At 50.4% G+C, this 140340-nt stretch overlaps 4 protein-coding genes across 4 annotated transcripts; 3 read left to right on the forward strand and 1 right to left on the reverse strand.

The window, feature by feature from the left end:
- The first annotated feature begins 13467 nt into the window (after positions 1-13467).
- Dnai2 (dynein axonemal intermediate chain 2) lies at positions 13468-43988 on the forward strand. The gene is made up of 12 exons (XM_051159284.1): positions 13468-13664; positions 16165-16326; positions 17433-17554; positions 19984-20126; positions 21688-21801; positions 28897-29036; positions 30292-30414; positions 35005-35228; positions 38237-38372; positions 39242-39388; positions 41277-41504; positions 43887-43988. Exons 1-12 carry the CDS (start codon positions 13482-13484, stop codon positions 43986-43988), a joined length of 1824 nt encoding a protein of 607 aa, XP_051015241.1. The 5' UTR covers positions 13468-13481.
- Positions 43989-50405: 6417 nt separating this feature from the next.
- On the forward strand, positions 50406-79096 carry Kif19 (kinesin family member 19). Its single transcript, XM_051158995.1, has 20 exons — positions 50406-50531; positions 52167-52247; positions 64365-64475; positions 65216-65303; positions 65599-65735; positions 67039-67164; positions 67491-67685; positions 68099-68245; positions 69228-69350; positions 73055-73220; positions 73789-73963; positions 74103-74298; positions 74710-74980; positions 75098-75219; positions 76213-76346; positions 76554-76659; positions 76786-76873; positions 77988-78385; positions 78584-78743; positions 78966-79096. The coding sequence occupies exons 1-20, from the start codon at positions 50493-50495 to the stop codon at positions 79094-79096; spliced, it is 2994 nt and encodes a 997-aa protein (XP_051014952.1). The 5' UTR covers positions 50406-50492.
- Positions 79097-80239: 1143 nt separating this feature from the next.
- On the reverse strand, positions 80240-86401 carry Btbd17 (BTB domain containing 17). The gene is made up of 3 exons (XM_051157876.1): positions 86262-86401; positions 83035-83311; positions 80240-81373 (listed from the first exon to the last, which is right to left on the reverse strand). The coding sequence occupies exons 1-3, from the start codon at positions 86344-86346 to the stop codon at positions 80299-80301; spliced, it is 1437 nt and encodes a 478-aa protein (XP_051013833.1). The 5' UTR covers positions 86347-86401; the 3' UTR covers positions 80240-80298.
- Positions 86402-93977: 7576 nt separating this feature from the next.
- Gpr142 (G protein-coupled receptor 142) lies at positions 93978-96800 on the forward strand. The gene is made up of 3 exons (XM_051157877.1): positions 93978-94102; positions 95015-95176; positions 95941-96800. Exons 1-3 carry the CDS (start codon positions 94078-94080, stop codon positions 96798-96800), a joined length of 1047 nt encoding a protein of 348 aa, XP_051013834.1. The 5' UTR covers positions 93978-94077.
- The last annotated feature ends 43540 nt before the right edge of the window (positions 96801-140340 follow it).

The raw sequence follows: 140340 nt of genomic DNA on the forward strand, positions 1-140340 counted from the left end.
ATTCCAAGTGCTGAGACTAAAAGCCATTATGCCCAAAAGACAGCTCGGGCTATCCTGGAACTCTCTCTGTAGACCAGGCTAGCCTCAATGACCTCTGCCTCCTTAATGCTGGGGGACTAAAGGTGTGTACAATCATCACACCTAGATATAAAATCCCTTTTAAAAGAAAAAAAAAGAGGGATCTATGGGTGAATGGCTCAGGTCACATCACAGGTGCCTGTGGCCTTTACCTATATTGGTGGTGGTTGTTGTTGTTATTATTATTGTTGTTGTTGTTATTGTCAGTGTGAGTGTGTGTGTGTGTGTGTGTGTGTGTGTGTGTGTGTGTGTTAAGCACATAGGCCAGAGGACAAAGGACATTGGCTCTGCTGCTCTACCAACTCCTCTTATTCCCTTGAAAGGGTGTCTCCCACTAGACCCTCTCACTAGCCAGAAACCCCCCAGAAATCCTCCTGTCTCCCCCACTGAGGTGAAGGGCATGCATCTATCACACAGCTTTTTAGGTGAGTACTGGGGATTTGAACTTGGGTCCTCATGCCTGCACAGCAAAAACTCTAATCCATGGAGTCATCTCCCTGGCCCCGGCCTATAGCTCAGCTTACAGAACCAGGGCTAGTTCCCGTTTCCACTCTGAGCTTTCCCCAGAGTTCCCTCTGAAGGCCATCCGTTGATCACTGGGCTGCTAATAGTCGGTGGCCTTTATTAAGCATTTACCAGGAGGAGCTGGCAATCCTCCCTGTAACTTTTTATAAGACCATTTGTGTTGTAGACTAACAGGGGCAGGGGTTGGCTGGCGTGGTGAGTACAGAACCAGGGTGTTCCACACAGAGACCCAGGCCCTGTGCTAGGTGCCTCTGGGTGGGCATGAGATGGGGCAGTGGTCAGGCAGGAGTTTCCCAGGCTGCACTTCTCCATCAGCAGTGCATGGGCTCCGAGCTGCATTGCTGAGCACCTTACAGGCTGCTGCTGCTGCTGCTTGGGGCAGGGATGCCTGAGTGCAATATCTCTGGGGCAGCCCCTCAATCCACACACCCCACACCCCAAATCTCTGCTGGCTCTGGTGCCTCCCCCACCAGCCTAGTGACTGTTCACACTTGTGCACAGCCGAGTTTCCTGAACTTCATGCAGCTCCCGGGTAAGCTGCTGAGAGCCTCATAGCAGATGACCTCACCAGCCCAGAGAGACACGTGCTCTTGTGGGTTTTCCTGGGCTCTGCCTGCCCTCAGGGAACCCACAACCTTGAGGAAATGAGTAAGAACAGTGTGGGAACTCCCATAGTTAGTCTGGTTTTTGGAGAAAAGTACTGCTCAGCACCCAGGTGACGTGGGCTGTGGGGGCTTTTACAGTCTCTGCGAACTGAGTTGTAAAAGGTCTATAAGACGTAGAAAGGTCAGAACTGGAGAGATGGTTCTGTAATGAAGAGCACCTACTGCTGCTCTTCCAGAGGACCCTGGGCTTGGTTCCTAGAACCCACAAGGTAGATCAAAGGGGTCTGTAACTCTAGTTCCAAGACATCTGGCGCCCTCTTCTGGCCTCCCTGGAAACTGCATTCGAAGTGTGCTCAGACAACGTAATCAGTACACCCATACACATAAAATAACCTTTTTTTTTTTTTTTTTTTTGGTTTCGTTTGGTTCTTCTAGACAGGGTCTTTCTGTGTAGTCCTGTCTGTCCTAGACTTGCTTTGTAGACTAGGCTGGCTTGAACTCACAGCGATCTGCCTGCCTCTGTCTCCCAAGTGCTGGGATTAAAGGCGTGTGCCACCACACCCATCTCCCATAAAATAAACTCAAAACTCTAGTTCTATTATTTAAAAAAAAAAAAAAATAGGAAGGTGACTCGGTGCGCAAGCCCACAGGTGGGCAGGTCAGCACTGTTTGTTGTCACTTCTCTGTCTCTGTCACCTCTCTTCTGTGGGGAAGAATCACACACGCCCTGCTAAGGGAAAGTGGTGTAGTATTGAGAGGTCACTGTCCCCCGCTGAGCTCATCTGACTGTCATCTGGCAGTGACATAACTGCACACCTGGAAAGAGCCAGCTGTAGGAAGAGGACAGCTGCTTAGCCTGCTCCCTGGGGAAAAGCAGGACTCCATAGAGGCCCTCGGTCAGCACAGCTGTCAGTGGACATACCACAGAGCAGAGTCCCTTTGCCTGCCTTGTGCCACTGTTTCCCTCTACTCCCACATCCCCCAGTGCTTCAGACTGAACCCAGGGCCTTGCTTGCGCTAGGTGGCCACTCTACCCCAGAGCTACACTCCGATCTCGGCACCCCTGAGCTGCACTCCCAGGTCGGCACTACCCCTTAGCGCCATACAATGACTCAAGAGGGCCTGCCATGTTCACTCATCAATACACTCAGTTAAGGGCTCCAGCCCCAGAGAGATGGCTCAGTGGTTAAGAGCATTGCTTGTTCTTCTAAAGGACCCAGGTTCAATTCCCAGCACCCACATGGCAGCTCACAACTGTCTGTAACTCCAAGATCTGACATCCTCACACCAACACACATAAGTTAAAATTAAATAAAATATTTTTTTAAAAAAAGAGCTCCAGCCCCCAGGAGAGCTTTGATTTGTGCCTCCTAACCCCTTTCTCTAAATTACAGGTAGCAGAGGTGTCTAGGCAGTGGTGGTCACGGTCCTGAGGCGGAGTTTATAAATTACATCACAGAACCGGCTCTGAGTGCTTGGTTACTGGTTGGTTAGCTTCTGTGGGCAAGACTCCCACGATCTTGTGTGTAATGAGAAGTGTGTGATTTTGGTTTCTTTTAAAACACAGAAATGGCGGGGGGGGGGGGGGGGAGGCGGGGAGGGAGCGGGGGAAGCCAGGCATGGTGGTGCACGCCTTTAATCCCAGCACTGGGGAGGCAGAGGCAGGCAGATTGATGTGAGCTCGAGGCCAGCCTAGTCTACAAAGTGAATCCAGGACAGCCAAGGCTACACAGAGAAGCCCTGTCTTGGAAAAACCAAAACAAAAATAAATAAATAAATCATGGGAATGTTTCCATTTTAATCCCAGCCATGGGCATATGGGGCTGCAAACTGACTATGATTTGCCTCGTGCTCTCGCAGGGGCATGGTTTTGCCAGCTGCAAACAGTTTTTTGTAAGTGTGTGACTTCTGGAATTCTAGGGACTTTTCAGAGGCTATATAAATGCTAGGGCCCCAATAGGCGTGGCTGGTTGCTGGGTGGACGCTGTTGGTTGTAGTTTGTGCAGTTTGCCAAGTAGCTGTGTGCAAAGAAATGCAAAGGAACTAGATATCCTGCCGGCAAAGATCAAACTTGCTCCAAGGAACTGTATGCCCCTAATCAGCAGGAAGCAGTCTAACGATAAAGTCATCCCGTTTGTCCTCTGTCTTTTTCTCTCTCCTATCTAGTGTTAGGGGAATGAAAAGGAAGAAGTAAAGGGGTAGAGGTGGTGGAAGAGAGAAAGGAACCTATAAAGTAGCCAAAATGCTGCTTACACTTGTGCTTCCTGTTAAGGGGTGTGTGTGTGTGTGTGTGTGTGTGTGTGTGTGTGTGTGTGTGTGTGTTGTGTGTATGTTGTAGACCAGGCTAGCCTGAAAATCAGAGGTCTGTCTGCCTCTACTTCAGGAGTGCTGGGATCAAAAGGTACCCATATTGATTTAGTGTTGTTTGTTGTTTGTTTAAAGACAGTCTTATAAAGCCCGCACTGGCCTCAAACTTACTGTATTAGGCAAGGTTGAACTTGAATTTCTGATTCTCTTGCTTCTGCCTCAGAAGCATAGATATCATATTCTCACTCAATTCTAAAGTTAGAAAAACAGGCCGGGCGGTGGTGGCGCACGCCTTTAATCCCAGCACTCCTGGAGGCAGAGGCAGGCGCATCTCTGTGAGTTCAAGGCCAGCCTGCCTTGAACTCTACAAAGTTAGTCCAGGACAGCCAAGGCTACACAGAGAAACCCTGTCTCGAAAAAAACCAAAACAACAACAACAACAAAAACCAAAACATGAAAGCAGAAGGTAACGGGGAAGCAGGTATGATCAAAGTATATCTTACAAATGTATGCAAATACCATAATAAAAATTCTTGCCCTGTACTGTTAATGACACTAAGAAATTACTAACTAATCTTTTTGTGGAAGAATTCTAAGGCCTGGTGTGTTGGAATGTGCTTGTACTTACAGCATTTGGAAGATAGAGACAGGAGGATCAGAAGTTCAAAGCTAGCCCAAGCTACATGAGACCCAGTCTTAAAAAAGAAAAAGTAATGGGGGAGGGGGAGCAGGGGGGTGGAGGGCGAGGAGCCAGTGGTGTAATAGACTGGGGACCTGCCTAGAGTTTGTCTAAGGCAGGGGCTGATCTAAGCAAAGAATTCTGTTGCCAGTTAACACTGTGACTAGATGGAAATCTGAGAGTCTTGGGGGGGAGGGCGGGGGGGCGTGAGTCTCAGCAAACTAGGACCTTATGAACACTCCTAATTATATGACCTCATGCTGGCCTCCCAGGGCGGCCGAGCTGAATCTGCCAAGAGCTTAAGAGCTAAGAGCCTAGAAGCAAGCGAGCGTGCATGCGTGCTAACCATTCCCAGCGGTGGTTGGCAGTACACAGATCTGAGTGAAAGTAGGGTGGGAAGCCAGGGATAAGATCATTGTCATAATAAAAGTGACTGCAGTTTCCTTTCCAACTTCCCCCTCCTCCTTATCTGTGCATGAGTGCACGCACACACGCGTGCGCGCACACACTCACAGAACCCTCCCTCCTCCACCCATGTGTCATCAGAGAGACCCCCCCCCCCAGCTTGCAGCCCCAGCCAGCCATGCTGCTCCACCCTGGAACTGATCAGCTTGCTACTCTACTTCACGTCTTGCCCCACCCCCACCCCGGGAGTCCTTTCCCTGCAACTCAAAACCATTTTCTAGGGCCTGGTTCCAGCCCCCCAAATCCCACATCTTGGTGACTCATTCTTTGCCTGGCTCTATCCAAATCTCCAGTGCCCACGCCTGGCCTCGGGCTCACCTCACTCTCTGGAGCCTGTAGCAGCAAGCACAGTGCTGGCGGTGCCTCGGTGCCTTGGAAGGACTGGGTTCTCCTCTGAGTCTGATCACATAGCTTCCCTGTTAGCCTGAGCGACCACCACAGTCTGGTCCTCCTCCTGTGAATATGTAGAAAGTTAAGTCTCAGAAATGGAAAGTAGGGCTGGGGATGCAGTTCTGGCCTATCAGATGCAAGGCCCTGGTTAATCCCAATACTGAAGGACTGACCGTCTTAAACCCACTGACCAATTGCTGTGATGAGACACCATGACTGAGGCAACTCGTAAAAGAAAGCTTTTTAGCAGGCATAACGGATGGAACTAGAAACGATCATCCTGAGTGAGCTAACCCACACACAGAAAAACACACATGGTATATAATCACTTATAAGTGGATATTAGCCCAACTCAGTGGGGGATCAGGACAGATACTGGTACTGGCAGCCAGACTCTAGGCAAAGCACTGAAAGTGGTATGAAAGAGTTGGGGGACGGAAAGACAAGGGGGAAAGGGTGTTGGGGGTTGTCAGGAGCTCCACAGGAGACTATCCAGGCTGGCGGATCTGGACCCAGGGGAGCATGCAGAAACTGATGCACCAACCAAGGACATTGCAAGCAGAGAAGCTCATTCTCCACGTGAGGAGGTGGGGGTGGGGAGAGTGGGAGATTGCCTCTGACACAAAGTCCAGTGCTGGAGCTTTGATCCCTGCCCCTTGGCAGAGAGGTTCTGTGGATACACAGAAGAAGGGAATGCAGGCTATCCCGATGAGACCTGATAGGCTCTGCTCCCCTTCTGTCAGAGGTCTAGGGGAGGGAAACGGGGCAGAAGAGGGAGGGAGGGTGGGAACAGGAAGATAAGAGCGACAGGATTACCATGGGGACGTAATGGGAATAAATTATAATTTAAAAATAATAACAGAAAACTTTTAATTGGGGGTTTGCTTATAGTTCCAGAGGGTTAGTCCAGTATCTATTCCCCCCGCCCAAAACAGGGTTTCTCTGTGTAGCTTTGGCTGTCCTAGACTTGCTTTGTAGACCAGGGTAGCCTTGAACTCACAGTATTCTGCCTGCCTCTGCCTCCCGAGTACTGGGATTAAAGGCGTTAGTCCAGTATCATGGTGGCAGGAAATATGGTGGCATGTAGCCTGGTACAGTGCTGCAGAAGTAGCCGAGTGCTACATCCTGATTCACAGACACCAGGAAGAGAGAGACACCAGGCCTGGTGTGGGCTTTTCAAACCTCTAAGCCCACTCCCCAGTGACACATTTTCTCCAACAAGGCCACACTTCTAATCTTTCCTAGAGACAGCTTGCCCAGCTGGGGATTACGCATGCAAAACTATATACGCATGTGGGGGCAATCTGGACAGGTGGGGTGGAGCTGACTTCCTAAAATCATACCATCAATAACCAATCTAGGGTCCCCAGCTCCAAACGCTTCTAGGGTTCCCTCTGAGAAGGTATATGAGAGTCTATAGTTTTCTTTTCCTTAAAAAAAAAAAAAAAAAAAAATCACAGCATCTGCGTATGTGTGCGCATGCGCGCGTCCTCCTGTGTCATACAGAACACAAGTATGGAGGTCAGAAGACAACTTGGAGAAGTCAGTTCCTGGCTTCGTTCACAATGTGTGTCCCGGGCTCAATCCCACATCATCAGAAGGCTCGTTTTCCCCACTGAGCCACCTCCCCAGTGCTAGATATAGGATCATACCGCCCTCCTTTAATTTTAAAATCATCATCATCATCACTATTGTGGCTGCGCTCCACGGCACCTGTAGGAGGTCAGAGGACAACTCTGTGGAGTCCGTTCTCTTTTTTCCCACTTTTACAAGGGTTCTAGAGTTTGGACTCAAGTTTGTCAGGCCTGGGCAGCAAGTGCCTCCTACTCACTCAGCCATCTTGCCGGCCCTCTTGATTACGGGTTTTCTAATCCCTCCTACATTTTCTCACTCCGTTGCCCCAAGCTCATGAGAAACACATTTCTCATTGTGTCATTCATGCATCAGCTCATTCATTCAGGCCATGAGACCGTTTTTTTTTTTTTTTTGTTTTGTTTTTTAACCAAAGTGCCAACCATGTAGCTAAGCCATGCATGCATTCAGCCTGACCCTCAAGGAATTTCCATTCCGGAGATGAATTCAGAAGGGTGGTGGTGCAGGGGGATACGGCAACAGAAGAGACCCGGCCATTGCAGCAAATAATGACAAACCAGACGAGATGAGAACTGAACACAGTAGGTTTTCGCTGACCCAGGAGCAGGGCTTCCCACTCACTGGTCATTTTGCTTACGTTTTCAGGGGACTTTGCCGGATGCATAGCTATAGACTTGGGTAAGCGTTTTGGCAAAGCCTTTATGTCCGCTAGTAGGCTTTTACGAGTTGGTTAGCTTTCCTCCACCTCTTCCGCAGACCTCCTCCGGAGTAGGGAGGGGAAAGGGGCTTTGCTTCCGACTAAAGGGACCCTGTATCACGTGCTCCAGATCGCCTTCCGAACTGCCAATGTCTCGGCCCGGCCAGGGTTACTAGGCAACCAGTAAACTCCGCAACTCTCAGCCGTTTGAGCGGTGTTGGAGCCCGGACGTGTCTTGGGCGCTTCCCGGGGGCGGTGTGGCCGGAGAAGCTGAGCCAGGATAAGGGGCGGGCGTCCGGGAGGACGTTCAAGCCGGAAAGAAAACTTGGCGAAAGGAGGGAAGAGCCCCTAGGGTAATAATCACCAACAGTGCAAGAAAGCTAGGAGATGATCTTCTAGGAGATCTGTCGGGTGCTGGAATCGGGACCAGCGCTCCTACCGTTCTCCTCGCTGCCTGAAATATTCTCCAAGCGCCAGGAGCTCCGCAACCCCCAAGCGCCTTGCCTTCTGAATCATTACCCCACCAGGCCCTGACCCCGGCTGTGTCCCGGAGTGGGCGGGACCTCTTTCGGGCTTTCAGGTGAATGGAGCAAAAGCTCCGCTCCCGGAGGATGGGGTTGTTAAGAAGAGAGCTTTGTATTAAGAGGGAGAGAGTCCTATGCCTGTAATCCCTGCACTCAGGAGGCTGATGCAGGAGGATTGCTGAGAGTCCGAGGCCAGTTTAAACTACTTAGTGGGCTCTAGGTCAGCTGGACTAAAGGAACCTGGCTCAAAGACTAAGAGAGAGGGCTGGAGAGATGACTCAGCAGTTACCAGTGAGCACTGCTCTTGCAGAGGATCGTAATTAGGTTTCCAGCACCCACATCAGGTGACTCACATCTCTGTAACTCCGGCTCCTGGAGATCTGACACTTCTGGCCTCCACCCCCCCCCCACTTGCAAGTATACCCACACGTAGACACGCACACATAGTTAAAAATAAAATAAATTTAAGAAAAATGAGGTAGAGGGAGTAATTGTGGGAGATCACAAGCATTCTGTCCTCTGGGTACAGTCACTGTACGTGAAGGCACGCTTTCCTTGGCCCTCAGGTCGGGGAGCTGGCCTGATCATGCACGTTAGGGTCAAGAAAACATTTTCCTTCCCTTGTCCAGAAGGTTCTCAAAGGCATAGGAAAAGCACAAGGAGTCCACTCTCTGTATTCCTCTCTCAGGCAAGGTTGCTCGGTTCCAGGCACACAGATGGGCTGCCTCGAGGGACAAAGGCTGGCCCTCCTCCTCCTGGCCTCCTTCCCACACTGACACCCCAGCTTTCTGACATTCCCTGGCCTGCCCTCCCAGCTGGTACCATACTTTCTCTTAAGCCACAAGAGCTTCTCTGTAGGAATGACTTTGCTCATCCTTCTCGCATGAGGCAAGTTTTTGTTTTGATGTTGGGCCAGGCTGCAGGAAATGATTGCATGTTTGGTGTTTGGCCCTGGGTAGGGTGGACGGTTCTTTGTGGTCCTGAGTTTGAGACTTGATAGGGCTGGGTGTATCTCAGGGTAACTCTGGTATGTATGAGATTCTAGAGTCCATATATAGCTGTGCGTGCACGTGTGCAGTGTGTGCGTGCGTGCGTGCGTGCGTGTGACAGACAGACAAAGGAAGGGAGAGAGAAATTGTGACTCTGCATGCTTCTGGGACTCTAGATTCCCACAGGAGCAATCTCCCCCTGAAACTCTGAGGCAACAATACTGGTCCTCTCTGCTACCTGACCCTCTTTTCAGACACCTTGCTCAGACCCTACTTGGGGAAGCCCCACCCTGCAGAGCTTGTCTCCCAAAAGAGGGGAAAGATCGCTGTGACGCCCTTGGCTGACCCTGCTGTTTATCTTTGCTCTCTGTTAGCTTGTGAGAAAAGAGCCTGTACTGGGTCTTTGAATGTGCTGTCTTCCTGTCACCAGGCTAGCCTTTAAATGTCCCCTCTGTCTGCCTGTAGACACAAGACAATGCCTCCGTTCTCCAACGAGGGCTTGGCCTTGGGAAACACCAAGTGAGAGAGCAAAGCTGTTAGAATCTGATCGGGGGCTGAAGAGCTTGGTGTTTTTCTTCCGAGAATTTGCTCATTCTCTTAAGCATCCTTGTGTCACCCTAGGAGCCAGCTGTGTCACAGCAATTGGAGATGGAGAGAGACAGCCTCTAATTGCCTGAATCCAGCTGCCGGGCCTGGGAGGCATGGGTGCTTTTCACCATGGTGGAAGACAGAGAGAATTTACTTGACTTTGCATTCTTTTCCCTAAGGCCTCAGAATGAAGACAGCGGAGCACCGTTATGCAGACTGCTGCTTTGCCCACCCCTCTGCTCTGAGCCATGGCTCCCACCCATAAAGGAGATTTTCCAAACCACTTTCTCCAAGAGTATGGTTTGGGTTGGATTTGGGCTGGCTGGAAGCATGCTTTTATTGTTTTTGTTGTCTGTTTTCGAGGCAGGGTCTCGTGTAGCTGGGTCTGCAGTCTTCTGCAGCTACTCCCCAAGTACTGGGATTACAGGCATGCATCACCATGCCTAGCGGGTCATGCTGCCTTCCAGGAGCAGTATATGGATGTGGAGAGACTGAGGTGTAACCCCCTGTTCTGGCTGTTCCCATCCACCCTGGCACCTGCTTCTAGATGGACACGCCCAGCTCTCAGCCTCCAGCCTTTCAGCTAGAGCCGCCACGGGTCTGACTCCTTATAGCCATGGAGACTACGGTTTCTGCTCTTACATTTAAAGCCACAGCCCATTTTTAGTTCAGTTTTGCAGGTGGTATGGGACAGGGCTCTTAACGAACTTTGGCTTGGGAATGCTCAGTGGTCCCCAGCATCACCTGTTGAAGAGCCAGATCCCTCCCTGATGCAACCCTTGGTGGCTGACCTTAAACAGGAACATTTATTCCTGAGCCTTCGTTCTGTCTGCTGATGGTGTGTCTCTTTGCATCAGCAATCCCTGTCTTCATTACTCACGGCTGGTTTGATTGACTGATCGATTGATCGGTCCATCGATCCATTGGTTCATTGATTTGTAAAGTTTTTTGAGTTTTGGTCTCACTATGTAACCCTGACTGGCCTGACACTCATTCTATAGATTAGGCTGGCCTAGAACTTATAGTGATCCTCCTGCCTCTGCTTCTTCAGTGCTGAGATTACAGACACACCACCATGTCTAGTACATACTTGGGTTTTATTGTCTGTCTCCCCTCTCGTTCCTTTCCCCCCTCCCCCTTCTTGTCCTCTTCCCCTCCTCCCCCATCTCCCCTCCCTCTATGTGTATCTGTCCTTGAAATGGGATATTTTAATTTTTTTGGATTTTTTTTTTCCAAGACAGGGTTTCTCTGTATAACAGAGCCCTGGCTGTCCTGGATTTGCCTTGTAGAGCAGGCTGGCCTTGAACTCATAGTGATTCCCCCTGCCTCTGCCTCCCTGAGTGCTGGGATTACAGGTGCCCGGTGGACCTTTTAATTTTTAAAAACATTGTTTTTAAGATTTTTTTAAAAATGTTTATCTTATGTGTATGAGTGTTTTGCCTTTATGTATGTCTGGTACCCTCAGAGGCCAGAAGATGACGTCAGATCCCCTAGAACTGGAGTTACAGATGGTTGTAAGGTGCCGTGTGGGTCCTGGGATCAAACCCTGGTCCTCTGAAAGGACAGAAAGTTTTCTTTACCACTGAGCCATCTCTCTAGCCTCCGAGGAAAGTTTTGCTTTTATTATGTGCATTTGCCTGCTTAACTCTGTGCACCTGGTGGAGGCTGGGAACCCAACTCCTCTGCAAGAGCAGCCAGTTCGTGCTGTTAACCTCCTAGCTATCTCTTCAGCATCAGATAGTGTCTGGTGTCACCTATAGTATCCCAGATGAACAGATGGACAGCCTCCTGCACCCAGCCTCCTAATGCCCAAGGCCAGAAGGAGCAAGGGCCCTTCGTGCTGAGTGGGGGGTCAGTTTTCAGGATTGACCTTCGGTATTCCTAAGACTTTGATAAGGAGACCCTTCCTCGTGCCAGCTCCATTATAGAGCCTTTGCAGCTGTGGGTCAGCTCTGAAAAGACCCAGTGACCTAGCCAAGGACACACTGCTGGTGTAGGCAGGGCCAGACCGCCAGGGTCAATTATTTTTTTTTGAGAGAGAGAGAGAGGGGGGGGTGCATATAGAAGCCACTGAGCATACATGGAGGCTAAAGGACAACTTGTTGGAGACAGTCCTCTTCTTTCCACCAGTGGGTCCGGGGATTGAACTCAGGTCTTGAGGATTGTGCCGCAAGCACCTTTACCTACTGAGCCATCTCGCTGGCCCCTAGTCTTGATTCTCATGGTCAGGTAACACAAACCAGTGAGTTTCCAGTTCCACTTGTTGAAGAAGCCACTTGGCTTTGTCCCTTCTCAAAGGGGCTCACAGCTCCACGTAGGTAGAGTGATGCGCGAGGCAGAGATGCCCAGAGATGGGTTAGAGCCTGGTTATCTGGCGCTCTGGCGTGGGTGAGCCTTTTGAACAGTTGTGCAAGCGGTGGGGGACTCTAAAGAGATTCAAGTCTCTCTCATCTGAGTGCCATGTGGTTTTAAATCTTGAGCGTGGTGATGGATTTAGCTCTGCATCACAGTCATCAGTATTGCTTCTTCCTACCAGTAAATGTATTGATTCAGTAGAAAGTGCACAATTTTGTGGCTAAGAGCCTTGAAGCCAGGCAGACCAGCGGGTCTGCTTGTCGGCTCTATGATGCCAGCCAGGTATGAATGATGATGTCATTGCCTGCCTCAGAGGACAAGAGCAAGAACTAAACAATATAATTTATCCTTAACATACAGTTGGCACTCGGGTGAGTTAAGAGATTCTTGTTTGGGGAGAATTTGGGGTTGGCTGGTTATTTAAAGATTTATTTTATTTTTCTGGTCATGGTGGCTCATGCCTTTAATCTCAGTACTCAGGATGCAGAGGCAAGTGGATCTATAAATTTGAAGGCAGCTTGGTCTACATAGTTAGTGCCAGGCCAGGCAGTGTGAGACTCTTTCTCAAAATTAGATTTATTTAGGGGTGTGTGTGTGTGTGTGTGTGTGTGTGTGTGTGTGTGTGTGTGTGTCATACATATAAGCTCATAGAGGCTAGAAGGTGGTACCAGATCCCTTGGAGCTAGAGTTTCAAGCAGTTGGAGAACCAAACACCAGTCCTCTGTAACAGCAGCAAGTACTTTTAGTCATTGAGCCATCTTTCCAGGCTCATTTTATAGAAGGCCTCACTATATATCATAAATTGCTTTCAAAGCATAGGTGAGCCTTGAGCTCATGGTAATCCTCCTGTTTCAGTCTTCCAAGTGCTGAGAGTATATGTGTGAATCATTGTTCATGGTTTCAGACAAGGGATGTTTGTTCCTGAGTGTGTGTCTTTTCTGTTTTGTGTTTTGTGTTTTGAGTTGGAGTCTTGTGTAGCCAAGGATGGCTTTGAACTTGTTATGTGGCCTAGGATGATTATACATGCCTGATCCTCCTACCTCCGCCTTCAAAGTGCTGGCATCACAGACATGTGCCCAGCTTAATGGGAGTATTTTTAAAAGATTTTATTTGTGTGTGGAGTGGGGCATGGGGGAGGTGAGGGGGGTGGCTGCCTGCATCCTGTATGTAGGGCTATGCGCTATGTGTGTGCAGTACCCAGGGAGACCAAAAGAGGGCGAGGCTGGATGCCCTGGAACTGCACTCACAGATGCTTGTGAGCTACCCTGTGGTTGCTGGCAATCTACCTCAGGGTCCTCTGGAAGAGCAGCTAGTGCTCTTAACTGCTGAGCCATCTCCCCAGCCCCTAAATGATTTTTTTTTTCAAGACAGGTTTTTCACTGTGTAGCCTTGACTGTCCTGGACTCATTTTGTAGACCAGGCTAGGCCTCAAACTCACAGGGATTCTCCTCCCTCTGCCTCCCAAGTGCTGGGATTAAAGGAAGGCGTGCGCCCACCACCGCCCAGCCCCCTAAATGATTTTTTAAAACATATACAGGTGTAGTTTTTAGAGAAGTCCTCTAGGATTTCCCCAATCTGGCTCCCTGCAAACCAGATGGAAAACCTGGCCCTGCCTCTGGTGTGCCCCTGAGGACCCCTCCCGCTCTCACTCTCCTCTCTCCTGCCACAGCCGTCAACACCATCACCATGGAGATCGTCTATGTGTACCTCAAGAAGCGCAGCGAGTTCGGGAAGCAATGCAACTTCTCGGACCGCCAGGCTGAGCTGAACATCGACATCCCACCCAACCCTGAGCTGTCCTCACTGTATGTGGAGCGGAATCCAGTGGACACAGGAATCCAATGCTCGGCCAGCATGTCAGAACACGAGGTGGGTTCCTGCCCTCAAGACACAGGGTGGTCAGTGGGGAAGCCGGCCTACCTGGAGGCTAGGTAGAGTGGAGGAGAGCGAGAGCGGGTGCTGGAGGTGTATGGGCCTGAAGGGTCCAAGACTCACCCGGCTCCCAGATTAGGAGTAGACAACACCAACTCTTCTTGGGCCGGAGCAGGTGTGTTCACAGAATGCACAAGGCAAGTCCACACTCTGAATCGCTGTGGATGCACAGCCTGTGATGCTGAAGGATGGAAGATTCATCACTGTTAATATGATACCTCCCAGGATGGAAGAGTGGCCATCCCAGCTTGGCCTTGACCTTGCCAAGACATGAATGGCCTTGAGTTTCTGATCTTCCTGCCTCTGTCTCCCAAGTCTGGTTTTTAAAGATTACATCTATTTCCTCTGTCCAACAGAGCGTAGGTGAGTGCGCTTGTGTGTGTGTGCACGCGCTCATGAGCACAGGTGTTGACCATGTGGCTTCTGAATATCAACTTTGTAGATGATAGTGTTAGGTCATATTGCAATACCAAAAAGATAGGACGTGCTTAGGACAGAAATGTTCCTCCTAAGGCTTCTGGGGCCTTTGAGATGTTACTGGAGCCATTCTAGGCCTTTGGCCCTTCTGAGAGGACTATCCAGAGAGACTTAAGAAAAAGGAAGTGTTGCCTAGGAATTCCCATCAGAATGGGACAGTCAGAAACACTGCGTCCACATGAAGTAAGGGATCTGCCCCGTTTCTGTCATCCACAGTGAAAGTTGTGTGGAATGGGCTAGCCCAACTTATCACGCCCAGGATCCACCAGTATCACTTGATTTGGCCAAAACACTTTTCACAATCCTGATGATTCACACATGAGCGAGCTTCTTGCTCTTCCAGCCTAATTGCTGGGAGACTGTGGTTCTTCACTTCCCGGGGGGTAGGGGGGGAGGAAGGGGGCTGTTGGCCACCAGCCTACCAAGGCAGGAGGAGCAAAAGGCAAGGCACAGAGCTTGGAAGGCCGTGAGCATGACGGAGATTGGACACTCTGGGGAACCACTTCAGGGAGCTAGTTCAACTTTACTCAGGGAGAACAAAGGCAATATAGTCCTTGGGGGAGTGGGTGGGGGCTTCCAGGATAGGTGCACGTAACTGGTTGAAACCAGGTACTTTGAGGATGTTTGCATTTGGCAGCATGCTCCCATCGTATGAGTGGGAACTCAGTACCTAATTATCCTATAGGCGCAGGGAGGGGAGAGCTAGCAGGGAGCTGTGTCAAGGGCCATATATCAAATGTGCTAAGGGACATCTATGTCTAAAGACACTCTCCAGATGGAGTCAGGCAGAGAGCCGGAGGCCCTGCTGGGGAGAGGGAGTCCTCCATCTGACACCGAGCACAAAATGGCTATCCGGACAGGGAGGACTACAACCTCAAACAGTAGGGTCCTACCAACAAGTGCTGGTGCTCATGGCATAGGGTTTTGTGGTTGTGGCCCAGCCGTGGCAAAGCATCTCACTGCAGGGGAGCCAGGTGAAAGAGGAAAGGTGATGGAGCAGCCAGTTAATGGGAATGGGGATTCTTTCCCCACAAGACAAAGAACTTTGGAATGACAGTCAGGTGCTGTCTGTGCCACGCTTTGTGGAGATGTAGCTCGGTTGGTAAAAAGCTTGCCTAGCACATGTAGAGAGCCCTGGGTTCCACCGTAAATGTTGCATAAAACCAAGTGTGAGCCAGGCATGGTGGTACATGTCTTTAATCACAGCACTCAGAGGGCAGAGGCAGGTGATTCTCTGAGTTCAAGGCCAACTTGATCCACACATAGCAAGTTCCAGGCCAGCTAGGGCTACATAGTGAGACCCTGTCTGAAAAAAACAGAAACAAACAAATACCAAGTCTGGTAGTACACATTTATAACCCCAGCAGGAGGACCAGACGTTCAAAGTCATCCTTAAGCTACATAGTAAGTTTGAGCCCCCCTGGGCTCCATGAGACCCTGCCTCAAAGAATGAGTGAATGGAGCTGGAGAGATGGCTCAGCATTTAAGAGCACTGTCCTTCCAGAGTTCAATTCCCAGCAACCACATGGTGGCTCACAACCATCTATAATGAGATCTGATGCCCGCTTCTGGTGTGCAGGTGTACATGCAAGCAGAACACTGTATACATGATAAGTAAATAACTAAAAAATTTTTTAAAGGTTCTGAAAAGAGAATTAATTAATGTTGGGAGAGGTGGGAGGAAGTCAAGAAGGCAACTTTAGCTGGGAAAATTCTCCTGCGAGCTCCACAGAACTGGGTTTTTTTCCATAACCACCATTGTCCCCTGCAAAGCTTTAAAGGTAGTGCTATTGAGGCCGCCTGAGGACCAGATAGGGTCCCCTCACTCTGTGGCTTTGGCCAGGGCACCCCATCTTCGGTACCCTCTTAAGAGCTTAGTGTCCCAGGATCCAGGTTTGCAGAAATGGCGGGATGCTTAAGCCAGAGACAGATGTCTTCTTACCTGTTGTTCTCTGTTTAGGCCAACACAGAGCGGTTTGAGATGGAGAGCTGCGGGGTTAACCACATCGAGGGGGGCTGGCCCAAGGATGTGAACCCCCTGGAGCTGGAGCAGACCATCCGCTTCCGGAAGAAGGTGGAGAAAGATGAGAATTACATCAATGCCGTCATGCAGCTGGGCTCGGTTAGTCTACCTCCAGCTCCAGCTGCGTCCCACACCACTTCCTCCCCCCTCCCCCCGCCCCCAGCTTGGACTGTGCCCTGCAGGCTCTGCAGAGCCCCATGTAGGCTCCTGGGGCTCCCGGCCAGGGAAGGCGAACCTCACAGCTGACTGTAAGGGCCTATATAGCCAAACAGGTTTTAGGAAGAGTCTAAAATGCTGGAAGATGGGGGCTGGAGAGATGTCTCAGCGGTTAAGAGCACTGACTGCTCTTCCAAAGGACCCGGGTTCAAGTCCCAGCAGCTCACAACTGTCTGTAACTCCAAGATCTGATACCCTCACACAGACATATATGCAGGCAAAAACACCAATGCACATACAATAAAAGTAAATAAATTATTTTTTTAAAAAATGCTGGAAGACGCTGGCTCAGTTAGTAAAGGCCCCTGACCCCGAGGCTGAACACCTTGAGTTGGAGCCCTGGAACCCTCATGATTGTAAAAGAAAACTCGTTCTCATTAATAATAATAATAATAATAATAATAATACCACCTCTTGGGTAAAAGGTACCCCAAAAGAGCCCTATCAATCAGCCAGTAATGCTGATTTATGCACTGAACTGAATTTTAAGTCTCTGCCAGACACAGTGGGAGGTAAAAACTGAATCTCTCATGCCTCCTGCCCCCAAAGAGTCTGTAATTCACTCTATGAGTCCAAGACAGGCAGACAGACACACAGACTTCGTCTGATACCATTAAAAGAGACTCTGTCAGAGACAGGGACTTTCCCCGTTTGCTCTGTAAGGAGGGCATTTCCTGCTGAAGGCATCAAAAAAAAAAAAAAAAAAAAAAAGGCTCTGGGAGAGTGTCGAGCTTTGGCGAGACCTTGATAAACATTAGAAATTATGGGAGGGGGTGCTTTGGAGTGGTTTGTCCTTGACGTAAGTGCTTTGTGGGCCATGCTTGTATTCCTGTGCCCCCAAGAACCAACTGTAACTCTTTGGAGGTGATTCTACCCATCGAACAAGGCAGGGACCACTCCCCGTTTCTTGGCCTTCTCGGGCTGCAGGGCAGCCCTGCTGGATGGAGACTGACCTCTTTCCCTGCTAAGAACCTTCCACATCTCCACAGATCATGGAGCACTGCATTAAACAGAACAACGCCATCGACATCTACGAGGAATATTTTGATGACGAGGAAGGTGTGGAGGTGACTGAAGAGGCCCCTTCAGCCAAAACCATCAACGTCTTCAGGTAGCTCCAGAGGGAGGGTGCCAGGTGCCAGAGAGCTGGAGCGACAGGTCACCTGGCCAGGGAGGATGCTGGGAACCAGACTCCCGGGGCTCAATGCAGGAATCTGATGCCCTCTTACACAGGCACCAGGTCATACACAGAGAATAAATAAATCTTTACAAAGTAATTGACTTTAATTTTCCATAGTTTTAGGCTCTCAGCAAAACTGAATGGAGAGTGTAGCGGGCTCTCACGCCCCTCCCACCCTGAGCACACAGCAACCCTCAGCACATCTACCAAGCCGGTGTGATGTCCTACACACCTGTAGTCCTAGCACTCAATAGGCTGAGTCAGGATGGAAAGTTTGAGGCAATCTGGGCTACTTAGTGAAACTTTGTCTTAAAAACAAAAACAAAAACAAAAACAATCAAACAAGCCAGGCATGGTGGCGCATGCCTTTGGTCCCAGCACTCGGGAGGCAGAGGCAGGTGGATCCCTGTGAGTTTGAAGCCAGCCTAGTCTACAAAGCGAGTCCAGGACAGCCAAGGCTACTCAGAGAGACCCTGCCTCGAAAAACCAAACCAAACAAAAACAAAAACAAACACAAACAAACAAAAAACCGAAAAACAATCAAACAAGCCAAGCACCGTGCCGCACACCTTTGATCCCAGCACTTGTGAGGCAGAGGCAGAGGCAGGCAGATCTCTGTGAGTTCGAGGCCAACCTGGTCTACAAAGCGAATTCCAGGACAGCCAAGGCTATACAGAGAAACCCTGTCTCAAAACCCCAAAAACAAACAATAAAACTTTGTGGCACACACCTGTCACTCTAGGACTTGAGAAGCAGAGGCAAGAAAATCAGGAGTTCAAGGTCATCCTTAGACTCGGATACATAGGGAATCTGATGAGTCTGGGCTACAATAAAAATAAAAAAGCCACGTAACCAATCCTCGCTATGCAGAGGCCATGGTTTCCACTAGGGGGCACTCTTGGGCCTCATACAATACGGAGCAGTTTTCACTGCCTTAAAAAGTCCCTGTTGCTTTCCCTGCTCATTCTCCAGCCCTGCACCTCCTGGTACCCACCGATTTTTTTTTTTTTTTTCCTCACCACCAATGTCTACACTCCGCCCAATGCCTTACACTTCGTGGCCCATTTAGTCTGGTTTCTTTCACTTACTAACCGGCTTGTTTCGCTGACTCTTTTCTTTCCCTCCCCTTCTCTGCCCTTCCTTCTCTCCTCCTTTTCCTTTCTTTCTGGGATAGGCTCTTCTGTAGCTCAGACTGGCCTAGGCTCGCTCACTGTGCAGCCAGCACTAGTCCTGGAGTCCTTCCCAAGTGCTGGGATTTCAGCCTTTGTTTTATGTGGGGCTGGGGGCCAAATTTCAAGGCTTCGTGCCTGTAGGCAGACGCCAGCAAGCAAACTACATCCACACCCTCCCTCTTTTTTGTTAGAATTGGGGTCAGGGTTTTGGTGCATGCTGAGATGAGCAGGAGTTTTGAACTCATTCTGGCAAATACTAAGTAACGACGTGGCTGGATTCTCACCTCTTTCATTCCCGCAGCTGTGGCGTCAGGCTCCCAGGCAGTTTTCTGTGAGTTCAAGTCCAGCCTGGTTTACATAGTGGGTTTCAGGCTAGCCAGGACTACACAGTGAGACCCTATCTTTAGGAGAGAGAGAGAGAGAGAGGGCTAAAGTTCATTGTGACGACACACATAAGTATCCTATCAGTCAGATCTACAGAGACACTGGCAGCCTGACAGCCTGAGTTGGCAGTGTGTGTGTGTGTGTGTGTGTGTGTGTGTGTGTGTGTGTGTGTGTGTGCCTAGCATGTACAAAGCCCTGGATTCCATCCCTAGTACCTTATAAACTGGATGCAATGTTTTGTGTCCATAATCTAAGCACTTAGGTGTGGAAGCAGGAGGATCAGAAATTCAAGGTTATCCTCAGTTCAAGGCCAGCCTGGGGTACATGAGGTCTTCACACACACACACACACACACACACACACACACACACACACACACACACACACACCACACTTTGCAAATAAGCCTAGATGTCTCTCATTTCTCTCCCTGGTTAATTCTTCTTATATTCTAGGTGGAGCCATCCAGAATGGTATTTAAGGGATTCTTGTCAATTTTGAGGTTTCTTTGGGGCCTTGTTTTTTGGGTTTTTTTGTTTTTTGTTTTTTGTTTGTTTGTTTGTTTGTTTTATTTTGTTTTTTTGAGGCAGAGTCTCTGTATTCTGTAGCCTAAGCTGGCCTCTGGAGCCATGGGTCACAGGGGGCAGGAGCCACCCATAGTCCAGTTTCCACCTTGTAAAATTAATCCCTAAGTGAAAGCGGTTGCTTAGGTCTATTTGGAAACTTTTGGAAAAAGAATCTAATAAACACAGACTTGGGGGAACCTTACCTCCGGTCCTCTGCTTTCCCTGCTCCCGACTCCAGGGACCCTCAGGAGATCAAGCGGACAACCACGCACCTCTCCTGGCACCCTGATGGTAACAGGAAGCTGGCCGTGGCTTACTCCTGCTTGAAGTTCCAGCGAGCTCCCCTGGGCATGAGCCATGACTCCTACATCTGGGACCTGGGTGAGAAACAGGTGGTTCCAGCGGTGAGGGAGGGCAGAGGGGCCAGATCAGAGCCCAGCAAAACTCGGGGAGCTGAGGGTAGAGATAAGGGGCCAAAGACACTGTGTGTGTGTGTGTGTGTGTGTTGGGGGGAGCAGGAGGTAGGCTCTCGTTTCTTCCCCATGTGGGAGCAGGCAGGCACACCTCCATGGAGCCAAACCTGATCCGTGTACCCTGGGGATGGACCTCACGGCCTCGTGAGTGTTAGGCAGTTTCTATAACCCCAGCCCAACTCCAGATTGCTAAACTGGGGCATTAAGACCAGGATCCATGGGACCCTATCCCAGAGGGATTCCCACTTGCCCAGTCGGAAGGAAGCCATCTCACCCTTCCTGCCTCTTGCCTTCCATTCACACAGTGACAGACCTTAAAGGAGGAGGCACAACTCAGAATTGACACTCCGCTCCCTGCTACAGCTCACCAAATTCTGACAGCAGGCCGCCCTCACCCAGGGTCACCACAGTTTCAGCTGTGGTCCACAGACCTGGCTCTTCCACCTGCGTGGAAGAGAGTGGTGGGGTGGGCATGTGTGCCATGGCGCACATGTGGAGGTCAGAGGACAACATTGTGGGGTCCTTTTTCCACCTTTATCTATGCTCTGAGGACTGGACAGACTCAGGTCCCACCAGGCTTGGGCAACAAGTGCCTGTTGAGCCAGCTCACTGTCCCCAGGAGTAAGACTTTATGTAAAACCTCAGTGGGCTTCGCTGGAGCAGTGAAGGAACGAACGAAAGACAAACACAGATGGATGCCCACTGAAAAGCCAAGGTGGGGCAGGCTGGGCTCTCTGTGGGAGAAATCTCGATTTCCGGGAAGCTCAGTGCCATTTGTTGTATAGAGTTGAACAGAGAGGTGGGGTGAGTGAACACAGCTGAACGAGGATGCAGGGTGACCACACACAGATAAACAAGCAGGCAGGACTATCATAGACACCTGGGCCATGGAGGCAGCCTTCACTAATCTTGGCAGGAATGACCTCTGAGGGTCACCAGGTCTTCAGACTGCAGCTATCTGGTGAGGAGAGAGCCATGGTAGACGTGGTCTGCACACTCTCTCTCTCTCTCTCTCTCTCATCTACTGAGGGAGGTGTTGAGCCTCTGGCAGGGGTGGGGCGGTGGGGTGAGGCTTTGCCATTCCTCCATGGGTCTAAGTCTCTGGGGTCCTTGGCATGGCTGCGCCTACCCGTGTCAACAACACACAAGCACACATTCCCTCAGAACTGCACTCTCTTGGACTTCCTCCACTCCCTACATCTTAGGCTCAAATGTTGATGTCTTACCAAACCTGGGGAATGGACTAGAACTGGAATTCAAAACGTGAATACACGCCCCACTCCTGATCCCCTGCCCTCCCCAAAATAAAGCCACCAGCCAAGGTTCAAGCAGAAGAGACCAGAGGGAGGGAAGGGCTCCTCTGCTGCCCATGGCCCTCCGCACAGAGAAGGGGTTAAACTATTCAGCCATGTCCTTTTCCGTGCAGGCCTGATGGATTCCCCCCCCCCCCCCGCCCTTCTTCATTCTAGAAAATCCCAACAGACCTGAAATTACTCTGAAGCCATCTTCTCCTCTGGTCACACTGGAGTACAACCCTAAGGATTCCCACGTGCTCCTAGGGGGCTGCTACAATGGGCAGATAGGTAAGGAAGACCCCACCCAGCCGGCCAGCCAGCAGCCAGGCAGGGCGCTGCTAGCACACGTGTCCACCAGGACTGGACTTAGCAGGCATACCCTTAGGAAAGCTTACCACTGCAGCCACCTACGAGTCAAGGCTATGCTCACAGGTGGGGCTGGCCTCCGGTCATAATCATCATTCAGGTAAGTCTAACATTAGCAGGAAATAAGAAGGTTTAAAAATAATTCTGGCAGGGGCCGGGCAATGGTGGTGCACGCCTTTAATCCCACTATGGAGGCAGAGGCAGAGGGATTTCTGTGAGTTCAAGGCCAGGCTGGTCTACAAAGTTAGTCCAGGACAGCCAAGGCTACACAGAGAAACCCTGTCTCGAAAAACCAAAATAAATAAATAAAATAATAATAATAATAACAATTATTATTATTATTATTATTATTATTATTATTATTATTATTATTATTCAGGCAGGGGCCGGCCTATGGTGGCACACGCCTTTAATCCCAGCCCTTGGGAGGCAGAGGCAGGTGGATCTCTGTGAGTTCAAGGCTAGCCTAGTCTACAAAGCAAGTCTAGGGCAGCCAGAGCTACGTAGAGAAACCCTGTCTTGAAAACCCAAATTAATAATAACAATAATAAAATAATAACAAGAACAATAATAACAATAGTGTCATCATCATCATCATCATTGTTATTATTATCATTATTATTATTATTTAGGCTGGGGAGATGGTTCCATAGGTAAGGTGCCTGATGGCTTGAGTTGACCCATGCAACCCACATGATGGACAGAGAGTTGTCCTCTGACCTTAACATGTACCATGGCACATGGGTACCTGCACATATACATGTATAATAAATAAATAAAATGTAGGGTTTTTATTTTTTCCAAGATACAGCTCAAATAAACTAAAGTACCAGGACTAGTGATACAGAATTGTGAGGGCCACTGTGGAGACCCATCTTGGGAAACATGTCTGGAAAAAGTACATGGGATGGCTGTTGGGTGATGCTGGGTTTGCACACGCAGTCAGGAAGAGTTGCTTCCCATGTTCCCATTGCTGTGGCACAAGGTCTGAGGGGACAGACTTAAGGGAGGAAGTTATTTTGCTTTTCAGTTCCAGAGAGAGAGAGAGAGAGAGAGAGAGAGAGAGAGGGAGAGAGAGAGAGAGAGAGAGAGAGAGAGAGAGAGTCCTTTTCTTAAAGTCCTACAGATAACCTGAGGCACAGTCACAATCTGGACATTTCTCAGGCTTCCTTATGGAGCACAGGAGGTTTGGATGCTTCTTTTCCCCCAAAGTACTCCACGGGGTGAGCACTTCCCCACAGCCGCAGAGATAACCACCCTGGCCAGCTTTCCCCTAGGCTATGTGCTGCAGCCCCTCCCTGAGGCCAGTTAGAGTAGTTAGGGTGGGGCTGCACACAAGTGGCTGGAGCAGCCAGGTCTCCTGGCTCTCCCTCCCCTCTGTTAGAGCATAAACAGTCAACAGGGCCAGCTGGGATAATCCTTCTGTAAGGGGGCACAGCTGCACTCCCTAAGATGGCTCAGAGGACACCATGGGTTGGGTTACACACAACCGGGCAGGAGGTGGAGTGGGGGATGGGCACTTGTGTGTGATGGTGACTAGTGAGAGGCAGAGGGCGTGTGAGGAGGATCAGTTCTCCTGTTTCACCATGCCTGTTGTTGGGACTTGGTGGCAAGCGCCTTTAGCCAGCCCCAGGGCTTTTCTTTATTGAAAGCCAATGAATGAATTGAATCCTTTCACTTGTTCTGGCTTTCTTGGCATTTTCTCTTCCTCCCCCCTCCTTCATGTTCTTTTTGACGCAGTCTCATGTAGCTTAAACTGGACTTGAATTTATGACCCTCCTGCCTCCACTTCCTAGGTACTTGGATTATAGGTGTGAACCATCATGTCAGGCTTCTATTTCTGAATCTGCTTTGGCAGCATTTGTTCTAGTGACTTTTCCACTTCATCTAGGTTACCCCATTCATTGATACAGCATTTATGATTCTTGTATGCTTTAGTCACTTGAGGGTTTTGGCTTTGTTTTGTTTTTTGCTTTTTGTTTTGTTTTGTTTTGCTTTTGTCTTAGTCAACCAAGAGGTTTGTCAATCTTGTTTTCTTTCCAAGAACTGACTTCTGACTTTTTACATTTCTCAGATTTTGGGGGTTATTTGTTGGGATTTTGTTTGTTTGTTTTGTTTTTTGTTCTCTGTGTAGCCTTGACTGTCCTGCCTTGCTTTGTAGTCCAGGCTGGCCTCGAACTCACAGTGATCCACCTGCCTCTGCCTCCTGAGTGCGAGTACAGGTGCTGGGACTAAAGGCGTGCACCACAATACCTGGCTTTTTTTTTTTTTAACTTCAATTTTCATTCCATTTTCTGTTTCAGGTGTGTGTGTTGGGGAGGTGTAGCCTAGGCTGCTGATTCTGTTGCCTCTACCTCCCACATGCTGAGATAGGGTCTCACTGTGTAGCCCTTGCTGACCTGGAACTTGCAATATAGACCTTGCTGACCTGGAACTTGCTATGCTATATAGACCAGGCTGGCCTTGAACTCACAGAGATCTGCCTGCTTCTGCCTCCTGGGTGTTGAGATTAAAGGCATGTGCCACCATTCCTGGCTATTTGTTTTCTATTATTTAGCATTTTATTTTGTGAGGTAGGGTCTCCATATGTAGCACAAACAGGATTTGAACTCAACTGTGTAGCTTAGGCTGGTCTCAAACTCAAATTAGTCCTCCTGCCTCAGCTTCTGGGCTCTGGGATTACAACTCTGAGCCAGTGCTTAGCTTTGTTTTGGGTTTAATTAATTACTCTTGCTAATTTTCTTTTTATCTTTGCTTTTGTTATTTGATTGCGTCTGTGTGTGGCGGGTGTGCACCTGGGTGCAGTGCCCTTGAAGGCCAGAAGACGGCACTGTAGTTACAGGCAGTTGTGAGCCTCCCAGTGTGGGTACTCTGCTCAGCAAGCACTGTGCCATCTCCCCAGCTTCCTAATGTATTTTTGTTTTAAAGAGAGGGTCTTACTTTGTAGCCCAGGCTAGTCTTAAACTCCTGGCTCTTTGAGGAAAAGGCCCTGGTCAGTAAGACCCTGGTCTGTCTGTCTGTCTGTGTGTGTCTGTCTCTGTCTCTGTCTCTGTCTGTCTGTCTCTGTCTATCTGTCTCTCTCTCTGTGTCTGTCTGTCTGTCTGTGTGTGTCTGTCTGTCTCTCTTTCTCTCTGACTTAATACCTTCCCAGGGGAGCAGCCAGACTGTGTCACTGTGTCACAACTATGGCCCCCATACATACCCCTGCCATATTATCTGTCTGAACCATAAAGACCACAGCTGAGGAGCTGCTGTCATGACTTATTCAGCAGCCCTCCTCACTTATTATTCATGACCCCTTTTCAGTGGCTTTGCATACTTGCTCAGAACAGCTCAGCTCTGGGGCCCTACCACCATAGGAGGGAGACCCAGGCTGTGACATCCAGGATCACAGGACCCACCTTGGAGGCTGCTTTGCAGAGAATTTAGTCAAAGAAACACATTTCTTGGCCTGGCCAGGGCCAAACGTCTTGGGCTTGGGGGCTTAGACTAGGTCAAAACTCAGGAGCAAGTAAGTAGGTTTGTTGGGACACAAAATAGTTTTTTGGGTTTTTTTTTTTTTGCGTGTGTGTGTGTGTGGAAATGGCTCTGAGTAGGCAAGTGTTGGACCCTAGAGTCCACTCAGGTAGTAGGGGGTCGTCACGAGAGACCACTCGAGGACCACAGTGTTGATGCAAAAGCACAAGGTTTATTGCTGATGCGCATCAGGGGGCCTCAGCACTCACTCGGGAATGAGGGAGGAGGCACACCCCGAGGCACTGTCACAGACTTTTTAAAGGCTAAAACCACAAAGGTCAGGAGAGGCTACGTGCCCTATGTTAGGATTGGCCCTGGTGGTCGCTAGGGGTACTTGTCTAAATGTTATTGGCTATTGCCAGGGTCGTTGGTCTTGGGGGCTATTCTTGGCAGGGAGGGGTGTTGGGGAGTTTCCAGAATTTCCAGATGGTACCTTTCTGAAAATTGTTTATCTTAGTTGAAATTGTTTATCTCGGTTGGCCACTTTCATCTCAGAAACTGCAGCTGAGCTCGCCTTCAATTCTTTTTGGGTCATTTTCCCAAGCTTGCCTGGGTCACCTTCCCAGGCTGGCTGAGAGAGAGAGCCTTACACAAGCATGTGGGCCCTTGATGGCCCTCAGGAAGAAATGAAAGCCAGATACATTGGGACAGGAAGCAGGCAGGCATCACCCCTTTGTCAAAGCAGATACAAAGATGGGGTCTGGGGTCGTGGTAGAGGCTTGAACACTCCTGTGAGTTTCTTTTCTTTTTAAAAATTTCTTTTAGTTGTGTGTGTGTGTGTGTGTGTGTGTGTGTGTGTGTGTGTGTGTGTGTGTGTAGGCCAGAAGAGGGCATCAGATCCCCTGGAGGTGGATACAGGTTGTGGGCAGTCCACCAAACTCCAGCATTCTGCTAGAGCAGCAAGCACTCTTAACCACTCTGCCATCTTCCAGCCCTCTCTTTATTTTATCATTTAAAAAGTTGTACATGTGTGTTTGCCTGTGTGTGTGTGTGGGGGGGGCATCCTCTTCAGATAGAGTTACAGAGAATTGTGAGCCACCCAGTGTAGTGCTGGGAACAGAACTCTGGTCCCCTGCCGGCAAGTGTTCTTAACAGATGAGCCATCTCTCCCGCCCTCGTTTTTTACTTTTAATTTATATTAAAATATTTTATTGTAAGGGAGGAGATGCACATATACCACAGTGTGCATGTAGAGGTCAGAGGACAACTGGAAGGGGTTGGTTCTTCTTCTTTCTTCTTCTTCTTCTTCTTCTTCTTCTTCTTCTTCTTCTTCTTCTTCTTCTTTTTAAAGATTTGTTTGTTTATTTATTTATTTGTACAGTATTCTGCCTGCATGTGTGTCTGCAGTCCAGAAGAGGGCACAGATCTCATTATAGATGATTGTGAACCATCCTGTAGTTGCTGGGAATTGAACTCGGGACCTCCAGAAGAACAGCCAGTGCTCTTAACCTCTGAGCCATCTCTCCAGCCCCAGGAGTTGGTTCTTTACTACCATGTGGACTTTACTATCATGTGGCTCTCAGGGGTTAAACTCGGGCTGTCAGGCTGCGATAGGCACCTTACCTGATGAGCCATCTTACCAGCCCTCTTTTAAAATCACTATTATTAATCATTATTAATGTTTAGATTCATTTATCTTATTTTGCGTTTGAGCGTTTTGCCTGCATGTATATGTATATGCCATATGTATCTCTAGTTGCCAGAAAAGGTATTGGGTCCATTGGAACGGGAAGCACAGGTGGTGTGGGCTACCAGGTGGGTTTTGGGAAGCAAACCCAGGTCACCGGGTTTGCCTCTCCGGCTGCCCCTCCATGAGTTTGTAGCAGCGTGTTCATGCAGCTGGGAGATCCGCCCACATTCTCATGGGGTGGGGGTGGGGTCTCTGCCTGTGCTTCCCCTGCCTTGGATGCTGGCCTCACCCCTTTGTTTGGCTAGCTCTGCCTTCAGCTGTAGCTCTCAGCCACTTTCCCCTTCAGACCTTCCCAGCCTCTCTCTACCTCCTGACCGCACTCCTACCTCTCCCAATACCAAGCCTGGCCCATCCCGACAAGCTTCACCAGGGTATAGTGTGCTGCTCAGAGCATGGCTGGGGCACAGTGAATGAAGTCTGCACTCCAGGAGTCTCTGCATTGATTGTTTGATTGTGTGGGGCTGGTAGAAAAGGTATGCTAGTTCGAATGTAGCCCCGATTCTAAAAATCCAGATAATCTCCAAACTCAGCAGCAGCATTTCTCCAGCTTGGCTCCGTTACTGGGCAAGGAACCATGCCTCCTCCTCCTCCTCTCTCCGTCTCTGTCTCTCTCACATGTACACACACACACACACACACACACACACACACACACACACACACACACACACACATACACACAACCACCCCCAAACACAGCTCTCACCTCAGTAAGCTCTAAAGTCGAATATGAGTGTCCATGGACCAGAAGCACAGACAAGCTACCCTAGACATTTGTTCCAATGTGAAAACAACTTCATGAAGTTCTTAGAGCCTCGCAGCGGCAGAAAACCGTTAACCAAGGTGTTGATGGATATTAATAATCAGTATTCAGTCATATATTTAACAAACCTTATTTATTCATTAGTCGATAATTTCCCCCCAAATAGCCACACACTAAGACTCTGATTCATTCAAAATTAAGCACAGAGGTGAACATAATAACCAATCTATTATCCCACTATCAGTTATCTTCCTCCTGCCCAAGGTCCCCAGGTACTTGCGTTATTATCTTGTCTGGAATCCATCCTCATCCTCATCCTCCTCCTCCTCCTCCTCATCCTGCATCTTTTCCTGGAATTCCCCTGACCTCCGACCTCATCACCTCAAAACTCCACCCCCTTCTCTTCTGCCAAATCCCAAGCTTCAGCATTTTTTTTTTTTTTTATTAGCCACCCAACTTTAAATTAGGTGGGGCAGGGTTTACACAAGGAGAAGTAAACATGAGCAGGGACCAGATCTTGGGGGCCAGTAATCAGCATTAAAATCCGTAGCAGCAGATCAACCCCCAACACCAAGGCTCTTTGCAGACACCACAGTAGAACTACACGTGAAGGCACTAGTAAGCTCAGTGCTCTGGAGGTGGAGGCAGGAGACTCGGTAGCCCAAGGCCATCCTTAGCTATATAGCAAGTTGGAGGACAGCCTGGGCTACATGAGACCCTGTCTCAAGAAACCAAAACAAAACAAATTAATATCTGCCTCCCACTGCCAGGTACTGGTAAAAACAAAAACAAAAAACCAAACCAAACAAAAAAGTGCAGAGAATCTGTTGCAGGTCTCACACATCATCTGATGACATTCTTCTTTAGTTTTGTCTTATTTTTATGTACTTTGTGACAGGGTCTCACTGTGCAGTCCTGGCTGCCCTGGGACTCTATGTAGACCGGGCTAGCCTCCAACTCAGAGTTGGAGTCACAGAAAAGTTTTACTGCAGGTTTGTTTTGTTTTTCTGAGCACTTCCATTCACAGCCTCATCTTCTCCCCTGCCAGCCTGCTGGGACACCCGGAAAGGCAGCCTGGTGGCAGAGCTGTCCACCATCGAGTTCAGCCACCGAGACCCAGTGTATGGCACCATCTGGTTGCAGTCAAAGACAGGCACCGAGTGCTTCTCAGCATCCACAGATGGGCAGGTACCAACCACCTGGAGGGGCACAGATGGGCAGGTACCAACCACCTGGAGGGGCACAGATGGGCAGGTACCAACCACTTGGCTGGACCCTGGAGAGAAGAGGACGGTCCATCCAAAGAACATTACCTTACATTCTGGTTTTCATTACTTATTTTATTGTGCTGAGACTGGAAGCCAGGGCTCCATGCATGGGAGGCAAGTGTTCTACCACTGAACTACACCTCCAGCCCTCTCTCCCGGGGGGGCAGTGGTATGTACCTTGGTGCCCACGTGGGTCCCAGGGACCAAGCTCAGGTCTTCAGGCTTGGTAGCAAGCACCTGTACCTGCTGAACCATCTCAGTGCTCTAACCTTCCCCCACTTTTAACACTGAATATTTAATAATTCTAAAGATTCAAGGCTAGGCTCTAAAATGCCTCCTCTGTCCACCACCTCTGGGGTCATCAGTTTTGTGTGTTTGCCCCGAGGGATGCTCTCTGCATATTCCATCTCTCTATCTCTGTTTCCCTCCCCCACTTTTCACACTTTCAATTTCATGAAGCATGATCCTGTGCCTGTTGACTTGGTGTGGGTATGTTACGACTGATTTAAGATTTTATATTTTGTTAGCATCAGTAAAGGTCTGGCAAGAAGTACATCTGTGCCTAGGTCTATACACATGTTCACAGGCAAATCTATAGCATATATTGCTGACAGTGGGAATGCTAGCCCAATGAATATGTGTGCTTTGAGATGGGGTCTCATGTAGTCCAGGTTGGCCTTGAACTCTTGAACTTTCTGTCTCCCCTCCCCCAAGGGCTGAGATTACAGACATATATTGCCATACCCGAACCTTGGTTTTTGTGGGGGTTTTTAAATATTTATTTATTTATTATGTGTACAGTGCTCTGCCTCACGTAACCCTGCAGGCCAACAGAGGGCACCAGATCTAATTATAGATGGTTGTGAGCCACTATGTGGTTGCTGGGAACCGAACTCAGGATCTTTGGAAGAACAGTCAGTGCTCTTAACCTCTGAGCCATCTTTCTAGCCCCCGAACCTTGTTTTCACCTTGCTAGATATTGCTATAAAGGGGAAGTTTTGTAGAATCCAGCTTCTTGTGCCTTCATCTGAATTGTGTCTAATTTGCCTTTGCAATTCTTAAAAATATGTCTGTCCTCACTGGTCCCATATCCTTTGAGCCTCTGGATGGTTGGTGAGGGTGAGAGGATGGCAAAAGTCAGGGTCTTAAAGGTCTCACTCACCCTTCCGGTCCAGGTCATGTGGTGGGATATCCGCAAGATCAGCGAGCCCACTGAGGTTGTCATCATGGACATCACGAGAAAGGAGCAGCTGGAGAACGCCCTGGGCGCCATCTCCTTGGAGTTCGAGTCTACCTTGGTGGGTGCTTCTTGCTCTCCCTTCCTCAACTTCACTGGCTGGGGCTATGGACAGGCAGGGGCTGGTGTAGGAACTGCAGGGACAGGTCCCTTCCTTGCCCAGGGCCCCTTACTCCTGTGGAGGCTTTACAGAGATATTCCAGCAGGGGGCAGCAGAGCACCTCCAGGAAAGCAGCCATTCTCACTTGCTTGAGGCTGGCCCTTCTGAGCAGAGGCAAACTTTAAAGCCAGGAAAGTCCAGTTTTTAGGGAGAGCATCCCTGGCCAGGACCAGTCCCCACACTGCTTTTGCTTGATCTGAGATCCTCAGCTGGCATTGAGGAAGGAAGGAAGGGAAGAAGAACAGAGAAGCCTGGTGGGAAACCAGAGCACAGACATGATTAGGGCAAGTCTCAACAGACAAGGAAAACCCCAAAAGCCAGGAATGGTGGTGCGTGCCTGTAATCCCAGAAGCTTTGAAGTGGAGGCAGGAAGAAAATTCAAGGTCATACATAACAAGTTTGAGGTCCTGATTTTTTTTGTTTTGTTTTGGGGTTTTTGTTGTTGTTGGTTTTGTTTGGTTGGTTGGCTGGTTGGTTTTTCGAGGCAGGGTTTCTCTGTGTAGCCTTAGCTGTCCTGGATTCGCTTTTGTAGACCAGGCTGACCTCAAACTCACAGAGGTCTGCCTGCCTCTGCCTCCTGAGTGCTGGGATTAAAGGTGTGTGCCAACCCTGGCCGGCTTGGCTTTTGTTTTTAAAGACAAAACAGATAACAACAAAACAGAAAACAGGAGGCCAGTGAGAGGATACAGTGCTTAAAAGTATTTACTGTAAAACCCGATGACCTGAGTTCAATTCCTGGATCCAACTATGGAAGAAAACTGACTTCCAGAAGTTGTTCTCTGACGTCTATGTATACATAGTATGCCAAAGTATGCATGTACACACACACACACACACACACACACACACACACACACACACCAAGATGATCATGATGATGATAAATACAAATTTGAAAACTCAGAAGTTGAAGCCAGAAGTAGAAAAGTCATAGAAAATTCAAGACCAACTGGGCCTCTAGAGAGTTCTAGGCCCACCAGGGGTACATAGCAAGACCATGTCTCAAACATGCAAAACTGAAAGCCAGTCAAATAGAAAGTAAAAGTTTGAAGTTGAGCCAAGCAGCGGTCGGAGTGGGTCAGAAGCAGGAAGTGAACACTCCCTCCAAATCAAGGCAAGAAAACCACTTTTCCAGATGGTTCCTGGCTTGGGCTGGTTCCTCTGTATCTAGCTGAGGCTCAATCTTGGTGGCCCCACCCCATCCTTGGGGGATGTGATTTGTTTGGCTCAGGGTTCTGTCCCACCATTCCTAGGGCCCTTGGGAAGCTCTGACCTCACACCTGCCCAAGGAATCCTCAGCCACTGGGAGGAGTTCAATGCTAGAATGACAAGATGGGCGACAAGCCAGTTGCCCTGCCACCATGGCACAGGAGGAGCCCTTGAACCCAGGGCCTATCTAGCAGGGTTCAAGAAAACATTCCAGGCCACACGCTAGGTGCAGTGTCCCCTCTTCTCCATGCTAGTCCCTGGGTACACAGTCTTTGCCAGACATCAGCAGCCACCATGGTCCTGGGAGGCCTTGACTTTATCCCTGCTTCTCCACAAACAAGAGGAGTGTTGGTGACAGTAAGCCTAGTGCCCTGACACACGGTAATGCTGGAACTTGAACCCCCAAGCTCTGATCCTATCTCCACCCCCATGTGATATCTAAGGAAAGCAGGCTGGGTGGCTTGTCTCTGACCACATACAGGTGCCCTGTGGGTGGCTGAATGGCTTGTCTCAGAACCCCCCAAATTGTGGTCTTTTTATTTAATCCCCAATTTAGAAGCTCAGTGTGTGCTTGCTCTCTCTCTCTCTCTCTCTCTCTCTCTCTCTCTCTCTCTCTCTCTCTCTCTCTCTCATTACTGAACACTGAGCTGGGTCAACCTTTCAATACTAAGCCACACCCCCAGTCTATGCACATTTTTAAAAAACTCATCAAATTACCACCTACTCTCTCTCTTTCTTTTTAAGATTTATTTATTCATTTAATGTATATGAATGCTGTGTCTGCATGTACACCTGCATGCCAGAAGAGGGCATTAGATCACATTGCAGATGGTTGTGAGCTATCATGTGGTTGCTGGGAATTGAACTCAGGACCTCTGTAAGAGCAGACAGTGCTCTTAACTGCTGAGCCATCTCTCCAGCCCACCGCCTACTCTCTTAACTCCTCATTATTATTCATTTATTTAAAAGAACTTATTATTTACTATTTTTTGTGTGAGTGTTCTGCCTGCATTTGTGTGTACCATATACATCCTGGTACCTGAAGGGATCAGAAGTGTGCGCCTCTTGAAGTAGGACCTACAGATGTTTGTGAGCCACCATGTGGGTGCCAGGACTCAAATCTGGGTCTGGCAAGAGCAGCTATTAACTGCTGAACCTCCTCTTTAGTCCCTCTTAACTTTTTTCTAGGCAAGTCCCTTGTATCCCAGCTGGCCTTGAATTTACTATACTACATTTTAAGTCTTTATTTTTGCAGCGTGTGGTGGTGGTGGGGGGGGGCGGAGGCTTGCTTGTCAAAGGACAACTCGTGGGGGTCAGTTCTCCCCTTCACCATTCGGCTCTCAGGGATTGAACTCGGGTTGTCAAGCTGGACAGTCGGGCCTTTACCCACTGAGCCAGCTCCCAGACCCATGACCTTGAACTTCTGATCCTTCTGCCTCCACCACCTCCTGAGTGCAGGGTTACAGGTGTGCACCACCAGGTCTGGTTTAACCACTTTGAAGGGCCGACTCGGTAGCGCCCTACCCGCTCACATTGTTGTACAACCATCTCCACTGTGTGGCTGTGGAATTTTCCCATCTTCCGAAGCTGAAAGCCCTTTATTAAGACGTGACATTTTATTTACCATCGGGACAAAACAGAAAGAGCCCGGGTGAGAAGGAGACCTGCCTCCTATGTTACTGATGAATATGATTTTACTTCCTCTTGGCTGTGTGACTCTGCTGAGTCACACTTTTAACATGGTTCTTCCTCAAAGGAATTTGGTCATTCTTATCATTTCCAGTAAAACTGGGCTTGGTGGTTTATGCCTTAGTCCCACAAGTCCCAGGCAAAGGCAGGCGGCTCCCTGTGAGTTCAAGGCTAGCCTGGTCTACACACATCAAGTTCCAGGACAGCCAGGGCTACATAGTGAGACCTTGTCTCCAAAAATAAAAAAATAAAAATAAAATAAGAATTTTAGAAATCCTATCAAGCCCCTTAGCCTAGCATTCATTTTAACTGTTTTTTCAAATGTCCAAAATGAAGCATATGATTTCCTCCTCAAAAACTAGCTCTCCTGCCGGAACAAATATAAAACAAAACTGAAACCCTGTGCCGATGAGAAAAAAACAGTTCCCTATTTCTTTCTCCCCAAGTCCTGAGCAGCTCTCATCACTCTTTCTACGTCTATGACCCTGCCTGTGCTGGGGACCTCCAAGGAGAAGGGTCTCCCGTAGCCCGGGGTAGCCTCGAACTTGCTAAGTATTTGAGGGTAACCTTGAACTTCCGATCCTGCCTTACCTCCTGACTATAGAATTTCAGGAATTTACCACCGTGGTACCACCCAGGGTTTCACGTCTGCTAGACAAGCACTGGACCAACTGAGCTCTAGTTCCAGCCCTTTGCTTGTTTTGCTTGCTTTTATTTATTTATTTATTTATTTTATTTACTTTAACAAGCATGCACCCGTGTATGTGTGACGACTTGTGGGGGGGTCTCAGAGACAACTAAATTTGCAGGAGTTGGTTCTGTCCTTCCACCCTGGGTTCTGGGTACCAAGCTCAGGTTGCCAGGTTGAGCAGCAGTTGCCGGTGAGCTCTGTCTCTGGCCCGTGTGATTGGTTGGTTGTTGTTTTTGATGTTCTGAGACAGAGCTTTGCCCCAGATGGGCCGCAGGTGAGTTTCCAGCTTGTACCCTGCGCAGACACAACTGGAGAGGTCCCAGATCAGGGGGGAGACAACCTGCATCCCTGACCACCAGGTGGCTGGCTGGCCACCTGTTCTGAGTTCACAGTGACATCTAGCCTAGACAGTGCTTGAGCCAATGTCACTGTGCCAGATAAGGTTTCGGAAAACAAGAACTCCAAGTTCAGTGAGAGATCCTGCCTCAAAGGAATAGGCAGAGGGATAGAAGCCTCCTCTGACTTCTGCCCACAAGTGTACAACACACACACGCGCTCGCACACACACACTGCATATACCCGCACTACATATAAGCATACGGCATACACACAGTGCATACACACATGCACTGCATACATATAAACACACACATGTACACATAGTATATGAAGTAATGTCTGTGGAAGGGCCTCCTGATGACCGTCTGAGGAACAGAAGAGCCAAGGAGGCCCTTATTAAGTATGCAGGCCTCAAGAAAGATTCCCAGTGAGGCTAGGGAGTGGGATGGGACTCACCCTGAGCACAGCTGAAGCAGAGGTTCCCAGGCAGGCTGCTGGTCACATGGGTCCAGCCTAGAGCTGATGTCCCATGAGACCTTCTCCTACTGTCATCTTCTCCGCAGCCAACCAAGTTCATGGTAGGCACCGAGCAGGGCATCGTCATCTCCTGCAACCGCAAGGCCAAAACACCAGCCGAGAAGATCGTTTGCACCTTCTCAGGCCACCACGGTCCCATCTATGCTCTCCAGAGAAACCCCTTCTACCCAAAGAACTTTCTCACTGTTGGTGACTGGACAGCCCGCATCTGGTCTGAGGACAGTCGGGAGTCATCTATCATGTGGACCAAGTAAGTGGGGGAGGATGCGGAGGGAACACGGGGGAGGGAGGGGACCCACTTCAGAGGCTCAGTTTGGCCACTATAGATACAGGACTCTAAACAAGGCATGGTGGCTCATGCCTGTAATTCTAGCATTCTGGAGGCTGAGGCAGGAGGATGGCAAGCTTGAAGCAGTTTGACTTTGTCTCAAAAAAACACTAATACAAGCCAGGCATGGGTGGCACACGCCTTTAGTCCTGGCACCCGGGAGGCAGAGGCAAGTGGATTGCTGTGAGTTCAAGGTCAGCCTGGTCTACAAAGTGAGTCCAGGCGAGCCAGGGCTGTTACACAGAGAAACGCTGTCTCAAAAAACAAACAAACAAACAAAAGCACTAATGCCACCATAGAACATGCATGCAACTTGTTCTTCATGTGGGTCCCTAACAATTAGGGCAGGGGCTGTCTCTGACTCTGTTGCTTGCCTTTGGGTCCCTTTCTTCTAGCTGGGCTGCCTTGTCTGGCCTCGGTGGGAGAGGATGCCATTAGTCCTGCTGCCACTTGATGTCCCAGGGTGGGTTGGTACCCATAGAGGAGGGCTCCCCTTCTTTGAGGACAAGGAGAGGGGTGTGAGGGTGGACTGGGAGGAGAGCGAGGAGGGGGCTGCTACAGTGAATAAAAAATATTTTTAAAAATCCCACCAATGTCAGTGCAAATACCACATTCCCAGTGAAATTTAAATTTCATTAAAACTTTTTTTTTCCCTGTTGTTTTAAGGGATGGTCTCTAGTAGTATAGCCAATGATGACCCTGATCTCCTTTTTGTTCTGCCTCTACCTCCCAAGTACTGGGCTTAGAGGTGTGTGCTACCATGCCTAGTAAACCATGTAAATCCTTTTTTGGGGTGTGGGGGAGGGGCACAGTGTCTTACTATGTAGGCCTAATCGACCTAGAACTCTCTATGTAGACCAAGCTGGCCTATGGGGGAAAAAAAAAGATCTGCTAGCCTGTCCTGGTTGTTATTTTGGCAACTTGACACAAGCTAGAGTTACCTGAAAAGAGAAACCTCAGTTGAGAAAAAGCCTCCGTTTGGTGGCCTGTATGCCAACCTGTAGGACATTAATTGATTAATGACTGGTGTGGGAGGGTCCAGTCCCTGGGCAGCTAGGTGGTCCTGGAGTATTAAAAAAAAAAAGCAGGCTGAGCAAGCCATAAGGAGTAAGCCCATGAGCATCCTTCCTCCATGGCCTCTGCCCATGAGCATCCTTCCTCCATGGCCTCTGCCCATGAGCATCCTTCCTCCCCAGCCTCTGCGTCAGTTCCTGCCTCCAGGTTTCTTCCTTGAGTTCCTGCCCGGACTTTCCAGGATGAGGGATCGTCCCTGTGGAAGTGGAAGATGAATTTAACCCTTTCCCCTCCAAGTAGCTTTTGATGGTGATGTTTTATCAGAGCGATAGAAACCCTGAGACTCTGCCTCTGCCTCCCAAATGCTGAGACTAAAAGTCTCTGTCACCACGCCCAGCCAACACACTGAAGAATGTACTGTAAACATGTCCCAGGCAACACTTGGCATACACTTACACTAAAAATTCTGTTCTGCTTTCAAAGCCCTCCAGAGTCAGATGGGCATGCTAGCTCACATCTTTTTTTTTTTAATATTTTATTTAATTTTAATTTATGTGTGTTGGTGTGAGGGTATCAGATCTTGGAGTTACAGACAGTTGTGAGCTGCCATGTGGGTGCTGGGAATTGAACCCGGGTCCTTTGGAAGAGCGGGCAGTGCTCTTAACCACTGAGCCATCTCTCCAGCCCCCTAGCTCACATCTTTAACCCCAAGATTCAGGAGCCAGAGATGGGTTCTGGGTTCCAGACCAGCCAGAGCTACACAGTGAGAGCCTCGCTTTAAAAACAAAAACAAAACAAAACAAACAAACAAACAAAAAAAAACTACAGAAAAAAACAAAAACAAAAAAAAAAAAAAACCTCCAGTTTTTTTGTTTTTTTGTTTTTCTTGTTTTTGGTCTGGATCATTTCTCCTGCTGCAGCCCAACTGTTCACAAGCTTAGCAACAAAGGAGATCTGAAGTTGTAGTCTAGGCTCAGCCATACCTTTATGGAGCAGGGAGAATGGGTTTGGAAGAAAAGACAGAGAGAGAGAGAGAGAGAGAGAGAGAGAGAGAGAGAGAGAGAGAGAGAGAGAGAGAGAGAGACTGATTTAAAATTGTTTTCCACTGTCTTACCTTGGGCTAGTAAGATGCCTCAGGGGGTGAAGGCACTTGCTTCCAAACCAAACCACCTGTGTTTGATCTCCAGAATCCTCTTGGGCAGTGGTTCTCAACCTGTGGGTCATGACCCCTTTGGGTTATCTAAGCCCATCAGAAGGATCAGGTGTTTACACTGCAATTCACAACAGCAGCAAGAATGCAGCTATGACGTAGCAGTGGAAATAATTTTATGGTGGGGGAGGGGAGTCACCACCACATGAGGAAGTGTATTAAAGGGTCGCAGCAATAAGAAGGTTAAGAACCGCCGCTCTTGGGGGAAGGAGAGAAGTGACTCCTGAAAGCTGCTCTGACCTCCACATTAGTTCTGTGACATGCATGCACCCATACAAACACACACATACAAAACACACACACACACACACACACACACACACACACATTAAAAAAAAAATGTGGTACTTCAATTATTAAAGACAAAGGCCAGGAGGAAGTGAACTTCTGGCCATGTCCTTCCTGAGACCCCCACAGTGGATCCCAGTTCCAGCAGGTCTGACACTGTGGGAAATGCCAATGCTGAGCTCCTGGGGAGAGCCACACCCCTAGATCCCTGTAACACTCAGCCATGACAACCAGAGATGAGTAAGGCTGGCATGCTGGCATGCTAGAAGTCAGACCCAAGGGGGGCGGGAAAAAACGTCCTACCCAGAAAGACTCAGAGACACTGGACCCCAGGACAGCCTCAGTGAGAGGAAGGGACCATCAAGGTCCAGCCCTCCCCACCACAGGGTCCCGGGACTCAACACACTGGCCCCTACAGGTACCACATGGCTTACCTCTCCGATGGAGCCTGGAGTCCTGTGAGGCCAGCGGTTTTCTTCACCACCAAGATGGATGGGACCCTGGACATCTGGGACTTGGTGTTCAAGCAGTGTGACCCTGCCCTCAGTCTGAAGGTCACACGTTGTGTTTGTTCATCGATCCCCCTTCCCTCCCACCCCGCCGCCTCTGCCCAGCCCTTGGGGTACACCCAGGCTTTTGGGACCTGGGGTCCTTCCTGGATGGGTTCAGGGTTGTGGGTGCATGTGTGCATGCGTGCATGCGTGCGTGCGTGTGTTTCTGGTTTCTGGACAGCTGCGCTCTGTCCTTGGGAGCATGGGTTCCTGCAGACATGAAGGACCTGATGATGTCGGAGAATGGCCCCCAAGGGATGTAACAAAGGGAAGGGTCAGAGGTACCCGTACGCAGTAGAGCTTAGCCTTCAAGTCTGGGTTCCAAGCTGAGCACCTCGAGAAACAAGTTTATCCGTTAGTAGGACTGAGAAAGACTTGCAGTTGCCTAGCATGCAGGAGGCACTGGGTTCTATCGACACACGGCTGCAGAAACCAGGGGTGGCAGCAAAGCAGCAGGATCAGAAGCTGTTCAGGGTCACCCTTGTAGAAGTAGTGAGTTCAAGATCAGTCTGGGCTACGTGAGACCCCAGACTCAATCAACAACGAAACGGGGATTTAAGAGAAGTAGACATTTCTCCCTTCCCCAATAGTGTAACCCTCAGATCCCCATATTAGGGTTCTCTGCAGCTTCCCCCATCATCCTATATTAGCAAACTATAGCTCAGACTGACTGGGTTGGGCCATGAAAGACCAGGGAGCTCAGAGATCCGTAAGATGAACGAACCAGACCCAACGGTGAGGCTGGAGACCAAGGAGCTTGGCAGCAAGCGAACTCAATCCACTACAGAAGAGTGTGTCACTGGGGCCAGAGAACAGGGTACGTGTGACTTTGGTTGTCTTGCCCACTCTGGTTCTGTTGACTCCTTCAACAGGTGTGTGATGAAGCCCTCTTCTGCCTCCGGGTTCAGGATACGGGGTGTCTCATCGCCTGCGGCTCCCAGCTTGGGACAACCACTCTGCTGGAGGTTTCCAGCAGCCTCTCCACCCTGCAGAGGAATGAGAAGAACATAGCTTCTTCCGTGAGTGCGCCAGGCCAAGGCCCACTCTGTCTGTACATGCCCTGACCTGGCCTGTCTTAGAGACCAAGTCAGGAAAAAAATGGGTTGCCGTCACTGGTAAGGGCGTCATGGTGTCTCGAAGCTGTAGACCTGCCCTTTGCTTGGTTGTGTGCATTCAGTAGTGCTGGCATGGTCACTCAGCATGCCAGGCTTTGGTTTCTCACACTGTAAATCACACTGGTTTGATGAAGTAAAACAATGGGGCTTTTGGGCAGCAGAGCCTCTTATTTGAAGGCTTAGTAGATGCCCAAAGAGGGAGAGGCACTGAGATCCACCACTCCCTCTCTCCCCACCCTGGTGCACACTCCCCAGCAGCATGGGGGACACTAGGGGATACTAGTACTGGCATTCTTGGTGCTGAGGCTGGGAGAACCTTCTGACTGTGCCTGAGGCTGGGGCTTCACCACCAAGCTGGCGTCCAGGATCATTACTTGTCAAAGGACATTCTTCGCTGTAGCCTATGTGTCTGGGGCTCCTTGGACCTGAGTAACTCAGTGGTCCTGCTCAAGGCTGGCCTTGATTAACGTGTGGCCAAGGATGACCTTGAATTCCCCAGTCCACCTGCCTCCACCTCCAGTGTGTTGGGATTGCTGGTGTGTGCCACCAGAGCCAGTTTACACAGCTGGATCTCTGCTAGGCAGAACTCCTACAGCTGACTGACACCCCTAGCCCGTGTGCAAGTGTGTTTGTTTGTTTTGAGGCAGGGTCTTACTTTGCAGTCTTGGTTTGGCTTGTGTCAAACAAACTGGCCTTGAACTCATGGAGATCCTCCTGTCTCTGCCTCCTGAGTGCTGGGTTTAAAGGCATATGCCAGCATATCTGGCTTAGTTGTTTTTGGTTTTTTTTTTCTTCCAATGGATGGCAATTTATTTCAGTTAGGCTCACTTGAATACAAATAAATGAAAGCAAATGTTACAATTTTACATCATTTTCACAGTTATAAATGTGCTTGCTGTAGATGTATATGTAGAATAAATAATTGTTCTTTCTATATTAATTAATAACAGAAAATATTACAGTAATAGTTTTCTTTAACCCCAGGAGCTTTCAAAATAATAGTCACAGAGAGACCATGATTTATTATTAAGCTGTAGGCACTATGCTGGGCAGATTCTGAGCTATTCTAATCCTACTGTCCTTAAAACCCACCTAAAAGCCAATCACGTGCCAGTCTGATGACTCCTGGGCAGCTTCTGCTCCATTGACGCTGTTCCTCATGGCTACATGCACATTGCCATCTTGCATCATGAGGACTCCTTTCTCTCCAACTCCTTCTCCTCCTGTCCTTGTCCTCATGGTCTCTTGACCCCCAAGCCAGGAACCTAAGCTCCACCTACCTCTCTTCTGCCCAGTCATAGGCTTCAGCATCTTTATTTAGCCAATCAGGGATAACTGGGGAACATCCCTTATCATCACATGGTTACAGGAAGTAGTTCAACATTCATAGCAATGCCCATGGCAGGGCGGTAACCAGATCCCAAGGCACTGAAAACAGCATCTGAAAACACAGTGCAGGAAACCCTCCTCCAACAAGCATGTGCTGGTTTCCTTTTAGTTTCATAGAAAATAGTTCAGTACACAACAAATTCCTAGACAGAGTTTTGCCAAGTAGCCAAGGCTGGCCTCAAGCTTGCCATAATTCTCCTGCCTCAGCATTCTGAGCACTGAGATCATAAGGATGTGCCCCTATTCCTGGCTTAGCCCTCTTTTCTTGATATGACACACCTCCCCGCCCCCCCCCCCCGGCAGACCTCCCCAGGGACAAAGTTTCAGAGAAGCCCAGACTATGCCGGGCTTTCCAACTGCTCCCCACTTTCCTTGCCACCAGTTTGTTCTTGTCTGCCCCCAGATATTTGAACGTGAGACCCGGCGGGAAAAGATCCTGGAGGCCAGACATCGTGAGATGAGGCTGAAGGAGAAAGGCAAGTCAGAGGGCAAAGATGAAGACCAGAAAGAGGATGAGGTAGCCCTGAACCTTGAAGAGTTAGTCATCAAAGCTGAGGAGGAGTTCTTTGAGGTCATCTTCTCAGAGCTGAAGAAGAAGGAGGCAGAGGCCTTGAAGAAGAGACCCAAGCTTGTAAGGACCTCAGCTGGGCATGGGTGGGTTGGAGTCGTGGGGGGGTGGGGGTAGGTCATGAGGCCTGAGGAGTTCTGCCAACCACTGACCTCCTGGGTGACCTTGATCCAATTGTTTTTCAGGATGGACCAATTTCTTTTCTTTTCTTTTCTTTTGGGGGGGGGGGTTTCGAGACAGGGTTTCTCTGTGTAGCCTTGGCTGTCCTAGACTGGCTTTGTAGACCAGGCTGGCCTCGAACTCACAGCCATCTGCCTGCCTCTGCCTCCCTAGTTCAGGATGGGTCTTATCTCCTGAGGCAGTTTGTCTCCCAAGAGACATGAGGTTCCTTGAGAGCCAAAGTTCCATGCTTTTTAGAATGTTTCTCCCCATCATGGTAGCCCATCTTCAGCATGCATAATGGCCCCCAAAACAGAGCCCTGGGATTCTGAGAGTGAGGGCCTTGAGGCTCATGGAAGGAAAGAGCCGTGACATTTGCCCTTCTGTGCGCTATTCTGGCTTAGCCCAACTAGGCGACAGGAGTTGTGGCCTGTGACTGCTCCTCAGCCCCTGGCCCTCAGCTCCCAAACATTTTCCACCTGTGTCACCTGACTCTTACTTTTTTCTCCGTTCCTCCATTGCCATCTTGAAAGGGAAGAGCACACTGTAAAGATGGTGCCTGGTTGTCTTATTTTCTCCATCTGCATTCACTGTCCTTAGGGGCCCAGATAGGAAGTCAGAGGCCAGGTGTCAGGAAAGCCATAAAGCCAGCGTCTGCTTTTCTGAGCAAGATTTGTTGTGTCATGGGGACCAAGGCCAAAATGAAAGTGTGGGGCCCTTGTTTAAAAAGCATTTAGAGGGGTTGGGGATTTAGATCAGTGGTAGAGCGCTTGCCTAGCAAGCGCAAGGCCCTGGGTTCGGTTCTCGGCTCTGGTGGGGAAAAAAAAAAGCATTTAGAGACGAGCCTGGAGAGATATATCAGCAATTGAGAGCACTGGCTGCTCCTCTAGAGGACCCTGGACAACTGTCTGTAACTCAATTCAAGTTCCAGGCGATCCAGTGCTTCCCTCAGGCCTCTGTGGGCACCAGACATTCATGTGGCACTTTGACATACATGCAGACAAAACACATGTACATATTATAAACAAACCAACACACAAATAAGGTCTTAGTAGCACCAACAGGATGGCTTAATAGGTAAAGGCATTTACCATCAACCCTAATGGTCTGAGTTTGATTCCTGGGGACCGGTGTGGTAGAGGAAGGAGCGAAACAACTCCTACAGGTTGTCCTCTAACTACCACCTGTATGCTGTGGAACTCAGGTCATGTGCATGCTCACATATGTATGTACAGATATGCACACAAACACACACATGCACAACGGATGCTCTCTCTCTCACACACACTGAATAAATGAATAAATAGAAGAACTGGTTGGAGGGGCTTGGATGTAGCTGCCTAGCATTCATAAAGCCTTAGTTTCATCTTCAATATCAAACCGTAAACCACGTTGGCTCATGCACACCTGTAATGCCAACATACATAGATCCAGATAGAGGGGGTGATGTATACGTGAGGAGGGTGTCAGATCCCCTGGAGGTGGAGTTAGAGGTGGTTAAGAGCCACGTGACATGGGTGCTGGGAACTGAATATTCTGTGCAAGAGCAGCGAGTGCTTTTAACACCACCTCTCCAGTCCCCCACCCCCACCCCCATCTGCCTAGTGATACTTGCTCTGTCTCCCTCCTGCTTGAGAACAGGGAGTGATTTTGTTACGCAGTTTGTATTTGGAGAGTTCTTAGCTGAGAGCCACTTTTGTGAGGTGGGGAAGGGAGCCCCCATTTAGAGCACAGGCTGGACTAGAGTTCTGACCCTCTGGTTTAAATCCCCAAGCTCTTCCTGGCCTACCTCATCCTTCGCGAGGCAGAGATTAAAGTGCCCTGCAGCTGATGGGCTTGTGCTTGGGGCTCCCACGACTGAAATGCTTTCCTTGCAAAGTGTAGACATTCTTTTTTGTTTAGTTTTGTTTTTCAAGACAGGGTCTCTCTGTGTAGCCTCGGCTGTCCTGGACTCGCTTTGTAGACCAGGCTGGCCTCGAACTCACAGCGACCCGCCTGCCTCTGCCTCCCGAACAAAGTGTAGGCATTCTCGATGAAGCTGGGCTGCAGAAAGCATTGCAGTTCACAGACTCACCCCCTTTCCTGCCCACTCCATACCATCTCCTCTCTTAGTCTTTTCAAAGTCTGGGGGTTAGAAAGTATCACTCCAAAGCTAGGAAGAGTTCACTTCTGCCTGGAAGCTGAGCCTGGAACTCCTTGCTCTTGGCCTTGTGGGTTTTACCTCTGGGAAATGGGGGTAAGGGGAGGCCTGCCCCTCACCAGCATTTCTGTTTTTTGTTTCGAAAGAAAAAAACAAGTGTAGACATGGAAGACGGAGAGGAACTGTTGGAAGAAGCTACCGGAGAGGAGGAAGAAGTGGGTGAAGAGATAGAAGATGTGTCCGCCTAGGGCAGCCTCTGCCCACAGCACTGTCCCTCTGTGCTCCTTGCTGGCCTTCCTCTTAATGCCATCTCATCTGAGAAGTGAAAGCTGAGTTTCTTTGTTCAGTAATTATTGGTGATGACACATGGGCTCCAGTCACTGACCCACACTTGGGGCCAAGCCCTAAGGGTACACTACAAGGGGTAGAGCTTGTCTCTGTGCTGGCTCCCCTGGCCTCAGCCGCCCTGAGGCTACCCCGACTCAGGGCACACAGAGCCTTCAGTCAGACTCTGGATGTGTCCCTCGGTTGTGCTTATGACGGGTTCTCCATTTAGTAGTTGCCAATGCCTTTCTCCAGAAGCTTCTAGAGCTCGGCTGAGCTTGCCCACCCAGCATGGGGGCCCTCAGGAGCATATACTGAGGGGCAAGTTCCTTTCTCACCCCACCCCACCCCACACCCCCACCACCTACTCACAAGTCAGAAGTTTTGTCCCGCTCTGCAATACCTTTCCAAGCAACCCTTCAGGGGGCATCTTGAGTTGCAGTTACTGGGGAGAGGGATCCCCCAAGTGTGAAAAATAGGTAGGTAGGCTCTCACTGGACATGTGGGCTTTCTATTGCTATGCTTCTTATAACATTAAATCAGTGGTAACAACAGTTGATGCCTGTCATGAGTCTCATGCTCAGGGCCTCGCACCAATCTCGTATGCTTTCCAGAGTTCCCGAAGGTTTGTGTTTGAGCAGTTCTTCTTTTACTGAAGAGGAAATAGGCACTAGGAGAGTTACCTGGTCACAGCTGGTAAGGAGGCCCAGGCAGTTGACTGTGGGCCAGGTACCATGCAGAGCAGCAGGCCTTTTTTTGGGTAGGTACTAGGCTGGGCCCCAAAGCCATGGCTCCTCCATACAGTAGTGGGTAGGGTAGAGGGCACCTCAGAGACCATGGTGTACACTTAGCAGTGCCAGAGTGTCATGGATTACGTGGTTGTCAGCTGAGATTCAAAGTGCCTGCATTAAGAATAGAATTGGAGGGCTGGAGAGATGGCTCAGAGGTTAAGAGCACTGGCTGCTTTTCGAAAGGTCCTGAGTTTAATTCCTAGCAACCCCATGGTGGCTCACAACCATACATAATGTATGAGACCCATGCTACCCTAAGGGACTCTTCTCTCAAAGGTGGGATTCTCTGTGAGATGGATTCTGCTCCAATGGGGACATTTGGCAAAATCTGGGACATTTTGAATTAACACACCTGGCAAGCAGAAATCCCAGGTTGTTAGGCTGCTTAGCATTCTAAGGTTCCTAGGATTCTAGGCCCCCACCACAGAGAATGGTCTCGTCCAAAACGTCAGTAGAAGGTTGGGGTAGTGCCGGCCTCACAAGCACATGCTCTGGGTTTGATCCTCACCACCGCGGAAACTGGAGCGTGGGGGACACACGGGCAATCCCAGATCTCAGAAGAGGCAGGAGAGTAAAGCCGTTCACAGTCATCCTCAGCTGCATATCAAGTTCAAGACTACCTCAGGCTACATGAAACTCTCTCATACAAACAAGCAAAATAAGGTGGAGTCAGGGTACAGAAACCCAATTTGGAGAGTAAAATTAATCAGATGGAATGCTTTGAGGGGGGGAAAATGCCCCCACCTTGAGCTTAAGGTGAAAAAACATTCTTTTTAAAAAACATTTTTTAGGTTTATTTGTTTATTATGTATACAGTGCTTTTACCTTGCATGCTAGATGAGGGCACCAGATTTCATTCTAGTTGGTTGTGATCCATCATGTGGTTGCTGGGAATTGAACTCAGGACCTCTGGAAGCACAAGCAGACAGTGCTCTTAACCTCTGAGCCATCTCCCCCCAGCCCCATTCTTATGTTGTTCTGGAATGTCGGCCTTTGGTTTGTACTTGCAAAAGTGGGCCACCTGCTGGGGCCTGAAAATCTTTTCCTGTGGTTACAGAGGGTGCCACTGTGCTAGGATGGCATTCCAGAATGGACTGTGGGAAGGAAAAAGAGAACCTGCAGACAGTGGGGGGAAGGGGCTGGAGAGCTCTGTGCACAGGGTGTCCCTGTTACCAGCCTTACTGCAATACCCTTCGCTAGCCTCATACACTTGACACATGTACCACGTGCATGCCTGGTGCCCACAGAGGGCAAAAGAGGGCCTGGACATGCCAACACCAGGCTAGGTGTGATGTGAGAGTCATAGTAAGCTCTGTGGAAGGTGGCCAGACTTCTGTGTCCAAAACAGTTATGTCCACATCCTATGCCACTTAACCTGTGGGATGCCATCACTGCATGCTGTGGCTACCAGAACAGACTGCCCACCATTTCTCCCATGAGGCTACTGGGTGCTGGGACCTCAGAACAGAACGCTCCTGAAAGGCCTTGTCACCTTTAGAAAGTGGTCCTTGCACTTGATGAAATGCCCACAATGCTGAAGCAGGGGGTGACTGCTAATGGCCTCCTAGGGTGAGATAATTATCCCCATCCCAGCTCAGAGAAAGCCCCTCAGAGTGCTGGAAACTATGAGCTGAGAGGCAGAGCTGGGAGCCAAGGATGACAGGGAGTTTACAGGTGGGGCAGGAGTGACTCCAAGTCGGGTGCTTACTGCATGGCTAACAGTGACTGAGCCAGGTCCCAGCCGAGTGGGAGGCAGGGGAGGCGTGGGACAGATTTGGGCCCACCCTCCCAGGACTAGAACTCACGAAATGCTGGGAAAAGGCCAGTACACACACACACACACACACACACACACACACACACACACACACACACACATACACAGTTGTGCAGAGTAATATTTTATTTTATTTGCTTTGAGATGGGATGTTATGTAGCCCAGGCTGGCCTTGACCTCACTAGGTAGCTGAGGATGACCCTAAGTTCCTAATCTTACTGAGTGATGGAACTACAGGTGTATACTACCATGCTTATTTGTGCAGTGTTGGGGATGGAAGCCATGGCTTTACGCATGCCAGGCAAGCACCCTACCAACTAAGCCACACCCCCAGCCTCTGGAGACATTTTAAAGGAATAATGCAGGTCATTATGAGTGGGATAACAGGAAAATGTGTCCTGAATTCTCCAGGGGGGCAGGGGGAGGGAGAATAGGGAGAAGCTATCAGGTGTGCTCCATGAGAGGGAGTATAGGGCAGCCAGGTGGTGTCTAGCATGTTCCTGAGCACAATTGCACACATGTGCCTGTGCACCTGTGTGTACACATGTAATTATATGTCAGCAAAGGTGACTTTTCCACTAGCAAAGGCAGGCCTTGTAAACAAGGGGGTGGAGATTTCAATGAACCCAGAACATCTGAGCTCATGTAGGATTATCGTGACCCTTGATTCCCCAGTCTGAGAGCTCTCATGAAAAACAGGAGCGGGTGCTGCCACGAGCTTCATCCACATCAACTAGAGGAGAAGAAAGAGGGTAGTGACAGGTGAGATGGGGTTAGCATCAGGATCGGCATGGAATCCCACCTCTGAGTCCGATTGTTTCCAGAAAGGTTTAAAAAAGCAAGGAGGAACCACCATGAGTGTGGAGGGCACCGTCCCCAAGGGCTGGAGTTCAGCACCAAATTAGGAGAAAGTGAGCTAAGCACCTGATTTCCTCCTCCTCCCCCTCCTCCTCCTCCCCCCTCCTCCTCCTGCCCCCTTCTCCCCCTCCTCCTCCTCCCCCTCCTCCTCCTCCTCCCCCTCCTCCTCCTCCCCCTCCTCCCCCCTCCTCCTCCCATCTCCCTTGACCTCCTCTTCCTCTTCTTCTTTCTCACTGTGGACATAATTTCTGCCTCGTGCTCTTGCTGTCATGGCTTGTCTGCCGTGTTGGACTTTACACCCAAACACTGAGCTAAGAAACGAAATTCCTTAAGTTTTTCTTGTCAGGAATTTTGTCATAACAACCAAAACCCAACGTCAAGCAGAAGAGATCTATTTGAGAATACACACGACTGTGAGGCAAGTCTCCACGGCAGATGAGCTGGAACCTCTAGCCTTGAAGCGATTTGTTTTGAGGCAGAGTAAGCTCTATGTCCTCCTGCCTCAGCTTCCTGGGTACTGGGATTACAAGTACACACAGCCATACCTGCCTCCAAAGCTGCTTATTTTTTTACCCATCAGCCAGGACAGGCCATCTTCTGTGAGATAATGGATGTGGAAGAAGAAGAAGGAGGAGGAGGAGGAGGAGGAGGAGAGAAAGGAGAGAGAGAGAGAGAGAGAGAGAGAGAGAGAGAGAGAGAGAGAGAGAGAGAAGGAAACTAGGCAAAGCCCACTTGACCAGGGACAATGCAAGGGTCTGAAATGCCACTGGGCTGGGAAGTGCTGACACATGTCTATAATTTTATCAGTTGAGAGTCTGAGACAAGAGGTTGTGAGTTTGAGGCTACCCTGGGCTAACAATCTTGATCCCCATCTCAAAATAAACAGGCGGGAAACACTCTGAACTCGCAGCCTGTTCTCTCTTTAGTACCAACCATTTGCAAACTGGCAAGCCTCAGAGAGCCAGGCAATACCTGGAACCCCCTGCAAGAGACTTGGCTTTTCAAGCTTAAATTGGTTGATGTATTTATCAAGCCTAGGGCTTCCAGCTGCTGTTTATTAATAACTATCTGCAGCACAAGCTCCTGGGAGAAGTCTGGGAAACCAGTCCCAAGGCACAAGCTGACACCGTGCTCTACCGCTGGGCGCAAGCCAGGTAGCCGAGACAGCCCCAAGGGATGTGAGTGTATACTTTCTCAGCTTCTTTCCTGGATTCCAACCCTGTGGAGTCTCCTTCTCTGGTCTTTGAAGGGCTCTGGGTTCAGCCTCAGTGGAGACAGATGACATAAGAACAGATGACTATATTCAGGAAGCGTTCCAACACCATCCAGGTGACAGGCACAGTGGGCAGGAAAACCAGGCTCCCATCAGGTAGGCAAGTTGAGAACAGAATTAGGATTAGAACCCTGTTTTGCCCAGGCCTCTTGAGGTAAGGAATCTTTCCACTGCACTCCCTGGGTCTGTTATTGTTGCTACTGTTACCAAGAATGGAGATTGCAACTGTTTATCCATTGTTCCTCCTGGCCCGGTGGCCGCCTGTCCAGCCTTTTGATTGACGTTGGGAAGCATCCTCATCTACAGAGTTCACAGTGGAGAAGTAAGCAATCCAATTCTCCCCCAACCCAGAAAAAAAAAAAACAAACAGACAAAAAAAGTTGGGGGATGGTGCTGGCACACACCTTTAATCCCAGCACCCGGGAGGCAGAGTCCCGGGATCTCTGAGTTCAAAGCCAGCCTGGTCTCCTAGGACAGCCAGGGCTATACAGAGAAAACCCTGTCTCAAAAACAAAACAAAACGAAATTTCAAGAAATTTGTCATTAAAACAAAACAAAACAAAACAAAACCCTTATTTTTAATGGTGTGTGTTGTGAGTTGCCTGTCAATGCTGGAAACTGGACTCCTGAGTCCTCTACCAAATTAGCATGTGCTCTTAACTCCTGAGCCATCTCTCCAGCCCCACTCCTAGTTTCATACTTTAAAAAATCCATATACTATGCACTTGTACTAGGGTGCCCATGTGGAGATCAGAGGACGACATCTGGGAGTTGGTTTTGGCCTTTCCACCACGTGGGTCTCAGGAATTGAACTCACTAAGGCTTGACAGCAAGCTCCCTTACAGGACAAGCCATCAGCGGGTCCTCAGAATGGTTTAAGTAGCTTATGACTTTCTGCTGTGCCACATCCGTAGCCTACCTAGGCCAAATGCAACCTGGGGCCACAGGTGGGACTCTCCTGGGTGGTGTTACTCTAGCAGGCAGGCTAGGTCCATCCATTTTGACCTCAGCGTGGTTTACTAGTGGGCCAACACCGAGAAAATTTTCCCATAAGACACACTCCACTAAGCTAAGCGCCACAGAGTGTAGGGAGAGCTCTTCACCCACCCTCTCATCCCCTCTTCCTCTGAACAAAAGGCGCAGCCACCCACGCCCTAGGCACTGGCCTCCAACCCTACAATGCCCCCATCGAGGCTGCTGGGCGCGCCCTGGAGCCGCCCAGCAACAGTCAAGCGGGCAGCAGATGATCGTGGCCGCAGAAGCAAGGCTGCTTCTGCCCAGCGAGTCGCGTGCCAGGCAGGCGCCAGGAGTGCAGAGGACACAGCCAGGAGCCACGAGCCTGGGCGCGGGTGTGTGCGGAGGGGACACCAAACGGACGTCGCTGGGCCGGAAGGACGCCAGGAAGCTCAGGCGCGGGGCCTGACAGAGAGCCTCAGCACCAGTAGCAGCAGCAGTAGCAGCAGCAGTAACGCAAGCCCGAGGGGCGTACTAGGTGGTGGCGTCCAGCTCACCCAGATTCAGGGAGCCGAGCTCAGGAGGGGCGGAGCGAGCACAAGGGGCGGGGCCGGCCCCGCCTCCTGGTCAGGGCTCAGGCGGCCCGGCGCGTTGTTGGTTTCGGGTTGTCAGGCAGCGGGTGGCGGAAGAACGACCCGAGGTGGTGACCGAGGTAGAGAGGTGCGCCTCGGCCATGCCAGCTATCGCGGCCTGAGGCTCTCTACCTGCCGCAATCATGAAGGACAGCGGTGACTCCAAGGACCAGCAACTCATGGTGAGACCCTTTATTAAGCTCCTTGGTTCCCCTTAACCAATCCTGGGACCTGACAGCCTTAAACATAGTGTCCACTAAGAGGACACGCAAGAGATGGGGTCTGGGACTGTGCAGAACAACTGCCCAAGTTCTAAAGAACAGATGCCCAGAAGGTATGCTGGTACCTCCTGAGGCTGGAAAGTTAGCACCCCACTTCCCTCCCACCTCCCCAAGCTCAGCCTTCTTTGTGCTAAGACTCAGAGGTCAAGACCCAAAAGAGATCTCAACTAGTATTGCCTCAGAAGGAAGCAAGAGTCTCTAGTGAACCAGAAGACTTAAACCCACACATGTCTTGCTTTAAAGGGGGCTGAAGCCACAGGTAGGAAAACAAAAGCCCCCAGGACAGGAAGAGCCAGCACTAAGTCTGGAGTGGCTAGTTATGGGTTGTAACCCAGGTTCTGTCCAAATCAGGGCTCCAGATACTTCAGAGAAAGGCTGGAAGCCACTTGGACAGTCCCAGGGTCTCGTGGCCTGGGGTGGATGGGAACATGAGAGGTAGAGACCAAAGACAGAGATTCGTGGCTGTCAGTGGTAGAGAGTGGAGGCACAAGGAGAAGCCTTGGTACCACTCAGTTTGGGGAACTGTGGAGATCGCTCTCTCCCAGCCCTCTTCCCAGCTCCTAGCCTTTGATCTGTGGAAATAGTCCTTTCAGCAGCAAATGATGGTAGCCAGAGAGTAGGGCACTGTTACCACAGTGCAGGGAACTTTGCTTCTGCAAAGGGAAACTTGGACCCAGCCCCAGGGAGCCAATCTCAGACTCGGTGGTACCCTCTCTCGCAATGAGAATGGCCTCTTTGAAAGAATTTTCTCCAGAATGCTCATTGTCATTGGGGCAGGGACCAAAGCCCTCCCTTCACCAAGGAGGTTCAGCCAGGAGACCGATAAAGACAATCAAAATGACAGGCTGTGTGGGTGAAATGACCCTAGAACCCTTTAGGTCCACCCAATATCCAACAAATGCTTCCATGTATTCAGCAGAAGAAAATCTCCCCAGTCCTATCTCTGTTCTTTTGGGAGACACACATAGGGTGAAAACCCACTATCTCTTAGCGACCAGGAAATAAAGAACAGAGAAGCCCTTGACAGCACTTGCAGGGGATGTTAGGACGTGGTCAAAGGCTGTTAGGATGACAAGGAGGAGATCTCTGTTCCGTCCTAATTTCCAGGCCATTCCTGTCACAGCCCACCACGGTTCCCAGCAGCACCTCACTCCCAGATGCAGACAGGTGCCTCTGGTCCCCAAGGCTCCAGATTTAAGCCCAAGGGAGTGGCAAGGGTTTAATTTGGGCATGTGACTGATACAGACTGTGTAGACAGTTGCCCCACTGGGGCTCCCCCTGAGGTATAGGCTTTTGGAAAAAAAATAAAAAAAAAGACATAGACACAGATTCAGCTGGACACCCTGTGGACCCGCTGTCCTTTGGCTTAGGCAACACTCTCGACTCACAGCTTTCATCAGGACCAAGAAGCTGGAGCTGCCTGGACACTGGAGAACACAGGGCTGATGGGGAAGGAATCCAAAGACCTTCTCCTCCTTCCCTCCACGGCCGAGTGTGTGTGGTTCTCCTAACCCAGGGCTCTGCTCTTCCTCCCAGGTGGCACTTAGGGTCCGGCCCATCAGTGTGGCTGAGCTGGAGGAAGGAGCCACCCTCATCGCTCACAAGGTGGACGAGCAGGTACTTGGGGCTTCAGGCAGGAGCTGCAGGGTGGAGGCCTGCTCAGCTTGCTTGACACACCGGGCTGGACAGCGAGAGCTCTGTGTCTAGCAAAAATGACCTCTGGGTGGGCTCTCCGCAGCAGCGGCAAGAAGCTGTGTTCTCCCTAGTCCAGCCCAAGAGAAGCTAAGAGCTTTTGAGACCTGGCTGCGACCAGAACCATGAAATATTTCTTGCTGCACATGATTCAAACTTCCCCATCTGATATGCCTGCTAACCACAGAGGGCGCATTCAGCTGGTCTAACAGAATGCCACATCTAGAGCATGCAAGTTTGGTAAAGTCCTTCACTGTTCACTCTTCATGTCCCAACGATGAGGGAGGGCTTATGTGGCAATAATTATTCATAAAGAACCTACAGTGTGCTGGGAGCTGGGGTAGGAACTAGAAAAACACTCCAACAGGAAAAGCCCCAACCTCCTTCTGTTTCTGAAATTTACTATAGGGAGAGAAGACAAGGAATTGATCAAGGAATTAAAAGAAATGTATGAATTTTCAGTCTAGGAGGCCTAGAAAAAAAGAGGCCGTTGTCAAGAGAGCGAGTAAGAGGCACTGGACCCAGGCTCCCTTAGGAGATGGTGATGGAGGTTTGAGGAGACATCTAGTAGTTAAAACGCTTGCCTTGAGCCAGGCAGGGTGGCACATGCCTTTAATCCCAGCACTCGGGACACAGGCAGGCAGATCGTTGTAAGTTCAAGGCCAGCCTGAACTACAAAGAAAGTCCAGGACAGCCAAGGCTAACACAGAGAGACCAGAAGAAAAAACAAAACAAAACAAAACAAACAAACAAAACAAAAACAAACAAACAAACAACAACAAAAACCCTCTCCTCATGGGCATTAGGACTGAAATTCAGATCTCTAGAAACCACTTAAAATGTTTGTGGGTGTGGTGGCCCACCTGTAATTCCAGTCTTGGAAGGCAGACCCAGGGAACTGCCAAGAGTAGCCAGATTCTTGAGCTTTGGATTTGATTGAGATGCTTGTTTTGTGTTTATTTGGGTAGGTACTTCAAGACTCGGGTACTAGAGCAGTCCTGGGCACAATGGTGGGGACAGGGACATACTTGGTATGACAGCCTGATGGTGACCCTTGCCTGTGTTTCAGAGCTGTGCTGCTGGCTACTCTGAGTTCTGGGGCTCACTGGCTGGGCTGTGGGATGGGATCTGGGGTCAGGGAGCATAGAATGGGAGCTATGGGGCTGACAAAGTCTATGGAGAGGTGCTTCCTCTGGACCAGCTCCTTTATGCTGGCCTCAGAAAGCCCCAAATGATTTGCCTCCTTCTGCCCCTTTCCTCAGAGCCCTTGGGGAAAATGGAAGTGTCTGGAAGAACCCCATATGGTGAGCAGGAGCAGAGAGAATGTATGTTGACAGAATAGGAGCCTCATCTTTAAGTGGGGGGCGGGATATACCCCACTGTCTTCTTTCTCAGTGGTTTGTGAGTTTTGATGTTATTTGTTTGAGACAGGCTCTCAAATAACCCAGACTGGCCTTGGACTTACTATGTCGCCAGAAATGACCTGATCTCCTGCCTCTCCCTCCCAAGAGCTAAAGTTGTAAGTGTGCACCATCTTTCTGAGTTACAAAATGCTAGGGATTCAACCCAAGGTGCTGGTGCTGTACATGCACACTCTGCAACTCAGCTCCACCCTTACAATAATTTGTTTTTGTTTTTGTTTTTTGGAGCCAGGGTTTCTTTGTGTAGCCTTGGCTGTCCTATACTTGCTTTGTAGAGCAGAATGGCCTCAAGCTCACAGAGATCCGCCTGCCTCTGCCTCCCGAGTGCTGGGATTAAAGGCGTGTGCCACCATGCCCACCTAAAACAATTCTTCTTCTTCTTCTTCTTCTTCTTCTTCTTCTTCTTCTTCTTCTTCTTCTTCTTCTTCTTCTTCTTCTACTATTTTTGTTTACATACCTTAACCCTAGATACACACACATCCCAGTGCCTGTTTGACGGTCAGAGGACAATTTGGGGAAGTTGCTTCTCTTCTCCCACATGTGGCTCTCTCAGATCATCAGACATGGCAGCACACATCTTGGCCAGCTGAGCCATCTTTCTAGTCCCACTGAAGGACTTCTCTGGATGGTCTTAACTTGTGCCCGGTGTACAGGAAGAGCTCTGTAGTCCTTGGATGTCAGTTGTAGTCTGTAGAGAAGGAGGTTCCCCAGGGCTGCTGTTGGCTGCTGAGAGGGCTCCCCCCTGAAAAGACTCAGGAGGAGAAACCTTCTAGACAAGGCCACTCCCTACTTGTCCATCTGCCTCCAAGGGTATCAGGTTCATAGTTTGGGACAATGGTGTCTCTCTCAGCTGCTCCTGGCACTAGGCCACCTTGGGGGTAGATCAATATGAAGTGATGGGAACAGTCCCTCTTAAGTACCCACGCCTGTCACACACTGGCTCCTTCTGTCTATGGGGGCAGAGGGGAGGGCTGCCCAGCCTGGCTCTAGCCTTCCCCAGTGAGCGTACCTCCCACCAGAGCAGAGCTGGGCCAGCCCAACAGGCTGCTCCTTTGTCAGCAGAGACTCTGAGAGTGCTGTCTAAGCATTATGGGCACAGGGCTCTTCACACCGCCCCCCTGCACATTCTGCCTTTAGCTCCCCAGTGGCTTCCAAACTGGCCTTGTACTGGAGAACCTGGCCTAGTCCCTCTCACTGCCACCTGGGAGTGGCTACAACAAAGGCCGAGTTGACAGCCTAAGTAGCTGTCTCTTGGCACATCGGCCCTGGCAACTAGGTGTTTAAGATATGGGACTCCACGAACCAACATGGAGGAGAGACTTCATTGTCTCCTGGCCCTGGCCCTCTCCCAGAACCCTGCTGTCCATCTCACCCTCTCCAGGGCTGCCTGGCCCAGAGGAAGGTTGAGGGCTGTAGCTCAGTCAGGCCAGTTGTCTCTCTTTGCTTTTCTCTGAAATCATAGGACTTGATGGCTGGGCTGTGTGGTGAGCCGGTGAGCTAGCCCAGGACAATAAGGGAATGGTGATATGGCTAGGCCCACTGGTCAGCACAATGCCTTGCCCCTTCTGAAGAAGAGGTCAGGTTAGGGCAGTACCTAGTTTCCATTGCTCCATGGGGCTGGGGCTGTCATGGCTTCTGTGTCTGGCTCCTCTGAGGGGCTCACCAAGCCAATTCCCTAGGGCCTTGGGTGATAGGTCTTGCCTCTTGCTCTCTGTCTCTCCTTGGAGCTGACTGGGTTCCTCTGCAGGTGACATCTCAGTGTAAGGACATCCAAGGCAATCAGTACTGGCCGGAACCCCTCCCAGAGCTCAGCCAGCCCATTGGACATGGGCAGATAGTAGGTACTGACAATAGCCCACCCCCTCAGTGGGTCCTAAAGTAAGGAGAGGTGGAGGGTACTCAGCTTGTCACTGACTCCAGCCACTATGAGGGGTCCCAAGTCTGCCCTAGGACTGAGCATCATCTGGAGCTTGGCAGCCTGTAGCAATGAGGGTTAGCAGAAGAGCACAAGCCAACAGGCAAAGAGTCCCTCAGCATCAAGAGGCCAGTGTGAATAGTTTATAGTTTAATTATTACAGTGCTTTCCTAGCACACACTAAGCCCTAGATTTAATCCCTAACGCCACAGAAACTGGACATGGTGGCCACACCTGTACTCCGGCATATAAGAGGTAGAGGTAGGAGGACCGGAAGTCCACAGCCATCCTTGACTACATCGCAAGTGTGAGACCAGCCTGGGGCTACCTGATGAGACCCTGTCTCGTTAAAAATTAAGATGAGAGGGGGAGGGAAGGAGTGGGGTGCAATGTGTGTGTCTGGATCCTGGGAATGTTGAGGCCAGTCCTGGATTTGTCAAGGGGCCAGTTCTGGTGGCTTCTGGGGGCCTGGGATGACAGAGCCCTTTTCCGGGGACCTAGGATCACAGAACCCTCTTCCGGGGGCCTGGGATCACAGAGCCCTCTTTCAGTTCAGGACTGTGATCTTTATCCCTCTGCTAGATGCGTCTTCATCACAGGCTCTGTGTGCAATGCTTAGACATGCCACCTGCCCAGAGGAAAGAGGCCTGAGAGTTACTTCTCTCAAAGGCTTCTGGCCCCAGGGTTAAGCAAACTCCTGCCTGCCATCATGTCCACTTTCTACACCAGAGCCCTTTGCAGTCCCCGGTGGCTATCACCCAGTAGTGTGGTAGAATCTTCTGGGAGTGAGATGGATCCTGAACCCAGACCCCCTCAAGGAAGCCAAGAAAGCAGAAGGGGCCTGGAAGGGATCCCAGGTAGGGATGAGATTCAAGACAAACAGCCACCTTCACCTCCCACTTACCCCTCCCAAAGCCTCCTCCCAGCCTCCCAGGCTGTGTTTATCTGCAGGATTTAAACCAAGCAGTTATATGTATAATCCCATAATTAGCACTTGTCCAGCTGTCTGTTAATGGGGTCCGGTGGAACCACACAAGGGCTCCCCAGGAGGCCTGTAGAAGGGCGGGACAAGTGAGGGAAGGGAAAGTACAAGGCAGGAGGGTGACGCGGGACAGAAAGCTACAAGGGTGGACCAGGGGCTCAACCTTGTCATGCCCTGGCTGGGTGCCAGAGGGCTGCTAACGACTACTCCCTGGGCCTCTGTTTCCTGTCAGAGGACTGGAGAGTGAGCACCTGTTTCATCTACTACTTCAAGAGCTATGGAGAGGATTATAGATGAGGCAAGGCAGCCATTGTGAAAGGCAAATAGAGTGTAAGGTAACAGGTGCCAAAAGTGCAGTTGGAGTTAGCCTGCTCTCTGCCTAGAGCACAGTGGGGGTGAGGTTCCATACCAGCCACATAGAGGCTGCTAGGTCCCATTGTTCCCCAAGAGCTGGGCCTAGCAGGAAATGAGCAGGGGAGAGTGCACACTTAACTATATCCCTGAGCAACCAGCAAGCTGTCCCATCTCTCTATCCCATTGTAAGTCCACGTGATTGGATCATACTCTGTGGTCCTTAATGTCTGGCTTCATGTCCGTAGCATGTTTTCAAGGTTCGTAAATATTTTCTTTTTTTTTTTTAATCATCAGTGTGTATGTATATATATATATATGTACACATATTTATTACTTGTTTATTTATTTATTTATTTGGTTTCTTGAGGCAGGGTTTCTTTGTGTAGCCTTGGCTGTCCTGGACTCACTTTGTAGACCAGGCTGGTCTCCAACTTACAGCGATCTGCCTGTCTCTGCCTCCCAAGTGCTGGGATTAAAGGCGTGCACCACCACACCTGGCTAGTATTTTCTTTTTCATAGCCAAGTGATATTTTAGAGTATAGGCATACCATAATGTGTTTACCCATTCAACAGATGAAGAGCGTTTGAGCTGTTTCCGATTCTTTGGCTCTTGTGCACAATGCTACAAGTATCCAAGGATTCCTACACTTAGCAGTTGGATAGGTACAAGGAGAGAGTGCTTGTTAATGCAGACTTGTGGGCCCAAATCTCTAGAGATTTTGTGTGATTCTGGGTGGTGCCTGAGAAATCTGGGGATCTGTGATAAAGGAATCGCCAGACTCCCCGAGAAATGCCACATTAGACTACCTTCCAGGTTATGCCTCCTACACCATCCTGAGCTTCAGATCAAATGAGCTCCTGACTGAGACAGCAGCCAGATGTACCTGTGCCCTCAGCAGCTGTCTAGGCCTTGGTGGCCTTATGAGCCCAGCGAGCCCTGTCTCCTCTTCCTCTTCCTCTTCTTCCTCTTCCTCTTCCTCCTCCTCTCCTCCTCCTCCTCCTCCTTCTTCTTCTTCTTCTTCTTCTTCTTCTTCTTCTTCTTCTTCTTCTTCTCTCTCTCTCTCTCTCTCTCTCTCTCTCTCTCTCTCTCTCTCTCTCTCTCTCTCTCTCTGGTTTCATGAATCCCTGTGTCTACTGATAGAAACATGACAGGCAACAGATGTTCTCACTAACAAACAAAAACCCAGAATCAGCTTTCAGGTATGATAGCCATGCAGAAACCAGTTTCTGCTCTACTTCCACCTATCAGTATAAAGGGACTGTAAGCCTGGATCTCTGGACTGAGCATGAATCCTGAGGCTGCCTGAGCAGGACAGGGTGCACTGTGGCTTCTTGTGTCATGGCTTCAGCCCTGTTCATCCTCCTTTACCTCCCACTGAGCCACAATCATGCCCCCCACCCCCCAAAAAAGTGATGCTTTTGGCTCTAGGTCATATGACCATTGTCTCTGAGCCCCATTTGAGGTCCTCCCTTCTTTGGAGATCTTCACTGTCAGGCTTTGAAGCCAAGAGAAAAGGGTATAGCCTGTTGAGTTTTGTATTGGAGCCATTTTTCTCTTGTGGGGACATTTGGCAGCATCAAAGCTGGAGGAAGACTGCTGCCAGCAGCCAGTGGGTAGGGGTCAGAGGACAGTCACAGTGAAGAATTATCAGCCAGGCATGGTGGTGCACACCTTTAATCCCAGCACTCGGGAGGCAGAGGCAGGCGGATCACTGTGAGTCTGAGGCCAGCCTGGTCTACAATGCAAGTCTAGGACAGCCAAGGCTACACAGAGAAACCTTGTCTTGAAAAAAAACAAAAACAAAAAACAAACAAACAAAAAAGAATTATCAGTGATAAGACACTGGGCTAGGTGCCATCACCATCAGGGGGCCAGAGGAACCCCACTAAAGTTACAGTGTTGGTCAAGGTACCACAGCTCAACAGGGGAAATTTCCAACATGCTCTGTGCAAACATTTCTTGCCCAGGAGATATCAGGAGAGAACCTGGTCTCTGTCAGGACACCTCTCAGGGGCTAGACACCAACTTAAGGCTCCATTTCTCTACAGTAGTTCAGGGTTCTGAGTGTCTCTGGAATTCCTGATTACCTTTTCACTGACCTGAAAGCCAGGCCAAAGGGAAGACCTAGGAGGCCTGGTCCCCTGCTGAGTTAGGCCCAAGGGCTGCAGGGTAGCTGAGCCTGGAGGTGGCTATGGGGTTATGTAGGCCAGTGCCCTTTAAATTCAGGCAAATGTTCACAAACACGGAAGGTGGGTGAGCTGTGTGCTTTTCTTTCATACCATCCCCCACCTATGTCTTTAGTGAAGTCTCCGGGCCAAAGGAATGAGAGTCCCTCACGCCCTTGGATGCACCTCCCTGGAGCTGTGGCCACACCCACTTCAGGGGGCGGGACCGGCCTTGAGAAACCTGCCTTGGGTTTGAGTGTGCAACGTGTAAGGAAGGGCATGAGGCTGTGCGGCTTCAGTGAGTGTGTTGTCTTGCGGGATTGGTTGCCAAAAGGCTGTGCAGAAAGGGCCTGAGCAGACCCCTCTGGTCAGGCTCAGAGATGGCTCCGTCCTTTCTGCCTCTCCATATCACCTTCCACCTATGCAGAGCTGTGGTTTTGTTGTTTGTTTCAGTCAGGGTCTCCCTGTGTAGACCAAGCTGGCTTGGACTTGCTGTGATCCTCCTGCCTCTGCCTCTGCCTCTGCCTCTGCCTCCTTCATGGACTGCAGCATGAAGCATCAGGTTTGGCCCTCTGGCACTCTGTGATGTGGTGTTCCCTGTGGCTGGGCTGTGGATGGGACACAAACTACTGAAAACTGTGCCCTTAGCGTTAGTGCGCTGGTTGGGTAGATGCAAAGTGGTTTATTTCTGGGACACAGACTCCTTATCCTCAGCCCACCCATGCCTGATGCTTCCAGTGAGTGACTGGGCAGACATCTGCCTGAAGCAAATGCCCTCCCATCTCCGCCCCAAGTTCATATGTTGAAGACCTAACCCCAGGACCTTTAGCAAGGGCTTTTAAAAGGCATATTTCAGTAAAGATGAGGTCATAATAAGAGTAAGGTGGACCCTTAAGACAGAAGATTTGTGTCAGGCTGGGGATATAGCTCAGCTGGGAGAGTGCTTGTCTATCATGCACAAAGTCCTGAGTTCGATCCCAGCACTATATAAAGCTGGATGTGGCAACACACTCCTGTAATCTCATCTTTAGCTGAATAGTGAGTTTGAGACCAGCCTGGGCTAAATGAGACTGTCTTAGAAAAAACAAAGCACATGAAATGAGATGCCAACCCAGGATGGTGACTCATGCCTTTAACCCCAGCATTTAGGAGGAAGAGGAAGGTAGATCTCTGAGTTCAAGGCCATCCTGGTCTACATAGTAAGTCACAGAATGGGCACTCTACACAGAGAAACCTTATCTTGGAAGGAAGGGAGGGAGGGAGGGAGGGAGGGAGGAGGGAAAGAAAGAAAGAAAGAAAGAAAGAAAGAAAGAAAGACACAGAAAAAGAAAGCACATGCCAAACCTTTGTGTGATTCCTGGTAGACCCCAAACTGCCTCCAAAGGCAGCCTTATTCAGCAAATGTCCTTGGACATATGCTGTATGCCACCCAGGGTGACATTCAGAGGGTCCCAAAGTCAGATCCATCCTTAGCTCACAGCAGTCCCTGGGTCTTTACTGCTGGGATACCCAGCAAGAAAGACCAAAGGTGAAACTCCAAGCTTTCTTTCCAACATGCATCTCACCCTAGAGACCTTGCACCTCTTAGCCTTGCTCATGTTTTTTCTCTAGAATGTTCTTCTTGCACTTGCACCTCTGTTGGCTGCCTCCTGCTCATCCTTGAAGGTAGCCACACCAGTGTCATCTCTTCCAGGCTGCCTTCCGGTGCTGGCAGGGAGGGCTGGGTTGGGCCGTCTCTCCTCTATACACCAGCTCTCTCCTGGTTACGAATCTGAAAGTGTCAGAAGGCAGGCCTCATTTTTCTATTTCTCTAAGGCCTTTCCCATGTTTGGGGCACATGGTAGGTGCGTCACCGATGAGTTGCACTGGCCTGAGCATCCCAAGCCAGTCCCTGTGGCAGCCCAGGCTCCCTGCCCAATCCTCCCTGGCTCAGCTATGGTGCACCTGGTCAAGTGGCACAAGGGCTCCATTGTGTACTGTGGTGGCTGCGAACAACAGTGGTATTCTGGAGCGTGGCGTGGAGGCTGGGGTCCTGACAGATGGAGCCCAGACAAAGCCCTCATTAGGTGGGATGGTGGCAGGTGGGATGACAGCTCTGATGCGGGAGCATCTGGGCATCAAAGAGACAGGGTGTCCATATGGACTTGGAAATGCCTGAAGGTCACATAAAGGCCATCTGTTAGGGTGGGTGATGGGACATGCTGTTCGCTCCCCTCTTGAGGCTTTGTGTCCACAAAAACCCCAGTATTTAAGGTGAGAGAGTTGTTGTAGCTGGCCCTGCTCCTGGCGCAGCCCTTGGGGACCCATGCCAGGGTCCTCAGAGCCAGGTTTTGTCTTTATCTGGGTCCGAAATCTGAGCTGGGCTCAGGCTGCTGATAGCCTGGGATAGAGATCAAACCCTACAGAAGGCATGGAGGGCTTCGGGGCGACACCCTGAGGAGGGGCCAGTGTGAGGACAGGTGAGTCCCTAGGGAGCAAGCCCAGTCATTCTGTACTGAGATCACAGTGGCTGCTAGTCTTTGGCTACCTGGGAGTGGATGGCTTTTCCTTTTACAAAGCTACCAAGTGATCACCCAGCCTGTCTATCCGTGGCTCACCTGGATCCCCCATCTGATAGGCAGAGACTTCTGTCTCCTTGGGAGTCACCCACCCCTGGAGAACAACAAAAGGGGCCCTGCAGCTATCTGAGGTCAGGTGGGTGCAGGAAGCCAGGGTACAGGCCTTCTCCAGGTATTCGGTGGGGGAAGGGAAGGTGTCGATTCCAGGAGAGGCATGGGATGTGGAGAGGAACCTGCTGGGAATCCCAAGGCCCTTGTCCTGCTAAAATCATCAGGCCTGACTTGGGGACTCAAAGGGACCCACTGAGGACTTCCTAATCTCCTGAGTTCAGTTGGGTATGTAAGCTGGTCTCTTGTGGCCTCACCGTCACCCTCACCGCCAACCTCTGCCACCTCTGGATGGCTCTCCACACCTGGCCTAGTTCCAAGGCCTTTGGAACAGTTATGACCCCTGACTCTCCCACTGACCCCTGGAGAGGACTGGAGTGGGGGCCACAGCTACTATCCCTGCTTTCTTTTAATTGCCCTGTAATAGCCAATCACCTTCCTGTTTGGCCCTCTGTGAGGGAGGACTCAGTTTACCTACATGCACTGCCTCATATTCCCTAAAGCTGAATGAGTGCCCAGGGCTAATGTGAGCAGTGGGGAACAAGGTTGGGGGGCTTGGGGCTACTATGACCATGAAAACTGCTAAGGCACCCCCACAAGCCCCTGTAGCAGCAGAGGTTAGGGAGAGTTGAGAGGGTGAACGGGTACCAGGCTGAGAGCCAAGTGGCCAGAATTCCAAGCAATGAGACACTGGGATTTGACCTCCCTTGTCTGAGATTAATAATGAGAAATCCACACTGAGGGGTTCAGTAAAAATCTGGTGTTGACGGGGTGTGGTGGTGCATGCCTGTAATCTCAGTACAGAGGAGGCTGAGGCAGGAGGTTGCCCCAAGCTCAAAGCTAGCAGGGCTACAGATTGAGAAGGAGAAGAAACCAAAACAGTACGTGTTAGTGTGCCCCAAGACTGAACATTGGTGTGCACCAGGAGTGAAGGCAGTGTGCACTGGGGGTGAAGGGAGCCCCTCTCTGCCCTCTTTATCCTTTCCTCCCTGGGAGAGGATGGGCTCTGAGGCCACCATCTGGCCCCTGGGAGCAGCCCCGTCTCATTAGGGAAGGATCATGGGATGGCTTATTTCCCCTGGCTGTCTGGCAGAGCCTGGTGCCTAGGGAACTCCAGGTGCCAGGCGCCTCTCGTGGCGGGGCGGGGGGGGTGGGGGGGGGGGGACCTATTTTGTGCAAGGGAGCCTCTGATGTTGCCACTCCCAACCTGTCTTCTGTTTGTTCATTTTTCCCCACACTACCTTTGATAGCAGCATCTTGGGTTAGGGCAGTTAGTGGCGTACCCTCCCCTGCCTCCACGCACACTCTCCCCCCCTGGAAGAGGATCGCCGAGACTCAACATATGTCACACACTTTGTCTCATGGGCTTTGCATAGCCCCGAAAGAGATTACAGCACCATTTCCGCCACTGGGGAGGCGACTGAGGCTCAGGCAGGTCCCCATGGGGGCATGAGGCCACTCTGCTAATGAGAGGCAGGGCTAGGATTTAGAGTGTCTTCCTAGTGTCCTCTTCTATGGTACTCCCTTTGTCCTCCCCTGAAACTCGGACACACACACACACACACACACACACACACACACCAAGAGTGGCTGAGTATTCTCTGATATTTCCTATCTCACACCTTACCCTAGACCAGGAACCCAGCCGGCAAGGACCTAGCCACTTGCTTGGGATTCCTGATTGGAGCCCTCAGCACAGCTCAGCACACGGGGACCTGGGCAGAGTGTAGTGGGTGGGCTCAGAGACTGTTCTTAGAACAGGGGAGGGAGGAACCCAGCCAGCCCATTTAATGCATGTGCATACACACATGCAATGAGCACAGCTGCCCCACCCTCAGGGGTGGAATGCCAGCCTAGGGTCCTGCAGACTCTCTTTCTAACTTTAGGTCTTAGCCAAGGATGCAGTTATTTTAAGTTCACGCAGGAAGGACCCAAGCCCATCTGCTTTCTTCACAGGTGCCACTCAACTGTCAGCAGCTCTTTGCCTTCCTTGTTCTACAGTGGTCTAGAGGCTGGGCATGAAGGGCCAGGCCGGGTCCCCAGGGCCACAGGGCTGCAGAGATTCGGTTGAGGATCTTCTGCTTTTGGAGCTAGGTCCTGGGTTCTGAGTTCTCTGTTCTTCCACAAGCTAGGCCTGAGATTCCTCACCCGTCAGGGTGGGAGCATGCACTTTACTGTTACTGTAATGGGATGGAGTGAGGCTCGGGTGGAGATGGATTGGGCAAAACGGATCTTGTCACAAAAGATGTGCTGTGACCACCAGCAGTGTTGCAGCCCCTCCTCCAGTACAGACAGTATGTGATAGTGTGCTTAGGGGTTCCCTGTAGATGCCACCCCCACCACCACCACCACACCTGCGCATGGTATTTTCCCCTGCCTTGTGATGGCGCCATCTTTGGGGAGCAGTCACTCATTGTCAGAGAGGCTTTGTCTCCCAAGCACCCAGACCTAAAGCCCAGAGACCAAATAGCGGCAGGAGAAGTCTGCAGACTGGAAACACCAGGTGACTGTGGTCTCCTCCCTTGGGGACATTTGCAGATGGTGGTTCTCATGGACCCCATGGAGGACCCTGATGACATCCTGCGGGCACACAGGTCCCGGGAGAAGTCATACCTGTTTGACGTGGCCTTTGACTTCACTGCCACCCAGGTGAGGAAGAGCACGGCCTGGAAGCCAGACGAAAGACCTCGCCACACTTTGCCCCGCAAGGAAAGTGTCTGAGGGGGATCCTGCCTACCATTTTCCCAACATTTGCTCAAGGACCCACTTTCTGTAGCTCTGCCCAGTTGTGAAAGTTTACAAGGACTTGCATGGCCTCTCGCCTGTACATTTGCACGGCCTGACACCACACGACTTGCTTGCCTGTACATCTGTAGGGCCGCACACCTGGCCTTCTGCAGAAACACACTTGGTTAGCACTCACGTACCGCTTTGCAGAGAGTAGCCACATGATACTCCGCAGCTGGCCTACATGGGCCAGGAGAAGATCCCTGAAGCCCATCTGGCATGAATAGAGCAGGCGGGGAACAGACTACAGAAAACCGACACCCTCCCGGGGATTCCATCTTGCCCATCTTCTTGGATGCTCAGACACTCCCAGGAGCTGACTCTGCACCCTCAGAGCAGAGGTGTGGTGGGGAAAGCCATCTGTAGAGCAGACTTCTCAGGTGTCCTGAGCCCTCTTGCAGTCTGGTGCCCAGCCCCCTTCCTCCCACCAGGGGTATAAGCAGAGACTCCCTTCCTCTGCTTCCCACATTCTCTTACCTCTGGCTTAGGGCTCCAGGGACAGACACTTCATCTGTTCACAACCAGGACCTGCCTGGCGGGGGGGGGGGGGCACCAGTATCTTGCCCTGTCTGTGTCTCAGACCTCTAACATCTTCCCTGCAGGAGATGGTGTATCAGGCCACCACCAAGAGCCTCATCGAGGGTGTCATCTCAGGGTACAATGCCACTGTGTTTGCCTATGGCCCTACAGGTGAGGAGGATACTCAGACGTAGACAAGGATCAAAACGCCCTCGTTGCCTCCCCCGGGAATCAAGCCCTTCGCTCTTCATAAGCGAACCGGCATGGCTCAGGAAGGGTCTGGAAGTATGGAAATGCGCCCACCCTTGCCTCCCCCAGGTCCCTTCCCCCCCCCCCCAAAGACCCCATTCCTCAGCCATCTAGGAAGGAGCAGCCTCAAGGATGGCTCAGGACCGCCATAACACTTTCCCCAGTAAGGTTTCATCCTTGACCCCCTCCCTGCTCACCACCAGACTGTCTTATCCAGGCTGCGGGAAGACATACACCATGCTGGGCACGGACCATGAGCCAGGAATCTACGTTCAGACACTCAATGACCTGTTCCGAGCCATCGAGGAGACCAGCAATGACATGGAATATGAGGTGTCCATGTCCTACCTGGAGGCAAGTCCCCAGCAGGCTTGGATAGGAGACACATAGGAGAGTGTGGTCCACCTCCCTAGAGCCGGTCACTGGCAGTTCCTGGGGTGCTCAGCATGGCTGTCTCACACCCCACATGTATAGCATTAACCCCGGTTGACAAAAATTGAGACTTGAGAGCCACGCATGGTGGTGCATGCCTTTAATCCCAGCACTCAAGGGGCTGAGGCGGGCAGATGTCTGAGTTCAAGACCAGCCTTGTCTACAGAGCAAGTTCTAAGACAGCCAAAGCTACTCAGAGAAACTCTGGAGAGAGAGAGAGAGAGAGAGAGAGAGAGAGAGAGAGAGAGAGAGAAAGAGAGAGAGAGAGAGAGAGAGAGAGAGAGAGAGAGAGAGAGAGAGACACGTTAGGCAGCTATCTTAGTGGCACACACTGATGACAGAGCAGGGATTCCAGCTTGAGACCCTGTGGCTCTAATGTGGTATTACATTTCGCAGTAGCCTGAGCAGCTACCATCCTCGGAAGCACCTCCCGTCTGAGCCCATTCCTCAAGCAATATCTTCCCATTCAGGATTTTGTGGGTTGAGAGGTGGTCACAGAAGTCAGGGGGTCAGGCAGGTCTTATATAAGCCACCGGCCAGCCTCCATCTGGCTCCTCTTGGGAGCTGATAGTCTCCAGGGTGATGCCCCAGAAAGAACAGTGAGAGGCACTGCCAGCAGGTGTTGACTCAGCCAGCAGGCAGGGAGGACAATGACGGATGGACAAGGAAGACGTGGTGGTGAGGAACGTGACCTGGGAGGAGTAGCCTGAAGGTTGCTAACAACAATCCAAGCTCCCTCACTTGACCAGGGGTCCTGCACAGATCAGGTCCATGTATCCAGTCCAGGACTGGCCTCTCTGCAGGGGGAGCCCCAGGTGATTCTGAAGCCTCTTGCAACATTGGCTTTGAAGCCGCTACCATCATGTAAAGGACCTGCTTCCCCCAGTTAGGACTTCTCTCACAGGGCCAGAGGTCCAGCAAACAAAAGAACGTGGTCCTTCCTTCCTTCCCCCCGCCCCTTTTCGGTTGTTTTGTTTTGTTTTGTTTTTTTGAGTCAGAGTTTCTCTGTATAGCCGTCCTGGAACTCATTCTGTAGACCAGGCTGGCCTCGAACTCATAGCGATCCGCCTGCCTCTGCCACCCAAGTGCCGGGATTAAAGGCGTGCACCACCACGACCACCGCCCGGCAGTCCTTCCTTTCTTAAGGAGGAGGGGACCACTCAGTTGCTCTAGGCCTGGACCTATTGTCCTTCATGTCCCTCCACCTTCCACCCTGTCCCATCAGATCTACAATGAGATGATCCGAGACCTACTGAACCCAGCCCTGGGGTACCTGGAGCTGAGGGAGGACTCCAAAGGGGTGATCCAGGTGGCCGGAATCACCGAAGTGTCTACCATCAATGCCGAGGAGGCAAGTCTCCAACCACTGGCTAGGGACTGTGGGCAGGAAAATCACTCAGGGGACAATAGGACAAGGGACAAAGGCCAGGGAGCCACTGCAATAGAGACACCCTGAGAAGAGGTAAGAGAAGTTGCGTCCCCCATTGTGCCCCAGCATACTCATCCTGGTAAGTAGCCAGGCCACACAGCCTCCCCATGTACAGAGAGACCTGCCTGGAGAGAACCGCCCAGGCCCCTTAGGGCACCCTGGGAAGCTAATAGGCTGGACCTCTCCCACCACTACCCAGGCTCCGCTCTGCAGGCTCCTCACGAGTCATCCCCATCTCTCCTTCCCAGATCATGCAGCTGCTGATGAAGGGGAATCGGCAGAGGACACAGGAGCCCACAGCAGCCAATCGGACGTCCTCCCGCTCCCACGCGGTGCTCCAGGTGGCTGTGCGCCAGCGCAGCCGGGTCAAGAACATCCTACAGGAGGTGCGGCAGGGCCGCCTGTTCATGATTGACCTGGCTGGCTCAGAGCGTGCCTCTCAGGTAAGACCTGCTCAAAGGGCACCGTGGAGGCGGGGCTTCCCAGAGGGAAGCAATGGGGAGAGGAGCAGAGGTGATGGTGCTCTGATTGAGACCAGATTTCAGAGAAGGAGGGACCTCAGGGAGAGGTTTGTTGGATGGGGGTGGGGATGTCTCAAGGATGTGGGTGGGGGGGTGTGTGGGGATAAGTGGAGTTCCTAGTGTGAAGGGCTGAGCAATGGTTCTGACATCTTGAAGGGAGAGGCTGCTCAGGGAAGAGAGGATGGGGAGAGGGCAGAACAAAGCCTCCTTCCATGCCATGCCACCTCTACCTTCAGGGACCTCAGGAGAGAGGCCATGATCTATAACCAGGCTCTTTTGGGTGTTGTCGTAGGTTATTCCCCTGGGTTATAGTTACATCCCTGCTGTCTCCCCAGACACAGAACCGAGGCCAGCGCATGAAGGAGGGGGCCCACATCAACCGCTCTCTGCTGGCCCTGGGCAACTGCATCAATGCACTGAGTGACAAGAGCGGCAATAAGTACATCAACTATCGGGACAGCAAACTCACCCGGCTACTGAAGGTACCAGAACAAGCTGGGCCTGGGCATTAGTGTTCAGAGTGGGCCCACCAGGCCATACAGAAAACAAGCTCAAAAAGAAAGAAAGAAAGGAAAGAAAGAAAGAAAGGAAAGAAAGCCAGGCATGGTAGCGCACACCTTTAATCCTAGTACTCAGGAGGCAGAAGCAGGTGAGTTCGAGGCCAGCCTGGTCTACAAAGTGAGTCTAGGACAGCCAATGCTACACAGAGAGACTCTGTCTCAAAAACAAAACAAAACAAAAGAAAGAAAGAAAGAAATGAAGCTCAGCTGTCCCCACGTGGATTTCAGACGACTCACCAAGCACATTACGCATCAGGATGCCTCGTGCCATACTTGAGGCAACCGTAAGCTAAGACAGTTCACTCAACTGTTTATCTGAAACTTGATTGCAAACAGATGATCCTTAGGCTTCCGGCAACTCTCGAACCAAAGCACAGGTAGAGAAAGTGAACCAGAGCTGTTCCAGGACTCCCTCCCAGGGCTGTGAGTTAAAGAAAACCTAGAGTCACCTAGATTTGGGGGCCCTGTGATGCTCAGCCCTATGGCCTCTGGAACTGCTCTTTGGGGCCATCTACTCATGGCATGGCCACCCTTGGCCTTCGAGTATAGACGTGGTATCAGGGAGCGCCCACTCTTTGCCGGGTTCAAGGGCTTCTTCCCGCCAGCCCTAAAGCTTTCCCCCAGAGGCTTTGTGACTTAGGAGGATTACATTTACAGATAAGGAAACTGAGGCACAGACCAGTTAAGGAATTTCCCCGGAGGCTTAAATTTTGTAAGCTCTGAAAACAAGATCCCAGCAGAGGCCTGTGGTTTATGAACGCCTGCCAGCGAAATGGGGGATATCTGAAAATAACCACCATATGCATGTGCTCATATTGTGTGAGAGTGTGTGCATGTGCGTGCATGCATGGGTGCACGTGTATGTGTGTGTGTGTGTTAAACAGCCACATCCCTGTCCCTCCAGGACTCATTAGGGGGGAACAGCCGCACTGTGATGATCGCCCACATCAGTCCTGCGAGCACTGCCTTTGAGGAGTCCCGGAATACCCTGACCTACGCGGGCAGAGCCAAGAACATTAGGACTCGGGTGAGGGCCCTTGGTCTACCCTCTGGGCACACCCTCCTGGACTGAGATTTGAGGTCTTGAGAGGCTCTTTGCCAGCCACTCCACTCTTTGAGCACTGACCCCGTTACCCAGGCCAACATCACTCCACACCCTCCCCTGCATCCCCAGCCAGCGCCTGCCTGCCTGGAGCCCTTGGCACCCGAAGGCCCTCTTCTGCCTTTCACTCCGGGCTTGCCCCCATTCCATCCCTCTACTGCCCCTTCCTCTTCAGAGGTTTCCTCAGACTTCTGTGTGTCCAAGGCGTCTCATCACCATAGTCACAATAAAAGGCTCCCTTACACAGGGCCTCTCGGAGCACTGTAGCAGGCCGTCCCATCTGACCTCAGGACCAGGCAGGAGTTACAGCTTCCCTGCCTTACAGTTCAGGATAACAAAGCTTAAGGGCATAAAATGACGTCACAGATAGCGGAGAATAGGACAGAGACCGACACCGAGCCGGCTTGGTGTCCAAGTCCATGATCAAAACCATGTTCTCTGGTAAGGCAGGAAGTCTTAGCCTGTGCGGGTGTGGAAGGAAGAATGGCTAACTTTTTTTGGGGGGGGGGTTCTATACAGGGTCTCTCTGTGTAGCCTTGGCTGTCCTGGACTCGCTTTGTAGACCCGGCTGGCCTCGAACTCACAGCGATCCGCCTGTCTCTGCCTCCCAAGTGCTGGGATTAAAGGCGTGCGCCACCACGCCCGGCTTGAAGTCAACTTGTTTTTATTTATTTTTTTTATTTATTTACCTTTATCTTATGTGCATTGGTGTTTTGCTTGCATGTATGTCTGTGTGAGAGTGTCAGATCTTGGACTTACAGTTGTGAGCCGCCATGTGGGTGCTGGGATTTGAACCTGGGTCCTCTGAAGGAGAGATTAAGAACTCTTAACTCCAAGCCCCATTTCTTAATTGGGTTATTTGGTTTGGTGGTGTTTAATTTCTTGAGTTCTTTATATATTTTGGATATTAGACCTTTGTCAGATGTAGGGTTGGTGAAGATCTTTTCCCAGTCTGTAGGCTGTCGCTTTGTTCTCTTGACAGTGTCTCCTGCCTTACAGAAGCTTCTCAGCCTCATGAGGTCCCATTTATTAATGGTTGACATTAAGGCCTGGGCTGTTGGTGTACTGTTCAGGAAGTTGTCTCCTGTGCCAATGTGTTCCAGGCTCTTCCCCACTTTTTCTTCTAACTGACTTAGTGTCTCTGGTTTATGTTGAGGTCTTTGATCCACTTGGATTTGAGTTTTGTGCAAGGTGACAAATATGGGTCCAGTTGCATTTTTTTACACATAGATCTCCAGTTAGACCAGCACCATTTGTTGAAGATGCTATCCTTTTTCCATTGAATGGATTTGGCTTCTTTGTCAAAAATCAAGTGACCATATGTGTGTGGATTCATATTTGGGTCTTCGATTTGATCCCATTGATCAACCAGCCTGTTGCTGTGCCAGTACCAGGCTGTTTTAATTACTGTTGCTTTATAGTACAGCTTGAGATCAGGTATGGAGATTCCTCCGGAGGATCTTTTATTGTACAAGATTGTTTTAGCTATTCTAGGTTTTTTGTTTTTCCATATGAAGCTCAGAATTGAACTTTCAATGTCTTTAAAAAATTGTGTAGGTATTTTGATAGGGATTGCATTGAATCTGTAGATTGCTTTTGGTAAGATGGCCATTTTTACTATGTTAATTCTCCCGATCCAGGAGCAAGGAAGATAATTCTATCTTCCCATGTCATCTCCAATCTCTTTCTTCAGAATTTTGAAATTTTTTTCAAACAAGTCCTTCACTTGCTTGGTTAGAGTAACTCCTAAATAGTTTATATTGCTTGTGGCTAATGTGAAGGGTGTGGTTTTCCTAATTTCTTCCTCTGCAAGCTTGTCATTTGTGTATAGGAAGGCTACAGACTTTTTTGAGTTAATTTTGTATCCAGCCAATTTGCTGAAGGTGTTTATCAGCTGTAGTAGTTCTCTGGTGGGGTTTTGAGGGTCACTTATGTACACTATCATATCATCTGCAAATAGGGATAATTTGATTTCCTCCTTTCCCATTTGGATACCCCTGATCTCCTTTTGTTGTCTTATTGCTCTGATATTTGACCATGTCCCCCGGAGGGGGAGACCCGGTGGCACTCAGAGGAAGGATAGCAGGCTACCAAGAAGAGACTTGATACCCTATGAGCATATAAGGGGGGAGGAAGTCCCCCTCAGTCACAGTCATAGGGGAGGGGAGTAAGGGGAAAATGGGAGGGAGGGAGGAATGGGAGGATACAAGGGGTGGGATAACCATTGAGATGTAACAAGAATAAATTAATAAAATAAAATTAAATTAAAAAAAGAATGCCCTTAACCACTGAGCCATCTCTCCAGCTCCTGAATCTTTTTTCAATATCTACAATTCTCTCAACATTGTCATGCAGCCTCCAGGAACTTCATGGAGACAGGCCACATCATTGTGACTAGGTAGTTTGAAGCAAGCTCTCCTGTCATGGCAGTGAATACTGCATCTCGACATTAGAAGGGGAAGGCAGGAGGATTAGGAGTTCAAGATCGTCCTTAGTTACACAATGAGTTCAAGGCTAACCTGGGCTACATGAGACCTTATCTTTAAAAAAAAGAAAAGAAGTTTGGGCAGTGGTGGTGCACATCTTTAATCCCAGCACTTGGGAGGCCGAGGTATGCAGAGTTTGAGGCCAGCCTGGTCTACAGAGTGAGTTCTAGGACAGCCAAGGCTAAAGCAGAGACACTCTATCTCAAAAAACCAAGTAAATAAATAATAAAATAAAAATAGTAGTTAACTACTTTAATAGATGCTAACAGTAGGCGTTGAGGCAAGCCAGGAAAAGGAGACGTAAGGATGGAGCGAGCAGGAGGAGAACTGCCTGACTAGAGCAAGACACTCAAACAGAAACATAGTCCAAAACAGGGAAAAAGAAAATGGGGCTGGAGAGATGGTTTTAATGCTTCAGAGCCCTTGCTGCTCTTCCCAGAGATCCTGAGCTCAGATCCCAGCATCGATGTCAGGCACGGAACTCCTGTAACTCCACCTCCGGGGGACCTTACATCTTCTTCAGAAACCCACGCTTACACGGATGTACTCCCACACAGGCACACATGCACATGCATGAAGTAAACATAGAAGATAAAATCGGGAGGGAAAAAAAAAAAGAAACAAAACAGAAAAGAATCCGAGTGGCTAGACTTCAATACCAGGTGAAGGAATTGGTTCCTTAGGCAGCAGCGAGCCACTGAGGTTGAAGGGTAGAAGTGGTGGAACTTTTAGGGTTACAGATTTACCAGAGACGTGCAGGTATGATAGGAGGCTGTGGGGATGGAGGCAAGGAGACCATGGCTGTCCTTGAAAAGAACTTGGCAAAGGGGACGAAAGAGAGGGGCTGGAAAGATGGCTCAGCAGTTAGCACTGGCTGCTCTTCTAAAGGACCCAGGTTCAATTCTCAGCACCCACATGGCAGTACCCACAACTGTCTGTAACTCCAGTTCCAGGGCGTCCATGGCACCAGTCATGCATGTGGTGGTGCACATAGATGCATGGAAGCAAGATACCCATACGCATAAAATAAAATTAAAAAAAAATTTTTTTTAAGGGAGAGGTAGAAGAAAGAGAAAGGAAATGTCCCACAGGCAGGCCTAGCTCCTGGGGTGACTGTACCCCCTCATCCTGGCCTCCCTGCAGGTGAAACAGAACCTGCTCAATGTCTCCTACCACATCGCTCAGTACACCAGCATCATCGCTGACCTGAGAGGAGAGATCCAGAGACTCAAGTGCAAGATCGACCAACAGGCGGGGCGGGGCCAGGCCCGGGGCAAACTGGACCGGGGCGACATCCGTCATATCCAAGGTATGCATATGGGCCCCGTGGGTCTGGAGGCTGGAGCTGGTCTCAGCAGCCTTTTCCGGGTGGCCTCATGAGGTTCTAGGACCAGGTAGCCTTAAGCCTGGCTCCTCCTGGCTGAGTAGCCTTCGAGCTAATTATTTCACACATCTTGGAGCCTTCCCCTGTCAAACGGGGCCACACTGTTTCCTTTGCAGAGATGGAGTGGGATTATGTGAGGATTTTATTATATAGGAGCTGCTCTGTAGGGCCGTAGAAGGCATACCAATCATTGACTGAGATTTGTGTGTTCGCTGTGATGGTTTTCTAAAAGACCTCAGAGAAACAGGGACACCTTTCTGTAGTTGACACAAGGGTACCGTGAGAACTAGCAGAATCTCAACTCACGTGGCGAGCCAGGGGCATCTTTGGGCTGCAGTCTGAAGACGCATCGTGGTGGTCGTGGGGGCAGAATATGGGAGGAGAGGAACTCCGGAAGTGTTAAGCGGGAGCAGTGATCTGGGAAGCAGCTGGGGGAGAGGGCCCCAGGTCGGCCTGAGCTGGCCCCTCTGCTCACACCACTCCTACTCTACAGCTGAGGTACAGCTACACAGCGGGCAGGAAGGGCAGGTAGAGATGGGACAGCTGCGGGAGCAGCTCATCAGCGCCTTTCATGAGCAAATGGATGTTCGGCGGCGCCTGCTGGAACTGGAGAACCAGGCCATGGAAGTCCAGATTGACACCTCCCGACACCTACTCACCATCGCCGGGTATGTTTCCCCTGTCCCGGTCCCCTTCAGGACCCCGCTCAGGTTCAGGCTTGGCACGGAGGACCCTTGGAGCATAAGCACAACGCTGTGCCCCGTGGCCTGAATCTTGTGTCTTTCTGGGGGCGGGGACTGCTGGCAGCTGGGAGCACGAGAAGTCACGCCGGGCTCTCAAATGGCGGGAGGAGCGAAGGAAGGAGTCCTACACCAAAGACGACAGCGAGAAGGACTCAGACACAGGAGATGAGCCAGATAACCTGGAGCCAGCGGAGGTGGCCTCAGCCCGGGAAAACATCGCCGCCCTGGTGGGCGAACAGAAGAAGCTGCGCAAGCAGAAGGTGTACGGGGCTTGGTGGCAGAAGGGGGCGGGGGCAGAGGGCTGGGGAAGAGAGACCAGAGAGCTCGGGCCACAAATCCTGGGCGACCTTGCCAAGTTTTCACATCTCTGTGTGCACCATACTTCTCGCCTCTAAAAAGGGAGCAGTCATGGTGATGCCCCAATAGGGTCGCTGGAAACAGTGAAGTCAATGCTTGGCATAAAGCAAGAACTAAGAACGTGGTAGTCAATATAAAACCAGATTTTTACTTTCTGTGTTGGAATAAGGGCTGTCGCAGGGCATGCATTGGTTACGTGGTCACAGGGGCGCGCCGACCAAAAAAAAAAAAAAAAAGCTTTGAAGGCCTGAAACCAGAGCCTGGATGGGCCAGTAGGACTGGTCTGGTCCTGACCCGCATCACCCTCCCCGCAGCTGGCGCTGGAGCAGCGCTGCCGGGAGCTGCGCACACGAGGCCGGCGCCTGGAAGAGACGCTGCCGCGGCGCATCGGCTCCGAGGAGCAGCGCGAGGTGCTCAGCCTGCTGTGCCGAGTGCACGAGCTGGAGGTGGAAAACACCGAGATGCAGTCGCACGCTCTGCTCCGCGACAGCGCCCTACGCCACCGCCGTGAGGCCGTGCGCCGCCTGGAGCAGCACCGCAGCCTCTGTGAAGAGATCATCCAGGGACAGCGGCAGATCATCGACGGTAGCACGCCATCCCACGCCACCCCACCCCACCCCACCCCACCCCGTGCGGATCTGGGGCATTGTTGGAGGCGCTGAGGGCCCACGAGGAGCCCTCATCTCTCCTTACTCCGGACAGACTGCAATCTGGAGGTCCCCCGGCACCTGGAGGAACTCTATGAAGTCTACCTTCGGGAACTGGAGGAGGGCAGCCTGGAGCGGGCCACTATCATGGACCGCGTGGCCTCCAGGGCCCTGCAGGTGGGCGCTTCAGCCAGCCTAAATTCGCTGATATGGTGATCCCATCAAACAAGCCAAGGTCCAAGAGCTCTCCGTCTCTGTCTTCCCCCTGCTCTCCCTCCTTCCCTCCCTCCCTCCCTCTCTCTCTTTCTGTGTCTGTCTGTCTGTCTGTCTGTCTCTCTCTCTCTCTCTCTCTCTCTCTCTCTCTCTCTCTCTCTCTCTCTCTCTCACTATCTCTGTCTCCTTCTGTCTCTGTGTCTCTCTCTGTCTCCCTCCTTACCCCGTCCCTCCCTCTTTTCCTCTCTTCCTTCTTTCCTCCCCCCTTTCTCTTTCTCACCCTCTGCCTTGCCTAGCCTGGGTTAGGTCCCCCATTCCTGCCCGTCACTGCCCAGCTTGGCACTTGTGCCCCACATAGGGTCACAAGGTCAGGACTGGCCATCTGAGATAAGATATCCTAAGTGGGTCTGGAGAGATGGCTCAGTGGTTAAGAGCGCCACCTGTTTTTCCAGAGGCCCCAGGTTCAATTCCCAGCAACCACATGGTGGCTCACAACCGTCTAAACTGTGACCTGGTGCCCTCTTCTGGCATGCAGGTGTACATGCAGCTAAAGTACTCATATACATTAAATAAGTACTTTTTTTTTTTTAAAGATATTTTTAATCCCAACATTTGGGAGGCTGAGGCAGGAGGATTGAAAGATCAGCCATGTCTGGACAGCAAGATTCTGTCTCAAACAATAGATGGATGGATGGATGGATGGATGGATTAATTAATTTATAAAAATCAAGAAAAAAGTGAACCTAGATGCTCTAGGGGACCAGGCCATTGAGCTGTGCCACTGAGACTGTCTAATGGACCCCAGCTTGATGGGGTCTCAGAGCATAGGCCCAGTGCCTTTCTAGGGCTCCCTCCCCCATCTTATAGCCCTGGTCATTCTGTGTTGTTACTTGGTTCGAGGCCTAGTCTTTCGACTGCCCTGTCACTGTCCTTCTCCCTTCCCCACCACACACACAGGACAGCTCCTTGCCCAAGATCACTCCAGCAGGGACCACACTGACCCCGGACTCTGACCTGGAGAGTGTGAAGACACTGAGTTCCGAGGCCCAGCACCCCCAAAACAACACCCTACCCCCCCTGGGCACAGACAGGTGAGACTTTTCCTGATAACCACCTACCCTGTCTGAGAGGGCTGTTGGCCCCGATAAGGGCTCAGTAAGAGAGCCAGAGCCAGAAGTGCTGTGGCATGCATGGGTCTGCAGCCAGGATTTGTGGATTCTCTCTCTAGGGTGGGGGTGGACTTTGGTGTGACTAGCTTGGTCAACAGCTGCCTCCTCCTGTTCCTCTGTCAACTGCAGTGAGTCCTACCATGTGTTCAAGGCCAGTCCCCGGGCCTGGCAGGTGAAGATTTCCTCCGTGCCCACTCCTCCCCCAATCCAGGTGGGCAGCCTAGTGACCCAGGAGGTGAGCTCTGGGTGCCTAGAGGTGAGCAGTGGGTTGAATCCCCCACCCCCACCCCCAAGGCTGCACGGACTTGGCTGAGTGCCCTGTGGAGTCCCTGCTGGCTTCAAGGTCTTCCACTCCCCCTAGGCCCCACCACAGGACAGCCTGGGCAGCCAGATCAACTCTTCCCCAGACAGCAGCGAGAACCTGTCGGAAATCGCTCTGTCCCATAAAGGTGAGTGTGCCTGTCACCTTGTGTGCCCTGCCCCCTGCTGCCTGAGTTGGCCAAACTACTCAGATTGCACAACCTGAAGCTCTTCCTGCTCTCTCACCCTGCAGAAGGCACACCCACTATGTAGCTCTATCAGAAGGATTAGCTTCTGCTCAGGGACACACAGAAGACAGGGTGGAACTAGAAATTAGAATGGGGTTACATGGCACCCCCTTCCCACCGGATAATTGCAGTAGCAAATTATAATTGAACCCATCCCTGCCCCCTGGACAGATAGGCTAAACCCACTGTCTAATATATGTGGGGTTTTCTTTTCTGGGGAGGGGGGAGGGTACTAGGAATTAAACCTAGGGCCTCAGGCACAAAAACAGGTGTTCTACCACTAAGTTATACCCCAGACCCTTTTCACTTTCTATCTTATTTATTTATTTATTGTGGTGGGGAGGGATTGTTGAAACAGGATTTCTCTGTGAAGCCCTGGCTATCCTGGAACTCACTCTGTAGAGCAGGCTGGCCTCCAACTCAGAGATCTACCTGCTTCTGCCTCCCAAATACTGGAATAAAAAGCATGTGCCACCACCATCTGGCTCACTTTTTATCTTGAGTCAGGTCTAAGTTGCCTGTGTAAAAAGATCTCCTCTTCCTCCTCTTCCTCTTCCTCTTCTTCCTCCTCCCTCCCTTCCTTCCTTCCTTTCTTTTCTTCTTCTTTTGAGACAGAGTCTAACTATGTAACTTAGGCTATCCTGGAACTCACTGTGCATCCCAGGCTGGCCTTGCACTCACAGCGATCTGCCTGCTTCTGTCTTCCAAGTGCTGGGATTAAAGGTGTGCGCCACTATGTCCTGCCAGGCTTAAACTTTTGATCTTCCTGCCTCCGTCTCCTGAGGCACTAAGAGTACAAGCCTACCACACCAGTCTAGACTCCCATCCTCTCTGTTGATCCTTGAAGTCGCCCCAGAATATTCAGTTTGCAATCCCACTTACAAATTAAATTAAGGTTCTGAGGTAGTGCCCTAAGTTTCTCAAAGAGTTAGCAAGTTAGGGTTCTGGCTCTTGTTCACTCTTGACCTGTAAGGATGGGGTGTGGCCTTGACTTTGGGTTGGGTCTCTCTTGCAGAGAGGAAAGAGATCCTGACTCGGACCAAGTGTATCTCAGTGAAGGCAGCCCAGCGGCGCTCTAGGGCCCTGGAAACGGAAGGGCGCCACCTGCTGGCACCTGCCACAGAGCGCAGCAGCCTGTCCTTGCACTCGTTGAGCGAGGCTGACGACGCTCGTCCACCAGGCCCACTGGCCTGCAAACGGCCGCCCAGCCCCACACTGCAGCATGCTATCAGCGAGGACAATCTATCCAGCAGCACGGGCGAGGGCCCCACCCGGGCGGTAGGACCTCAAAGTGATGGCTCTGGGCCTTGGGTTCGTGGTCAGAAGAAAAGCCTCGACAAGAAGAGGGAGGAGTCACTGGAGGCAAAAAGGAGGAAGCGGCGGTCTCGGTCCTTCGAGGTCACAGGACAAGGGGTGAGGGAAGGGGCAGTCTGTACCGGTTCCTATGGGTGAGGGCGGGAGGATTAACTCTTTCCATAAACTACAGGACACTTCCAGGGCCCCGAGGCCCTGACCTGAAACACAACTCTCCCCAGCCTGATAAAGTAGCTAGAACTGGGTTCTGTAACTGGGCATCGCTCCATTCCGTTTCACTGTTTTCCAACTGTACAGCTGTCTCGTCCCAAGACAAACCTGCTGGGGCCCCGTCCCTCAGAGGGCACTTCGGACCGCAGGATGCCAGTGTTCGGTAGGCCATCCCCTGGTGTCAGACATCTGGGAAAGGTCTCGCTGCCTCTGGCCAAGGTCAAATTTCCTCCAAGCCAGAATACAGGTCAGTACCAGCAAAAGCGGAAATGAGGTGGGAGAAGCCTTGACGGGAAACGTACAGGCCCCTATCTGGAAGCATGGCTCAGCATAAGCAATATTGATTGGTGGGGTTGGCAAACTGGGATTGCTCCCCTAAGGACTTCAAGGCCACTGGGCAGGGGGCCGGGAAGCGGGTGTTGGGAGGGGGGGCATTCCTCAACAACTGATCCCTTTTCTCCTGTCATAGGCTCTGGAAACCCCTCACCCCTTCCTGTCCCCGCCAACCCATCTGGTGTTTCCCGTAGAACTGCGCGTGGGCCCAGCCTGCCCCATGGCTCAACCGCCTTTGGCAAAGATGGACGCCTCCGGCATAATTGAGCCCCTGGACTGAACGGGGGGGGGGGGGGCGGGTGTAGCAGAGAATGAGAGGTGGAAGCTGGGCAGATGGGGATCCCAGGGAGCACGAGCTTAGAGGGCTGAACTCCCATGACCCGGAAATGGTAGGATTGTCTGCCTAGCTCTTCCACTCTCTGCTTGCCACTAGAAAAGGAGGTGAGCCCCAGCGCCCTGGCTTCCCAGCCCTGGACAGAACATTGTTGCCAAAAGCTTTGTACAGACCTGGGGCCAATCTCAGCTTCCACAGTGGGTGAGAGGAGCTGTTAGTGAAACAGGACTCCCAAGCCCCACGAGTGGGCTTGAGTGGGGATACAGGATGGGGAAGGAACCCACGGGACTTCACATAGGGTGGGGAGGGAGTGTGGTTTTGTAACTTCTGTTGTTTTGGGGTTTTTTTTTTTTTTTCTTTTCCTTTTATTTTATTTTTTGCCTTTCTTTTAAATAAAGCTCTACTGGGGTTTTGATGGTCGTGTTGGGAGTTGTATGCCTGTGCCACATCTGGGACTTAAGAGTCATCGAGTTCCGGTTCCTTTCAATCCCAGCATCCCCATGTCCTTTGGCACAAACCTCCAAACATTCGGGGAATGGGCTTTTTCCTCACGGTGCCAAGCCTCTCCCTCACCAGAAGGATAGGGCTAGAGCAAGGTCTAGTTTGTGGCTATCTCTCAAGGGCCTCTCCACTAGCCTGGAGCCCTCTCACCAAGAGGCCAGAGACTTGATGGCAGCGCAAGCTACAGGGGTGGCTGCCCACAGGAGACTGTGGCTCAGAGAGCACCTCAACTGCAGCCAGAGGGTGACTGCTCAGGGCCAGCACCCTGTCAGTCTTCCCAGCCCTAATTCAAGTCTGGGCGGGGGGGGGGGGGGGGGAGGGACTGGTGCGTAGGAAGGGGGGGTCCGTGGAGGGTATGTGAAGGCCAGACTTTTGAGACCCAGGAGTTGCTTCAGGCCCTGGCCTCTCTGACCATCGTTTTATTCTGGACCAAGAGCAAGCGCTACCTTCAAGCCAGCTGGGAAAAGCACGCCAGAAACCACGGCTGTACCACATTCACCTGCCTTCCACCCTAGCCCCAACCAGCTGCACCTGGTCATCCAGGGCCCAGGCCAACAGTCACTTCCATGCTGGCTTACCCCTCCCCAGACCCTAGTGCGTTATCCAGGCCAGGCCTTATTTCTCAGTCTAAAGGCTAACTGGGAGTCCGGATGAGGGTGTGGTACACCGGCTTGACAATGAGATGGAGGTGCAGAGCATTCTCCACCAGGTACTCCGAGTTGCGCCTCTGCAGGTCTGCGTGGGCCAGGAAGTCGCCAGCCTCCTCGCTGCTCTGATGGAAGCTGTAGGCATGCCGGACCAGGAGCCGTCCCTGATGGCGCGCACCCACCAGCACGGTCTTCTGGAAGCTCACTCCCGCTGCGTCGCCACCGCTGCTAGCTGGCGTGACCACCAGTCTCGGCCTTCCGTCCTCGGGCCGAGCGGCGGGCAGAGCGGTGCCCGGGGCGTCCGCGTAGACCGGCCGCAGGCTGACAGGCAGCCAGCGCGGGGAAAAGAGCACATTCCAGGTGATCCGGCGACCCGCATCGTGGCCGCTTGGACCCAGCTGCGTCTGGAAGCTGGTACTGCGATCGTCACGTGCCGGGTTGTTGATGACCCAGGGGGCGCCCCAGGCGGGCGCGAGGTAGTTGCGTGGCAGGAAGGCGCTGCCGTTCACGTGGAAGAACTTGGCGTAGTGCAACGGCGAGGCGGCGTGGAACTGGTAAGCCTGCAGCAGGAGGTCTGCCACCGCAGGGCCGTGGCGTGCCAGTGCGGCCGAGCGCGCCTGCAGCTGGAACAGCTGTGCAGGCGGGATCATAGGGTAGCGGATAGAGCGCAGCGCTTGCTCAGCGACGGGAGGGGGCGGCCGCGCGCGACCTAGCCACGCCTCCAGAGCGTGGAACAGCTCCAGCTCGTCCTGCAGTACCAGGTCTGAGCGCTGCAGGAGCTGTGCCAGCAACTCGGGGCTCACGGCGCCCCACTCCGCACTCCCCGCCACGGCAGAAAGGTTCCAAGCCAAAAACTGCAAGCAACTTTCTCGCAGTGCCTCGTCCCCAGTGCTCACTGCATAGTGGTACCAGCCCACAGCTGGACCCACGCCTCCTGCCAGGTGAGCACGCATGTAGTCGGCTACGCCTCGCTGCAGGGATGCTACTCGGTACTTGGTGGCCAGCCTATGCAGCGGGATAGCCTGGGCCAACAGGACAGTTAGCTCACCACAGTACAAATACCTGCAAGAGAGTTGGAGAGGGAGCCCGTTGAGATGGCTCCGCAGTCAAGTGCACTTGCCCAGAGGCACATTGGGTGCCTCAAAATCACCTGTAACTCCAGCCCTCTTCTGGCCAGAGGAAAGCACTCATTTACACGTGGCATACACTCACACGGACACACAAACTAATAATACGACTTTAAAAATAAGTAAAAACAAAAAACAAAAAACCGAGCGCAGTGGTGCATCCCTGTAATCCCAGCACTCTGGGAGACCCAGGCAGGTGGATCTCTGTGAGTTCGAGGCCAGCCTGATCTACAAAGTGAGTCCAGAACAGCCAAAACAAACAAAAACAAAAACAAACAAAACAGAGAAACTCTGTCTTGAAAAACAAAACAATAAAATAAAATAAAAATAGAGATAGGAAGATTGGCAGGGCTGAGTCTGGACAAGGCTACCCACAACACCCTAGCTGGTTTCCCCCAAAACCTAGAGAGGCACAGCCATTTTTGTAAGGAACAAAGAGGATGCACGGGCCTCGAGGCTTCCAGTCTCTCCCTCTTAAGTTCCCTCCTGGCCTGTTCAGACATCTTTTAGCTTCTGGTGCTGTGGAAATCACATGTATTTATTAAGTATCTACTACATACCTAACTATGAGCTAAAAGGAGAAGGGACTGTTGATAACCTCGGTGTCCACAGTCTGGATTTAGATGCCTACCTGACCTCTCCTCCTTGCCACTATAAAAAAGCAATGACTTAGGTGAATCTTACAAATGATCTAGGGAAAGGGAAGGACCTGTGTCCAGAATGTCGCCACAGCGACACAGTGGCAGAGGACTCAGCCGACCCCAGCAACTTGCTGTCCCCATCCCCTTCTCTTTACAATCTGGCTTTTCATCTGTCAGGTTTCCTTCTCCCTGTTAGCTGTTCTACTGTCTCTGGCTCTCTTACAGTGCTCCCCTTCCCCCCACCCCCCACACCCCCTCCCTGCCTCCGCCCAGTCTTCCTGGCAGTCCCACTGACACACAGCACCCCACTTGGCTTTATGTGAAACCCATCTGTTTTATCCCGCTTCCTGTCGCCTGGAACTTGGGAGTGACATCTCTTATCCCGCAGCCACTTTGTCTAAGCCCTTAGGACAGGGTTACCTCCTTAGACCATTTTACAAGTCTTTCCTTGTGCAAGAAGGAGAAAGGTGACACCAAGCTGACTGGGCTTTCCACTCCTTAGCCCTGTGGTGCATAGAGGCTTAAGAGACTTGGAAGTGGGCTGGAGAGATGGCTCAGAGGTTAAGAGCACTTGTCTGTTCTTCCAGAGGTCCTGAGTTCAATTCCCAGCAACCACATGGTGGCTTACAACCATCTCTGTGAGATCTGCTGCCCTTGTCTGGCATGCAGGCACATATGTGGGCAGAATACTGTATTTTTTAAAAAAAATTAGAGAGAGAGAGAGAGAGAGAGAGAGAGAGAGAGAGAGAGAGAGACTAAGACTTGAAACTGACCAAGAATCTGATGTTTCTATAATTTCTCTTGGCCAGGTTTGGCAGTAGCTCAGATGGGACTCCCAAAGGCAGGCAGTAGAAGCCTGTGTGTGCGTGTGTGTGGGCAGGACTTCTGTGACCCTGAAGGTGGAGAGGCTAGGGGGCTGTGGACAGGACACAGCATGCCCCCTTCCCCTTCATACCTGATAAATTTGTCAAAGACAGCAGCACAGTCCCGGGGTTCCTGCAGCACCACCTCGCTCTGGTTGCTCAGCAGCTCCCGAAACAGCTCGCTGTGCAGCCCCAGCAGCAAGCGGTGGGTGTAGAAGGCTCGGACCTCGTCGGTGCCCACGGCCTGTACCCGCAGGACGACATCACTGGCATTGCCCTGCCGCAGCAGATCCTGCAGTCGCTGGAGCAGCAGCTGGGAGTGGTTGATAGAGGTGCCTGCTGCCTCCCCACCCACATCGGCTCTCTGAGCTGCAGCAGGAAGGGACATAGCACAGCCTGAGAAGGCACCTGGCCTGGGGCTTCCAACCAAGTCTGCAAAGGGACTAACTGGTGACACATGTGCCAGCATATGGGAGAAGGGTAGCCTAAGGGGAGAGTTGTGTGCGTACACAAAGTGCATGAGTGTCCAAGAGCTAACTCATCCTTGGGCGGGCATGGCAGCCCCGTGTAGGCTTAGGAGTGTGTAGAAGCAGAATACATTCTGATCAGGAAGAAGTCGTGGACCAGCTGTTGTTTTTCTGAACTGATGATGTCCATGAAACTTGACCTCCAGGTGAGGGTGAGGGAAACTCTAGGTCCCACCTCTGTCCCCTCAAAACCCTGTCAGGAGTGACACAGCCTTGTGTGGTGAGCACAGCCTGCTGTGGCAGTGAATGAACCTAACCCAGTCCTCAGGCTCCGGAAAACTCAAAGGAGCAGAACAGACACGTAATAAGTACACAGAAGAAAGGGTGAGACAGAAGGATTGCCCGAACTCAAGGCCAGCCTGGGCTACATAGCCAGTATCAGATCAAGTGTCACCGCTTAACAAGACCCTGTGTAAGAGCTGGGGTGGGGGCGCCGCGGCGCACATCAGATGCTCAGGCAGTAAAAGATACTGGGACCCACCTGGTATAAGGAGAGAACTGATTCTTGAAAGTTGTCTTTTGAGGGGCTGGAGAGATGGCTCTAGAGGTTCTGAGCACTGCCTGCTCATCCTGAGGTCCTGAGTTCAATTCCCAGCAATCACATGGTGGCTCACAACCATCTATAATGAGATCTGATGCCCTCTGCTGGCCTGCAGGTGTACATGCAGGCAGAATACTGTATACATAATAATAAATAAATAAATCTTTAAAAAAGAAAATTGTCTTTTGACCTCTACCTGTGTGTAGTGCCACATGAGCACACATACCCCCACCCCCCATACAAAGTAAAATAAATAAAATGTAACTGAAGGGAAGGGGTCTTGGAGAAAGGGACAGAGCGCCAATGGTGAAATGATTGACATATAAACTTGAAGACCTGAATTCTATCCCCAGAACCAAGGCTAAAAAAAAGAAAGAAAGAAAGAAAGAAAAAGCTAAGAGGCTGGAGAGATGGCTCAGAGGTTAAGAGTACTACCTGTTCTTCCAAAGGTCCTGAGTTCAATTCCCAGCAACCACATGGTGGCTCACAACCATCTATAATGAGATCTGGTGCCTTCTTCTGGAATGTAGGCACAACACTGTATACATAATAAATAAATAAATAAATCTTTAAAAAAAAATAAAAGAGCTAAGAGTGGTGGCACATGCTTGTAATCCTAGCACTGTTCAGGCAGAGACAGGTGGATCTCTTAGGCTTTCGGGTCAGCCAGCCCAGCCTAATCAATGAGCCTCCGGTCAGTAAAGTACCCTGTTACAAAATACAAGGGTAGCACCTGAGTAACCACACCTTGACCCCAAGTATCCACATGCGCATTCATTGCACACACATGCGCACACACACACACACATACACACTCACGCACGCACACACACATGCACACATACACACTCACACACACACACACTCACACACACACACTCATGCACACACACGCACACACAGACATGCATACATACACACTCACGCACACACAGACGCACACACAGACATGCATACATACACACTCACGCGCACACACACACGCACACACATACACACTCACGCACACACACATACACACGCACACACACATGCACACATACACACTCACACACACACATACACACACACATATACACTATGTGTGTGTCTCACACACACACATACACACACACCTGTACACATACATACACAAATAAATTTTAAGAATAAACAAATTCACAAGTGCACTCCGGAGCCAGGCAGGAAGAGAGTCCACAGAGACAAAGAGATAAGGCCTAGAGGCCCTGAGTGGGCACGGGCTTGTGGTGCTCAAAATCAGGGAAAGGACCAGGGAGACCAAAGTGAGACCAAAGCTGAGACAGCAGGCATCAGTTTGGAGTTTATTTTTTTTCCTGTCTGTCTTTTGTTTTCTTTTTCGTTTTTTGAGATATAGGATCTGTGTTGCTCGTGCTAGCCTTGAATTCATTATTAGCTGAGGCTGGCCTCGAACTCTTGATCCTCCTCCCTCTCCCTCCCCTGTGCTGGGACTACAGGAACACACCACCACATCCAACTGGGAAGCACAGCCTCACCACTGCTCTGCGGGTTCCCTGACTATGAGACAGAAGGGACCCAAGGAAAGTACCATAGGCCAAACAGTGAAGGGATAGGAGTCTAAAAGGGGCAACAGTGCTAAAGCTAGCATCCCTCTTCCCGGGAGGCTATGGGGTCAGATGGGGGCACGTGCTAAGCTACAGCCCCTCAACCAGAGCAGTGCAGGGAGCCTCGCAAAGTGAGAAAAGAGGGTGGCTAACAGTCTGACAACTGTGGAAGGGCACCAGCAGGCAGCCCACACGCCCGCTTGCGCGCGCGCGCGCACACACACACAGAGTGGGCGCAGGGTTTATGTGTGGACTGTTGAAAGGAAGGCCCACTAGAGTGAGCATCTGTGTGTGGGCGAGGGAGACCCAGCGAGGGAGAGAGGGAGCAGCTGGTGGTGGTGAATTTCCCAGCCCCGCCTCCCCAGCTGTCACTCTGAAGGACCTGAATGCTGATGGCGTCCCCATGCGGCCTCTGCCTGGACCCAGCTGCCTGAGACAATGACAATAGAGGGTCTTTTTGTCGTTAAGACCCCTGCCTGCTGCCCCCCTCCTCTATCCCTTAAAAACAGTCTGCCCCTTTCTCTCTGCCCTTGGAGACCGTCCTGTCTCTCCGGGTACTCTGGGGCCGGCTGGACCACGCCACCTCCTGGCCAGTCCTATGTAACTCCTAGTAGAAGTTCTTGCCCCGACCCCTTACCAGGCACCTGACCCCCTCACTGCCCACTCACCTGCACGAGTGGCCAGTCCCACCAAGGCCAGGATGGCCCAGAAGCTGCCCCAGGACCCAGGCTTGCAGTGGCCTTTCCTAAGCATCCTTGTGCTCTGTCCCTAAGTCCACTGGAGGGACAGTCAAGTCCAGAGTGCTCCAATCCCATCCCTCCTCCTTATATAGGATCCAGCAAGGGGACAGTACCCCCTTCCCCCGTGGCCTCCCTCCCCCAACCAGTCTCTGCCATGGATTGGTTGAAGCTGGCCCCTGCTGTTGCCTAGGCAACTACTTAAGCCAGAGTGTGGCAGCCCCAGGGGCTATTGTGCAGGCCTGGGCCCCCAAGGGGAATAGATCCGGGCACCCTCCTCCCCCACCTCTCCAGACGACCCAGCAAAGCTAGCTGTTCCTCCCTTGGGAAGTTTTAAGCTCTCTGAAGGGCAAGCAAAGGGCTTCAAGACCCCTGGCAGCCACCAGCCCCAGGGCCCCAGTCCCCAGGCCCAGCCTCCACCCTGGCACGGAACATACTTGGCATCGTCCTGGTGAGCCGGCAGCAAAGAGAGGGCCTGGAAGAGGCAAGGAAGAGCTGGCTCGGGGTTCTACCCCTCCCCCACTCCCATTTTAGGGTGGGTCAGTTCTCCAGAAGGGAGGATAAGGGTATTGAATGGGGGTATGGGGTAATGGGGATTAGTCTCATGTTGTTTGTTGAAGAAAGTTCCTGGCATGCTCTGGAGAGGGTGATGGGCCTCTGGGAAAGCTACCCTGGGACTGACCATCTCCCACCAGGGACACTGTACTGTGGCCCTTGCTCTAGGAACACAGCCCATTTCTCTACCAAGACAGCCCAAGTCTTTAGACCCCTAGCCATGGCGCCATGACTCAGGGTTCCTCTCCCTAGAAGGCATCTTTCATCACCTTCTGCCTAAGGTCCAGCCTTCCCCTTCCCCAAGTCCCAAGAAGACACGCAGTGAGCAAACCTGGCACTGCAGTCCAGTTTTCCAGTAGGGAAACTGAGGCAGGGAGCCAGATTTCGGTCTCAGATAGTACAGAGAAATGTTCTGGAAACAAAGGCAACGGAGAGGGGGGAGGGTGGGGTCTAGAGTCCAGTATCTACGTGTTTGTGTCAGTGTGGGTGACACAGAGGTTTGGGTGTACATGTGTGTATATGCATGTGTGTGCAAGTGTGTTGTTGAATAGGTTTGTGTGTACATGTGTGTATATGCATGTGTGTGTGTGTGTGTTGTTGAGACCTCACCTTTGTACAGAATCAGCAGGATCTGCCCCACTTCCTTGTGAGAGGGCCTCCCTTAAGGGTTGACACACAGAAGCCAGTGGATCCTGAGAAATGGAGTTTCTCAGAGGCCAGATCCTGCCCCGGGGGTTGGAACCTCTTACCCTTGCTCTCTGGGTCCCAGGAACCAGCCTCATGCTGGTTCTGTCTCTTTCTGGTACGGTGAGACCCAACAGCTTCACTTCCTCTTGGAGAACTGGGTCTGGCACCAACCTTGTCCGGGTTGGCAGGATCGGAGCTGCCCGGCTTAGAGGAACCGCGTCCCAGATGCCTCAACTCTCACGCCTGGTCTTCTTTGTCCAGATGCACCATGCGTCTCCCACTGGCTGCCTGCCTACCTTTCCCATAGACTCTCCAGAGCCTATGTGGAAGAGGACGGTCCAGCCGTGGAGGCAGCATCACTTCCATGCACACAGCCCATCAACAGGAACGATTGTTAAGTAGGGTGTGCTCCTTCAACCCTGCCTCCTTGGGAAACCCCAGTCTCTCTCTGTAGCCTACCTGCACTGGCATCTCTCATGCTCCACTAAGGACCTAGAATTCCCAAGGGCAGGCCTGGACACCTAAGCACACCAACTGATTGTTATGGACACTCCAAGCTATGATCTATGATCGGCGTTTCAAGTGTGAGGGACCAAGCGGCTGCGGAGAAGACCCCTCCCACTCTCCATCTCTGACAGGCTCTTCCCATGGTTCCAAGTTCCTTCATCCCTGCCTCTCTGCTAATCATTTAGAAACTGACCAACTGAGTAAAGTTTCCATTGCCACAGTGTGTGCCACCATATATGTGCCTGTGTGTGCTATATATTCATACGTGTCTGTGGTGGGGGTGTCTTAGGACAGCATATGTCTTGTTCCCACTCTGTGTCCCCACTCATAACTGCTGCAGTCACAACCGGTGGCCTAAGAGGGAGAGTGAGGCAGGAATCGCTCAGGGTGATGAGACCTCAGGTGGCAGTGAGAGCATTAAGAACAGACTCTTGGGAGACAGGCTTCCGTGAGACAACTCACTTAATTGGGGGAAACAAAGGCTTTTTAAGATCCTGGGGGTTAGCTGGGCGTGGTGGCACACACCTTTAATCCCAGCACTTGGGAGAGAGAGGCAGGCGAATCATTGTGAGTTCGAGGCCAGCCTGGTCTACAAAGTGAGTCCAGCATAATCAAGGCTACACAGAGAAACCTTGTCTCGAAAAAACCAAAAAATAAAAATTTTAAAAAGTAAAAACAAAAACAAAAAAACCCTCTGGGGGTAAATAGAGGCTATTAGGGTGGGTGTACATCATTGGTCAGGGCCAGGGTGCTGAGGATACCTCATTTGCATAAGGAGGAATTCCAGGTGCTTGCTGGACATGACCTTATAAGGAAAGCGGAAATTTAACCAGGCTATGGCGATGTGACCTCCTCTAGTGCAAGCAAAGGTGGAGAGGCGCAGTACTACATGCCCTGGGACATGAAAGTCCGGAGCACTCCTGCTGCTCTGGAGATGAAATTTCCGGAGTTGGACATGACTTGACCCTGCTCCTGCTCCAAACTTGCTTCTTCCAGTCCCATGGTTCCCTGGCCCCACAGATGTGTGCAGCAGAGTGCTCAGCCAGCACAAGCTTCAAGGCAACAGATGAACACTGCCATATTTTATCCCTGGCCCTACACACACACACACACACACACACACACACACACACACACACACACACAAACGACATCATGGTGGTCTGGAAGCTCCATCATTCCTTGAGCATAAAGTCTGAAGACCTCACAAGCAAGAACAGTCCCCAGAGAGGAGCCAGTAGAGTGTGACTTCCTGCCCAGGGTACATGTGCATTGTCTAAGGGACTTGTCTCTGCTCAGCCAGAGCTGGCACAGCCAGGGTGTAAGTGTCCAGATGCTCAGGGTAGCTCTTCTGGGAAGCTAGGTCAACCCCAACAAATGATCTCCACGTAGCAGAGCATCTCATGTGGGTCTAGAAAGCAATTGGAAATTTCCACAGTCATGGATGGGAAGGGTGAGTTTCTGAACCTGCAAAGGTTAAGATCAGACTTTGGGCACTGAGCTTGAGGGACCATGGGGGACAGGTGGATCGGAGGCCCAGCCTACCCCTCCCTAGCAGCCTTATTACATCCATAATGTCTCCTGTCCACTTATGAATGACTCAGTTCCCTGGGGAAGAGGTTCCAGCCTCAATACACCCAGTGGACCCACTAAAGATAAACAAAAGGAAGGCTTGGTGAGGTGGAAACAGTAGAGTCTGGAATTCAAGGTCAGCCTCTGCTACACTGAGAGCTTAGGGGCCAGCCTGGGCTATAAGAGACCTGACTCAAAAGGGTAGAGGATCGCCCTAAAGTCACTCACATGCTGTGAACAGCTCACCATGGCACAGCTGCTTTCCTGTTCAGCACCCTTGAGCATATCAGTCGCCATCCAACACAGCCATCTGACCCACAGACCTGCTTCCACAAAGCCTCAGCGAACAGTGGCCTCTATTCCCACGTGTGAACTAGAACAGTCCTGGTGGAGACAGCAGGAGCAAACGAACCTGACTTCAAGTCCCAACTGCCACATCTGTGACCCCCCCCCCCCACCAACGTGCTGACCTTCTCTGAGGCTTGCTCTCCTCCTGGGTGGATGCAGGTAGGCAGTCGGCTAGTGGAGCTGCCGTAGGATGAGCAGGTGAGCAGATGTCTGCCTTGTGTGGTGCTCCCACCAGGTGATACCAAATGGGCTGGTAATGGCTGAAGATACTGAGAACCAGGGAGCCCAAGGTGTGCCGCTGTTGGTTGACGACATCTTTCACACTACCCAGCCAGGTCATAGCACCTGCCCAGGGGGCACAGTCCCTTCCTCTGGACTATTGGTGGCCCACCCTGGCCGCTAACACAGGCACAATGTAGGAAGAAACTCCCCTCACCAAGAGTCAGCCACTTACTGTAGCTGGACTTGGCTAGTGTGTGGGTTCTTCTTTCGTCCACTGTTTCTCTTCCACCCATTCTACCCCCTAACACTAGGGGGTAAGAGAGAAGAAAAAGGAGAGGAAAGGAAAAAGAACTCTGAGTACAGTCATGGGGGGACATTATCGTTCGGCTGCTTCCTGCTGATTAGGGGCGTTGAGTTCCTTGGGGCAAGATTGATCTTCATCTTCAGGGTACCTAATTTCTTCTCGCTGTTGTTTCCTCTTTGCACATGACTACTTAACAAACTGCAACAAACTGTGACCATTAACAACCAACGTCCACCCCACACTCAGCCTCTCGGGGCCCTAGCACTTTATATACCCTCTGAAAAGTCCCCAGAACTCCAAATGTGACATAATCGCATAACCTATCTGCAGCTGGCCAAACCACACCCCTGATAGAGCACAAGGCAAATCATAGTCAGCTGTTGCAAATCACCCCATATCCCCACACCTGGGATTAAAACGAAACCATACCCTTATAATATTTCTGTGCTTCTTAAAAACATTTATTTATTATGTCTACAGTGTTGCGCCTGCATGTAACACCTGCACACCAGAAGAGGGCACCAGCTCTCATTATAGATGGTTGTGAGTCACCATGTGGTTGCTTGGAATTGAACTCAGGACCTTTGGAAGAGCAGCCAATGCTCTTAACCTCTGAGCCATCTCTCCAGCCCCTATTTCTGTGTTGTTGGGTTTTTTGTTTGTTTGTTTGTTCGTTTGTTGTTGTTTTTGTTTTAAAGAAACCCAAATTCCAGAATTCTCACTACAGCTTACCTCTGAGCAGGCTGTGTACCTGATGATGACTTGGTGACCCTCTCTCTGCCACCACCTGTGCCCAGTGAGGTACTGCAGTTCCCCTATGTGACAGTGTTGACAGTGCTGTCATCCTGGCTATTGATCCTGCAGGCCTCAGCTGTTGCTCTGTGGAGCTCAGTGCTATTGACAAGCATGGCATCTCCTGTGGGGCGTGAAGGGTCCTGGGACCCACATGTCTAAAAAAAAACACACCTTCACCCCGAAGATTCCAAGGCAAATTAAAAAAAAAATGTTTTATTATTATTTTATATAGATGGGTCTTGCCTGCGTGTTAGCATGTGCTTGCAGTACCCAAAGAAGCCAGAAGAGGGCATCAGATCCTTTGGAACTGGACTTTACACAGGATTGTGAGCTGCCGTGTGGGTTCTGGGAATTGAACCCCTGTCTTCTGGAAAAGCAGCTAGTGCTCTTAACTGTTGAGCCAACTCTACAGTTACTTCTAAGGCAATTTTAAAATGGTTACTTATGATTATTTGTGTGTGTGTGTGTGTGTGTGTGTGTGTGTGTGTGTGTGTGTGTGTGTGTATACACACGCATGTTAGGAGGCCAGAAGAGGCTGTTGGGATACCCTGGAGCTATAATTATATAGAAGGTTGAGAGCCACCAAACACAAGTGCTGGGAAAACAAGCTCATCCCCGTGTGAATGCTGGGATTTAAACTTGGGCCCTCTGCAAGAGGTGCATCAAGCCCTTACCCTGCCCCAAATAGGAGGCCCAGCAAATGGGAGGGGCCCAAAGGGGGATGAAGAGGAGGCTGGCGTAGCTAATGTGCTGGAGGCACAGATGAAAAGGTGTCCTTTTTTTTAGCAAATACAGTTTCCCCTCCTCTGCGCTGCCTTTGCCTTGCCCCCTGACTCAAAAGCTCTGGCTATCTGTGTAGGTCACAGGGGTGCTGTAATGGAGAGCACTGGGCTCTGCCTGAGGAGCACTTGGGGTTCACTATAGCAGTTACATCCCTCAAAATAAAAATACACTAGAAATGAAGTAGGTAGCCCTCCTTGCCCATCAGATATTATGACCTCCTCAGCATCTTGAAACAGGGCCAGCCTCTAATTCTCACCCCTGCCTCATGATCCAGGGGGTTGGAAGTCTGCAGGGTCTGTCAGCGAAACTTGCTTTTTTTTCTGAGTTGTATTGCCAACACTATATCTGGGAACCTATCCTGAGCAGATAGCACACACCTACCCCAACCTCAAGGTTGTCAAGGGAGCCTGGCGGGACCCTGCAGTATCCCTGGGTGACCACCAGGGGGCAGGCAGCAAGGCTTTCTGCTGTGAGTATGAGAGAGAGAGAGCCTTGGGGTCAAGTGGGTTGACACCAGCCTTAGACAGGGGGACCTTAGGGAGCTGGTCATTTCCGGCCACACTTCCTGGTTCATTTCCAGAAACTAGACCACCGTGGTAGCTTGATTGAGAATGGGCCTCATAGGCTCATATATTTAAATGCTTGGTCCCCAGTGAGTGGAACTGTTGGGAAGAATTGGGAGGTGTGGCCTTGTGGGAGGAGGTGTGTCACCAGGGGTGAGCTCTGAGGTTTCCAAAGACAGGCCAGGCCCCGTCTCTCACTCTCTGCCTCCTGCCTGTAAAGGTGTAAAACTCTCAGCTATGGCTCCAGCACCACGCATGTCTGCTTCCTACCCTCATGTTCATAGACTAACCCTCTAAAAGTAGTCCCGATTGAATGCTTACTTCTTGGTCGCGGCGTCTTCTCACAGCAGTTGAAAAGTAATTAAGACAACCATGGAAAGTGGTCCAGGGTAGACCTCAGTTCTATGTCGTACCCCACCCCCCAACCCTGGATTCTGTGTCCTGATGCCCGTGGTAGGCGGCCTGGTTACTCCTCACCCAGGTGCAGAGCGTTGCTCACCTCAGATTCCAGACTCTTTGGAGCGTTGCTGGCACCGGCTGGTGTTTATTTACCAGCGACCGGTGTCCCTGAGAGCTGCCTGGCTGCACCACGTCCAGGAAAAAACCAGCTTGCTGGACCACAGGGCCCTGTGTTCTTCACACTGACGGCAGCCTGGCCAGCCTTCTCCTGGGGGGTAGCCTGGCACATGGCCTCCTGCCCACCTTTGTTCCAATGTCCCCCCTCCTCTGGGTAACCTGGACCTCATCTCACCCATCCTCTGTGGCATCTACAGGTGAGACGCCTTTGAACCTAACTCCTGAGACCTCTCTGGGGATCTAAGCCCTGCCTGCAGCAACCTTCCTCTAAGGTTTGGTTCCTGGGCACAAATGCCCTCCTTTCTTGCAAGCAATGGTCTTTCCCCGGGTGGGTGCCTATAGAACTGGCCCCTTGGGCCCTTCAGCCTTCCCCAAGAGCCTGGACATCAGGGTGTGGCTGCCCTGACTCAGTTTGCTATGGACATCTGCGCACAAGGCAACTCTACCCAGAGCTGGGTGTGCCTTCTTGCCTTTTCACCTCACTTCCACTGCCCACCCGCACCCCCAAGCACAGACAAACCTTTAAGCAGACCCTCACCCACAGTCTTTCTCTCCCAGCAAACCTTCCCTGCCAGCCAGTACCTTAGGAGAGCCTACTTTGTTCCTGCTGCATCCACTAGAGAGCCAACAGCTGGGGCCCTCCCCTTCCCTCCCTCTCTCCCCATTCCTCCTTCCCCACCCCCACTCACCCACTCCCTGTACCAACAGACTCAGAGCTACAGGGAGAATTTCCCTCAGAGAGCCAGTGTGAGGGGGCACAGCCGGTGATGTTGTGCAGTGCTGTGGAGACCCCAAGGAAAAGCTGCTGGTGACCTAGGCCCCAGGACCCGGAACTATGGGACTCGAGGGACCAGAGACAGGTAAAGTCTTTTCAAATGGGAGAAGGGGTAGTAAGATAGAGGGCAGGTGTGGGGCGTGCAGCTTGGTGTGGGGAGGGTGATGCTGCTGATATCGAGATGGTGGAACTGGGAGGTGGGAAATGGGAGGTGGGAGGGAGGCTCCCCTACTCATCTTCAGCAGGAAAGAAAAAGCTGTAAGTTTAAAAAGACTCAGGATGAGCCAGGTGTGGTGGTGCATGCCTTTAATCCCAGCAGAGGCAGAGACAGGAAGATCTCCATGAGTTCCAGGCCAGCCTGGTCTACAAAGTGAGTCCAGGACAGCCAAGGTGACTGAGAAACCCTGTCTCGGAAGGGGGAAGAAAAAGATTCAGAATGTATTTGAGGTGACTAGAAGCCAAGGCAGACATGTAGGGGTCCTTGGTCCATACTAGCCCCTAGTCTACCTTACTCGGGGTCTCAGTTTCCTTATTGGACAGTCCGGACCATTTGAGCATTAGTAGTGGTGATCTGTGAAGAGGTACGCTCTTGCCTTAGGAAGGAAGGGATCCCAGTTAGTCTCTCCTGGGAGAGTGTGGCTGATAAGTGGTGCTGAGCAGTAAGCTGTGAGCCACCACCCGGTCAGAGTCACCCAGCATCCTCATTAAAGGTGCAGCCACTCCAGACCCTGTGTGTCCACAACTACCACAGGATAGCTGGTTTCCTTGGTGGCAGGGAGGATGATGCGGGGGAGAGCAGTCACCACTGCCAAGTGCCCTTGCCATTAATAAGAGAGCAGACCCAGGGTGGAGATAGCAACGCCATTTGTCTAGGTATGTCCCAGGGCTCTACAGTGAGCAGTCTGAAATAAAAGGACCCCCGGGGTCAAGCAGAGGCTGCTGTCAACCAAGCCCCAGTGAAAAGAAAGTATCATTCTTGCCTTTCTGTCCTTCCTAGCTGGGCAACCACACGTGACCCTGCTGCCTACGTTCAATGGGAGTGACCCAAGATACAGTGATGTGGACGGCCGCTGGCCAGGGATCCCAGAGAGGTCGCCATGTGTGGCTGGTATCACCCCTGTCATCTACTACAGTATCCTACTGAGCCTGGGGCTGCCTGGTGAGTGGGGAGTCAGGCTGAGCCAGAATTGGGGCCCTCCTTCAACTAGTCCCAATTCTTTCAAGATGGCTAAATCACAGAGGAGCTAGCTGGACAACACTGTCCAAGTCCCTGTGTAGCTACTGTGCAGAGTAGAGCCTGAGTATTGGGGGGATTGGGCACGGAGGGGAGGTGTTGCACTGACGTAGGAAAGGCCAAGTGGACTCGTTTGGGGCTCACTCTCTACCTGGATCCCAGGACACCCCTGCTCTGAACCCCCGAGAAAGACCTAGGCTGGAAAGCCAGCATGTGGATGCCCACCCAGGTGAGCCCATGTAGTACTACCAAGTTGGTCCATGGCCTGGGTATGATGGGGCAAGGCTGACCAGATTAGAAAGCTCGGCAAAGTAGTAAGCGTTGTTTTGGCTTGATTTGGTTTGGTGGTTACAACGGACAGAACCCAGGAAGACACAAACAGGAAGCACAGGGTCAACCCGGCTATCGCTTGAGTTCTAGGCCAGCCTGGGCAGCTTGGTGAGACCCTGACTCAAAATACAAAGGCAAGAAAAAGAAGGCAACTGGACTCAGGGTACACTGCAGAAGCATAGTGCTTGCCTGGCCGTGGGTTCAGTTCCCAGTGCTGCCGGAAGGGATAAAGAGGGAACTAGAAAAGGGAAGACCACACTCTCCCTTGCTGTGGCGGGTGGGAGGGACCCACTACTCACACCTTCTAACGCCTCCATCCTCTCCTCTGCATGACGACGACGTGGGTCTTCCTTCATCAGTCAACCTCCTGACCACAGTGGCTCTGGCCCGCCTCGCTGCCAGGACCAGGAAGCCCTCCTACCACTATCTCTTGGCGCTCACGGCTTCAGATATCGTCACGCAAGTGGTCATTGTCTTCATAGGCTTCCTCCTGCAGGGAGCCGTACTGGCCCGCCAGGTGCCCCAGGCCGTGGTGCGCACGGCTAACATCCTGGAGTTTGCCGCCAATCACGCCTCCGTCTGGATTGCAGTCCTGCTCACAGTGGATCGCTACAATGCCCTGTGCCGCCCCCTGCGCCATCGGGCCACCTCATCCCCAGGCCGGTCCCACCGCGCTATTGCCGCAGTCTTTGGTACTGCCTTCCTGACTGGCATCCCGTTCTACTGGTGGCTGGATGTGTGGAGGGATCCAGACCCCCCCAGCACTATGGACAAACTCCTCAAGTGGGCTCACTGCCTCATTGTCTACTTCATCCCCTGCAATGTTTTCCTGGTCACCAATTCGGCCATCATCCTCCGGCTACAGAGGAGGGGCCAGAGAGGGCTGCGGCCGTGGGTGAGCAAGAGCACAGCCATCCTCCTGGGTGTCACCTCCCTCTTTGCTCTCCTCTGGGCACCACGCATCTCTGTCATGCTGTACCATCTGTATGTGGCCCCTGTTCACCGGGACTGGAGGGTCCACCTGGCCTTGGACATAGCCAACATGGTGGCCATGCTCAACACAGCTGTCAACTTTGGCCTCTATTGCTTCATCAGCAAGACTTTCAGAGCCACGGTCCGACAGGTCATCCATGATGCCCACACATCCTGCACCTTAAAGTCACAGCCAAAGGGCACGGTAGTGGAACTCATGCTCAAGTCTGTAGGGACAGAGCTGTAGAGAAAGGGGGCCATGCTAGACATCCCAGGGGCCTCAGGGAAACTTGCATAGAGACCTTTGCCATTGTTTTGGGTTTGGGTTTGGGTTTTCAAGACAGAGTTTCCCTGGGTAGCATTAGCTGTCCTGCACCTTGCTCTGTAGACCAGGCTGGCCTCCAACTTGGAGATCCACCTGCCTCTACCTCCCTACTGCTGGGATTAAAGGCATGAGCCACCACCACCACCTGAAATCTTTGCAATTGTGTTCATCAAAACTTTCCCAACTTTGCAGTCTGGGGGAGGAGGAAAAGGCTCCCCCTTTGGGTGACTTCAGGTAGAAAGAAGAAAACAAAAAACATTAGTCACCCTATAGGTTAGCTTCATGCCCAGTTCCCATTTTTCTGGGGGAAAAGACAGGCCTCTGCTAGCCCAAACATCATAATAGCCGCTGAGGTACCCCTTGGTAAAGGGCCTTCCACCCGGCATATACAGGGCAAACGTTAATATAAGCTGAACAGATAAATGGGATGGAGGATGGGCGGATGGACAGATGCATACGTTCATGTGAACTTGGCCTGCCTTCTCCTCCCTAAATTGGTGGCCTCTTTGGCTCCCAGTGGTTTAAAGTTGGAATCCAAAAAGGAAGCTATCAGCAGGGATTCAAGGCCTGAGAGTTGTTGATGGTTTTGCCTGAGCAATGGGAGGGTCCTAGTTAAGGAACAAGAAGTCCCAGTATCTTAACACATATTGGGTGCCCCCAGGCCTAACCCAGCCAGGGAGAAAAAAAATCCCTTTTGGTCTCAGGCACCCTAACTTGATTCTGAATTTCTTGCACCAGCACCACAGTGTATCTATCTATGGTTTTTGTTTTGTTTTGTTTTGTTTTGGTTTGGTTTTGGTTTTTCAAGGCAGGGTTTCTCTGTGTAGCCTTGGCTGTTCTAGACTCACTTTGTAGACTGGGCTGGCTTCGAACTCACAGTGATCCACCCGCCTCTACCCCCAGAGTGCTAGGATTAAAGGCGTGCACCACCACCGCCCAGCTGTATCTATGGGTCTTGCTTTGCCATCATTAGCCCATTGAACTAGAAACTAGTGCATGTGTGTATTGCATGCGTGTGCACATGGGCATGTGTTTGCTGGAGCGTGTGTGCATGTGCCTGTGCTGGTACCTTCCACTCTACTCCCCCAAGCCTTGGAGGAAGGTTTTGTTTTTGTTTTTGTTTTTTTGCACTGAGAGGGAGAGTAAACTGACAGAGTTGAAAAGTCTTCCCAGTTCGCTGACCCCTGCTAGTCCCCTCTTGTTGGCACTGCCTCCACCCCCACCTGAGGCTCAGCAGGAAGAGCTCAGCAGATGGACCGCCCACCTGCTGCAGGCCTTGGGTAAACACATTAGCTGGCAGCTGGGGCCCTTTTCTGCTTCCCATTTAAGCTGAGCTGACCTCTCTCCTAAATAGGAGCTGGGAGCTGAGCCCCCATCTGCCTTAGCTGCTGTAGGCAGGGCACCAATGCTCAGCTCCGGCCCCCTTCCTCTCTCTTTCTCTTGTCTGGAGAGAAGAGCACTTAGTCATGAGCTTTCAATCACAGCCAGAAAGAGGATCACAGTTCTCATCCTTACCCTGCAGCCACCACTAAGCTGTGAAAAAGCAAAATGTTTCCAAGTGGTCACAAGCATGTAGTGGCCCCATGACCTGAGAGATGGTGTCTAGTCTTGGTGTAGTGTTGGTGTGCTGGTGTGTGCTAGGCTGCCGCTCTGGGCCTTTGGGCGTGGGGTGGGATGCTTCTGGTTGCGCCCGGTGAGAGTAGATTGGTAGATTTTGTGTGTGTGTGTTGTGTGTGTGTGTGTGTGTGTGTGTGTGTGTGTGTGTGTGTTCTAGGCCACCAGGCCTGCTTCTGAGATACACGCAATGCTGAGAGGAGAGAAAAGGCTGGGAAGCTGGGTGCTAATGCATCTGCTGCCCAGGGTGAGTGTGCACCGAGCATCAGAGTCTCCAGTGCGCACACACAGACGTTGGAACTAGTATCCTGTTTCCCTAATAAAACACATAAGGCCCTGGGGCCCCATGAGGCTCACAGGTGGTCTCAGCTTCTTAGGAGCCTGAAGCAGAAGAAGTCCTTGAGGCCAGGAAATAGAGACCGACTGGACAGTATGTCCAGGCCCTGTCTAGAAATCAGTGCTGACACACAAGCATTGAAGACTGCAGTGGAAGAGGCAGGCAGGCCCGGCAGCTATCTGTAATCTGAACACCGGGGTGGAAGTGGGGTAGGGGGAGGAGAAGGGAACAGGAAGTCCCCAGGGCAAACTGGCTAGCTAGACTAGCCAAACTGCTGAGCTTTGAATTCACGTAAGTGGCCCTGCCTCAATATTCAAGGTAGAGAGTGGCTGAGGAAGCTGATCAACGCCATCCTCATGCGTGCATGCACCATGCATGCACACACATGCACAGGAATACACACATGATTGCACACTAATACAAGAAATTAAAGGAGAAAATGCACTGGGTCACAACTTTTGTCATTTTTGTAGTGTGATGCGAAGGGTCATGCCTGTAATTTCAGCACTGGTGAGGTGGAGGCACCAGGGTACAGACATCAAGGTCATCCTCAGCTCTGTAAGGAGTGTGAGGCCATCCTGAGCTATGTGAGACCCTGTCTCAAACAGAAAAATAAATTTAAAAGTCAATTAGAGATCATTTTGTTAAGTGCATCATTGAAATGTAAATAGCAAGTGCTATCACGCACCTGCTCTTAGCTGGGCATGTGGGACACACCTTATAATCCAGTACTTGAGAGGCTGAGGCAGGAGCATCGGGAGGTTTAGGCCAGCCTGAATTATATAGGAAAAAAAAAAAAAATCAGGTCCCCTAAATCCCCCCAAATGATTTGCTCTTGTTTCTTTGTGCACTTTCGTTTTTGCTTTTGTCTTTCAAGACAGGGTTTCTCTGTGTAGCCCTGGCTATCCTGGACCTCACTCTGTAGATCAGGCTGGCTTTCAACTCAGAGATCTGCCTGTCTCTGCCTACCGAGTCCTGGGACTAAAGGCATGCGCCACCACTGCCCTGCTCTTCCCAAGTCTTTCTATGGCTGAAGAACGATTTTCTGGACCCAACTCATTTATTTTCTAAGACCTGACATCACAGAGTTGGACAGGCTGAGAGGTTCGAACAACAGAAGTGAAATGTCCCTCAGCTCTGAAGTCCAGGATCGGTGTGTTGGCACTTGCCTTTTTGCTTTGTTCTTGAGACAGTGTCTTATGTAGCCCAGGCTGGCCCCAAATCCACTGTGTAGCTGAGGATGACCTTTTGAGCCAGCCAACATACCATAAATTAGTGCCTGTGGGCTCCTTCACCGTTAAGTACCCACACACACCCTGTTCCCACTGAAACTCAGATCTGGAGCCCCGAGCATGCTGCATTCCCAGTTCTAATTTCTGAACTGAGATCCTTAGCTGTCCAGCTGCTGTGCAGAAACGACCATGGGACAGTGTTTGACTTGGGAGTATCCTGGAATGCAACTGCAACCTCCATGAAGGAAACATGGGCTCTTTACAGTCCCACTACTCAACATCCCTTTGGACTCATCCAGCAGGGGGCGCTGCGGGACTGTCTGCCTGACCCATCAGGCACAAGCATCAGAGGCCCTTGCAACTAACAGGCTTTTATCAGAAAACCCGAGTGACTGCCTCAGGGTCCACAGCCAACAGGGACTTAGTGGCTGAGAGGGCACAGCTGCCCCCTTATCTTTTCGTCCACCCTGAAGTCACATCCTTACTAGGGGTGGCTAGGCCAGAGTCCCTGCTCTTTTCACACACTTTCTCACATACGCACGCACGCACGCACGCACGCACGCACGCACGCACACATGCACGCACGCACGGTGGTTTCCTGAGCATGGCTATATGAAGAAGGCCCCTTTCACTCTCCACCAGCAAGGTCCAGGCCTTCTTGCTGACCTCAGCAATGCTAGTCTCCTTTCCACTAAGGGGAGTTCTGCCCATCTGGGTCCATTTGGTCCAGTTTTCTGGGAGTCTCACTTGCTCCAACCCAGCTCCATGAGGTTCCCCAACCCCATTAGAACAATTTCCATCCTGGGCAGCCCTTGGGCATCTTGCCCTCCAAGGGAGTTTGAACCTGACAGGAAGGCGAGTCACAAGCAGAAGTAGGAAAAGAACTGAGGTCACTGCATCCCACACCCACGGCTGTTGTCTCTGGAGATGCCCCCCAGACTCTCCGCTGGGGCCCTTCTTCTTGCCCCAAAGCCAGAAGGAGTCTTTTACCACCCCCAACCCCTGGGCTGCTGTGGGCTCCTCAGTTCATGGAGTTTCTTACATGGGTAAGCACTGCAGGCAGACTCAAGCAGAAGAAACGTGATCCATCCGGTATGTGGTGGTGAGTTAGCCATTCCCCCTTTCAGCTAACAGGAGCCTAGAAGGCTGGACATTGGTGGTGTGTGGGAAGGCTGAGGCAGAAGAATCATGAGTTTGAGAAGCGCATGAGTGAAGTAATGAGTTTGAAGCCAGCTTGAGCTATAAACAAAGGCCCTGTCTCAGATGATAGACAGACAGTCAGACAGATAGAATTGGAGATTCAGTTTAGTCAGTGGATTGCTTGCCCAGCATGCAAGAAGCCCTGAGTTTGCTGAATTAAAAACAAAACAAAACAAAAACAAAAAACAGACAGGTACAGTGGTACATGAGCACATGTCTGTAATCCCAGCATGTGGGATCAGGAGTCCAGGCTAGCCTTAGCTACATAGTAAGCTCAGGGTTAGTCTGAGATACAAGAGGCTCTGTCTTAAAAATAATAACAAATAAATAAATAAGAGGAAACCAACCAACTTTTTTTCTTTTTTTTTTTTTAAGTTTTTTGTTGTCAGGTTGACATAAGCTAAGCTCATCTGAGAAGAAGACCTCTCACCTGCGGAAATGCCTCTATCAGGCCGACCTATAGGCAAGCCTGTGGGGCATTCTCCTGATGAATGATTGATGTAGGACAGCCCAGCCCACTGTGGACAGTCCACCCCTAGGCAAGCTGTCCTGGCCTCTATAAGAAAGCAGGCTGAAGTTGGGCGTGGCGGCACACACCTGTAATCCCAGCACTGGAGGAGGCAGAGGCAGAGGGAGAGGGAGGAAGATCTCTGTGAATTTTAGGCCAGCTTGGTTTCCAATGGGAGTCCAGGACAGCCAAGGCTACACAGAGAAACTCTGTCTCCAAAAATCAAACAAAGGAAAAAAAAAAAAAAAAAAAAAAAAAAGGAAAGAAAGAAAAAGGAAAAGAGCCAGGCGGTGGTGGCGCATGCCTTTAATCCCAGCACTTGGGAGGCAGAGGCAGGCAGATGGCTGTGAGTTCGAGGCCAGATTGGTCTACAAAGCGAGTCCAGGACAGCCAAGGCTACACAGAGAAACCCTGTCTCAAACCCCTCCCCCAAATTAAAAACTGTATTTCACCAAAAATGAAAGGAAGGGAGGAAGGAAAGAAAGAAAGGAAGGAAGGAAAGGAAGGAAGGAAGGAAGGAAGCAGGCTGAGTAAGCCATGTAGAAGAAGCAGTAAGCAGCGTCCCTCAGTGACCTCTGCTCCAGTTCCTGCCTTCCCTCAGTGATGGACTGTGCTGCAGAAGTGTTAGCCAGATAAACCCAAGTTGCTTTTGATCATGGTGTTTACCATCGCTGTAGAGAGCGTACTGGGACACCCTGCTACAGAAAGATGAGCCATGGCCTGCCTACCTTCTCTTGGAAGGAGAGCTATGGCCATTAGCTCTTTGTCTAGTAAGCTGTTTAGGGTCTTTGAGCAGTGGAGTCCCCACCTGCTTTTTTTTTTTTTTTTTAAGTCAGTTTCCTTCCTCTTGTCTTAGTGGGTAGGAGGAGCAGTGAGGCACAGCTTGTCTGTCCTACAGTCCAACCCTACTCTCCAAACTCCCAGGGCCCCTGGCATAAGAAGCCCAGACCCCCATCTCCCTAGCTGCCTTTGGGGACCTCTCTGAGTGTAACCTTGGGGCCCTTCCAGCCCACTCAGCTGCGTGCTCCTGGCTGTTGGCCAGCGGAAGGGTTAATCCTGTCTGTGGAAGCTCCTTCCCAGATTCCTCCTTGGTGTATATTTAGCAGGCCAGGGAGGGTGAGCATCACAGGAATGCCAACCAGGGTGTCCTGACTTGTCACGCCTCCTAGAGGGTAGGAGCAGGCCAAGTGCTACCGAAGCTGGGTAGGGTGGTGCACGGAAGGCTGGGGATACTGAGCTGGCTTCAAGCACAGGCCGTGGTCTCAGAACTTCAGGGTCTCCTGGGAGAGGCTCTTTGCCCACAGAACTTTGTTCCTCGGGGACATGGAAGGATTGTGGGATATAGGGCTGAGAACAAAGTGTGCTAGTGTGCATGTGACCGACCTCGGGTGGTTATGGGAGCTCCTGATGCTGGGAAAGGCAGCTAGGACGCACAGAACATCTGGCTTAAGAGTTCCTTCGGGTCTGGGTGTCCAGATTCTCTGAGAGATGTTTTCACTTTGGGATGTAAGCAGCTCTTGGTGACCAACAGAGACAGGGAAGGAAGCTGTATGTCCTTCATTGAGAGTACTGTATTTTGGGGGCTATAAGACACACCCAGTTCTTAGAGCAGTAAAACAAGAAAAACAGTAAAAACAGCAATCGGACCATAAGGCACATCCTAATTTCTGCCCCTACTTTTGGGACGTACTCCAGAGGCCCTGTCCTAGGTGGCCATGATTGCCAGGTGGACCTGTTGACATCGTGGAAACTGATGGACCGCCTGAATTTGCCCTGGGGCTCCAGGTGGAGAGGCAACTGACCATTCATCTCACAAGGAAGATGGCTTGTTGTTTTATTAGCAGTGTCTGCATCCTTCCCCAGAACCCACATAGAATCCAGGGGCCAGGACAAAGGGCTTGGTCCGCTTGGCTGGTCGCCCCATGGCTTCCTTCTTCCTCTTCCTGAGTGAAAGGAACAGAGCAGCCAGGTCAGACAACCTCCCAGTGCCCTGTACTTTTAGGAGGCAAAGCTTCAATTTGCCAGTGTGAACAACAGGCCAGTGCAGAAGTGATCCAGGAATCACCGGCTATCAATCCAGGCCAGGCCCATCTTTGGATCAAGTCTCTGTCAGCCTCCCTGATGAGAAAGCGTTACTTTTCCAGTTAGCAATCTGTGTGGTGGTCCCTGCATGTCATCCCGCCCTTGTGAGTCAGAAGATCTAGGGTCTACACAGCAAATTCCAACCTAGCCAGGGCTACCTAGTAAGACCACTTGTGAAAGAGACTGGGGAGACAGCTCAGTCAATAAAGAGCTCACCTGGCAAGCACAGGTTTGGTCCTTAGAATCCGTGTTAGAAAACTGTGTGGTGACTTATACCTGTAACCCCGGTGCTAGGGAAAGCAAAAACAGGCAGATCTCTGGCCAGTCAGACAAGTGCATTTGGTGGAGTTCCAGGCCAGTGTTCCAGAAAGAAAGAAAAAAGAAAGAGTAGGGGAGCCAGGAATGAGTTCAATTCCTGAAACCCACACTAAGGTTAAAGGAGAGAACTTATCCGATTTCCACAAGCAGGCTGTGGCATGTACTCGCTCCCTATATCCCTCAAACACACATAATAGCAATAAATTTAATTTTTTTTTACATTTATTCAGTGAATGTGAGAATGCCACAGCCTGCTCGTAGGGCTCAGAGGGCAACTCTGTGCAGTCAATTCTCTCCTCTCTTTACAAAGGAAGGTTCAAAAGCAGGGTGTAGTGCTTTAATCCCAGCACTCAGGAGGCAGAGGCAGGCAGATCGCTGTGAGTTCGAGGCCAGCCTGGTTTACAAAGCAATTCCAGGACAGCCAAGGCTACACAGAGAAACCCTGTCTCAACACACCTCCCCCCAAAAGAAGAAAAACACAAAAAGAGGGTTCAAGGCACTGAAGTCACATTGCCAGTTTGTGTGGCAAGCACTTTTACCCGCTGAGCCATCTCACCAACAACCGTGGATGATGCCTGAGAAGCAAATGACATCCATGATTGTCCTCTGGGTTTCACAGTGACATTCACTTGTGTGTACACACAGAGGGGTGAGGAGGGGGAGGGAAGGAGGGAGAGAGAGGGAGGGAGGGAGAGAGGGAGGGAGGGAGAGAGGGAGGGAGGGAGGGGAAGAGAGGGAGGGAGGGAGAGAGGGGGAGGGAGGGAGGGGGGGAGAAAGGGAGGCCTAGTTCCGAGCTTGTCAGTCCTTTTAAACCCATCTCCAGGCTTTCAGAGATAGGGTCCTTTCCTGCCTTGTCCTCTCCTCCTGCCTCAGGACTTTGGCTGGAGTTTCAGTTGACTTTCATAATCTAAATGAGGGAACCTCATGGAAATGCAAACAGAGTGGGGAGCATAGGATGAAAACAGCTCTGCTTTGGCTCGGTCACTCTGGCCTCCTGGACCAATCACAGTGAGACTGAAGAGTATAAATCCCCTCAGTGGCAGGGACCTGGCCTCTGGGAGAGGGAGAACCACATATTCTTCTGTAGGCCTGTCCACCCACCTGACTCAAACAGTGGAAGAGGACACATCCTGCTAGGCGCTGGCTGGGTTCTGGCAGAAGACGCTCTAAAGCAGAGGTTCTCTCTAGTCTTAATTGAAAATCCCAGACCGTTCTATTTTACCAATAAAGACTCAGGAGCCAGATACTATGGTGAAAAACCTGCTAGCTCAGAGAGGCTGAGAAAGTACCCAGCTGACCTTCCTGCTCAGCTCACGTCCTAATGGAAAAGACCCAAAAGACCTACTAGCTCAGCACAGCCCAGGAAGAAAAGGCCAAAAAACTCAAGGCCAAAGGCTTGCCAGCTCAAAGCCCAAAAAGCCAAAGACCAAGGAGCTGAGGAGCTCAAGAGGGAGAGAGCTACGAGTCAAAGAGCTAAAAGCTAAAAAGCTAAAGCTAAAATCCCAAGAGTACAGCCCAAGACCTAAAGTACCTAAGATCCCTTTTACTTCTACACACTGTCATAAATACCCCTCAACTCAAAGTCCCTCCTACTCTTTAATCCCTGTCAGCTGGTTTCTTGCTCTGCCTCTTGACCTAGGGTTAACTTTATTAAATCCTCTGTACAGAAATCTTGGATTAAAGGTGTGTGCTAGGGCTCAACCACGCCAGACAAAAGACAGGTTTGTACAGTTCACAATCTCAGGGATCACAATGGGATCAAATATCCTGCAACAGTTCGCAACGTTTCTAATGCTGCGACCCTTTAATACAGTTCCTCATGCCATGGTGACCCCAATCACAAAATTATTTTCCTTGCTATTTCATAACTGTAAATATCTGCGGTTTCCAATGGTCTTAGGCGACCCCTGTGAAAGGGTTGTCCAATGCCCTTCCCTGTAACTATGGCAGCTATGGTTTCCCAAGAAACTGGAATTTCCTGGCATCCAGTGCCAGGCAGGGGAGGAACGAGAGTCCCAGGAAGAGATTCCACACAGCTCTGACAACCTATCGAAGACACTGAAGTGTAGATGATGATGATTATGAGACACCTTTCCTAGGGTTGGTACCCATAGACACCTCTTGCCCTCATTACACCTAAACCAGAGAGCAGAAAAGGATGGGGAAAACAATCTAATGATATAACTATATCATAATCTCAAAAATGAGCTGGGCAGTGGTGGTGCATACCATTAGTCCTATCACACAGGAGGCAGAGGCAGGCAGATCTCTGAGTTCAAGGCCAGCCTGGACTACAGAGTGAGTTACGGAACAGTGAGGGCTACACAGAGAAGCCCCTGTCTCAAAACAAACAAACAAACAAATAACAACAACAACAAAGTAAAAAAAAAAAAAAGTTCTAAACTAAACCTATACCGCTGGGACCCTGAAGGTGGAGTTGGGGCAGGGTGGGGTGGGGGTGGGGAAGGTCACTAGTCCTCTTTGCTCATCTCTCCACTGTAGCCATATTGAATAAATCAATTTTTTTGCTTTTTGCTTTGGCTTTTCTAATTGGCCTGGTGATGATGGGTGATGAAGACTAGCTTATGAGAGCTGACAGGGACCAGGCTCTGATCTTAATAATTGCAGTAATAAGGAGGGATTCTCCATGCCTCAGACACTGGGTGGACAGAGCTCCATGATGCCCACATAGTCTCTGTCCCTGACCCACGTGACTCCTGGGATTATACTTTTATCTGATGTTACAAGGTAAAGGAGAGCTACCCTGGAGGCACCAGCCATGGGAAGAGCTAGTGGTGCCTGGATATCAGGTGACCTCAGGGGCTGGGTGACCTGACATGTCCTGCCATAGCCCTGTGGCCAGGCCACCACCCCTCCTCAAGGCCCAGTTTCTGCATCTGGGAAGCAGAAGCAGGCACTGACCCAAGAAATCTAACCCAACCTTTTGTCATCTGGATTCCTTAGAGCCCAAAAAAAGCCAGGATTAAGGTCGGCTCCCCTGAGCTCTCTTGGTCAGGTGCACATAGGTGGAGCTTCGGTTCTGTGAACACAATTTAAAAAAAAAAAAAAAAACTGAAACCACTTCCTATGTGGCTGCAGGGGGTGGGGGGCTGTAGAAGTCCCTACTACTTCAGGCTCCCTCCTTCCCAGTTCCCGTAAGTAAGACCTGGGGGGAGGGGGGGAAGAGCCACACCTACAAAGAGAAAAGATAAGTACCTGGTAAGCAACAGGTGCAATCTGTTGATTTTTCCAAAGCTTGGTTCTGCTTGCCACCAGACGAACACTTCCCCCGGCCATGCAGATGGGCTATGGTGGCTATCTGAGGAAGGCATCTCCAGTCCTGCAGCCTGAGGACACGCAGCCAACCTCCTCCTACACAGGACACAACTTATCACCTGACTGAGTCCAGGCAAAGGTAGTGCCTGCACATCCCATGCGTGGGGGGAGGGAGCCGCGGGTATCCAAGTCTTCCCATGAGGTTCTTGTAGGAAGTCTCTGTCTAGACCAGCTGTTCTCTGTTTTTATTTTGTTGGTGTGCACTTCAAAGAACTGAAGAAGTCCATGTAAACTGCAAAGCAGTAAGGGATTTTATTCAGAGGCAAAGTACAGGGTAGATTCAGGATTCACTGTGGGAGAGCCATGGGCTCTAGGTAAGGATGCAGAGGCAGGGGGAGGGATGTGCAGGGGTCTGTGTGTGTGTGTGTGTGTGTGTGTGTGTGTGTCCATGTGTGTCTGTCTGTCTGTGTCTGTGTGTCTGTGTGTCTATCTGTCTGTCTTGTATCTGTGTGTCTGTCTGTGGTGGTTAATGTCAACCTAACAATCTAGACTTACCTAGGTAGGTATCTCAATGATGAGTAGTCTATATTAGGTTGCCTGTGGGTAAATCTTTGAGGGATTGTCCCAATTAGGCTAACAAGGTGGGAAGACCTGGCCTGGATGTGGATCATGTTCTTTCATAGACTGCCCTGGATGGAATGAAAAGGGGAAGGCAGGAGCGGTGGTGCATGTTGGATTGCATGTGTCTGCTGCTTGAGGTTGCAAACCTCCACTCTGGAGCTAGGTACAGGACTCCCTCTCCCCAGCAGGGCCTCCAGCTCTCTGCCTTACTCTATCTGAAGAGTGTCTTTAGACATAGATGCCCCTAACCACATTTTGGGCCCAGGGGCGGGGGGGGGGGGAGGGGGGAGGGGCGGTTTGAGACAGGGTTTCTCTGTGTAGCCTTGGCTGTCCTGAACTCGCTTTGTAGACCAGGCTGGCCTTGAACTCACATCAATCTGTCTGCCTCTGCCTCTCAAATCCTGGGATTAAAGGCGTGCACCACCATGCCATGTTGCGCCCTCCCGCCGGCAGGAACGACGCAGACACCAGGATTCTTCTCAATCGCGCTTTATTGGGAGCGCCCTTGAAGCTGAAGCGAAAGAACCCCGAATGCCGCGAGCGCATCACTTAAATAGCTCTGTGTATGTGACGTGTCAATATCTCATAGTCGTGTCTGGATGCCTCTTAGCATGCCTCATTAGTATGCCTGTGGCTGAGAGGGCAGCTCCAGAATACTTCATTTGCATACCCCTGTTCGGGAGGGGCAAATTGGGAGAGCTTATGTCCGCGCTTGTGCGGGAGTTATGGTTGCTGCTGTCGCCATTACTGGGTGCGGGCGCGCCTTACAATGCCCAGCTCTCCTAAACCACATTTGATATAAGGCCCTTGACACAGCTCCCTGCTAGCTCTCCCGTCCCTGAGTCTATAGGATAATTAGGTACTGAGTTCCTGTTCATATGATAGGAGCGTGCTGCCAAATACAAAACAAAGCATCCTTAAAATGCCTGGTTTCAACCAATTATGAATGCCTATCCTGCAAGCGCCCCTCCCCCACTCCCCAAGGGGTATATATAGCCTTTGTTCTCCCTGATTAAAGTTGGACTATCTCCTGAAGTGTTCGATCTTCGCAGTGCTTATGGCCCACTAGGCCCTGCATCTTCTGTTCCTCCTGCCTCAGTGGGCTGGTAGCCAACAGCGCCCCAGGGAAGAGGAGAGCCACAGGCGCACTCCTTTAATCCTAGCACTTGGGTGTCTGAGACAGGCGGATCTCTTGAGTTCGAGGTCAGCCTGGTCTCCGGAGCAAATTCCAGGATAGCCAGAGCTACACAGAGAAACCCTGTCTTGAAAAACCAAAAAGAAGCCGTGTGCGGCGGCCGGCATGTGACTGTAACCCCAGCACTCGGGAGGCAGAGGCAGGCGGATCATTGTGAGTTCGAGGCCAGCCTGGTTTACAAAGCAAGTCCAGGATAGCCAAAGCTACACAGAGAAACCCTGTCTCAGAAAAAAAAGAAAGAAAGAAAGAAAGAAAAAAAAAAAAAAGACAAAGAAAAGGGGGAGATAGAGCCGAACACCAGTGGCCCTTGACTGGGGATGCAACATGACTAGCTGTCTCCTGCCACTGTAACCTCCCATCAAAGATGGGCTCTAACCTGGAAGGGTGGTGAGCTGGGAGTGGGGTCGGGGCTGGGGACAGGACCTTTCTTTTCTAAATTGCTGTGCGTGGGGTATTTTATCACAGCAACAGAAACAAACCAGGATCCCAGTTACTAAATGCTTAGTTGGGAAAGGGACCCATCGTGGAGTTCAGAGCAAGTAGGTCCTGGCGCGGAAGCTCCCTCCACGCTGGCCTGCTTCACGGATGCCATCAGCCTCTCCCTCCTCTCTCCATTTCGGCAGAAAGTTCAGCAGGGGCTAAGGTGGGAAATGCCGTGCCGCTGGGCAGGCGGAGGAGAGAGGCAGTGTAGAGAGGTTTAAGGATGCCAAGAGGATAGAGTTCGAGAAGAGAGGGGGTGGATGTTTGTCTAGTAGCCAGAAGTCTTAGTGGAGACAGGATGACAAAAACCGCAGTAACAGCAGACTTGAGTAGTGTTAGGATTCTGCCTCAGTCTGCCTACCTGTAACGTCATTGCCTACCAGCCAGGGGGCGTGGCCCTAGCCCGGGCTATATAAAAGAACAGACCCACCTTTCTCTCTCTCTCTCTCTCTCCTCTCTCTCTTCTCGTCCTCTCGATCCTCTTCCTCTCTCTCTCTCTCTCTCTCTCCCTCCCTCCCTCCCTCCCTCTCTCCCCCTCCCTCCCTCCCTCTCTCCCTCTCCCTTCCTCTCCTTCCCTCCCTCCCTCTCTCACCCCTCTCTCCCTCCTTCTTACTCCTTACCCATCTCATCTCTCTCTTACCTCTCTCTTTCTTCCTCTCTCTTCCTATCTCTCTGTCTCTGTCTGTCTCTCTCTTTCTTTCTCTCTCTCTTCCCCTCTCTGTCTCCTTCTCTCTCTCTGGGGTACCCCTCCCCCCTCTCCTCTCCCCATGCTTATTTAATAAACTTCTCCACAACCTATCTGTTGTGTGGCGCATATAATGTTTCATAAAAAGTAGTGAACAGTTGCTGCTCCATGCCAAATCAGATTAGCAAAGGAGCCAGGCGGTGATGCTGCACGCCTTTAATCCCAGCACTTGGGAGGCAGAGGCAGGCGGATCTCTGTGAGTTCGAGGCCAGCCTGGTCTACAAAGCGAGTTCAGGACAGCCAAGGCTACACACAGAGAAACCCTGTCTCCAAAAACAAAAAACAAAACCAGACTGGCAGAGGGCACATGCTGTTTCCATTACGAATAGACAGCGTATTATGGGTGTTTATGGGAAGACCTTTGCCTGTGGGCTTCTGTCACATCAGGAGGATTTTGGTAGCAGATCACCTCTTATCTGGGGTTAGTCACCTTTCCTGGAGCCATCCTGATTGTTGCTGCATAAAGTCTTCTAGTGGTTTCCCAGGCCTCCAGGATGACTCTGTAGCTCAGTATAGCCAGCCTTGGTTTTTTCGGGACATCCCGGCTCCTCAGCCCCACCTCTCCCAAAAGCCAGCTCCAGATGAGCCTGAGGGTTGCCCATACAATTCTCAACACCTAACGCGTGACAAGCGCACAGGTGGTGGTAAGCCATCTGGCAGGTAGGATAACATCCTTTTGGCTTTGAGAGGAAGCAAAGGCAAGGTGCACACAGACACATGCATCTCACTGCTGGGGTTGCACTGCCTCCTCTCCATCCTGGTTCTGTAGTCATTGTATAACTTCTGCAGAATCTTGGGGGTCTGCCTAGACCCTTCACCTACCTGTGGCCCTAGTGCCTTCAGAGACCCCTGGGATAGCGGGGCTTCCCCTTCGGAACCAGATTAGGCGCAAACCACACCCAAACGCCTGTTTTCACAGAGAGATACTTTCTCAAGCAGAGAAGAAAAGTTAAAGTGGCTGCTTTGTGACTCAGGCAAAAAAAAAAAAAAAAAAATGCAGCAAGAGACTTTGCAGGTGTAACTTTTAAGAAGAGAAAAAGAGGTGGTGGCGAAGACCTTTAATCCTAGCACTTGGGAGGCAGAGGCAGGTGGATCGCTGTGAGTTTGAGGCCAGCCTGGTCTACAAAGCAAGCCCAGGACAGCCAAGGCTACACAGAGAGACCCTGTCTCAAACCCCCCCCCCCAAAGAAAAAAAAGAGATCTATGTAAGAACAGGCTAGGATGAGGTGGTATTGTTTTGATTGGGCATGTTAATTAGGTGAACTGAAACGGGCTTTTGATTGCTAGACTTCAATACTTTGATAGCTGGACCTTGGTTGTCAGCCGCAGGAGGAAGTGGCCAAATAAGAGACTAGACCTTAGTGACTAGCATTAGGAATGTAATCTAACGGTTTTAGCAAGGCAGGGGGAATGGCCTGCCAGAGCCGGGCTGGCCAGAGTCCATTCACTTCTTGCTGCTCTCCACGGCATCCAGGAGAAAGAGAAGGCGTAAAATGTCACAGTTGTCTCATGGGAAGCTAAGTATCAGGTGTTCAAGGCCAAGAGAGGGACTTTGTGGAAATTCCCTAAGACCCAAAACTCCCCAGGCAGGAGGAGGCAAGACAGAAAGAAGATAAATGTGAGCAGGCAGCTTCCGGTTGGAAGGAGGGAGCTTCACAAAAGGGTCCTTTTGCTCCCTGGCACCCTAGGATCCTCTACCCCCTGCAGCTAAGAAAACATGTCTAGAGCTTGTTGCTACAGGTGCCCACATTCTTGTGTGACTACAGGGGGGCAGCCCCGCAGGAGAGCAGAGGTTGGTCCCTAAGCTTTGCTACAAAGAGCAGGCTGGGAAAGGAGCTAGAATCCCACTTAGAAAAACCAGAGGGATACAATAGGAGCCTTTAAGGAAAGTCTGGCAAGGGGCCATGTTGAGATGGTGTGGGAGCACCACAAGCAGGAGCAACCAGCTCCCCTGTCCTTCCTAACGTCGGACCATCTGTGGGAACAAATCGGGAGCTACCACATTGGATGAGGCTAAAAGTGGGCCAGGAAATGCCTGAGGAGCTGCCAGCTGAGTCCAGGCCCGCCTAAGGAGGAAGGAGTGGCCAGTGGCCTCCCAGTGTCACGGCCTGGAGTGTTTCTCTGGCGTGAATGTGCTCCGCTCCATCTTGAGCCTATTCCTGAGGGAGTCCACTCTCTAAGAGGCTTGCAGGAGGATGGGACCTTTCCTCTCTGTTCCCAGATGGCCTCTCTATCTGGTAGAGGCGGTGGCCAGACCCATCTGTCACTCCAAGTGAGTAGCCTTCAGGCAAAAAACAAGAGTCACTTTTGCTTTAATGAGCACGGTCCTGGGGCTGGAACGATGGCACTGAGGTTAAGAGCACTTGCTGTTCTACCAGAGGACCTGGGTTTGAGTCCCAACACACACATACAACATCTCATAAGGATCTGAAACTCCAGTTCCATGGGGCTGGAGAGATGGCTCAGTGGTTAAGAGCACCACCTGCTCTTCCGAAAGGTCCTGAGTTCAATTCCCAGCAACCACATCTGTACCCATCTGTAATGTGATATGGTGCCCTCTCCTGGCTTGCAGGAGTACATGCAAGCAGAGTACTATATACATAATAAATAAATAAAAAGTGAAACTCCACTTCCAGGGGAGCAGACACCTTCTTCTGGCCACCAGGAACACACATGGCACACATACATACCTGCAGGCAAAACACTCATACACATAAATAAATGAATCTTTTTTTCAAAGATGTATTTATTTATTATGTATACATATTATTATGTGATTGATACTTGCATGCCAGAGGGGCACCAGGTCTCATTATAGATGGTTGTGAGCCACCATGTGGTTGCTGGGAATTGAACGTAGGATCTTTGGAAGAGCAGCCAGTGCTCTTAACCTCTGAGCCATCTCTCCAGCCCTCGAGCCAACATCTTGATGTTGACCTTCAGACACCTTAAGGATCCTTCCTTCCTTCCTTTCTTTCTTTTTCTGAGCAAGGTTTCTCTTATAGTCCTGGTTGTTCTGGACTTACTTTGTAGACCAAGCTGGCCTCGAACTCACAGAGTTCTGCCTGTCTCTGCCTCTGCCTCTTGAGTGCTGGGATTAAAGGCTTGTGCTACCACACCCAGCCTTTTTCTTTCTTTCTTTTTTTTCCTAAGGATCCTGTGGAACCTGATGGAGACTCAACTGGGAGCTCACAAATTCTTTTTTTTCCTTCAATGATTTATTCTTTTTCTGTTTGTTTGTTTTAAGATTTATTTATTATTTATACAGTATTCTACTCACCACAAGAAGACACCAGAAATCATTACACATGGTCTTGAGGCACCATGTGATTGCTGGGAATTGAACTCAGGACTTCTAGAAGAACAGACAATGCTCTTCACCTCTGAGCCATCTCTCCAGCCCCAAAGGTTTATTCTTAATCATGTGTACATCTATGTACAGGGATGTGTGAGCGCAGGGGCCCTCAGAGTCCAGAAGAAGGTATTGGATCGCCTAGAATTACAGACTGTTGTGAACCACCAGATGTAGGTGCTGGGAATTGAACCTGGGTCCTCTGAAAGAGTGATAAACACTCTTAATCTCTGAGCCAGCTCTTCAGCTCCATAAAGTTCTTGACAAAAGCAAATTCCTTTCTAGTGGTTCTGGCAGGATTTCCTGATTGGAGGGCCAGATTCCTTCTTAGAAACATTCTCAACACTCAGAACAAGGCAGGGACACAGCTCAACGGTAAAGCTCTTGCTCAGCATGTGTAAGGCTCCAGGCTCCAACTTCAGCTCTCGAATAAACCCAGGGAAAGCAAAATAAAATAAGCAGGCAACACATTGCCTCAGCATAAGTGGCTCTTTCTTGGTCCCGTGATGGCACTGGGGCAGAAGTGGTTAGCTATCTGCCAGAACCCCGGATCTTCTCTGAGAGTCCTCACAGAAGAGCTAACACTGCATTCCCAACCACTCTTGTGACTGGATCCAGTCACGTGACAAGTTCTCATCACTAGACTGTGAGCGGAAGCAAGCACACGCCCTCTGAGCCAAGGCCATAAGAAGCAAGCATCTTCCTCCATAGTTCCTCTTCTGCCAGTTGTGGGTAACCCCAAGATCAAAAGATCCTGGGTCCCTCAACCACAATGAGGGAGGAAGTCAGCACCCACCCATTCTATTATGTAAGAAAAATATGTAATTATATTCATATTTTATTTTTTGTGTGTATGGATGTTTTGTTAGCATGTGTGTGTTTGGTGTCCAGCGGTCAGACGAGGACATTGGATCCCCTAGGACTAACTGGAGTGGGTTCATGGGAATTGAACCCAGGTCCTCTGGAAGAGGAGGTATCTGAACTAATAGATAGTAAGCGGTCTCTTTGTGATCTCTTTAGCCTGCCCTTCCTCAGACACGTCCCTGTGCGTGGCTCTCAACTACATCAAGCTTTGCCAGATGCTGACAAAGCTCTTGGGATGCAAACCCCCAACCATCCCAGTGTTTCGCTTTCCTTGCCTGGCTCCTAGCCCCATCCTGGTTCACACTGTCTGCTTACTCCCAAGTCTGGCCCACTCAGCCAGCCTGGGCCACCATCCATCTGCTGTCGATGAGCGCCTGGCTCCTAGCAAAATGCACATTTATTCCCCAAACATAGGGTTCTTTTTTCGGCAGAGGTGGTGCTTGCGGTGTATTTGGAGAAGAAGCAAGCTGCTATTCCGCACAGCGCTGCTGGTTACTTTGGGAGGCAGCCAAGGATCTGTGAGGCTGAGCTTACAGCTCCCCAAGCAAGAGCCCCCCAGAGGTTGGGGGCAGGGCTAGGGAGGACAGCGGTGAGTGGGAGGAAACCAGAAGAAGGTGACAATTCTCTCAGAAAGCAATTAAGCGTTTCATGGGAGCCCCAGGGACCACTCAACTTTCTGTGCTTTTCCCCTAGGGAAACGAGGGGGTTGGGGACCATCTCTGCCCGCAGTCCTAAGAAAACTCTACTTTGAACTGTGGCTTTGGGAAAGCTGGTTATAGAAAAGAGCACCACCCTGCTGGGTTGGCCCTTCCCTCCGGGGGTACAGCCAGGCCAGGCATAGAACGGGTGCCCTTGCCACGGCTACTACCTACTCCTGGTGTCTGGCTGGCTCTGGACCTGACAGAGGGCTGGTGGAGTCTCCACTTCTCTGTAGAGACAAATGCCCCAAGAGTTAGAAAGTGACATAACGCATCCTTCAAGGGGCTCCGACAGGCCTCTGCCTCAGCAATTTCTAGAGCAAATTTACTGTTTGTTTGAGTCAGGAAATAACTGGCTTCAGACTCCCCAGGGGCCCCGGGAACCCAGCCACTGGCTCCTCTTGTCAGTTCTTGAGTTGGCAAAACTCAGCCAGATGTACAGGACAATACCAAGGTCAGATTACATGGGCCTGACCTGGGCTGCCCCACAGACACCGAGGCCCACCCAGAGAGGGTCAGTGGGTAAGCAGGCTTCTCGGTGGTTTGCACAAAGGTCTTGCATTCCCCTGACACAACTAGGGAGTATCTCAAACTACTGTAGGCGGCTCGTAGCAGCGTTCACCCTCCATCATTGATGAGCAACAGAGCCGGGCATGGAAAACACAATTCCTATGATTTCTGGGGAAGAGGAAGCCTCAACCCTTCACTGAGGAGCCACACCCTCCCCACCCAAAGGTCTCACCATCCATTCCCATGATTCTCACGCCCAGGGTACTGAATGACAAGGAATGCCCAGGTCAGAGGTCTTCCCCAAACTGGGTAGAAATGACCTCAGCCCTGCTGCCCTTTCCTTCTTGGGGGCGACCCAGCAAGGGGCTAGGAGATGGAGATGCATTTTCTAGGCTTGCATCTTGAAGATGAAATAGGCCTTGTCCAAGAACAGTTCATAGGGTCCATTCTCCACAGGGAAGACCACACATTCAGATAGTGAAGATGAGAAAGGGCGCTCTCCTCTCTACTAGTGGGATTGTAAACAAGTCCAACTTCCTCGGAGGGCAGCTCGGCACATTCTACCCAGTGTACACAGATTCACAGACCCAGACCTCCCTTTCTGGAAGTGAGGTATCGACTTCTGTTTGGGCACTGGACTGTGTGGTATTGTCTTATGACAGTGGTAAACGGTGAGATGTTCCACCCTTGGGCTTGGGCTATATACTGCCAGGAGAGAATGCGATTGACAGACACACAAAAGAATTAGAACTGCCAGGGTCTGCATATAGAACCACATTCTAGAAACATAATGAAGCAGAAAATCAAACATGTGAGGTAATGGAGGACAATGAGGCTGTCTGGCTTTAGGTCCCAGGGAATGAATGAAATGGGATGTTTCCTTGGGGGGGGGGGGGCTAGGAGGACAGTGCACACACTTGATTACTGTGTGTTTTAAGATCAGCTCCGGATGGGTACCCAAGAAACTGGCTGCATTGCTTTTACAAGAGTCAGTATTAGCTGGGGGGTGGGGGGTGGGGGGTGGCGCACACCTTTAATCCCAGCACTTGGGAGGCAGAGGCAGGTGGATCACTGTGAGTTCGAGGCCAGCCTGGTCTACAAAGCGAGTCCAGGACAGCCAAGGCTAACACAGAGAGACCCCGTCTCGAAAAGACAAAGACCAAACAACAACAACAACAAAAAACTAGTAGTAATGGTAAAAATAATAAATAGATTTTTTTAAAGTTTATTTATTTATATATACAGTATACAGTACTCTGCCTACATGTATACCTACAGGCCAGAAGAGGGCATCAGATCACATTATAGATAGTTGTGAGGCACTGTGTGGTTGCTGGGAATTGAACTCGGGACCTCTGGAAGAGAGCAGTCAGTCCCCTTAACCTCTGAGCCACCTCTCCAGCCCATAAACAGATTTCTTTAAAGAAAATAAAACAAAACCAAAAAACCAAAAAACCAACAAAAACAAAGGCAGGCTGGAAAGATGGTCCACCAGCTAAATACACTTACTGCTCTTGTAGAGAACCCAAGTTCTGCTCCCAGAATTCATATGGTCACTTCCAACCACCCGTAGCTTCCATTCCAGGAGATTTGACCCTCTCCTCTGGCCTCCTTGAGCACCTACACACACTTGGTGCGTATAAATTCATTCAGGCACACATGTGCACATAAAGAAGTGATTTTTAAAAAAAAATTAAAGACAAAAAGAGGCCTAAGGAATCCCTCTCTCCCCTTTCCCCTTTCCATAGGAAGATGTGAGAAGGCCCCATCTGTGAAACAGAGAGTCCTCATAAACCACTAAATCAGTGGGAGCCTTGATCCCGGACTTCTCGGCCTCCAGAAGTGGCCCCTGTTGCCTTCCTGTGTCCAACCTGAGCTGCTTTGTTCCGCGGTACCATGAATGGGCAAAGTCAGGCTTTGCATAGCTCTAGTTGTAAGACAGAAACAATAACGATTTCAGGGGATGGCCAAAGTCTAAGGAAACAGCAGCCCAGAGGGGCACACAGCCCAGGTTTCACAGTCCGCTGCAGGCTGTTGTGGAATGAGAAAGAAAATTCTTTGCGTTCACTGAAGCATGCATTTTGCATTGTCAGCCTGTGTGTGTGTGTGTGTGTGTGTGTGTGTGTTGGAGTGGCGGGGGGGGGGGGGGGGGGGGCAAGGGGAAGGACACCCTGCCCCGCTGATGCTTTTTTCCTTCCCTTGTTCCTGTTTTAGTGTTCTTCTTGTCCTGAGCTGGGCCTAAGCAGTCTGAAGGAGGGATGGTCTCTCTGACATTCAAATTCATGGGTTTTTTTGTTTTGTTTTGTTTTTTGTCTTTTGTTTTTTTAAATAGTCAGGTGATGCTGCTGCACATCTTTATTTTTTATTTTATTTTATTTTTATATTTTATTTAATTCATGTGTGCTGGTGTGAGGGTGTCAGATCTTGGAGTTGCAGACAGTTGCGAGCTGCCATGTGGGTGCTGGGAATTGAACCTGGGTCCTTTGGAAGAGCAGGCAGTGCTCTTAACCACTAAGCCATCTCTCCAGCCCCTCCTCAGGTTCATGTTTTTGTTTGTTTGAGTTTGGTTTTGCTTTGCTTCTCCCACCTCCTTTGTGTGTGTGTGTGTGTATGTGTGTGTGTGTGTGTGTGTATGTGTGTGTGTATGTGTGTGTATGCGTGCACGTGTGCGTGTGTGCATGTGTGTGCAGGCCTAAATGTGTGTAGATGTGACTGCACATGTACAGCATGCAAGTGGAAGCTTACGGTTGATATAGGAATCACCTCCTTATTTAATGAAGGTGGGGTCTCTCAGTCAAACCCAGGGCTCACCTAGTCTTGTACTGGGGATGCCCTTCGCCTTCCTAAACTGGAATTACGGGTGTGCTGCTCCATTCCCCAGGCTTTATAAGGGTTCTGGGTATCCAAACTCTCTGGCCCTCATTGCTCATAATACTGTAAGTACTTTAAGCCCCAAGACCTCACCTCTGTCATAATTTGTTTGTTTGTTTGTTTGTTTGTTTGTTTTGTTTTTGACACAGGGTCTCATGTAATCTGGGCCTTGAACAACACAGTCCTGTGGCTGCCTCCTGAGTGCTGGGATCACAGGCATGTGCAGCTACTCTGGGCTCAAGACTGTGCACAGGGACCCCAGCCAGCACTGGGGCGAGCAAGGAAGGAAGGAGGGGACGTCAGAGTCTCGCTCTGCTTTTTCATTCACTCTCAACAGCTTAACTATTCAGATATTTGCTCTGCTTGAAAGTGAGTTCCAGGACAGCCAGGCCTACACAGTGAGACCCTGTCTCAAAAACCAAATATATGTATATTTTATTATATATTAAATTTGGGTGCATTATTTTATGTGTCTAAGTGTTTGTCCACATGATATGTATGTGCGGCTCTTGCATGCATGCTCTCAGAGATCAGAAGAGGGTGTGAGCTACCATGTCGGTGCTGGGCACTGAGCTCTGATCCTTTGCAAGAGCAACAAAGGCTTTTAGTTTGTTGGGCCATCTCTCCAGCCCAAGAACTTAAATTTTTACTTTCCATCAAACATAGCACTACAACTGACCTAGACTATATAAAGTCACTTATTACAACCAAAAAAAAAAAAAAAGAAGAAGAAGACAAAGAGGAAAGAATGTCAGGAAAACTACATTTCCTTCTTTAAAATTTTAAAAACTATTGTTTTGTTCTATGTGTATGGTGTTTTGCCTGCATGTATGTATGTCTATGCACATATACCTGGCCATCACAGAGACCAGGAAAGGGTATCAGATCCCCTGGGATTGGAGTTACAGATGGTTGTGAGTTGCCGTGTGGGTGCTGACAATTGAACCCATGTCCTCGGAATGAACAGCCATTGCTCTTAACTGCTGAGCCATCTCTCAGCTCCTAAACTTCCTTCTTAGTTCAGCCTCTTCTGCCTTATTTTTATTTAATTTTCTTTCTTTCTTTTTTTCTTGACAGGTTTTTCTGTGTAGCTCTGGTTATCCTACAACTCACTCTGTAGACCAGGCTGGGCTCAAACTCACCTCTTCCTCCAGAGTGCTGAGATTAAAGGCATGTGCCACCACCGCCTGGCAATTAAAAAAAAAAATTTAGTGATTTCTTGTATGCGCATTAGTGCTTCACCTGCATGTAAATCTGTGTCAGATCCCCTGGACCGGAGTTACAATGTGAGCAAGGAACGCTGATTTTTCTAGAAAGTTCAGGAATGGCCACCTGTAGAACAGATTGTATTTTGCCTGAGACCCATGAAAAATGCTTTCTTCCACTCATCTATGCTTATAAAAAGACTCAGACAAGGGGCTGGAGAGATGGCTCAGAGGTTAAGAGCACTGTCTGCTCTTCCAGAGGTCCTGAGTTCAATACCTAGCAAACACATGGTAGCTCCCAACCATCTACAAAGTGATCTGATGCCCTCTATGCAGGTACACATGCAGGCAGAACTCTGTATGTATACATAATAAATAAATAATTAAAAAAAAAAAAGATTCAGGCTAATAAACACTCGGCCAGTTTGCCATGCCAAGTCAGCATTTGGGTTTTGACAGCAAAAATGGTGGCAGTCCTCTGCCATGTCCCGCAGGCTATCACTTAGCTATTGGAAATATGCCTTTCTTCAGATCCAATGACTTGCCTAAAACTGCACAATTCTCCCACAGATGCTGTGGGAATGCAACCTGTCATGTGACTGTCAGGTTAGAATACAATGTCTCCAATTTTCTGTTGAGAGGGGTTCATTAAGAGGGACAAAGAAGCCAGACAGTAAGGGTACACACTCCCAGCCTTCAAGTGCTCCTGGCACTTGGGAAGTGGAGGCAGGAGGATTGATCCTACACCTCAAGTCCAAGGCTGATCCGTGCTATGTGAGACATGCCTGAAAGAAGGGCTCTGAGTTTTGTACTTATAGGGTGAGGTGATCCACTTGGGGAGCTGAAAACACTCATCAGGACAGCCAGTCTTGGGTCTCAGGAGCAGGCAAGGCTTGGGGTGACATGCTTGCTTCTAGAAGCTTCTGACTTCCTTGGGCCCTTTTTGCTTTCTTACTGGCTGTTGTTGGTAGTATGGGGTTTTGTTGTTGTTGTTTTGTTTTGTTTATAGACAGGATCTCAAACTTGTTAAATTAATAAAAGTCTGAATCTCCTATCTCTACTTCCTGAGCACTGAGATTGTAGGTGAGTGTTTATGCAGAGTTGGGAATTGAACCCAGGGCGTCATGCATGCTGGGCAAGCACTCTGCATACTGAGCTACAGACTACAGACTTGACCTCCTTTTTTTTGGTTTTGGTTTTTCTTTTTCTTTTCTTTTTTTTTTTTTCTTTTTGGTTTTTCGAGACAGGGTTTCTCTGTGTAGCCTTGGCCATCCTGGACTCACTTTGTAGACCAGGCTGGCCTCGAACTCACAGCGATCCGCCTGCCTCTGCCTCCCGAGTGCTGGGATTAAAGGCATGCGCCACCACGCCCGGCTTGGTTTTTGTTTTTCAAGATAGGGTTTCTCTGTGTAGTCCTGGCTGTCCTGGACTCATTTTGTAGACCAGGCTGGCCTCGAACTCACGTTGATCTACCTGCTTCTGCTTCCCAAATGTTGGGATTAAAGGTGTGTGCCACAACACCTGGCCAGAGCCAACCTCTTTTGCTCAGTTGTAAACACCTGCTCATGGAATTATTGCAAGATGCAAATGATTAAGCATAGGCAATTTCTGGAAAGAAGACTTCCCCAACCAATGGGTCTCAATTCTCCAAAAGCTGGGACCTTTTAATAGAGTCCTTATGTTGTAGTGACCACAAACATAAAATTATTTCATTGCTACTTTACAGTTGTAATTTTGCTACTGTTATGAATCATAATAGAATGTTTTTGTTTGTTTCTCTGCATAACAACCCTGGCTGTCCCAGAACTCACTTTGTAGAGCAGGCTGGCCTTGAACTCACAGAAATCGATCCGCCTGCCTCTGCCTCCCAAGTGCTGGGATTAAAGGCGTGCACCACCATGCCCTGTTCCTGGCTATAAATCTTAATGGGAATATGTAATATGCAGGATAAGTGATATGTAACCCTCGAAGTGGTTAAGAACCGGTCCCCTGGGGAATACAACAGGAGAGCAGAGTAGGTTGACAACATCTGCCTTTACCTTCAATATTCTAATTGGGTTTCACACTTTAAAATAAGAGTGATTCCTTTTTTTAAAAAAAAAAGGTGTATTTACTTATTATTATATATACAGTGCTCTGTCTGAATGTATGCCTGCACACCAGAAGAGGGCATTAGATCACATTGTAGATGGTTGTGAGCCACCATGTGGTTGCTGGGAATTGAACTCAGGACCTCTGGAAGAGCAGCCAGTGCTCTTAACCACTGAGCCATCTTTCTAGCCCCTGAGGAGTGATTCCTTTTATGATTTAAAGATAGTGTAGGGCGAGGTGTGTGTCTTCTGTGTGTGTCTTCTGTCCCTTGCAGACTGAAGGCCGTGGGATCCACCCCCAGTGCCAAAAGCAAAACACACCAGTTTCTAAGTCTTCCCTGAGCTTCCAGGCTGGTGAATCTGTGCCTTTTTCTTCAAAGCCTGCGACCGTGGATTGCTTGGCTCAGGATTTACCAAACTGATTTTGCAGCTAATGGCAGATCCCCAGCTTCTGGAAATCTGAGGGTGCCAGTGAACCGGGATGATGGATGGACCTGGGTGGGAAGAGAAGCCATGGACTCCAGTGGGTCTCCATGTTGGGTAGGGGTGGGGGTAGGGGTGGGGGTGGGTGATGTAATGGCTTTTCTCTCCCTACTACTGGCCTCCTAGGTATAGGGCATATGCTGCTTCCTGGCAAACTGGCTAGACCAGCCAGCAGGCAGGCCCTGTGGTGCCAGAGAAAGGGACTGGCCAGAACAGAACACTCAGTACAGAATACATTAAAGAAATAATAATAGTCAATGCTGGAGCTGTAATTCACCACAGTAAGGGGGCTGGGCGCCACGGCATCCTCCCCAGGAGCCAGCTGCAGCTGGGGTTCTGAGGATGTTGATGGCTCAGCAGGAGCTCTGGCCAGCCCGAGCCAGCAGCTTTCTGCACCCAAAGGCACAGCCAGGGCTGACACACTTCACTGGGCAGGGAGGAGGAGTGGGGCCGCCACGTGCATGCCTATGCACTTGTTTATTTGGTGATTAAAGCCAGAAGCAGGTAAGCTGGCCGCTCAGATTTTCCTCTGTCGAGGGCCCACCCTCCTCTTCCTCAGAGCCCCTGGCAGCTGTGGAAAGGTGTCAAGGGGTCACAGCCCACAGAGAACCCAGGACACCCCAGGAACAAGAAAAGTGAGCAAGTAAGGAGATCACTGTTGCTCCAAATCAGGCAATCAGGTCAACCGTCATTCTGACCAATAACAGGAGGGCAGCTCCGTAGACCTTTCTCTTCCTGGAGTCGGAAAGAGAGGACAGGAGTGGGGGAGGGCAATGCCAGACAGCCACTTCAACCAGGTCATGCTAATGTGGAGGAGATCGAGTTACAGCCTTGCTCAGTCTCAGGCGGAGAGGAATTCGCCTTCTGCCTGGAGGCTCTGCCCTCAGTTTGGGGCAGGGGGTGGAAAGTGAGGAATTGTCGTGTGTTAATTGTGCACAAGGCCCCTCCTGTCTTCCTGGGCTGTGCGACAGGAGGGAAACAATTGTTTTGTGCCGGTTGCTGCCCTGAGGCCAAGAGGGCACTTTAGCTGGTTGGGTACCCAGCAGCAGGCTCAGGGTAGGGGTGAAGTCAGGGACACCTTGGCCCCTAGCTGGGCTCTAGTCCTGTATAAATCCTGACACCAAAACATCCTTTTCCAGCCAACTGGTGGTAAAGAGGGATCTCTTGCAGTCTTCTATGTGCCCAACAGAAGCCCATGCTACCTAGAGCAACCTCATGCTGAGGGCAGCCTGAGAGCCTGGCAAGTGGCCTGATTCAGTGTGGTCAAACTTTCTGTAAAAGGGCCAAATAGTAAGGATAGTTAACTTCAGTCATGTGATCTCCATCACTGCTGTGTAATGTAGCGTGAAAGCAGAGGAAGCCGATAGTCAATAAACCCACAGGGAAGTGTTCTAATAAAACTTTGTAAGAACAAATGGTAGGGGCTTGAGAGTTGGCTCAGCAGTTAAAGGTACTTACCACCTGTAACTCCAGTTCCAGATCAGACACCCTCACACAGACTTACATACAGGCAAAATGCCAATGCATATTAAATAAATAAATAAATCTTTAAAAAAAAAAAAAAAAAAAAAAAGATGCCCATCCCTATGACCAGACACAGAGATCAGGGACAAGATTTACGTTTGGCTCTGGGAGCCCAGAGGTCCAAGGCACATACCACAATACCTGATCTGCATATAGGCAGGGCTAACCTGTGGTTGTGACTAGTAGGTTGCTCAGTGGACACATTCCACAGACTAGAAAGGGCTTCTTCTTCTTCTTCTCCTCCTCCTCCTCCTCCTCCTCCTCCTCCTCCTCCTCCTCCTTCTTCTTCTGTACTGGGAAATTTGAATCCAGGGCCTCACACATGCTAGACAAGTTTTCTTTTTGGAGACAGGGTTTTTCCTGTGTAGCCTTGGCTGTCCTAGACTCACTTTGTAGACCAGGCTGGCCTCCAACTCACAGTGATCCGCCTGCCTCTGCCTCTAGAGTGCTGAGATTAAAGGCATGTGCCACCACCGCCCGGCCGCTAGACAAGTTTTCTACCATGGCAGAATAACCTTACACTGCTTGTTTTTATTGAGACAGTGCTTGGGTACTTAGACCAGCCTGGACTCAACTTTATAACGATCTGCCTGCCTGGCACAGGCTCTGGAAGGACTGGGATTACAGGTGTGTGCCATCATGCCTGAATCTTGTCTGAGACAGGGTCTCACTATGTAGCCCTGGCTGGTCTAGAAGTCACTGTGTAGACCAGGCTAGCTCTAAACTCTAAACAGAGATCTGCCTGCCTCGGCCTTCTAAGTGCTGGGATTAAAGGCACTAGCCGTTATGCCTAGCAATATTTTTTTAATTACATTTATTGGCTTATTTACTTAATATACTCTGTGTGTTTATGTGACAAACACAAACTCACATGATGCTACAGCATATGTGTGGAGGTCAGAGAACAAGCAGTTGATTCTCTCTTCTCCTCATGTGGATCCTGGGGCTTGAACTCAGATCATCAGGCTTGGCAGCATGTGCCTTTTCCTACTGAACCATCTCACTTACCCCAGCATTTTATTTAATATGCATGACCATGCTATGAGGAAGCGATTTGGTTCTTATTTATGGAGGAGGAGGAAATCCAGGCTTAGGGAGGCAGTAAATTTTCCAAAAGCACGCAGAGTTAACTATAACCCAAGGGGCACTGTGAATGCTGAGGTACAAGAAGAGGGACAAGTGGGGAACCTGGAACTCTTGCAGTGCAGAGAGCCCAGCTGCCTCTAAGCCACCATGTGCTCAGCTGGGGGGTCCTGCTGGCCTCTCCTAAGAAAGCCAAGATTGTCCTGGGTGGAAAGACCTTCGGGCAGTAGCGGAATGAACTCCTGGGGTCTGTGTACTGTATCTGAGTGTTTGCCGTTAGGCCAGGCTGCCACTAACTGGTGTTCAGATAACAGTCCTGTAGCACCACCTTGATAAATGTAGCTAACACCCATAATCCCAGCACCTGGGGGGCTGAGGCCAGGTGGATCCTGAGCTCGAGGCCAGCCTGTACCATACAGTGAGGCCTTATCTCAAAAAAAGAGAGTGGTTGAGCTGACCACGTAGCTCATAAGTAGAAAGCTTGCCTAGCATGTATGAAGTCCGGATTTTGATTCCCAGCACTGCATAAATCACGCACCGTAGTTTATACTTGTTCTCCCAGTGCTTAAGGGGAGGAGGTAGGAGGATCAGAAGTTAAAGGTCAGGCTGGAGAGATGGCTCAGAGATTAAGAGCACTGGCTGCTCTTCCTAAGGTCCTGAGTTCAGTTCCCAGCAACCACATGGTGGCTCACAGCCATCTATAATGAGATGTGGCGCCCTCTTCTGGTGTGCAGGCACACATGCAGACAGAGCACTGTATACATAATAAACAAGTAAATCTTATTAATAAAAAAAGTTAAAGGTGATCACTGACTATGCTGTGAGCATCAGGCCGCCCTGGGATACATTCAACACTATCTCAAAAAAAGAGAAAAAGAAAAAGAAAAAAAAAATAGACAAACAAATAAATAAAGTTGTAGAAAATAATTATTGCAGCAGTATTATCTAATCCACTGCCATATCAATAAAACACACAGACACCTGATAGGTTTTAATAAACCTTATTCCACCTGGGGCTGGGCGATATTAACCCCATTAACTACCTCATGCCAATTGCTCTAACAATTCCTAGCTGATTATTTCCCATCCATAATCCCCAAATTCTTGCACACCTTTCTCATCTGGGTTGTTTCTCTCCATCACTGATCCTCAGAATAGGCTCCTCCCGGGCACGTGTTTCTTTCCATGCTATGCTAACCCATGGCGCTTCTGCCCCTCTTTTTCCTCTCCCCCCTCCCTCTCCCGTGATCCTTTAGTCCTTCAAGCTCTCAAACTATCTCTCCTTTGCCCTGCCCAGGTGTAGGCATTTTATTGGTCAACCAGGGATTATTTGGAGGCAAGGTTACACAGCAGCATTTGGGGTACATGAGTGACTGCTCATAAAAGACAGCAACAGCAAGCAGACCTTGGGGAGCAAAATAATTAACATTAGAATACATAGCACCGGACCAGGCCCCAACAACAACAACAAAAAGCAGTAGATTAGGAGGGATCCTAAATTCAATAAAGACTGTCAGAAGTGGAATCAGAGATGGCCAGGAAGCCACTTGGAGACCTAGAAAGGTCACATGATGATTGAGGAAACAACGGCAGTGACAATTTGTGACCCTACTGAAACCCAAAGGATGCCAAAAATCCTCTGACATCCCTAGCAGCTGGGAGAGGGGAGCTACTAGAAGGAACTAGCTTTGATTTAAGTTTCTGCTCATGCCCACTTGTCTAAAGTCACCTAGTTTGTCACAGCAGCCACAAGAAACTAATATGTTCTATGAGCCGGGCATGGTGACACACACCTATAATCCAGGTACTCGGGAGGCAGAGAGAGGCTGGCGGATCTCTCTGAGTTTGAGGCCAGCCTGGTCTACAGAGTGAGTCCAGGACAGCCAGGACTACACACACACACACAAAAAAAAAAAACCCTGCCTAGAAAAACAAAAACAAACAAAAAACCCAAAACAAACAACATTCAGCTCAGAAGCACGGTGGTGCTAGGATGGTAGGAGAGACAGGAAAGGGGCAAAGGAAAGGTAAAATCAGCTGGGGCGGCAGGAGCCAGGGCTGCAATCAAGGTCAGAGCACACTTACGAGGGAGGAGGCTGACCAAGCACGGGCTCCTCTCCTTTAGCCCTGAAAACTACAACTGGAGCTGGTGACAAATTCTTCATTCGAGATGGAAGCCAGAAGAATGAATTGGTTAGCCACAGAGCTTAGACCTACACAGCTGTCCAGTGGACAAACAGCCCCCCATGGAGCTGTCACACTGGATGGATATGGCTGAGGTCAGTGTTAGGTCCTGCTGCAGGGCGTGGCTGGCATGGCCTGCCCGGCATGGCCTGCCCTCTACCTAGGGGCAGGGCTTCCCCTCTCCCAGAGATTCACTATAAAAACCAGACATTTTGGTTTCAGGGTGTGTGTGTGTGTGTGTGTGTGTGTGTGTGTGTGTGTGTGTGTGTCTGTCTGTCTGTCTCTCTCTCTTTTTCCCCACACCTCCCCACCCTCTCTCCTTCCCTTCCCCAACCCCTTTCCTTCCTCCCTGCCACCTAATAAACCTGCATTTATATATTATAACTTTGTCGCCAGTTAACTCACTCTGTTTATTTAATCAGTCAGTCAGGACATGGGAGTTGGACAACTTGGGAGATGGCCAACTTCAGACATCTGCATCTTGGTGCCCCCAGGACCCTAACTCCCATCGTCCTGAGTAACCCAGCAGTACCTTAGTGACTCCAGGAAAAGGGATGCCCAATGGTTTAGCTTAGCCCCACATCCTCCACCAAAGCCAGGGTTGCCATGTTGCCATAACAACAGCTCCAGTGAGCTGGGCAGCTCTGGAGCCTTAGGAATGAAGACTCTTCCTTTCTCCGGTCCTGGGTGGTGCTTGTCTCTGAAGGCATCAGACTTTACTCTCTTCCCTCTGTCACTGGTCCATGGAGAGACAAAATCCCTTCCTGCACCTCCTTCAACATGGACTGACATGGGTGCCTTCCAACAGAATGTGGCAGTGCCATCTCAGGACACATTTGCAACCTCTTGTAGACTGGCAACTTCCAGTTGTTCTTGTAACTGGGATCTTGAGCTGCCATTTAAAAGCCTGGACACTACTGTTGGACAGACACCATGGGATGAAGCTCCAAGCTGCCATCTTGTCCATCCAAATAAGTTAGGCCTAACTGCTGTCAAACAGCAAATACATAGTGACCGAAGGAAGCACCTACCTGCTGAACTCTGCCAACTCACAACCCCGTCAGACAGAAAGAAATCAATGGTGCTGGAAGTCATAGTTCAGGTGGCAGATTGTACAAAATCAGGTGTAACGCTGAACACCTAGGAAAGCCAGCACTCAGGAGGTGGAGGCAGGAGGATCAGGAGAGCAAAGTCATCCTCGGCTATATATATGGATCTGGGGGCGGGGGCGGTCCAGGCTGCACAAGAGTTTTGTCTCACTAACTAAGTAAATATTATTATTTAAAGGCACTAAATTTGGGATAGCATGTTTATATAGCCATCAATTACCAAAACAATGTGGGAGATTTATCATCCAACTCTTTACTAGCCTTGTTCCCTGGTCTCTTGGGAGAAAGATAGGACAACAACACACATTCATGGACTTCCTTAGCACTTTGACCCAGCGGTCTCCCTAGCTTTGGTGGCCAGCTGTGGTTACAGAGCAGAGTGGCCGGTGGCTTTGCTCCTTCTGGGCTTGGTAGGAAGCCCTTTCATTGAAACCAACAAATATTTGTAAAGCAGCTAGACACTTACGGCCCTCTGAGGAGTCCAAGAGTCTGACAATACCTTGTATTTGAAGAGCATTAAATAAGCTCTCCAAACACTCTTAACATGGCTAAGCTCACTCCACCCATGACAACCAGTGCAGGGGCAGGCAGCAAAGCTGCCTTTGTTACCAAGCAGGAAATGACATCATGGGTCCCACAGTCTCAGACTAGCAGAGCCAGCTCATATGGCTACTGTCTACAGGCCTGTTTCATGTAAGGTCCTAGCTATCCCTCAAGCTATCCTGGAGAGCAGTTTTAGACCTGGTCAGGCCTGGTTTTGTTTGTTTGTTTGTTCTGTTTTTTTCTGTCAGGTTGAAGGAACAGAGTGAGAAAGCAAAAGCAGAGACTTGGGCACAATGAGCGTGTGTACTGGTATCACGTCCAGGATGCAGTAGTGACTCAGGCAGTACTTTCAGTTAGTGGTATTTACTTAGCTCTCCCAGGACTCAGGAGGTGACCTGTCGAGATCTCTGGTGAGCCTGAGGGAAGTGGCTGACTCTGGGACTGGACTGACTCCACGGAGGAAGTGGTCCTCTGTGAGAACAGAACGCGTGCTGGTCATGAAGTCATCGTCTGGAGTTGGGGAGGGGTGGAAGACAGACAGACATGACATGATGACAACAAGACCTAACCTGAGCTCCCCCAGGCCACTGGCACCAGAAGCTTCTTTCTGCTTCTGCATTTCCAGGCACATATGGCTAGCTGCTGTATCCGGAGAGGAGTTGATAAGCATCAAGAACAAGGGGCTGGGCGCTGTGCCTTGGAGGGGAGCTGGAACACTGCTCAAGAAAGAACTTTTAGAAAACTAGTGGTTTCAGAAACATATCGCGGAACCATGGGCCAGAGAGATGTTAGCCAGCCTGGCTACAGAGTAAGACCTGGTCACCAAGGGTACCCTTTCCCCCAAAACAAGGACCATTAGAAGGGGTTAGCTAACATCTAATAGGGTCTAGGGGCATAGCTCAGATGGTAGAGAGCTTGCCTAGCGTATATAAAGCCTTGTGTTTAGATCCTAGTACCTCACTAAAAAACCTGAATGCTGAGCCTAAAGAGATGGCTCAGTGGTTAAGGACACTTGCTGCTCTTGCAGAGGACCCAGGTTCAATACCCAGCACCCACATGTAAGCTCACAACTATCTGTAACTCAAATTACAGTGGATTTGTTGCTCCCTTATGGACTCTATGGGCACTGCAGACAAATGGTTCACATATAACATGCGGGCAAACACACACATAAAATCACAATAAATAAATCTTCTTTTTTTTTTTTTTTTTTTTTTTTAAGTAGCCAGGCATGGTGGTTCACACCTTTAATCCCAGAACTCAGGAGGCAGAGGCAGGCAGATCTCTGTGAGTTCCAGGCCACTCTGGTCAACAAAGGGAGTCCAGGACAGCCAGGACTACAAGAAACCTTGTCTTGAAAAACCAAAAAAAAAAAAAAAAAAAAAAAAAAAAAAAAAAAAAAAAAAAAAAAAAAAGGTAAAGAAAGAAGAGAAAAGAAACCCAGCTGGGCATAGTAATACCAGCACTTAAGAGGTGGAGGCAAGCTGGCAGTGGTGGCGCACACCTTTAATCCCAGCACTGGGAAGGCAGAGGCAGGTGCATCTCTGATTTTGAGGCCAGCCTAATCTACCGAGTGAGTTCTAAGACAGCTACACAGAGATATCCTGTCTTGAAAAACCTTAAAAAAAAAAAAGGTGGGGCGGGGTGGGGTGGGTGGAGGCAGGGGGATCACACGTTCAATGTCATTTTTTGGCTGCTTGTCAAGTTCAAGGCCGGCCTAGGCCACAGGAGACCCTGTCTCAAAGATAATAAGGACTAAGGTGCTGCTGGGAATAGGGCCCTTCTGCCCTACATGAGCAGGCAGAGAGCTGGCCAAGAAGGGCTCTGCTGGATCACATTTCAGGGCAGAAGCAGATCCAAGGACAGGGTAGTGGATGAGCTGCTGTTTGCAGGCCAGTGAGCAAGGCAACTGTTTTGAAATGCAATATGGTATTAGGGCGAAAAGGCTGTCGGGAGTAAATCTCTGCTGTTCCACTGCCCTGCGCTGGCTGCTCTAGTGTAAGCAATAAAAGTGACCTTGACAAGCCGGAGGCCTGGAGCCTCAGGCCTGCCCTGCACGGAGGAACTGCCTGCACTCCTTTTTCTTCTAAAGCTGAGGCTCCTGCCTGCCACTAAAGAACAGGAAACAGTAAACGGCTGCGTGACTGAGGCAAAGGTGGGGGGAGGGAGGAGTTGGGGGGTGAGGGGGGTGGGAAGGCAGAAGCAGGAAAGCACAGCAGCAAGTGGCATTTGCCTCCGGAGATCCCTAATAAAAACTGGATGCAAAGAGCCTCCAGGTGTGCTCCCAGCTTTCCAGTGACTCCTCCCAGACAGGCATGACTGGAAAATATGGAGGAAGGCTACTGGATATGGTTGCCCCTGAACTGTCAACCTTCCTAAGGCTACTGACCCTTTAATACCTACAGTTCCTCATGTTGTGGTGACCCCCCCCAACCATAAAATTATTTTCATTGCTACTTCATAGCAGTAATTTTGCTACTGTTGTGAATTGTAACGTGAACGTCTGTGTTTTCTGGTGGTGTCAGGGGACCCGTGTGAAAGGGTCCTTAGATGCCTCAAAAGGGGTCGAGACCCACAGGTTGAGAACCACTGGTTTAAATTGTCTTTGGCCCCTGATGTGTGTCCTTCTGTGTGCCCTGGTGTGCATATGGAGGTCAGAGGACCATTTTGTGGTGTCGTTTCTCTCCTTCTGCTTTGACATCGGTAATGGGCAACAAAGTCAGGTTGTGAGGCTTTCATAGCAAATGCGTTTACCCGCTGGTCTGGGTCCCGGGCCTAATAACAGCTTTTGATAACAAGAAGAAATTTTACGAGACTTTGCACTGGTCCCCCAACCCGCACTCCTGCTTCCTGCCCTGATCATGAGCACATGATGTAATGTCAGGTGTCAGAAGAGGGGGAAAAGGGTGCATTTGTGTGTTTCCACAATGTCAGAATTTATTGAGCAAAAATAAATTCAGAAACTATGTCAGTTCAAGGCCAGCCTGATCTACAAAGCCAGTATGGGACAGGCAGGACTACATGAGAAACGCTGTCTGGAAACATAAGACACACACACACACACACACACACACACACACACACACACACATAAAATAAAGAAAAAGAAAAAGAAAGAAAGAAAGAAACTATGTCAGTCTTATTGGTTTCAATTTGTTGAGGACTCCCAGTTTGCCTGGACAGCCAGTTATTAGCCAACAGTCGTTCTTTTATTCCAGTCTTAATTATTAATATTATGTTAGTTTTAGATTACAGATTAGATATGCACAGTAATATTAATATATATATAGAATGTGTGTGTGTGTGTGTGCGTGCGGATGTGTGTGTAACAGAATAAGTACAGAGGGCTAATGAGCCTACAAGCGTTCATAGCTGCTGTAAGAGAGGCAGAGCGCTGATACAGACAGAGGCGCCTGTGTAGATAGAAGATAAGATAAGAGAGGAAATTCAGAGCTTAGCTTCTCGGTCATGGGTTGAACCAGCCCTGGAGGGTGAGCTGAGCCCAGAGACAAAGTGCAGAACTTCATCCCGGTAGATGGATGGACAGGCAGACAGACACTGGACTACGTCACATCTGCAGTAGGGACTGAGCTGATCTAAAGCCCAGGGACAGTTGCGTCTCTACCTCCCCTTGATTCCTTCCACACACCTTGCGTTCAGATGGCCTGTCAGTGGGAGCCATAACCACTGTAGCATTTGATGTCTTCCTCTTTATGGCATGCGGTTAGAGTGGTGCTGCAGGCTGTGTGTGTGTGTGTGTGTGTGTGTGTGTGTGTGTGTGTGTGTGTGTGTGTGTGTGTGTGTGTGTGAATGCCAACTGTGTGGCTGCCCGTAGAGGCTAGAAGAAGACATCAGAGCTGGCGTCACTTCTGGTCTCTCCCTAGCCAACTTTGGGGTGGATCTCTTTACTCTGAAGACTTCTTTTCCCCATCAAAAGTTTCCAAGACTAATTCTACCCATTGAGTTTGCCTTCTTATTATGCACCATCCAATCACAGCCTGTGGCTTTGTTCATCTTTGTCAACTCTCTCTGGAAGCTTAGTTACTTTTCTATTGCTGTGATAAAGCACCACACCACAACAGAGGCAACTTGGGGGGGGGGGGGGAAGAGTTTTATTTGGAGCTTAGAGAGGGTTGGTATCCAGGCAGCAGAAACAACTGAGTACTTACATCTTAATCCTCAAGTAGAGAGACATTGGAATGGCTTTTGAAACCTCAAAGCCCCCACCCCCAACCCCCCACCATAAAAAACAAAAAACAGACAAACAACAACAAAAAAAAAACCCTCCTCCAACAAGGCTATACCTCCTAATCCTTCCCAAACAGTTGCACCAATATGGCAACAAATATTCACACATAAAAGAGCCATTCTCACCACTACAGAGTTAGTATCCAAAATGGGCTCGTATCTAAGGGGCTGCAACCTTAGGAGATCTCACAGACACCTGTGCCCTTAATAAATGAGAGGTTCTGGTTGAACAGGTTTAGGTGGGTTCAGAAATCTATGGTCTTGGACCGGTGAGATGGTCCAGTGGCCAAAGGTGTAGTCATGGTTCGCTAGCTTGTGGGTTTTTTGTTTGTCTGTTTAGGTTTTTTTGAGACAGGGTGTAGCTCTAGCTGTCTTGGACTCACTTTGTGGACCAGGCTGGCCTTGAATTCACAGAGATCTGCCTGCCTCTGCCTCCCTGAGTGCTGGGATTACAGGCGTGTGCCACCATGCCTGGGGGTTTTTTCACCCTTTCAACCCCTAACACTAAAAATGAGAGAAAAAAAGGATAGAGAGGAAAGGAAAGAGATTCCCCAAGTAAAGTTAGGGGTCAGTGAGTTTTGGAAGGTGACTGGAAATCAAGTTCCTTAATTCTTAGTAGAAAGCACATTAGGCCATACCCAGGGCTAGACATTGACACCAACTTTCTGTTCTTTTGTTTTTTGTTTTTTGAGACATGGTTTCTCTTGATTTTGTTTGTTTGTTTTTGTTTTTTGTATTTTTATTTTCGAGACAGTGTTTCTCTATGTAGCCTTGGCTGTCCTGGACTCACTTTGGGATTAAAGCCACCATGCCCAGCTCCTCTTGAACTCTTGAACTTGTTTTGTAGACCAGGCTGGCCTAGAGCTCACAGAGATCCTCCTGCCTCTGCCTCCCAAGTGCTGGGATTAAAGGTATATGCCACCACACCCGGCCCCAACATTCTGTTCTTTTTGGGTTTGGGGTTTTCTTTTGGTTTTTAGAGACAGGGTTTCTCTGTGTAGCCTTGGCTGTCCTGGACTCGCTTTGTAGACCAGGCTGGTCTCAAACTCACAGCCATTCACCTGCCTCTGCCTCCTGAGTGCTGGGATTAAAGACGTGCTCCATCACCGCCCAGCTAACTTTCTGTTCTTAAAAGGCATTTTAAAATTATATTGATTATCCCAGCAGAGGCAGGCGGATTGCTGTGAGTTTGAGGCCAGCTTAGTCTACAAAGCAAGTCCAGGACAGCCAAGGCTAACACGGAGAAACCCTGTCTTGGAAAAACAAAAACAAACAAACAAAAATTATATATATGTGTGTGTGTGTGTGTGTGTGTGTGTGTGTGTGTGTGTGTATCAGTTGCATGCATGCTTGCACTAGGTGCATATGTGGAGATCAGAGGACCACTTTCTGGTCCTTGGGCTTGGCAACTTCTCCTTAACCACTGAGCCATCTCACGAGCCCAACTTCCTATTCTTTAATTATCCTTTTCACAGAGACAGAGAAAAGACCTACCTCTGGGGAGGAACAGAGAGAAGTTGGGTTTGTTGTTGCTTATTTATCAATATGGCCTAATAATGTTTATTATTTGGCCTACACTTATTATTATGGCAGTATAAACCACTAGCAATCAATCAAGACACAGACACCTGTTATATTTTTAAAATACGCTTAGTTAACCTGGGGCAGGGCATATAGTAATACCCTAAGCTACTTCCCATAGTGGGGCAGGTATCCCCACTCCCCAATCCCATGCCATCTGCTCCTAATAATTTCTATCAAGCTACCTCCCACCCATAGTCCCATCTACTTGCTAGTTAGCTTCATCTGCGCCAAATCCTCCATCCACGCTGGCCATGTGCTATGCCATGTAACCCATGGCGTTCTTCTTTTTTCCTCTCTTCTTCTCTCCCTAGGTCTCTCTTCTTCCTGAGATTCTCTCTGTCTCCAGCAAGCCTCGGAACCGTAGCCACGCCTATCCCGTTTGCCCTGCCCAGGTGCTTTTTATTAATCAGCATCAAAATATATCAGACCAACCTCCAACAGGGGTTGGTGCCCAGGGATGGGTTGAGAGCTCACCTAGGCACAAACTCTAATGGACAGAAAGCTCATAGAGCTGGCAAGATGGCAGAGAAACTCAAGAGCGCACAACTTGCCCATCTGTAGAATGGGTGACAGCCCCTCCTCTGAAGATCACGGAAGTGTGGTAGAGCCACCTACATAGGGAACCACTACCTTTGGGTGCTCTGAGGCCCCGTGTCATCTCCCATCCCCAATACTGTGGGAAAGAAACTCTATAAACAGGAAGGAACTGGGTCCCTCGGTGTACAGCTTGGCTGACTCCTCCCAGATGGCCTCAGTTGTGAACCGCCTGGCAGGATGGGGAGGCAGCACCTTGCTCTCTGTGAAGTGCCTGCCTCTACTTCCTTTACTCCCAGATGTTCCTATCTGATCTTTACCTTACTTTTTATTTTTTAAAAACATTTATCTACTTTTTTGTTGTTGTTGTTTTGTTTTTTGTTTTTCGAGACAGGGTGTCTGGACTTGCTTTGTAGACTAGGCTGGCCTCGTACTCACAGCGATCCGCCTGCCTCTGCCTCCCAAGTGCTGAGATTAAAGGCGTGCACAACCACACCTGGCTCTTCCACCCCGGCCCCCCCCCCCCGCATTCCCCTGGCTTCCCCCCCCCCCCCCCCCCTAGTTTTTGGAGACAGGGTTTCTCTGTGTAGCCTTGGCTGTCCTGGACTTTCTTTGTAGACCAGGCTGGCCTCGAACTCACAGCGATCCACTTGCCTCTGCTTCCTAAGTCCAGGGATTAAAGGCATGTGCCTCCACACCCAGCTCTCATTTACTTTTTACTAAGTATGAGTGTTTGTCTGCCTGTGTGTACGTGCACCCTGTGAACGCCTGGTGCTTGTGGAAGCCAGAAAACCCTCTTTTCTGGAGTTACAGGTGGTTGTGAGGCACCTGTGGAAGCCGAGAACTGAACCTTGGTCCTTTGTAAGAGCAGCAAGTGCTCTTAACCATGGAGCCATCTCTCCAGCCAAGACCTTATTTTGTGTGTTTTTTGCTTGGTTGGTTTTGGTTTTTTTTTGGGGGGGGGGTTGCTTGTTTTGTTTTGTTTGAGGCAGGGTTTCTCTGTGTAATAGCCCTCACTGTCCTGCAACTCTCTTTTAGAGCAGGCTGGCCTCGAACTCACAGAGATCTGCCTGCCTCTGCCTCCGAGTGCCTTTGAGGCGTGCACCACAAAGCCTGACTTGTTTGTTTGTTTGTTTGTTTGTTTGTTTTGGAGGCTGGGTCTCAATGTGTAGTACCAGCTGATTTGGGACTCACTATGTAGAGCGGGCTGGCCTTGAACTCAACAGAGATCTGCCTATCTGCCTGCTGAGTACTGGGATTAAAGGCATGTGCCACCATACCCATCCTTGACCTTACTATTTCTTAAGGTCACTATGTACCTTTTGGGGTGTGGATATCAAACAGGCTCCCAGGGAATTGGTCGAAAAGGGGCTCAGGTCATCTGTTTTCAAAGCAAGTGATGCAGCCAGTCCTAAGTATGTGTGTTTGTGCAACAACCCCCCACAAATAGACAAATAAGTGTAGTAAAACTACTAAAACAGCAAGGACTGTGGAGGAAATCATCACTAGGTTTAACCTGGAGGGACTGTTTCAGAAGGTCCCTGAATGAGTTAACTTTGTACAACAGGGCGGGTAAGAGGACAAAGTGTAAAACTGGAGGAAAAAGACTGTGGGCCCTGCGAGCGGACAATAAGACAGACCGCTGCTAAGCCCAAAGCTGAACACTGGCCGCCTGCCCCTTGCCAAGTTCCACTTTAGCAAGACCACAGTTGCTATTAAGACCCTCAACGTGCCATCAGCGGTTCTGAACTTGCATAATGCCTGAACTCTGCCTTACCATCAATAGAGAGGAGACCAGCCTGGAAACCAGGGAGCTGAAGTTTCACCAGCTGCCCAGCTCCATCACACTCCCAGAATAGTGCACGAGTTCCCGGCAGGCAGCCGGAGCTACCACCGCAACTGGGCTTCCGGTGAGAGAGACAGTCAAGCCCCAGCGGCAGTGGGAACAGCTGGCCCTGGAGCCAGCTGGCTGGCTCCTCCCTGCCTTGCCCTGCCCTGCCCTGCCCTGCTGAATGCACCGCCTCTGGGGACTGAAGGCCTATAAGGCCTCCCTATGGCCCCTGGCTATCTCCCATCACCTGAGGTCTAAGCTGGGTTCAAGAGTAGTGGTGAACTCATTCCAGATAACAGGGAGGGCAGTAACGGGGTCTTTAGAAGTTTTTGTTGAGCCAAGCCAGGCGGCAAGAGACTGAGACAGGAGGATTGCCATGAGTTTGAGGCAAACCTGGACTACCGACAACAAGAACAACAAAACGAGGTGCTATAGATGTGGCTCAGTTGATGATGGAGTGCTTGCTCAGCATGCACGAAGCTCTGGGCTTATCCCTAGCATTTAATAAACCCACTGTAATCTCAGCTCAGAAAAGGTGGGGGCAGGAGGATCAGAAGTTCAAGGTCATTCCTGGCTGCACAGCCAATTCAAGGTTGGGTTACCTGAGACTCTGTCTTAAAAATCAATCAACCAGTAACTTCATAAGGCTCTGTTTTGTGCAGCATGTCAACGGTGGCTGGATTAGCGGGAGAAGAGCCACGTTGGTGGTAGTGGCCGCAGAGACTGGGTGGGGGGGGGGGGGGAGGACAGCCAAATGGCTGCAGGCTATGTAGAGTTGAAGTGGCCTGGGAACAATGGCCCCCAGCAGAGAATGGGAACAGGCTGTAGCTGGCTTCTGAAGGTGAAAGGATGGCGAGGGCGGTTGTGGGCAGGTGTGCTCTGCATCCCTAACTTAGCCTCCTCAGGCCCTTGCAGATCTTTCATCTACTAATTCCCTTTACAAATGTTAATCAAAGCCTCACTATGTGCAAGCAACGGGTGGAGGGTGGGGGGGTGGGGAGGGGAGTGGGGGGGGGCGTGGGGGTGGGGAGGCACAAAGGCGAACCAGGCGCACTACACCTTCATTGAGGACATCTGTACATAAATAACAGTCCATTAGGCTGTGCAGGAGATGGGGTGTGGAACAGTACAAGAGAGCCAAAGCGAACAAATGGGCATAATTCATGGCTGGTTTTAGCCTCAGTAAATCTGTTTATTAAAAAAAAAAATCTATAAAATAGAGACAATAATATCTGCCTTGTGAGGCCGGGCGTGGTGGCGCACGCCTTTAATCCCAGCACTCAGGAGGCAGAGGCAGGCAATCCCTGTGAGTTCGAGGCCAGCCTGGTCTACAAAGTGAGTCCAGGACAGCCAAGGTTACACAGAGCAACCCTGTCTTGAAAGAAAGAAAAAAAAAAATCTGCCTTGTGGAATTCTATCTACCTTTAATAATATCTGTCTTGTGAATAGCTGACTTGTGGATGGCTACAGGATTGTAAGCAGCATTTTGCATAAAAGACAGAAATGGTTTAATGCTAGCTCGTAGCAAGCCACCACAGGCATTGTGTCATCAACTAGGTTTCCTCTCTGAGCCCATCAGCCCCAGAACCAGGGGCCTGGTTATTGAATTCTTGTAGACTCCAAGCTCCCCACCCGCATCCCTTTACACAAGGCTGACAGCCTCCTACAGCCCTTGACGATCAATCCCATCCGATAGCTAATGCCTCCCTTTTACTTGTGTGCCAGTCTATGCCAGGGGCTGCTGGGAAGAAGAGCTTTGGAATCTAGAATCCATTCCTACCAGAGGTTATCAGGGAATGGGGTGGGGCAGGCAAGATATGCATGCATAAGATATCATTGGCTATACAGTGTGTGGGGGGGGGAGGTGAGGATCTTGAGTTCAGACACTTGAGGAGGTCATCTCAAAAACTTCAAAAATTAACAATGCCGCCGGGCATGGTGGCACATGCCTTTAATTCCAGCAGGCAGAGGCAGGCAGATGGACCTGAGTTCAAGGCCAGACTGGTCTACAAAGTGAGTCCAGGACAGCCAAGGCTACATAGAGAGAAAGAGGAAAAAAAAAAAAAAAAAAAAAAGGAAGGAAGGAGTAAAGCCAGAAGCAGTGGCCACACCTGTAATCTCAAACTTGGAGAGAGATTGAGAGATGCAGGAGGGTCATGAGTTCAAGGTCATCTTTGGTTACTTAAAGAATTTGTGGCCTAAGCACAACCAATCAACAATCCTAGATATGTGCCAGGAAGGAGGACTCCGGTGCTACCAGCATCCTTTGCGGTAGAATCTCCAGGGCTCAGAGTGTGTGTGTGTGGGGTGGGCCCTGAAGGGATGAGAGGATGGGGAGGACATCCTGGATTGAGAGTGGGGCCCAGTGGGAGTGAAGCCACTGGAAGGCGGTGTGGGAGGCTGATTCAGGTTCTCTCTGGCTGGAGTGACTGTTTCCTGTGGGGAAGAGGAAGAATGGTCCTCAAGCCAGAGGAGGACTGAAAGTGCAGATACAGGAATTTGCACGGTGACTTAGGGACCATGAGAGCCATTGGCAGCTATGACAAGAGTCAGTGATCGGCCTCTCTAGGTGGGACTTTGCAGGAGCAGGACTACAGCGGTGTTGTGAGCAGTGCAGTGCGGTGTGGAGGGTTAGGGGTTAGCCCGTGAAAGGCTCTCAGGTTGGAGTGACACTCTCTAAGGTAGGGAGAGCAAACGCAGTGTAGCCACACGTTTCTCTCGGTTTTGGAAGAGCTGGGTGAGTCGATCGGCTTGAATGCCTAGGCTTGGATTTGAGGCCTGGTTCTAAGGATTGCTAGGTCAATGAGGACTGGCCAGACCCATATGAAAACCTTAGAAAATCCCATTCTTCCTTCCCTGGGGAGTTGGTTTCTGTCACTGAGCCACTGAACTGTAGGAGGGGCAGGTGGGAGGTTGACACAGAACAAGGGAGGCACAGGTTTTTGTGGAAGGGTTCAGCGTCAGGTAACATTCCAGCAGGCTCTACCCAAAGCCGGCTTCTGGGTACAATTCCTGACAGATCAGCCATGGGCAGCTGAGTATTGGGGTGTGAGTATTTAACTTCCTTGGAGCCCTGGCTTCCTGCTTCTGAAAGTGGCTGCCCTGGTATGAATCCTCTCAAAATAACCCAGCAGGCTTAGC

The sequence above is a fragment of the Acomys russatus genome, chromosome 16 (genome assembly GCF_903995435.1).
Source record: "Acomys russatus chromosome 16, mAcoRus1.1, whole genome shotgun sequence".
NCBI lineage: Eukaryota > Metazoa > Chordata > Mammalia > Rodentia > Muridae > Acomys > Acomys russatus.

Excerpts from the sequence above, each read along its gene's own strand:
- Btbd17 (XM_051157876.1), bottom strand. The coding sequence starts at position 86,346 with ATGCTTAGGAAAGGCCACTGCAAGCCTGGGTCCTGGGGCAGCTTCTGG. Across the intron at positions 83,312-86,261 it reads GGGACTGGCCACTCGTGCAG|CTCAGAGAGCCGATGTGGGT; the intron begins GTGAGTGGGCAG and ends TTCCTGCTGCAG. Across the intron at positions 81,374-83,034 it reads GTCTTTGACAAATTTATCAG|GTATTTGTACTGTGGTGAGC; the intron begins GTATGAAGGGGA and ends ACTCTCTTGCAG.
- Dnai2 (XM_051159284.1), top strand. The coding sequence starts at position 13,482 with ATGGAGATCGTCTATGTGTACCTCAAGAAGCGCAGCGAGTTCGGGAAG. Across the intron at positions 20,127-21,687 it reads CTCCTACATCTGGGACCTGG|AAAATCCCAACAGACCTGAA; the intron begins GTGAGAAACAGG and ends TCTTCATTCTAG. Across the intron at positions 41,505-43,886 it reads TGAAGAAGAGACCCAAGCTT|AAAAAAACAAGTGTAGACAT; the intron begins GTAAGGACCTCA and ends TTGTTTCGAAAG.
- Gpr142 (XM_051157877.1), top strand. The coding sequence starts at position 94,078 with ATGGGACTCGAGGGACCAGAGACAG. Across the intron at positions 94,103-95,014 it reads ACTCGAGGGACCAGAGACAG|CTGGGCAACCACACGTGACC; the intron begins GTAAAGTCTTTT and ends TGTCCTTCCTAG. Across the intron at positions 95,177-95,940 it reads ACTGAGCCTGGGGCTGCCTG|TCAACCTCCTGACCACAGTG; the intron begins GTGAGTGGGGAG and ends TTCCTTCATCAG.
- Kif19 (XM_051158995.1), top strand. The coding sequence starts at position 50,493 with ATGAAGGACAGCGGTGACTCCAAGGACCAGCAACTCATG. Across the intron at positions 65,304-65,598 it reads GTTTGCCTATGGCCCTACAG|GCTGCGGGAAGACATACACC; the intron begins GTGAGGAGGATA and ends TGTCTTATCCAG. Across the intron at positions 76,874-77,987 it reads AATCGCTCTGTCCCATAAAG|AGAGGAAAGAGATCCTGACT; the intron begins GTGAGTGTGCCT and ends TCTCTCTTGCAG.